We start from the raw sequence: 119922 nt of genomic DNA on the forward strand, positions 1-119922 counted from the left end.
AAGGTATCAGGACTCAGGATGAGAGGAAGGTATCAGGACCTGGGGATGAGGGGAAGGTATCAGGACCTGTGGATGGGGGAAGGTACGGTGACCTGGGGACAGAGGAAGTATCAGGACCTGTGAGGTGGGAAGGTATCAGGACCTGGGGATGAGGAAGGCATTGTGACCTGGGATGAGGAAGGTGTATCAGACCTGGGGATGAGGGGAAGGTAACAGAATCAGATGAGTGGCTGCATCAGGACCTGTGGATGGGGAAGGCATCAGGACCTGGGGATGAGGAAGGTATCAGGACCTGGGATGAGGAAGGTAGCCTAGGACCTGGGATGAGGAAGGCATCAGGACCTGGGGATGAGGGAAGGCATCAGGACCTGGGGACGAGGAAGGTATCAGGGACCTGGGATGAGGAAGGTATCAGGACCTGTGGATGGGTGGGGAAGGTATTGTGACCTGGGGATGTGAGGAAGGTATCAGGACCTGTGGATGAGGAAGGTATCAGGACCTGGATGAGGAAGGCACAGACCTGGGGATGAGGAAGTATCAGGACCTGGGGATGAGGAAGGCATTGTGACCTGGGGATGAGGAAGGTATCAGACCTGGGATGAGGGAAGGTATCAGGACCTGGGGATGAGGAAGGTATCAGGACCTGGGGATGAGGAAGGTATCAGGACCTGGGGGGATGATGAAGGCATCAGGACCTGGGGATGAGAAGGTATCAGGACCTGGGGATGGGAATATCAGACCTGGGATGAGGAAGGTGATCAGGACCCAGGATGAGGAAGGTATCAGATCTGGGGGGATGAGGAAGGTATCAGGACCTGGGATGGGAAGGTATCAGGACCTGGGGATGAGGAAGGATCAGGACCTGGGATGAGGAAGGGTATCAGGACCTGGGGATGAGGAAGGTATCAGGACCTGGGGGATGAGGGGGTATCAGGACCTGGGGATGAGGAAGTATCAGGACCTGGAGATGGGGGGAAGGCCTAGACCTGGAGATGGGGGAAGGTATCAGGACCCCGGAGATGGGGGAAGGTATCAGACCTGGAGATTGGGAAGGCATCAGACCCGGGAGATGGGGGGAAGGTATCAGGACCTGAGATGAAGGTATCAGGACCTGGAGATGGGGAAGGCATCAGACCCGGAGATGGGGAAGGTATCAGGATCTGTGGATGAGGAAGGTATCAGACCTGGAGATGAAGGCATCAGGACCTGGAGATGGGGAAGGTATCAGACCTGGAGATAGAAGGCATTGTGACCTGGAGATGGGGAAGGCATTGTGACCTGGAGGAGGGAAGGTATCAGGACCTGGAGATGGGAAGGTATCAGGACCTGGGAGATGGGGAAGCACAGACCTGGAGATGGGGGAAGGTATCAGGACCTGGAGATGGGGAAGTATCAGGGACCTGGAGAGGGGAAGGTCAGACCTGGGAGATGGGGGAAGGTATCAGACCTGAGATGGGGGAAGGTAATGGTGACCTGGAGATGGGGAAGGCATTTTCAGTGACCTGTGGATGAGGAAGGTATCAGGACCCGGGAGATGGGGAAGGTATCAGGACCTGGAGATGGGGCGGATGACCTGTGGGATGAGAAGGTATCAGGACCTGGAGATGGGGAAGGTATCAGGACCTGTGGATGAGGAAGGCATTGTGACCTGGAGATGAAGGTATCAGGACCTGGAGATGGGGAAGGTATCAGGACCCGGGAGATGGGGAACAGACCCGGGAGATGTGAAGGTATTGTGACCTGGAGAGGAAGGTATCAGGACCCGGGAGATGGGGGGAAGCGTATCGTGACCCCGGGAGATGGGGAAGGCATTGTGACCTGGAGATGGGAAGGCATTGTGACCCGGAGATGAAGGCATTGTGACCTGGAGATGGGGAAGGTATCAGGACCTGGAGATGGGGAAGGCATCAGGACCTGGAGATGAAGGCATCAGACCCGGGAGATGGGAAGGCATCAGGACCTGTGGATGAGGAAGGTATCAAGACCCAGATGAGGAACAGACCTGGAGATGGGGAAGGTATCAGGACCTGGAGATGGGGGAAGGCATTGTGACCTGGAGATGGGGAGACAGGACCTGGAGATGGGGGAAGGTACGACCCGGGAGACAAAGGTATCAGACCTGGGGATGGGAAGTAACAGACCTGTGGGATGAGGAAGGTATCAGGACCTGGAGATGGGGAAGGTATCAGGACCCGGAGATGAGAAGGTATCAGACCTGTGGATGAGAAGGTATCAGACCTGGGAGATGGGGAAGGCATTGAGACCTGGAGATGAGGAAGGCATTGGTGACCTGTGGATGAGGAAGGTATCAGGACCTGTGGATGAGGAAGGTATCAGACCCGGGAGATGGGAAGGTATTTAGACCCGAGATGGGGGAAGGCATCAGACCTGGAGATGGGGAAGGTGATTGTGACCTGGAGATGGGGAAGGGGATCAGGACCTGAGATGGGGGAAGGTATCAGGACCTCAGGGAGGAGGAAGGTATCAAGACCTGGGGATGAGGGAAGGTGGTCAGGACTGGAGATGGGGAAGGTATCAGACCTGGAGGAAGGCATTGTGACCTGGAGATGGGGAAGGCATTGTGACCTGGAGATGGGGGGAAGGCATTGTGACCTGGAGATGGGGAAGGTATTGTGACCTGGGGCGGGGAAGGCATTGCACTGGAGATGGGGAAGGTATCAGGACCTGAGATGGGGAAGGTATGAGGACCTGGAGATGGGGAAGGTATCAGGACCTGAGATGGGGAAGGTATCAGGACCTGGAGATGGGGAAGGTATCAGGACCTGGAGATGGGGAAGGTATCAGGACCTGAGATGGGGAAGGTATCAGGACTCAGGATGAGGAAGGTATCAAGACCTGGGATGAGGAAGGTACCAGGACCTGGAGATGGGAAGGTATCAGGACCTGAGATGGGGAAGGCATCAGGACCTGAGATGGGAAGGTACAGACCTGAGATGGGGAAGGTATCAGGACCTGAGATGGGAAGGTATCAGGACCTGGGGATGGGGAAGGTATCAGGACCTGTGGATGAGGAAGGTATCAGGACCTGGAGATGGGAAGGTATCAGGACCTGAGATGAGGAAGGTATCAGGACCTGTGGATGAGGAAGGTATCAGGACCTGAGATGGGGAAGGTATCAGGACCTGGAGATGAGGAAGGTATCAGGACCTGTGGATGAGGAAGGTATCAGACCTGTGGATGAGGAAGGTATCAGACCTGGGATGGGGAAGGTATCAGACCTGAGATGGAAGGTATCAGACCTGGAGATGGGAAGGTATCAGACCTGAGATGGGGAAGGATCAGGACCTGGAGATGGGAAGGGTATCAGGACCTGTGGATGAGGAAGGTATCAAGACCTGGGGATGAGGAAGGTATCAGGACCTGGAGATGGGGAAGGTATCAGGACCTGGATGGGAAGTATTAGGACCTGAGATGGGGAAGGTATCAGACCTGAGATGGGGAAGGTATCAGGACCTGAGATGGGGAAGGTATCAGGACCTGGGATGGGAAGGTATCAGACCTGTGGATGAGGAAGGTATCAGGACCTGAGATGGGGAAGGTATCAGACCTGAGATGGGGAAGGTATTGGGACTGAGATTGGAAGGTATCAGGACCTGAGATGAGGAAGGTATCAGACCTGTGGATGAGGGTGATCAGACCTGTGGATGAGGAAGGTATCAGGACCTGGAGATGGGAAGGTATCAGACCTGGAGATGGGGAAGGTATCAGGACCTGGAGATGGGAAGGTATCAGGACCTGGGAGATGGGGAAGGTATCAGGACCTGGGATGGGGAAGGTATCAGACCTGTGGATGAGGAAGGTATCAGGACCTGGAGATGGGAAGGTACAGGGATGGGGAAGGTATCAGGACCTGAGATGGGGAAGTATCAGGACCTGGAGATGGGGAAGGTATCAGACCTGAGATGGGAAGGTATCAGGACCTGGAGATGGGAAGGTATCAGGACCTGAGATGGGGAAGGTATCAGGACCTGAGATGGGGAAGGTATCAGGACCTGAGATGGGGAAGGATGGTGAGGAAGGTATCAGGACCTGGAGATGGGGAAGGCATCAGACCTGGGATGGGGAAGGCATCAGGACCTGAGATGGGAAGGTATTAGGACCTGGAGATGGGAAGGTATCAGGACCTGAGATGGGGAAGGTATCAGACCTGTGGATGAGGAAGGTATCAGGACCTGGGGATGAGGAAGGTATCAGGACCTGTGGATGGGGAAGGTATCAGGACCTGTGGATGAGGAAGGTACAGGACCTGAGATGGGGAAGGTATTGTGACCTGTGGATGAGGAAGGTATCAGGACCTGAGATGGGAAGGTATCGGACCTGTGGTGGGTATGGACCTGGGGATGGGGAAGGTATCAGGACCTGAGATGAAGGTATCAGGACCTGGGGATGGGGAAGGTATCAGGACCTGTGTGGATGAGGAAGGCATCAGGACCTGAGATGGGGAAGGTATCAGGACCTGGAGATGGGGAAGGTATCAGGACCTGGAGATGGGGAAGGTATCAGACCTGAGATGGGGAAGGTATCAGGACCTGAGATTGGCAAGGTATCAGGACCTGAGATGAGGAAGGTATCAGGACCTGTGGATGAGGAAGGTATCAGACCTGTGATGAAGGTATCAGGACCTGAGATGGGAAGGTATCAGGACCTGGAGATGGGGAAGGTATCAGGACCTGTGGATGAGGAAGGATCAGGACTCGAGATGGGGAAGGTATCAAGACCTGGGATGGGAAGGTATCAGACCTGGGAGATGGGAAGGTATCAGACCTGGGATGAGGAAGGTATCAGACCTGGGATGAGGAAGGTATCAGGACCTGAGATGGGGAAATAGACCTGGAGATGGGGAAGGTATCAGGACCTGGGATGAGGAAGGTATCAGGACCTGTGGATGGGGAAGGTATCAGACCTGGATGGGGAAGGTATCAGACGTGGATGAGGAAGTATCAGGACCTGGGATGGGAAGGTATCAGAACTGGGGATGGGAAGGTATCAGAACCTGGGGATGGGAAGGTATCAGACCTGTGATGAGGAAGGTATCAGGACCTGTGGATGGGAAGGTATCAGGACCTGGGATGGGGAAGGATCAGACCTGGGATGAGGAAGGTATCAGACCTGTGGATGTATCAGGACCTGTGGATGAGGAAGGTATTGTGACATGTGATGGGGAAGGTATTAGGTCGATGGGGAAGGTATCAGGACCTGTGGATGGGAAGGTATCAGGACCTGGGGATGAGGAAGGTATCAGGACCTGTGGATGAGGAAGGTATCAGGACCTGGGGAAGGTATCAGGACCTGGGGATGAGGAAAGTATCAGGACCTGTGGATGTGAAGGTATCAGGACTCAGGATGAGGAAGGTATCAGGACCTGTGGATGAGGAAAGTATCAGGACCTGGGGATGGGAAGGATTGGGACCTGGGATGAGGAAGGTATCAGGACCTGGGATGAGGAAAGTATCAGGACCTGTGGATGAGAAGGTATCAGACCTGTGGATGGGGAAGGGTATCAGACCTGGGATGGGAAGGATATCAGACCTGTGGATGGGGAAGTATCAGGACCTGTGGATGGGGAAGGTATCAGACGTGATGAGGAAGGTATCAGGACCTGGGATGGGGAAGGTATCAGGACCTGGGGATGGGGAAGGTATCAGAACCTGGGGATGGGGAAGGTATCAGGACTGTGGATGAGGAAGGTATCAGACCTGTGGATGAGGAAGGTATCAGGACCTGGGATGAGGAAGGTATCAGGACCTGGGGATGGGGAAGGTATCAGGACCTGGGATGAGGAAGGTATCAGGACCTGGGGATGGGAAGGTATCAGGACCTGTGGATGAGGAAGGTATCAGACCTGTGGATGGGGAAGGTATCAGGACCTGTGGATGAGGAAGGTATCAGGACCTGTGGATGAGGAAGGTATCAGACCTGTGGATGAGGAAGGCATCAGACCTGGGGATGAGGAAGGTATCAGGACCTGGGGATGGAAGGTATCAGGACCTGGGGATGAGGAAGGTATCAGGACCTGGGATGAGGGAAGGTATCAGGACCTGTGATGAGGAAGGTATCAGGACCTGATGAGGAAGGCATTAGGACCTGGGGATGAGGAAGGTATCAGACCTGGGGATGAGGAAGGTATTGTGACCTGGGATGAGGAAGGCATCAGGACCTGGGGATGAGGAAGGTATCAGGACCTGGGATGAGGAAGGTATCAGACCTGGGGATGAGGAAGGTACTAGACCTGGGGATGAGGAAGGTATCAGACCTGGGGATGAGGAAGGTATCAGGACCTGTGGATGGGGAAGGTATCAGACCTGGGATGAGGAAGGTATCAGGACCTGGGGATGAGGGAAGGTATCAGGACCTGGGGATGAGGAAGGTATCAGGACCTGGGGAGGAAGGTATCAGACCTGTGGATGAGGAACAGACCTGGGGATGAGGAAGTATCAGACCTGGGGATGAGGAAGGTATTAGACCTGTGGATGGGGAAGGTATCAGGACCTGTGGATGAGGAAGGTATCAGGACCTGGGATGAGGAAGTATCAGGACCTGTGGATGGGGAAGGTATCAGGACCTGGGGATGAGGAAGGTATCAGGACCTGTGGATGAGGGAAGGTCAGGACCTGTGGATGAGGAAGGTATCAGGACCTGGGGATGAGGAAGGTATCAGGACCTGTGGATGGGAAGGTATCAGACCTGTGGGTGAGGAAGGTATCAGACCTGGGATGAGGAAGGTATCAAGACCTGGGGATGAGGAAGGTATCAGGACCTGTGGGTGAGGAAGGTATCAGGACCTGGGATGAGGAAGGTATCAGGACCTGGGGGATGGGAAGGTATCAGACCTGGGGATGAGGAAGGTATCAGGACCTGTGGATGGAGGTGATCAGGACCTGGGGATGAGGAAGGTATCATGACCTGGGAAGGTATCAGACCTGTGGATGAGGAAGGTATCAAGACCTGGGGATGGGGAAGGTATCAGGACCTGTGGATGGGGAAGGTATCAGGACCTGGGGATGAGGAAGGCATTGTGGGACCTGGGGATGAGGTATCAGGACCTGGGGATGAGGAAGGTATCAGGACCTGGGATGAGGAAGGTATCAGACCTGGGGATGAGGAAGGTATCAGGACCTGTGGATGAGGAAGGTATCAGGACCTGGGGATGAGGAAGGTATCAGACCTGTGGATGGGGAGGGTATCAGACCTGGGGATGAGGAAAGCATCAGGACCTGGGGATGGGAAGGTATCAGACCTGTGGATGAGGAAGGTATCAAGACCTGGGGATGAGGAAAGTATCAGGACCTGGGATGGGGAAGGTATCAGGACCTGTGGATGAGGAAGGTATCAGGACCTGGGGATGGGAGGGTATCAGGACCTGGGGATGAGGAAAGCATTGTGACCTGGGGATGGGAAGGTATCAGGACCTGTGATGAGGAAGGTATCAGACCTGGGATGAGGAAGGCACAGGACCTGGGGATGGAAGTATCAGACCTGGGGATGAGGAACAGACCTGATGAGGAAGTATCAGGACCTGGGGATGAGGAAGGTATCAGACCTGGGGATGAGGAAGGCATCAGGACCTGTGGATGAGGAAGTGTGTCGTGACCTGGGGGATGAGGAAGGCATTGGTAATTCTGTGATGAGGAAGGTATCAGACCTGTGGATGGGTGGGGAAGGTATCAGACCTGTGGATGAGGAAGGCATTCAGGACCCGGGATGAGTGAAGGTATCAGGACTGTGGATGGGGGAAGGTATCAGACCTGGGGATGAGGAAGGTATCAGACCTGTGGATGAGGAAGGTATCAGGACCTGTGGATGAGGAAGGTATCAGACCTGGGGATGAGGAAGGGCTTCAGGACCTGTGGATGGGGAGGTATCAGACCTGTGGGTGAGGAAGGTATCAGGACCTGGGGATGAGGAAGGTATCAAGACCTGGGGATGAGGAAGGTATCAGGACCTGTGGTGAGGAAGGTATCAGACCTGGGGATGAGGAAGGTATCAGGACTCTGGGGATGGGGAAGGTATCAGACCTGGGGATGAGGAAGTATCAGACCTGTGGATGGGGGAAGGTATCAGGACCTGGGGATGAGGAAGGTATCATGACCTGGGGAAGGCATTGAGACCTGTGGATGAGGAAGGTATCAAGACCTGGGGATGGGGAAGGTATCAGGACCTGTGGATGGGGGAAGCGTATCAGGACCTGGGGATGTGAGGAAGGCATTGTGACCTGGGATGAGGAAGGTATCAGGACCTGGGGATGAGGAAGGTATCACAGACCTGGGGATGAGGAAGGCACAGGACCTGTATGAGGAAGGGTATCAGGACCTGGGGATGAGGGAAGGTATCAGGACCTGTGGAGCTTAAGGAAGGTATCAGACCTGGGGATGAGGAAGGTATCAGACCTGTGGATGAGGAAGGAAGAGGAAGGTATCACGACCTGGGGATGAGAGGAAGGTATCAGACTCAGGATGGGGGGAAGGTATCAGGACCTGTGGATGGGGAAGGTATAGACCTGTAATGAGGAAGGTATCAGGACCTGGGGATGGGGAAGGTATCAGGACCTGGGGATGGGGAAGGTATCGTGACCGGAGATGAGGAAGGTATATCAGACCTGGGGATGGGGGAAGGCATAGACCTGTGGATGAGGAAGGTATCAGGACCTGGGGATGAGGAAGGTATCAGACCTGTGGATGGGGAAGGTATCAGGACCTGTGGATGGAAGGTATCAGACCTGGGGATGTGGGAAGGTATCAGGACCTGGGGGACAGGAAGGCATCAGGACCTGTGGATGAGGAAGGTATCAAGACCTGTGGATGGGGAAGGTACTGCACCTGGGGATGAGGAAGGCACAGACCTGTGGATGGGGAAGGTATCAGGACCTGTGGATGGGGAAGGTATCAGGACCTTGTGGATGGGGAAGCAAAACAGGACCTGGGGATGAGGAAGGTATCAGGACCTGTGGATGGGGAAGGCATTGTGACCTGTGGGATGGGAAGGTATCAGGACCTGTGGATGGGAAGGTATTTTCAGGACCTGTGGATGGGGAAGGTATAGGACTCAGGATGAGGAAGGGTATCAGACCTGGGGATGAGGAAGGCATCAGACCTGTGGATGGGGAAGTGGATTGCACCAGAGTGGGGAAGGCATCAGACCTGGGGATGAGGAAGGGCCAGGACCTGTGATGGGGAAGGCATTAGACCTGTGATGGGGAAGGTATCAGGACCTGTGGATGGGGGAAGGTATCAGGACCTGTGGATGGGGAAGGTATCAGGACCTTGGGATGGGGGAAGGTATCAGACCTGGGGGATGAGGAAGGTATCAGGACCTGTGGGGATGGGGAAGGGGACAGACCCCTGTGGATGAGGAAGGTATCAGACCTGGGGATGGGAAGTGTATCAGGACCTGGGGGATGGGAAGGTATCAGACCTGTGGATGAGGAAGGTATCAGGACCTGGGGATGGGAAGGGTATCAGGACCCAGATGGGGGAAGGCATTTCAGGACCTGTGGGAGGGGGGAAGGTATCAGGACCTGGGGATGAGGAAGGTATCAGGACCTGGGATGAGGAAGGCATCAGGACCCGTGATGAGGAAAGTATCGTGACCTGTGGATGAGGAAGGTATCACGACCCGGGGATGAGCAGGCGCGGTCAGGACCCAGATGAGGAAGGTATCACGACCTGGGGATGAGTGAAAGCATCAGGACCCTGTGGATGGGGAAGGTATCAGATTCTTGGCGTTGAGGTCTCCCGCCGGTCTGTCGTCGCTGCCCTCTGTTATGGGGTCATCGTGGTGCTGCCTGACGTACGAGCTTATCGTTCGGGATCTGATCACTGCACGCCACCCAGCAATACATATCTTCTTCTCAACATTAAATCCTTCAGGGCAACCAACTAACTTTATAAACTACTTCGAACGTGACTGCGTGTGTTTAACAGGTAACCTCTGCTGTATGAAAGTTGAAAATATAGTAATCTTGTTAGAGGCATATTTTCTTGCTGGAGGGCAAGGGGCCATTCACTAAAAGTACTGAACAACAATGTGTTGGCAAGTTGCATGGAGCTTAAAAGGCAGATTACTCCCTTTTGCATAATGTTGTCGTATTTTTCTTGTTATAAAGTATTCACTAGTCTTTGATAGTGTTTTAAGTTCAAATTACAGTACCGTTCGTGTTGTGCGGTACGATAATGCGCGTGTGTGGTGGCAGCGTGGCCAGGGCTGGCAGCGTGATGGCTGTCAGACAGGGGCATGTTCCGACCGCCGGACGTGCGAGGCGTAATAGTGGTGTGTGATGGGTGTGCTAATTAATGCTTTTAATAATGCTGGTGTAACTACCAGAGTGAAACCAGATTTGACTATAGTGTTAACCTTACAGAAGTGTGAGGTTTATTATAACAGTTTAATGTGACTGAAATTTAAAGGAAAAACCTGACATTGAACTTCCGGGAAAGGTGATGTAAAGTGCATAACAGAAAATTTGCATATCTATATTGCAAATGTAGACATAAAATTTCCTAATTGAAGACATAACTCAAAAGTATAAGACACGAGTAAGCCATAAACCATCATACTGCAGCAGGTCATGTGCAAAGTCATGTTTGACGCTGTAATTATCGTGTGCCTACAGACCTACTGCAGTATGGTTGTTCCCTTAATAATTGTTGTCACGATACAAACAAATCATTAACAGTTCGTCATTAATGACTGTAGCGGGTAGTTGGCTGGCTGGTCTCACTGTGTATTAAGTACCACAGATATTCTCACGGGGGGTATAGTAGAGGAGCTCCCAGGTAGTGGGGGCTTCACGCCGTCATTACCGACAGTCAGACAGACGCACTACTTCCGCACCCTCTGACCTGTTATCTGTGACCTGGTGGGGTGTTGCTGGTGGTGTGATCGATTCTTGGAATGGTGGAGCACCGTGTCGTAGGAGTGCTTGTCAGATCTGATTTTGTTGTCTGTGATGCGGAAGTTATTTTATTGTGTACCTTCTCTACAGACATCATCGTCGTTGCGGTAATTAAATTTCTCCCGAACGTGGGCCATATCCTTCCGGCTCCCCAGTAAGCACATCCTTCCTTTGGCTTATTGAACAGAGTTTTATTCCTTCCCCCAACTACACAATCATCACCCGGCCAGATCCATCACACACCTCTGGTACCTTCCACTCGAACGTTCCAGTAACCTCCCCACCCTTGCACCACCCGCCACCTCAGGACCTCCAGTACCACCTGCCACCTCAGGACCTCCAGTACCACCCGCCACCCCAGGACTCCAGTACCTCACCCGCACCTCAGGACTCCTCCAGTACTACCCGCCACCTCAGGACTCCCAGTACTCACCCGCCACCAGGACTCTCCAGTACCTCACCCGCCACCTCAGGACTCCTCCAGTACCACCACCACCTCAGAGTCCTCCAGCACCACCACACCAGACTCCAGTACCACCCCACCTCAGGACCTCCAGCACTACCTGCCACCAGGACTCTCCAGTGCCTCACCACCTCAGATTCTCCAGTACTACCCGCCACCAGGACTCTCCAGTACCACCTCTTGGCCCCACATCCTCTCAGACCCAAACCCCTGAGGACACTTCCATTAATCGTAGCATTCTGGGAAGACCAGTAACCAGACGAGCAACACACACCTTATACCCTTTGTGACCAGACTCCTAGCACGCCAGCACCCCTACCACCCTTCACCACCACCTCACCACCCTCACCACCCTTCACCACTACACGTCCATCACCCAAACACCTAGACTCTCTCTCACTACGGCTGCTGTCTTCTGTGCTGTTCTCAACTCTGCGGTCCGTCGCTTCCCCATACCCGTCTTTTTCCCGCCTTTATCCTTCTAATCCCTCCCTCGGTTTCCTGTCCCTTCCGTCTATATATCAGGCTGAGGCACCAAGGTAGGCTGTATGTCGAGCCTTGTTCATGACACATTCACGTACACACCTCACGTGCACACACACTCACGTACACACGTCCGAATGAATGAATTTATGTATGTGTCTCTCGGTACAGGAGTCTATATTTTTTCGGTTTTCGTTCCGTATAAGACCTTGAAATTTGCGTGCGTTAAAGCATGGGAGAAAGAGTGTAGCCATTAGTGGTGTAAACATTCCTCACTGGCGTCTCTACTTAGCGTGTCTTTATTTTACGTATTTATTCATTATTTATTTATTTTGGAGGATGAAGAGGGAGAAACAATACCATTAGATAGACGAATCACCTGTGGTTAACAGGACTCACATCTACCGACTTAAATTATTATGATTTGTTTAAAGAAAGGCATAGCTATCTTGGCTAGGTATTCCGGCTAGGTAATATATATGCATGAGCTTGCAACACCTAACCTATATATTACCAAATCGTGTCTTTTAAGGCGTGTTGAAGAAAAGTGGGGCTATATATTTTCTGTGGTCATTAGTTACGTGATGGATTTTATTGGGTGGAAAGTTATGACCTGGACGTCGGCTAGTTTGAGGACAGATTATATTTCTTACTATATCAATAAATTTATAGTGTGGTAGATTAAGATACTGGTGCTTATGTTGGGTTGGGTTTTGACAAGATTAGATTAGGTTAGGTAATTTGAGGATGAGTTTTGGTTAGGATTTAAATTTGATCCCAAGAACTACAGGCATGATTATTAAAATTTTACCTCCGTCTGCCTGTAATATCTGACAGTGTAAAATTTAACATTCTAAAATAAACGGAAATATGCAAAGAGACGAATTTTTATATAAAGTATTTAATTTACGATTAGTCGATATACAGGTCATTAATTATAATCCAAACGTAGTAACAACGTAAACGTATCCAAGCTTAGAGGAATGCGCTGAGGTTGACGCCCGAAGCAGTGATGGGCACCTGCTGAGGGGGAGGCAGTTGGGAGGGGGGCTCGTCACTCGGTAAACAATGGAGCAATGTGGCGCCCAGAGTGACTGTCAGGCTCAAGTTGGGTAACGGGCAGGTATAATGCAACAACAGACGCTGGGTAACGGGGCGAGTATGATACAAGCTGAGTAACGGGGCATAATGCAACAACAGGCGCTGAGTAACGGGGCAGGTATAATACAACAGCGCTGGGTAACGGGGCAGGTATAATGCAACAACAGGAGCTGGGTAACGGGGCAGGTATAATGCAACAACAGGAGCTGGGTAAGGGGTGGGTATATCAGCTGCTGGGTATAATATAACAGGAGCCAGGCAGTGAGAGGCACCACACGACAGAGACTCAAGTCTGAGGTCACACTCAAGTTGTATAACGAGTAATTTCGTCTTGCTGACAGTCTTACACATGTAGTATGAAGTGTGAGGTGTGCCAAGTGTGGTGTTCCTCGGGGGGAGGGTTACTTGTGGTTATATGAGATAAGATTTCAGGTGTCAGAGGAGACTAGCGTCATTCATTGAAGGATTTCATGAAAAAAATCCTTCCCAGAGAGGCCTTGTCGACAATGGGTCTGGGGGTTATATTTCGTGTTTCAGCCGGCACCAGTGACCACGATTTTGAAATACTCCGTGGGGGGAGAGGGTCTTAGCTCAAATCATCGACTTCATTATGTCAATGACTGGAGGCTACGTGGCCTTCGGTAACGCGGTTATAACAATGTATTGGTGACATTATGAAACTACAATTTTGGTCGTCAACTGTAACAATGTTATTAAAGTTAAGAACCTTATATTTGAGTTGCCATGGTAGTTAAGAGGGCCGTTATGACAAATGCTTTTGATTTACATAATACAACTCTTTGCATGATAACGTCCACTATGTCGTTGTTATTGCTTGTTTGGATTCCAGATAGCGTAAGTGGTAGTTCGTATGATAATTGGGGTGCCTGTAGACTGAAGCCCCAGAAAAATATATAGAGATCTCTGTATGAACCGCTGGGCTGCATAGAGGCAAACTGCGTATCGGATATAGATAGATTCCCCATGCCCTGGCACGAATTTCTTCCTGCGGTCTTATCCCTGGGTTAAAATATACCAGACGGAGATAAAGCCTAGAAGAAAAAATATCAGCACCATAAAAGAACCCGCGGACTATAGGGTCATGGCCAGAAGACCTCGATATAAAAACTTTGTTGTACAAACTGTCGCCATCTGGGGAAGGTTTATTAGTAAGCTTCCAGTGAGAACAACCACTTTTTGTTCTTGTGTCGAGCGTTTAATTTTATTTTGTTCCTGGAAGAGAGAGAGAGAGAGAGAGAGAGAGAGAGAGAGAGAGAGAGAGAGAGAGTGTTCAATGTTTACAAAACCTGGATACACTTATTTATATGTAAATTTTAATTGTCTGAGTATAGAAAAAAACACTTATGTAGAAACCTAAAATTCATATATTCAATTGATGTCAATTTTGTTTTTAAATATTGCTACAGTAATATGTAGTGTTTCAAAAACCTTACACGATACACGTCCTCTTGTTTGGGTTTACAGTTATTGGTATAGAATCTGTAGTTGTAGATCAGGTCGGTTGTAAGTTCAGTGTCGTTTGTGGAGTGATGTTATGACTTTATACCACATTTAATCTTTCACGGTTGAGGATAATATTGTATTTATATTACACTGTAACTTGAAGTGTTAACCATGTTATTTTTCTTAGAGTTTTGTCAAGTTTTGTGTTGTTTTTGTGAATTTTTGAATACTATTGTTTGTTATTGAGTATGGTCGTGTCAGGGCTGTTGGCAAAGCGATAATGGAAGGTGTGGCAATAAATAGCTTGGGGAGGCGATGTTTACAACGCACATGTGTCTGTGATTGTTGACGTCTCTGTTTTGACGTGTCCTAATAACAGTGGTGTCAAGGAGAGGGTCGTGTTGTTAGGGAGGGCAGTGTTGCTTGAGGGAGGGTCGTGTTGTTAGTGGGAGGGGCAGTGTTGCTTGAGGGAGGGTCGTGTTGTTAGGTGGGAGGGCAGTGTTGCTTGAGGGAGGGTCGTGGTGTGAGGAGAGGAGGGCAGTGTTGCTTGAGAGAGGGTTAGTGTGTTTAGAGGAGGACAGTGTTTGAGGGAAGTGGTGTGTTTAGGAGGGAGGACAGTGTTGCTTGAGGGAGGTTAGGTGTGTTTAGAGGAGGACAGTGTTGCTTGGGGAGGTAGTGTTAGGGAAAGGGCAGTGTTGCTGGAAATAGTGTCGTGAGGTAGAGGGACTGGGAAGTATTTACCCGAGTGTCTGGGTCTTAGATCCCGAAAGAACTCTTGAAGTTAAAATTAAAACGATAAAACCACAATACGTCTTTGCACTGATAAGTTGACTTCAGAGCGTTGAAAGGAAGCTTGTACGTCCATTTACACGTCACTGTAACTATAGCACTCCACACCCAACTGTATTGTAGTCAGTTAACCTTAATCATAGTATGGTCTCGAGGTCCTTGAGCGGGGTTACTAGGAGGTGATAAATCAGTGTTGCAGGGAGGTTGTGTACAGGGCGTGGTGGGTCCTTGTGACAGTATAAGAACAACAAAACCGTTGGGACAAGTGAGAAAACAGTGAATGTGATCTCCGCTTGCGCTAGCTTATTCACCCCCCTCCTTTCTTCTCATCCTCTCTCCACAGAACCTTTCCTTCCAGTTTTCTTCTTCAGCGTCGCCCAGTAGTTTCAAGGGTCCTAAACTACATTATCGGGTCGCCCGCCTCGCCACCCTTACGTGTATTACTCGGTTAAACTTGATCCTGGAGTGGGTGCGGCTCTGTGTAAAAGATAAACCCGTTGAGGAAGGTTCATGCTTATAATAACTTGTAGATATTCGTTGTCTTTAGTAATTCGTATTGTAATAAGGGTTTGGATTGTGGGATACTCACCCGCCGCTAACCAGTCCGTGTGTGTGTGTGTGTGTGTGTGTGTGTGTGTGTGTGTGTGTGTGTGTGTGTGTGTGTGTGTGTGTGTGTGTGTGTGTGTGTGTGTGTGTGTTTTGCTTGTTATCACTAAAGCATTCTCACGTATTTTTATGGTGTCTGCCTGCCTGCCTGCCTGCCTTCTTGCCTGCCTGCTTTCTTGTTGTACCTTAGAACACGATCATGAAGGATATTTTAAATTAGTTTTATTATTTTAAATTAATCTTGATATCACTTGAAGTTTTCTGACATTTTTTTTTCTCGCGTCCTCTGTTGCTCTGTTATTGTTAACGTGAGTACATGACAGTGAAGTTTTTGTGTGGAGGAGTGGCCCCACGATGGTTTGGCCGGCAGGGGTGCAGAGCGGCCAATAACGGGACGAGCAAGCGTTCTCCTGTTAACCTTGGACGATGGGGTCATTATGGACGTGTTCCTGACTGGTTTTGACCCTAATCGTGCCTCACATGTTCACTGCTTATATTGCGGTGTTATTAACGAGTGGTGATAGATTGTGCGTTTGGTGCTTGTGAGGGGCAGGGTGTGGCTGGGGTCAGGTTGAGGGGGAGGCAGGGTGTGGCTGGGGTCGTGTTAAGGGGGAGGTGGTGGCTGAGATCAGGCAGGCACCTCCACAGTTAACCAAACATTTATTCATTTGTGTCTGTGTGTGTGTGTGCGTGTGTGTAAGTATGCTTGATTTATATGCTTTGTAGGTATGTGTACGTTCTCGTTACTGCGTGTGTGTATAACGTGTGTTGCTGTAAGAGTACTGGCATGTATTTGTTGACTTTGTTACACCAGGGACAGTGTATATACAAGAAGCGGTGTGTTAATGAGACAACATCTCTTCTCTCCCCAGGTGTGTAACTTGAAATACCTGCCTAATTATACCCACCTACAGTAACCTGAAGTCTTGTAATATATTAAAAGGATAACAAAAAAATATATATTGGAACTTAAAGATGAGTTAAGAGATAATGTTTATATTGAGTCATTTTTTTTTTTCCTTCTCGGTAAATGACATGATTAAAGATGGAGGAAAATTCTACTAACATGGATAGTGAGGTGAGGGAAGTTTAGACATGTTATTTTAATGTAAGTTTAGTGCTTCGGTAATTAATCCCCAAACAAGCACTGTTCACTTAGTTTCTAGACATGACCACGAGTTTTGAATATACAATAATACATTCCTTTAACTCTTTGGGCACTTTGTTTGTTTGTTAATACAAGTTTACACAGTATGGGTTTGGCTTCTGTGTATTATTAGTAAAGGTTTTAAAAATATTGATTTTGTTTCATATGGTGGCTGGGAATGACATATTGGGGGGAGTGGTCTTAGAGTGGGGTGGGGGTGTTGAGAGGGATGATAGTGGGGAGCTTGAGAGGGAAGGTGGGTGTAAGAAAGAGGATTATGGGTGTGAGGAAGAGGTGATGATGACGGGAGTATGAGAGAGAGGAGGAGAGGCACGGTGATGGGGTGAAGTGATAATGATGTGAGAGGGAGGAGGGGTGATGGGCGGGGAGGGATGATGGGCGTGCGGGGGGTAATACTGACGGGCGTGGGCGGGGGAATGACGGCGTGGCGGAAGGATGATGATGGGCGTGGCAGTAACTCTACCCGACTCAGGCGGCAGGTTTATATGTACCATAAATGAAAGCTGTGGCTAAAATAACCTGCCGGTGATAAGTGATTTTCTGTGAGGTGCGGGCGTGTTGGGGGGGAGGGGCGTGTGCGGGCGTGTTAGGGGGAGGGAGGCGTGGGCGTGTAGAAAGATGGTCCAGGTGTGTGGGTGAGGATTAGTGTGTGTGTGTGTGTGTGTGCGCGCGGCACTCACTTAGGCCCTGCCAAGAATACCTTTATTAATAATACGGTACCAAGGGGTGATCAGGTGTCACTAAAGAAGCTCTGCAACCTGAGGGGAGATGAGGTGAGGGAGAGAGGTGAGGTGAGGGGGAGGTGGGCGAGGCAGTGGAGGAGAGGAGTTGTACTGGATGAGGGGGGAGAGGGGACTGGTGAGGGAGGAGGAGGGTGAGGGGAGAGAAGGAGTGGTGAGAGGAGGAGGGTGAGGGAGGAAAGGGGACTGGTGAGGGGAAAGGACTGGTGAGGGGGAAAGGGGACTGGTGAGGGGGGAAAGGGACTGGTGAGGGTGAGGGGGAAGGAGAGGAGTGGTGAGGGGGGGAGGGAGTGAGTGGTGAATGGGAGTGAGCGGTGACGAAGGAGGAAGAAAGGGAGGAGAGGTCGACATGTGGTAGTGAAGAAGGGTGATGGGCGTGAGGCAGAGGCAGGCGGGTAAGGTGATCCCGGGTGTGGGGGGGCGGGGCGGGCACTTGATGCTGGGGTGGGGCCCCCTGGGGCAACGTGACGACACTAATGAAGATCTCTAGCAATTTTGTTGAAAGGATGTGAGGAGGAGGAAGGAAGGAGGTGTGAGGGAGGAAGAGGTGTGAGGGAGGAAGAGGTGTGAGGGAGGGAGGGAAGGGGTGGAGGGAGAGAGAACTGTTATGCAGCAAGTATGAAGGAGGCCATTCTACTGCAGGAGGGCGCGTCAGGAGGCCCTCAACAGACAGGAGTGACATGTGTTCATTTAATTCTTCATCTCACGAACCCTTGCCATGTCAGGTAGAATCTCGGTCCATCAGGTGGTCAGAATTACTCCCTAGTTACAGTTAAATCTTTCCTACTTTATTACTAATTCAACTCCGGATGATGTACTATTTTACTCCACTGTCAAAAAACCCAATAGAACCAATGTTCCTTTTTTTTTCTAGTTCTCATTTCTCTGGGATTTTACTCCTCTCGCGCCTCTCGCCCCGTGAAAGTGGGACCTCTTGGCGGTGCACTTGTATGCTTTCTAAATTTAAGCAGCGCCTCTTCACCTGCGGGTTATGTATACCGACGCCTCCTTGTGCCAGTAATTTATTCCTCCTGCCAGGTGCACAACAACTGATGTTTAATTCTCTACTAAACGTTTATTGTCGACGGCTTACACATGTGTTGTAACTAGTGTGTGTCTCCCTGCTCTCTGTACCAGTCTATGTTCCAGCAGGTTGTCTATTAACTCACGCGACACAAATAGCGTTACCCATGTGCCAGGGGTTCTCTCCCGGGGCTGTGCTGTATTTGAAACCCTAGCAGGTTACCCCGGGGCTGTATATAATAAATAGCTGTAATTACTCCCCACCCTGACAGTGAAGGACGTCCTGGGCTGGCTGGTGCTACGCCGGCCTCTTCTCATCTCGTTGAAAAAATGTTTACTTATTTATTTTTTCTTGGAGAGTAAATCACTTAAGGCGAGGGAATAATGTCCGATACCTTTCTGTGACCGCTAGCCCATGACGGGAAGATTCACTACACACACACACACAAACACACACACACACACACACACATTCTCTCGTGTGTGTGTGTGTGTTGTTGCAGCAGATGTTAGTAATAAATTCAACCATTTCAGTAATGTTTATAGAGTATTTAACCATCAATGATGAATAGTATGACAGGTGTGTGTGTGTGTGTGTGTGTGTGTGTGTGTGTGTGTGTGTGTGTGTGTGTGTTTACCTGGGTCTTATGTTCTATTTTTCCCTCCTAATTGATGGTTGTCAGGGTAAGTCCTCGCCACGGTCCTGTCAACATTTACCTCAAGATAAACGAGTTTCCTGCCATCGTTCATGTCCGTTTTGTCTCCTTTCTTAAATCCGCCAGACATGTGGATGTGATTTTCTCGAAACTAATAATAATAACTTTTTGAAACTACTACTAATGATAACAATCGCTTGAGACTTAGGTATATGTGATCAGGTATCTTTAATAAACGTGAGGGATTCTGATGCTGTTCGTGATTATAAACACCAATGAATAATATAACAGAGGCTATGTCAGTCTGGGGGGGGTGGGGGGTCACTGATATACCCTTCAAAAAGCGTGTATTGAACCAGAAAAAAAAAATTATAGTGGTGTTTACTTGGGTGTGCAGGATCTGGGTAAGGGGAGGGAGGGGGTAGGGGGGGGTAGGTGTCTCCTCCAAGGCACTGCTGTGGCCGGATGTTGAGGTCCGGCGTGGCGGGTGTGGGCAGGGCAGTGACTGGTGGGGAGGATGGGGTGAAGTGGAGGCACGGGTGGTAAAGTAGATTTGGATGATGGAGGAATTTGAGGAGGAGGAGGAGGAGGGTAGACAAGAAGAGGGATCTAGGCTGTGGGAGGAGAAGGGTCTAGGATGTGGAGGAGAAGGGTCTAGGATGTGGAGGAGAAGGGTCTAGGATGTGGAGGAAAGGGGTCTAGGTTGTGGAGGAGAAGGATCTAGGATGTGGAGGAGAAGGGTCTAGGCTGTGGAGGAGAAGGGTCTAGGCTGTGGAGGAAAGGGTCTAGGTTGTGGACAAGGAGGAGGAGAAGGATCTGGGTTTTGGACGAGGAGGAGGAGAAGGAACAAGGTTGTGGACGGAGGAGGAGAAGGATCTAGGATGTGGACAAAGAGGAGGAGGAAGATATTGGGTTATGACTTGATCTATAGGATGTGTGGTGGTGGTGGTGGTTCCGCTAGGCATCTTCAGGAGGTATAGCATAGAGGTAAAGAATCAAAGAGGTTTAACGATAGGTCCTATAGGCAGGTTTAGGTCGTGTCTGGGGTCGATCAGGATGTATTTTTGTGAGGCAAAGTCTTAGAAGAAACAGTGGTGTGTGTGTGTGTGTGTGTGTGTGTGTGTGTGTGTGTGTGTGTGTGTGTGTGTGCGTGTGCGTGTGGAGGAGTCAGTGGTTAATTTATTGGAGGCTGACGTAAGGGATACAAATAAGAGCAATCAGCACTCTCTCCTAACAAGTAGCACTCTCACCTAACAACAGCACTTCCCCTAACAAGCAGCCTCCCCCTAACAAGCAGCACTCCCCCTTAACAAGCGCCTCCCCCTTAACAAGCCTCACCCCTAACCAGCACTCTCCCCCTAACAAGCAGCTCCCCTAACAAGCAGCACTTCCCCCTAACAACAGCACTCCCTAACAAGCAACCTCCCCCTTAACAAGCAGCACTCCCCTTAACAAGCAGCACTCACCCCTAACAAGCACTCCTCCTAACAAGCAGCACTCCCCCTAACAAGCAGCACTTCCCCTAACAAGCAGCACTCCCCTAACAACAGCACTCCCCTTAACAACAGCACTCCTTAACAAGCAGCACTCACCTAGCAGCACTCCCCCTAAACAGCACTCCCCTAAGCAGCACTCCCTCTAACAAGCACTCCCCTAACAAGCAGCACTCCCCTAACAAGCAGCACTCCCCTAACAGCAGCACCCTCCTCTTTTCACCAACACACGTGGCTTCTAGATCTCTTTCTTCTCTTTAATGTGACGTCACCGAATATTTTTCTTAATCGTCATTTTGCGTTATTTTTCGTAACTGAGAAACGTCAGAGGGGAATGTGGCAGTGAATGATAATGAAGGATTCCGCCACACTCAGCCACACCTTGTTTTGTCCTGACTCAGCCACACCTTGTTCTGTCTGACTCAGCCACACCTTGTTCTGTCCTGACTCAGCCACACCTTGTTTTGTCCTGACTCAGCCACACCTTTCTGTCCTGGGTGTGTACCGGCTGTGCTCTTATTGTGTCCATTATGTGACAAAATTTTCCAGAAATGTTAAGATGTGTTGGATGATTTGCTTAAATTTACATGTAGTGTGTGTGTGTGTGTGTGTGTGTGTGTGTGTGAATCGAGTTCTCAGAGGAAATTTGCTAATTATCATATTGAAAGGAAATTTTCTAAAGAGGCTCACCCATTTTCCATTAATTTCCCCCCCCCCGGGCTATATAACATCTGCGACGGTGTTTTAATTAACCGTGAAAATAAGGAATGTCTGGCATGTGACCTCACCCCTCCCTCCCCAAGTGTTAATCTTCACAGTGTTAAGTAATGACTGATTAAGAATGTTTATATTAATTATTTATATATATATATATCCTGAAAATATCGTACATACCTGTTTATCATTTTGTATTGCTTTCCAAGTATTGATTGACAGCGTCCTGATGACAGCCGGCTAATACCAAAGACCTCTATCACTGTAGCCCCGACACTACCACCCACCCACCCAGGTGTTCTTGTACGCCACACACCTGCACTATTTAATTGTACCGTGGGGCCCTCTGTGTAGATGGTAATCAAAGGTCCATCCTGAAGGGGGAGGGTGGTGGTGTTGCTGCGCTTAATTTTGACGGACAGAAAAAGAATCAGTCGTTGGATTATGTAATTTTCTCGTATATTTTGTCGTGATAACTGTGGTAATGTAAAGTGCGCATTACTTTTAAATACCTGACGAGACGTGGTGTGGTGTGGGGCTGTCGTCTGTCTATCAAGTTGGGTGTCCGAGGTAGATACATCATGGTTACAAGTGTACAATATCAACCTGAGGATTCCATATTATGAAGGATTGTCTTAGTTGAGTGTACACCAACCACGAGACAGGTGGTGAATTGTGGTTGGTCCTGGAAAGCGATTTAGTAAGTTCTGTGGTGGTGGTGGGTAGGGGGGTTGTGTTCACTTTAAGGCGTAATTCTGTTTCATCGGTTTTGAAGGTCAGCCGTTTTCTGTTAGTGCCATGGCTGGGTGGGGGTCACTGGGGATGTTGTAGTGGGTCACGGTCGGCTCCTGCTGTGGTTCTCCTAAGGAAGAGTCGGAGGTAAGCCACACTAACACTCAGTCCTAATCGATAAATTACCTATGAGTAACATGGGTGGGCCAGTGTGTGTATCAGACTGGCGCACGTGGTTTGTCTGACCCACCACATACTATGCCCTTCAGTGCCTTAGTTCTTCCCAGTTTCTACACCTATATTTTACCGCCTCCTTTAATATAAATCTACATCGATTAATTACTTACGGCTGTTATCGTGTATTTAACCCTAGTGAAGGTCTTGCTACTTTCTTAAGAACTTTATAACATTAACTTGATCATAATGTCTAATCTACGTGGCTAATGAATCCGTAAATAAATAAGGGGTGTGTGTGTCAGATAGTTGAGGTGTGAGGGTGGCGTGGTTGTCCCTGTTGGAGGGAGGGAGAGTCACTGATGTGGGGGGGTGTTCTTGGAGGGGGTTACTCTGCAGCCACCATTGATCAGATACCCCCCCACCCCACCCCCACCCACCCAGCTCCCTACCCCCCCCCCCATCACCAGCCAATGCCAAAACACTGCAGCACCGCCCACACCGCCTCCACCTTACCTCCTTCCCTCCTTCTCCGCCTTCTCTTCCTCCTCACTCTCTCCCACACCCTTCCTTTCTTCTTCTTCTTCCATTCCGCCACTCCCTTCCACTCCGTTTAATTGCCTCCTCTTCCTTCCCATACTGCTTCATCTCTCGCTTCACATTCTTTCCCTCCACCCATTATTTTTCCTATTTTACTACCAAATTCTCCTCTTCCTTTCCCTCCTCAGTTCTCCACTTCTCTGTTTCTTTATATAATGTAATTTACCATATTTATATAGTATGAAAGTATGGAACACACTTTTCCATTTTCTTAACTTTCCCGTCTTCAAGAATCAATCTCTCTCTCTCTCTCTCTCTCTCTCTCTCAGCTCCATATCACCCACCCTTCACCGTCAGCAGCGTGCCCTCCGAACCCACCACTTCACCCCAGAACCCACCACTTCACCCTCATAAACCCACCACATCACCCTCAGGAACCCACCACATCACCCTCAGGAACCCACCATCACCCTCCAGAACCCACCACTTCACCCTCATAAACCCACCACATCACCCTCAGGAACCCACCACATCACCTCCAGGAACCCACCACTTCACCCTCAGGAACCCACCAATAAACACATCAGGAGGACACCACTTTGTCCCCAACGTCCATTTTCTGGTTCACGGATTTCAAGAAGTCTGGCGGGAGGGTCGTAATGAAGCAACGACTAGAAGAATTTGATTTCACGGGTCGTTCTTGTTGTTAGGGGTCGTGATTGAGGAAGGGAATCTGCAGGGTATTACTGTGTAGGGGCTCGGTCATGTTACTGAACTCATATAAAAACTTCTGGATTAATTATTGGTGCTATATAAATGTATATAGTTAAGGTAGCAGCTTCTTGGTGTTGTTTTAAGAATGTTTTGAAAGGTGTTTGTTTCTGACCTACCTTAAGTGTGCTGACTAGATGAGTTGTCTACTGCCCCGAGGGAAATTTAATGCTGGAACCTACGAGAATCTCAGCCTGGGCAGTAGGATTTAAGAGGGGTTTTCTCATGGGTATTGGTGGGAGAATTAGTTCTATGGATAACTTGATCGTGAAGAGAATAACTTTTAATAGAATCAAGATAAAACTTTGTATACAGAAGCAACTGATGGTGCTTGAAGGCTGTGGTGGCGGGGAGGCGTTGGGTTGACAAACTCCTTAAACTTGACGAAGGAGGACGCGGCAGGAAGACGGTGTGTGAGGTTGAGTGGTGTCACCTTAACGAGAGGATAAAGACCAGGGTGGCAGAGGTTGCCCTCCCTTGGTGCGGTGGTCCACGTGTGCCGGGTGGCCTCCGAGGGCCAGTTGGTCCACAGCTGTCGCAGTGTTGGTCCACCCCAGTGGTTAGTGGGGCGCGCTAACCCCCGACCTCGACACCTCCCCCTCCCTCCCCTCCCCCCCTTGTGCTGTAGTGGACGTGATTTAGAGGATAATGGTGACTTAGAACTTGTCTTTTCAAGGGTGAATGACGATTCTAGAACTATACCTTCGTGAGGTACTGTCGATCTAGAACCGTCTTCAGAAGTACTGTCGATCTAGAACCGTCTTCGTGAGTACTGTCGATCTGAAACCGTCTTCGTAAGTACTGTCGATCTAGAACCGTCTTCGAAGTACTGTCGATTTAGAACCGTCTTCGTGAAGTACTGTCCATCTAGAACTTCTTCGTGAAGTACTGTCGATCTAGAACTACGTCTCCATGAGTTACTTTCGATCTAGAACTGTCTACTTGAGGTACTGTCTCTCAAGAACTTCTTCGTGAGGTACTGTCGTTCTAGAACTACTTCTCCAGAGGTACTGTCGATCTAGTACTGTCTCCATAAGTGTGTCAATGTAGAACTGTCTCCCACGGTACTGTTGATCTAGGACTCTGATGAGGTACTGTTGATCTAGGACTCTGATGAGGTACTGATAATCTAATTCTAGAACTTTGTCTTCATCTTTGTTTCTCAGTATCTTTATTGTCTCTCAGTATCTTTGTCTCTCAGTATCTTTATTGAGTCTCAGTATCTTTATTGTCTCTCAGTATCTTTATTGAGTCTATATCTCTTAATTTATTCGAGGGACTTATTTTTTCTTTGGTTTTGTGACTCTTTGTGATTTTATGAACTTAAAGGGAATAGCTACGACGTTCACAGAGAGTAATGTTAGTGCGTTTTGCAATTTTTTGTGTGTTTTATGTATGTATGTATGTATGTATGTATGTGTATGTATGTATGTATTATTATGTATATGTTTGTGTTTTTGTGTCATCTGTTTATTAACAATGCACAGGTAACTAGTGTTAATCAGGTCTTCCTAACATAATGCTTAGGTGAAACTCTGTCAGCTTTAACTGTATTATTTCTCTATTCATCTATCCTCTGTCTCTCCTGTCTTCTTTGTCTTTTTCTTCTTTTTTTCTTCATCTCCTTTTTCTTCTTTGCTCTGTCTTCTGTCATCCTGTCTTCTGTCATCTTTCTCCTCTGTTTTTTCTTCTTCTGTCATTTTCTCTTTTTTTCTGTTTTCTTCTTTTTGTTTCTTCTTTTCCTGTCTTCTTTATCTTTTTTTCTTCTCTTCCTGTCTTCTTCTTCATCCTCCCTGTCTTCTTCTGTCATCTTTCCTGTCTTCTGTCATCCTCCTGTCTTCTTTGTCATCTTTATTGTCTTCTGTCATCTTTCCTGTCTTCTTCTGTAATCTTTCCTGTCTTCTTCTGTCATCTTTACTGTCTTCTGTCATCTTCCCTGTCTTCTTCTGTCATCTTTCCTGTCTTCTTCTGTCATCTTTCCTGTCTTCTTCTGTCATCTTTACTGTCTTCTGTCATCTTTATTGTCTTCTTCTGTCATCTTCCCTGTCTTCTTCTGTCATCTTTACTGTCTCCTCCTGTTATCTTTCCTGTCTTCTTCTGTCATCTTTCCTGTCTTCTGTCATCTTCCCTGTCTTCTTCTGTCATCTTTCCTGTCTTCTTCTGTCATCTTCCCTGTCTTCTTCTGTCATCTTCCCTGTCTTCTTCTGTCATCTTTCCTGTCTCAACATATATCCCATTTTCTTGTCCACCGCCTTTATTATTATGCATGAACTTCCTCGCAGTAATCTGAAGAGGGTTGAGACTTCCTGCAGTCACGAGGTGTTGGTTAACCTTTCTGCCTTGTGGGGTCACTTGTTATTATGTTCCTTGTAGGGGATTGGTATTGTGGGTTGTCCAAATTGACCCCAATTTAACCTAACATAGACCCCAATTTAACCCATCCTAACCTAGTTGTTGGCTCCAGTACAACTTAAGAACCCCAATTTAACCTAACATAGACCCCAATTTAACCAATTCTAACCTAATAGACTATTTTTTTATTACAAACTAGTATTAAACTCTTCACTATAGGGACGCCAGTTTTAATATTTAGCACAAAGGGGACCCGCTTCCACTAATAGACTATACCTCCCGTAGAAGAATACCCCCCCCTTAATAGACTACCCCCCCTAATAGACTACCCCTTAGTACACTATTACTCCCCACAATAGGCTCCAATTCACACATTAGTTAACTTGGGATCCGCTGCGACTGGATCTGGTTTCTATACTCTCATTATATGGAGAGAGAGAGAGAGAGAGAGAGAGAGAGAGAGAGAGAGAGAGAGAGAGAGAGTACACACCTGAGTCACGACCAGGCGAAGGGAGGGAAGAGGAAGGAGGGAGAATAAGATGGAGAAAAATATTGGGAGGAAGAATGAGATGGAAAAAAATAAAGAGGAAGGGGGGAGAAGACGGAAGATGGATAAGACAAAGGGGAAGAGAAGAAAGGAAAGGGATTAGGTAGATTAGATAGAATTATTTGATTAAAGTGAGGAAGAATAGGTACGGGAAGGACAAGAGGAAGGGGAAAGAGAGGAAAAAGAGGCACCATGCTAACCTAACCATATATACAAGATTTCACCTAACCTAACCTAACCTAACCTAATCTAACCTAACCTAACCTAACCTAACCTATGTTGTTGGGATCGAAATAAATGATCAGTGTAATTTTGTCCACTAATGCTTCATGTGTGTGTATAGGAAGTGGTTAGTACACGGGGGCGTATGCAAAACACATTCGAAGGTAAACAAACACTTTCTTACGAACGTTTTGGATTTACATAGAAAAAGAGAAGCTGATATCAGTGTGTGCCTTAGAGCTTTACGAACCAATGACAGTTTTCACGATGCAAGTAAGAGTACGAATAGGTCGAGGGGGTCATTAGTATGGGCGGCAGGTTAACAGCTAATTGGTGGGTGGTGATGGTGTCGGACACTGGTGTTGCGGTGGCACCTGACACAGCGACTCCCTCCTGGGTCACGAGTCTCAGTGCTACCATAGTTATGTGTCCAGATGTTATATAAGAGAAGGTATCAAATAACGCTGTGTGTAGTATCGATGTTATTCTATAGGCCATCTTTTTATCGTGGGTTATGGTGACCAGTAAGATGTATTCGCATTCCCCAACTACCACCACGAGAGTCACTGTGGTTAGGGATGATGGTTTCTTTGTAAGACTCTCCGGAAGGTGCTACCATAGGAGACCCCCTCACACAGGAAGCACAATGGGGTCCCGAGTGTGCCCCCAGCAGGTGCCCCCAGCAGGTGCCCCCAGACAGTGACCCAGCGGGTGCCCCCAGACAATGACTAACACCAGACACGCTACCTTTTCCCCCGCCACACCGATCAATCAGTCTTGCTTCGTCACGCACCTGGAGACAAGAGGGGAGGGGTGGGGGGGGGAGTAAGGAGTGTCTGGATATATTAGTAATTATTGTAAGGTTTGAACAGCGACGGTGGGAATAATTTAAGGGTATCACTCTGTGTTTGGGCAGCAACTTGTGAATACGATAACTCAAACAAAGTTATTATCTCCTGTTATGTATGTTATCTTAATCCAAGAAGAGTTTGGGGAGTAATAACATCATAATTATACAGTGTTCCGGCCTCGTGGACACTCTTATGACGGGAAACTGAACCCACCTTCAATAACATACAATAAACCTCGACACTGCTTCATATAATCCCCCACACTCGTTCCTGGACCCTATATCACACAACTCCTGAGCCGGGATGACACAAGTAACATGACGTAGTTATTTTTCACTCAGGGACGAAGTTTAAGTTGATCTACGCCGTCATGTGATTGTGAAAGGCTCTTAAAGTGACCCCCAGACAGCTCAAACTAGGTCCTCGTAACCTGATATAACATTACTATATCTGAGTGAGTGTGGCGGTCAGTGGATCAACTCCAGGATCTTGATGGCTTGATTCTGTGTGTGTGTGTGGTGACGCAGATAAGTCTTCGAGTGATGTCTTTATTAAGCCATCCAAGGTGAGGAGGAGGGAGGATGGATCTGTCAGTCAGGGGGATTATTGTTGAGGTGTGTTGTATATTGGTGTCCCAGATAACAGCTCAAGTCACTACAGTTTGTTTATGTCTGAAAGTTCCCTTGACATGTTCTTAAGTATTCGATGATATAAGTGTTTATGTACGAACTATCCAAAATGTCAGTGTTCACGTCATATCCTAAGTGTTTTGAGGTTTTGGTAAGTGTATCGTAGATAATCTAGGTATCCAGAGTGTGTTAGCTTTGATACTTCAGAAGTGTGTGTGTGTGTTATGGAGAGAGAGAGAGAGAGAGAGAGAGAGAGAGAGAGAGAGCTGATATGGAACAAGTGAGCAAGTTTAACAGGTAGAGATGTGAGACAGAGACAAATTACAGGTGAGAAAGGTAACACCGGGACAAACGTGACAATTAAACAAGTAAGGATTTTGAGAAGGACATTTATGGGGAGGGAGAGATGGATATAATCAAGACTGTGGTGAGAAAAAAGATAATATCATTTGTAGGTGAGACAGATTACAAGAGATGAGAAAGAAAGGTGAGAGAGGTGTGGTACAGAGGTCAGGTATTCCCCACCGTCAATATAAGGAGTTAGCTACCTGGACAAGGGCGCCCTCATACCGTCCTTGCACCAACCAAACTAGTCTACACATCTCTCGGCTCAGAGGTTCTTAATGAAGAGTAGTTTACGACCATGACCATGATCTTCTTATCGACTGCGGCGTTGTTGCCTCCTGCTGCTGTGGTCCTACATCTTGACTTATGTGGCTGTGTTCTGTCTGTTTACTCATCCATGTGGCTGGTGTATGTGGTCTGTTTACTCATCCAATGGCCTCGACTGTTTACTCATCCAACTGCTGTATTCACTTCGCTTTATGGTGTGTGTTGGACGGTTTACTCATCCGGTGTTTGGCGAGCTGCTGGTGGTCGGTGGTGTAGTGTGGCTGTGTGACTCTGTTTACTCATCCATATGGCTGTTGGCGTATCTTTGTGCTGTGTTGTATTGACTCCTGTTTACTCTATGTGGCTGTGTTGGACGGTGGTGTATGTGGTCTGTTTACTCATCCATGTGGCTGTGTTGGACGGTGGTGTATGTGGTCTGTTTACTCATCCATGTGGCTGTGTTGGACTGGTGGTGTATGTGGTCTGTTTACTCATCCATGTGGCTGTGTTGGACGGTGGTGTATGTGGTCTGTTTACTCATCCATGTGGCTGTGTTGGACGGTGGCGTATGTGGTCTGTTTACTCATCCATATGGCTGTGTTGGACGGTGGTGGATGTGGTATGTTTACTCATCCATGTGGCTGTGTTGGACGGTGGTGTATATTTGATTACTTCGTTATATGGTCGTGGGTCACTATACTACACACGCTGTAACTGGACTCATAAGGTGTACGATGTTTGGAACAGCTATACTCGCTGGTTAACATTAAATGCCTCCTGAGAGTACTTGATATATATAAACTGTACTTAATTATACATATGTGGTGTTCTAAACTCCCTGAGACATGTGCTGTGATGGCCCTGTTGACCACCATGCTGTCTGCCAAGATTTGATTGACGAATAGTATTGGACAGTTGAAGTATATATCCCAGGTCGTTGTCTAAAGCTACTTATCAAGAACCATTTTTAACTTCCAACATTAAGCACTAGATTTGTGTACTGTTTATTACCCAAGTTATTAATATTTATCCTCATATACGGGATTATTTATAAGATTATATCCCCATTATGTATGTGAGTTGATATCTGGATTGTTGATGATCTTATTGCGTTAATATATATATATGATATTGATATTTACATCATATTCACGTCTATTCTTTATCAGATAGTGTTGCATGGTGTCTGGTCAGGTAATTGTGTGCATGTGCTTTAGAATTCCCCGCTAGTGTTGCCCTGGCTGTGGATGACTCACTAACACTCACGACACTCGCTTACTCAGGTGGAGAAATCAATCCTTAGTGAGCGACTTCCACTTGTCCCAAACCTGTTGTGTGGAGTGGCATCACCTGGGCCTGCAACCCTATATACCTGTTCCTTTCTCGTCTTACACACACACACACACACACACACACACACACCCGCACTCACTCACACACACACTCAAAGCCATTTATTTTCTCTGGTAACTTTGGTCCCACTGCCAAAAATCTAGTCAGAATATATGACTGAAAATCTTTGGGATATTTTGTGTAGTCTTTGGTCTTTGGGAAGATTATATTAAGAGTCTTAGGATAATCTCGTAAGGTCTTTGGGAAGAATATATTAAAAGGTCTGAGGATAATCTCATAAGGTCTTTGAAAGGTCTCGAGAATCGCTAAGACTTGCCTCCCTTTTACCTTCAGTATATCGCTTCAATTATCCGAAGGTGGTGATGCTATTCTCGCTCTTTTAATTCAGTAATGGAGACGACCCGCTGACGTGTTCAATGCAGCGTCCCGGATAAAAAAAAAATAAAGGGGCATCGTTATTGGACCGTTTTATAAGAGACGGTCAAATGGCACACACTTAACTGAGACGCCTGCCACCATGTTGATTATACTGTACGTTAGTGTGTGTGTTCAAGTGACTGTGTTTTAAACGATTTATTATTTATTATTTCTCACTCCATACCCACCATTATCGCTTATCTGTGAGTCGTTCTTTATCTCGTCACTAACTTTCCAGTGGTGTGAGGACCCCAGCTCGCTCACATCACCTCTTAAGACGCCCTAAACTAGTGTGTGTATTTAAGTTCACTGCGTTTATCATCCTTAAGACCTTCCCTGCTGCTAGTGACTGGCTCTCCTTCAGTCCTCTCTCTCTCTCTGGTGTTGATTGAGCCATTTGTAAGTTGTCTGGCCGTAGTCGTCCGTTCACTGTGGCGCATCACCCACATAATCTCAGTTTACCCTACGATCTTGGATTTATTTATTGTGTATTCTTCCTCGTGATGGAGTCGAGATATTGTTTGACTTTTCGTGTATTTATATAAGTAACTACAAGGTAAAGGAACTTATTTATTTCTTCAGTTTTAATTACCCTCACGAATTTTGTCCCCCCTACAGAGCATAATTGATAAATAATATAAGATCAAAGGAAGGAAATAAAGTGTTGATAAAATAATAATGTTTGTGTAGATAAGACGAAACAGTGGAGAGTGACGAGTGAGGAAACACACTGAGGCGGCTAGTTGGCTCCCTTCCCTACACACGAAGATGGAAGAAGATCCGGACGGACTTGCCCCTTCATCGCCACCATCACCGCCACTCCACTGACTCCAAGCGACATCTTTCTGTTGTTAGTGTCCTTCATTTATCCTCTTATGTGCCTTACTCTTCCTCCGCCTCCTCTTCCTCCTCGGTGTCTCTTCCTGTAAAGTGAATCGAGACTTCCCTTCCCTTCCTCTCCTCCCTTTACCGTCAGTGCCTACTACCTTTCTCATTCCTTCCATTATCAGACCCTCCATTTCTTCTTCTTCTTCCTATTCCTCGATAGTCTTCAATTGAGTGTCGTATGGATTATGAATATTTCTCTACGAAACTTTAAGAAGAATCCTATGTGCCAAAACAACCTAACGTGTACAGTAACTTATAAATAAACTCTGGAATAAATTATACAGACAGATACACAACAACAGAGAAAAGATCCGGTCATTTTTTTAGGGGGTGGAACCTTTGACATCTGTTGATTTAAGCATACACAGAAACTAGTGGTGATCTAAGATATTGTAACTGTTATAATATCGAGAAAAAAAAATCCCTTGTACCAATACGAACAGAAATATTAAAGAATAAACTAAATTAGATACAAGGTTATATATTTTTGGGGGTATTCATCTGTAGTAAGGTCCCAAGATCGAAAATGTTTGCGTGTTTCGGGTTGAAGGCCAAGCACAAGCGGCTGTCCCCCACCCAGTCGGAGGTAGAGCTGTGTGCGCCTCTCAATGGGTCACCTCGAACGCCTCTCCACCGTATGCCAACACCTCATGGCACTCCCCTCCCAAAACGAGCTTCATTTAGGAGAAAGAAGAACAAGAGGGCCTCAGAAGTCGAGAACCACGTCGAATGTAAGTACCAGTGATAAGGACAGTAGTTGGTGTAGTGGTTAAGAGGTTATGATGTACTAGTAGTTTGTAGTCTTAAGGTGAGTATTAGAGCTAATATTATGAAACGTATGCTATTATTAGTGACTGTATCAAGTATAGAGAGAGGGAGTATGTCTCTCTCTCTCTCTCTCTCTCTCTGTTCTGCCCGGATGCCCTCAGGGTGTGTGAGCTGTTCGCCTCCCAAGTAGTATCCTCAAGTCATACTCACGTCCTTCCCTCCGAGATTAATTTATTCCCGTCTTGAGTTCTTGTTCTCAGGAGTTGAGTTCTCTTCTTTTAATCTTATAAAAGTTAAACAATCTCAAGTCAGTGATCTGGAACTGAGGAAGGAGTTAAATATATCTGACTGTCTGCAAAAATAACCAGGTGGAATGATTAAATTGAATTAAGCAGCCAACAAAAACAACCTGATATAGCTATTCAACTTATTTAATTAAGTTGAGTAGACAAAAATATCTTCTAAAGAGACGTTAAAGGTATTACTCATATTTTAATTTGACAGCAGAAAACTACCTAGTCGAAGCATATAAGCATTCATATTTAACGTAACGAGACTCAGTAATACTAAACATATAATTTTAAGTAATAACAAACCTCTTTAAGACTTGAGGACAAACGAAAAAAAAAATTACCTGATTAAAGTTAGAAAGGGCAGTAGCTATCGTCTGGTCATCTCCTTATGGGTATAAAGTCAATGGGCGTGGAATGGGTACAATTATGATGAATCAATATCGATGACAAGAGACAAAGTGGGGCAGCGCTAACGACACCAACCACCCAGGCGCCCCCACCACCACCTCGGCGCCCCCACCACCATTACCACCCAGGCGCCCCCACCACCATTACCACCACCCAGGCGCCCACCACCACCACCACCACCACCACCCAGGCGCCCCCACCACCATACCACCACCCAGGCGCCTTCCACCACCACCCCGGCGCCCCCACCACCACCCAGGCGCCCCCACCACCACCTCGGCGCACCACCACCACCACCCCGGTGCCCCCACCACACCCCGGCGCCCCACCACTGCCCCCACCACCACCCAGGCGCCTCCACCTCTGTACCAGGCGCCAGTGTACTCACCTCACCCCGCCTTACCTCACCTCACCCTACCTGCCTGCCTACTCTCACTCCTGCCCTCTTACACACACACACACACACACACACTCTTATGTCTGGAGCCTTCCTCAGCTGTAGCCTGGCACACACACACCTGTACCTGTAGTCTCCCACACCTGTACCTGTAGTCTCCCACACCTGTACCTGTAGTCTCCCACACCTGTACCTGTAGTCTCCCACACCTGTACCTGTAGTCTCCCACACCTGTACCTGTAGTCTCCCACACCTGTACCTGTAGTCTCTCACACCTGTACCTGTAGTCTCCCACACCTGTATATGTGGGACAATATTGGTTACAGTGGGACATTACCGATTCCTATAGTACATATCGAATCCCCGAAGGACTCCATAGATCTCGTAGGACAACAGAATCCCCCGCGTGTGGGTGTCCTTCGGTAGGATACGTGATCACTGGCTAAGGTCTGAATTACATGGGGGCTGATCACCGAATCCTTTAGCGGAGATTGGGAGGTGGATAAGAGGGGATTGGGAGGTGGATAAGAGGGGATTGGGAGATGGATAAGAGGGGATTGGGAGGTGGGTAGAGGGGATTGGGAGATGGATAAGAGGGAGTCGTCGTAGTAAGCTTGAGATTGGAAAAAGGAATTAGGAAATTATGAGGAAATCGAGAATAAAGTATAATGATCAAGTAATTAGTAATGATTAGTTATTGGCGATTAGGGATTAACTTAGATTAGTAAAGAGGAATTAAAGATTAGTTTGGGTTACTTCGTTCTTCTGTGTGTGTGTGTGTGTGTGTGTGTCCCTCATTCAGCGATGGCGTCAGACCAACCCGCCATTGAGAGGGGGGGTGGGTGTGGAGGTGTCAGTCGATATTGACATTTGATATGGAGTTTTCTGCCTACACCAGACCCACACAGGGAAATAAAAGAGTCCTGACAGGTGATGAAACTTTCAAAACGATTACTTGGACTTCAGTCAAACTTTGTGAGCTGTATACTTTGGCTTAGTAAAACTTTGTGAGTTACATACTTTAACACACATTACCCCTGGGAGATTATTGATATTTGCAATACAATAAGAAACACGGGAAGTTACTAGATTGTCTCTGAAGGCGTGGGAACAGGTGGAAGCAGTTATAGTTCAGTAGGTTATTGAACTAACTGGCAGGAGACGAGCACGGTACTATATCAGGGGTCATTGGAGGGGGGGGGGGTCTTCTTGTACAGGTGTTATACAGGTATCCTATAGGTGATATTCGTGGTAGTACATCTAAAAGTGTAACCTTGTGACGTGTGTGTGTGTGTGTGTGTGTGTGTGTGTGTTCGTTCTTGTGGTTCATCCTCTCACAAAATATATAATGGAATAATATTTTTTTTTTAATTTCTCCCGTTAGCTGAATGGCCACCTACCCAGTGGTGCGTGACGGAACTAGTATGGGTGGTGGTAGTGGGTACTGGTTGTTGTGGGTGGTGGTTGTGGTTGATCGCGGGTTCAGGATGTTGGTTGTTGGGTGGTAGTGAGTACTGATTGTAGTGGTTGTGGTTGCTGGTGATGAGGTTAGATGATAATGAGGCGTTGATGATGGTAATAAATATAGTGGTAGGTGTTGATGGTAAGTGCGGGTTGGTAGTGGTGGTAGGTGCAGCAGCAGCTTGTCGATTGGTGCGGGTTGGTAGTGAATGGTGGTTGGGTGGTAGGTGACATTTACCACTAGGCGATTCGCTGTGGATGGCTAACAACGATCGTTCTACCATAAGCTAAGAAGGCGACAGATCCTAAGGGGGGGGGGGAAGGGGTCAGGTAAGAGGTCAATGGTCGTTTAAACTTGTGTGACCTACCTATCTCTCTCTCGTGAACTTGAAGGTGTTGTGTTGTGCTCTTAAGGGTGTCCCAGTGTGGCCTTGGAGTAGAGCATTGTAATCCCCCCGTAATGGCTGTTGAATCCCGTGCGTGAGTCGGGTGATTATCTGACAGTCGTTGGCACTTGGTGGTGGGATTTAACCTCTTACTGTCTTGAGAGAGAGAGAGAGAGAGAGAGAGAGTCGTGACTTGACCTTTGCGTATGTACCCAGTGGGCAGAATTGTCGTGATCGGTTACCTCATTATTGACCATCCTATCCTATCCTAACCTAACCTATCCTATCCTATCCTATCCTATCCTATCCTATCCTATACACTTGAGGGTGGTAATCTTCAGGTGATCCTAGAGTGCAATGGCTCACCTTCCCCTTGTTAGTAGGTGACGCCATCCTATTGAGTGGGTGGCCGAGGTGAACTATAGGGGAGGGTTAGGGGGTGAGGTGGTTATTGATGGGTGGTGGTGGTGATTGATGGGTGATGGTGGTGGTTATTGATGGGTGGTGGTGGTGGTGATTGATGGGTGGTGGTGGTGGTGATTGATGGGTGATGGTGGTGGTTATTGATGGGTGGTGGTGGTGATTGATGGGTGGTTTTGGTGGTCATTGATGGGGTGACGGATGTTAGTGGGTATTGTTTGGTGATTTGTGGTTATGGTAGTTATTGGTGGGTGCGGTTTTGTGGTGGATGGTTGCGGTTGGGTAGGAGGGAGGGAGGCCCCAGGGTACCAACAGTATCAGCTGGTCGTCTCTCACGCCCCCACCTGTTGGGGTAATGGAGTCACCTGCTGGCGGTTGTGAGGGAGGGCACTGGACTGTGTTGCCCTGGGCAGTGAGGTGGTGGTCGTGTTAGGTGACCCCGAGGTCTCCAAGGCTTTTGTGGTATACAGGGAAGTAAAATTAAGGTGTGTTTTACGAGCACGTTTCTTGCTTGAAAATATAATGTTTAAATTAACGTGAAAGTCAGTCAGTGGCAACGTAAAAAAAGTGTTGTTTATAAAATAATATTGGCGTAACTGTTGATCAGGTTGTTAAATAATTTCTTGAACAGCCTTAAGATATTGGGTATAGGTTACAATATATTGACCAAATGTATAGGATAAGAAATAACACGGTAAGAGGATTATTAACTCGGTATTAATCAGATTTATCAGACGAAAGATTTTAATCAATATAAATTTCAAAACAAGACGAAAATGAATAAAATTGACCAATTCACTTTGCTTAACGAGAGCCAGCTTGGGAGGGACAGTCTAGTAATTCATGTAAATTTGTTGAGTGACGTCTTGATAGTTAACAAGCTAGTGGTGCGTGCTTAACTCTTGCCTCTGCTGCGAAGTCTTTGTTTACTAATGTACAGAGGGGAGAGTGTGTGACCAGGCAGACGGAAGATCTTAATTACTGTCACCGCTCACTGTCGGGGAAAGCGAGGGTGACACAACACATGGGAGTCACTTATACTCCATTGAGTGTTGGTGTTTGGACCAGACGGCCAACAAGGTCTACTCTTAACTAGCTGTGTGAGTGTGTCAGTACCCTCGTCAACATGATGCCGTCAGGAGGAGTCTGCGCCGTCTGGGAATATAAATACCGGACGTGTGAGCCACCTGGTCCCGACCTAAATATAAACAGTGGCATCAGACGCTAATGGTCGGTGTACCACTCCCTGCATGCCTTGATAATGCAGCTTCCTCCCCCCTCACCATTACCCTGGAGGCATACAAAAAACTCTTACTTCTACGTTTGTGAAGGGGGGCGGGGGGGGGGGGTATGATCAACCCCTCAGGTGTGTGGTAGCAACAACATTGTGGCCAAGTGAGTCATGACCGCGGCCAAGGTGTGGGTACTGTATGTGGTGGTGACTGACAGGTGCAGGGCCTCACGCAGTACACTTAGTACCGGTAATAGTCTTCACGTGGGCTGAACATCTTCGTATCTACGATTGGCGTTGATGTTGTCATCTTGGTCACAGATATTGTTGAAGTATAACGCCAAAGCTCACCCTTTAATGACTCAGTCTTGGGTTAATAAAATTTGGTTGTCATATTTTGTACTTACATATATTCATTATTACTTCTATTATGTCCTATGTAAATATAATCAGGAACATTCCACAAATCTGGCCAAGAATGTTACTATCTATTGGCTAGCATCTGGTCAGTGTAGGGTCGGTCACTCGGGTCCTCTGTCACCGTTGTCGATCCTGTTCTCCCGTTCTTTCACACACACACACACACACACACACACACACACACACACACACACACACACACAAGCATTAAACAAGAACAGTATACACATTTTCATACAGACATCAAGACTGACGGAATCTTGAGGTGTAGCAGCTGGGTAGAGACAGGAGGCAAGAAGTGTGTCTCACAGTGTGGTCAGCCGCCACCACACTAAGTGTTACGTTACCTGGACTCACGACACCTGTAACCAGGTATTACACCCCAGTGAATGTGTTCACTCAACCAAGCCCTCCACTTATCCTCCTTGTTGGCACCTTAACCTGTTATTCTCCCTCTCTAATCATCCCTCTCATCTCTCCTTGTCGTCCACCCTCTCATCTCTCCTTGTCGTCCACCCTCTCATCTCTCCTTGTCGTCCACCCTCTCATCTCTTCTTGTCGTCCACCCTCTCCTCTTTCCTTGCCGTCCACTTTCTTTTACTCTTCCACCTTTACCCCTTTTACGCCTGCTCCACAACCCGCCACTATAAACTATGCCACGGCCGTAATGACCCAGGCGTTGACGGCCAGCAAGTAATACCTCTCTCCATCCTCTGCCTGATGGAGAGTGAAGCAGCGTCCCTCATGGCAGCCTCGTGGTCCAGTCGGCGTCATGTCAGGCTCCTCTCCCTAGTCACCTGCTCAAAAGACAACTGAATATCAACATTAATGAGACAATGTGGGAGCTAGTACCTGGAGTAGAACTATAGGGCCATTAATCTATAGTATTATGTCTTGAAATTGACCTCCCTTGATACGGCTAGTGAAGTCTGCGGGAGGTGGGGCGCTGAAGGTAACACTCAAAGGGGAAGGATGGGCGTATGGGGCGAGGCCGGGGTGCTGTGGTAACTGTGCCTGTACTGCTCGGTGTTAAGATGTCAGTCACGTGCAGACCGGTGGCCCATGTTATCTTGTGTATAGGTGGGTGTTGAACATTGTTGGTACACATAAAGGTGGGTGTTGAACATTGTTGGTACACATAAAGGTGGGTGTTGAACATTGTTGGTACACATAAAGGTGGGTGTTGAACATTGTTGGTACACATATAGGTGGGTGTTGAACATTGTTGGTACACATAAAGGTGGGTGTTGAACATTGTTGGTACACATAAAGGTGGGTGTTGAACATTGTTGGTACACATAAAGGTGGGTGTTGAACATTGTTGGTACACAATGGTTGTGTTGAACAATGTTGGTACATAGGAAAAGAACAATGTTGGTACACATAAAGGTGGGTGTTGAACATTGTTTGGTACACATAAAGGTGGGTTGTGTTGAACAAGGTGTGTTGGTACACATAAAGGTGGGTGTTGGAACAAGTACACATAAAGGTGGGTGTTGAACATTGTTGGTACACATAAAGGTGGGTGTTGAACATTGTTGGTACACATATAAAAGGTGGGTGTTGAACATTGTTGGTACACATAAAGGTGGGTGTTGAACAATGTTTGGTACACATAAAGGTGGGTGTTGAACATTGTTGGTACACATAAAGGTGGGTGTTGAACATTGTTGGTACACATAAAGGTGGGTGTTGAACAATGTTTGGTACACAGGGTGAGTGTTGTGAAGTATCCATCTCTTTATGTTAAGCGTTGTTGACATAACGTGTAGGAGCTGCGAGAAGAGGTTAAGAGGCAGATGAAGAAGACATGTCAGCGAGTCGTGTTAAGAGGCTCGGGTGAGGTAAACAAATGAAGGGAGGCGTTAAGTAGTACAGGGTTGTAATGGCTCGTGTCTAACAGCCCTCACCATCTTGACAGTACAACAGCTGCCTCCTCACACTTCCTTCACTCAATCATCACAACATTATACTTGTATCTGTGTTTTTCACCTTACTACTACTACTGGTGTGTGTGTGAGTGGGGAGGTAGGTAGGTAGGTAGGTGGGTGGGTAGGGAGGGCGAGTAGGTAGGTACTAGGTGTGTAAGCTGGGTAACGAGATGGGGGGGGGATTATTTTCTCCTGTTGTGTTTTGTATCTCAGTATCTTGTGTGTCTCAGTATCTTGTGTGTCTCAGTATCTTGTGTGTCTCAGTGTCTTGTGTCTCCTTGTGTTCGCCCAGTCAACTTCTTTAATGGTGACTAATGTGACAAGCAACTGGGAGTAAAGTTCATTCAATTAAGGCTATGACGTTGTTAGTAGGGAACTCGCGTGGGAAATGTGACAAAGAATATTTAATGTCTTGGTTAGTGACGTACTTTCAATTATTTGTTTTTAAAGTGTGTTAAGATATTCGAGTGTGTTTAGTAAGTGTATGACATAATTGCAGTAGTGTGGGTCTGTGTACCTGTAAGTGATCGTTGGGTTGATGGATATTTGTAGTATATTAGAGTTGTTACACACACACACACACACACACACACACACACACACACAGGTCTTCTCTGCGTGCAAATGGTGTATTAACGCCCCTCAGAAACATGTAAGCACAGTAGGTGGGGCAGTAACCTTGCTGTGATTAGGTTTAGCCTTCATGAGTTGATCTCCAGATGGGAATTATGGTCAAAAAGTTGTATGTTTCTTGTTGATTAATAATAGTAACAAAAGACTATTATTTTCCTCGTCATTCAGAGAGGATCTTACGCACAGACAGACAGACAGATAGACAGACAGACAGACAGACAGACAGATAGACATAGATAAAATCATCATTAACATTGAAGATAATAATGTTAAACGTCGGTCAGGTAGCCATTAGTTGGTATTATCTCGTCTAATGGGTTTCCGGCGTCGAGTGTGGCGAGAAATTTTGCTATATAGAAGTTATGCGAGTCTTGGCGGGGGAAGACGTAATGTTGGCGGGGAAGACGTAATGTTGGCGGGGGAAGACGTAATGTTAGCGGGAAAGACGTAATGTTAGCGGGGGAAGACGTAATGTTGGCGGGGAAGACGTAATGTTAACAGGAGAAAGACGTAATATTACCTGAAAAAGACGTAATATTACCGAGAAAATCATAATCTTGGCCATAACAGACATAATTTTAACCATAAAAGACATACTGTTGACGGAAGAAAACACACATAGTAGAGTGCGTAAGTGAAAACTGGAACAAGGGAGTGTTGTGTTAAGGAGGGAGGGAGGGAGAGTGAGTCGGCGTGGGTGGGTGGGAGTGTGACTGAGGTGTGGCTTCCTACACAGAGTGGTTTGTTTACTACACTACACTGCCTTCGTGTGTGTGTGTGTGTGTGTGTGTAAAAACAGTTATGTCTGTATGTATTCGTCTTTTGGATCACCTGAAAATTAGACCCTCCAGTTTTATTTCACTTTATGATTAACCACCCTAAATTTAACCTAATTTAACCTAATCTAACCTAACGTAAACCAAACCCAACCTAACTTAACCTAACCTGATTTACACCTTATCTACCTGGCAGTATATTAATCGATAAATAACCTAACAATCACCAGTAAATAACTACGTGAATTTTAGTGATTATTATTATACTAGCGTCACACATCCGACACACTATTCGTAAATGTTTCGCCTTTCTCTCGGCTTATAATGAATATTTTAATTTTACGACGCACTTATGCCAGTAACGAGCCACAACTCTTTCTTTGTAGTATTTTTAAGTATTTGTGTTTTGAAAATAAAGAAGCTATGATTGCCTTCCCACAAGTGATTCGTCTAAGGAAATACAAACTTTTTTTTACTTATTTATGTATTTATTTATTTATTTTTGTATTTATTGAATGTTGATTGTTTTCACTCTTGAGGGAATAAATCTGTTGCCAATTCAAGACGGTAAATTATAGGTATGAAGGCTTGGACCAATACCAGTGCCCCGTCTGAGGTTCCTAGTGGTATCATGTGAAATGTATCGTCTCACATCTACACCCTCCTCCCCCGAGCTGGTGTGAGAAGTACCCCTCTCACGATGAAAATATTTTGTAAACTCTGAATTTGTGTACAGTCCCCCCAAAAAAGTCCTGTCGCGAACCATGAACCCTGAGATTCAGACTCTTGAATCCGAAGCATTTATGGACAGAATATTGTATCGGTGTCTACTGCTTCAGGTTCACGAGTCTGAATCTCGGGGTTCATGGTTCGCGACAGGACTTTTTTGGGTGACTGTACTTAGTGATGAATGTAGACTACCGGTGTATAGATGGGTGTTGAACATTGTTGGTACACATAAAGGTGGGTGTTGAACAATGTTTGGTACACATAAAGGTGGGTGTTTGAACATTATTTGGTACACATATAGATGGGTGTTGAACATTGTTGGTACACATAAAGGTGGGTGTTGAACAATGTTTGGTACACATAAAGGTGGGTGTTGAACATTGTTGGTACACATAAAGGTGGGTGTTGAACATTGTTGGTACACATAAAGGTGGGTGTTGAACAATGTTTGGTACACAGGGTGAGTGTTGTGAAGTATCCATCTCTTTATGTTAAGCGTTGTTGACATAACGTGTAGGAGCTGCGAGAAGAGGTTAAGAGGCAGATGAAGAAGACATGTCAGCGAGTCGTGTTAAGAGGCTCGGGTGAGGTAAACAAATGAAGGGAGGCGTTAAGTAGTACAGGGTTGTAATGGCTCGTGTCTAACAGCCCTCACCATCTTGACAGTACAACAGCTGCCTCCTCACACTTCCTTCACTCAATCATCACAACATTATACTTGTATCTGTGTTTTTCACCTTACTACTACTACTGGTGTGTGTGTGAGTGGGGAGGTAGGTAGGTAGGTAGGTGGGTGGGTAGGGAGGGCGAGTAGGTAGGTACTAGGTGTGTAAGCTGGGTAACGAGATGGGGGGGGGATTATTTTCTCCTGTTGTGTTTTGTATCTCAGTATCTTGTGTGTCTCAGTATCTTGTGTGTCTCAGTATCTTGTGTGTCTCAGTGTCTTGTGTCTCCTTGTGTTCGCCCAGTCAACTTCTTTAATGGTGACTAATGTGACAAGCAACTGGGAGTAAAGTTCATTCAATTAAGGCTATGACGTTGTTAGTAGGGAACTCGCGTGGGAAATGTGACAAAGAATATTTAATGTCTTGGTTAGTGACGTACTTTCAATTATTTGTTTTTAAAGTGTGTTAAGATATTCGAGTGTGTTTAGTAAGTGTATGACATAATTGCAGTAGTGTGGGTCTGTGTACCTGTAAGTGATCGTTGGGTTGATGGATATTTGTAGTATATTAGAGTTGTTACACACACACACACACACACACACACACACACACACACAGGTCTTCTCTGCGTGCAAATGGTGTATTAACGCCCCTCAGAAACATGTAAGCACAGTAGGTGGGGCAGTAACCTTGCTGTGATTAGGTTTAGCCTTCATGAGTTGATCTCCAGATGGGAATTATGGTCAAAAAGTTGTATGTTTCTTGTTGATTAATAATAGTAACAAAAGACTATTATTTTCCTCGTCATTCAGAGAGGATCTTACGCACAGACAGACAGACAGATAGACAGACAGACAGACAGACAGACAGATAGACATAGATAAAATCATCATTAACATTGAAGATAATAATGTTAAACGTCGGTCAGGTAGCCATTAGTTGGTATTATCTCGTCTAATGGGTTTCCGGCGTCGAGTGTGGCGAGAAATTTTGCTATATAGAAGTTATGCGAGTCTTGGCGGGGGAAGACGTAATGTTGGCGGGGAAGACGTAATGTTGGCGGGGGAAGACGTAATGTTAGCGGGAAAGACGTAATGTTAGCGGGGGAAGACGTAATGTTGGCGGGGAAGACGTAATGTTAACAGGAGAAAGACGTAATATTACCTGAAAAAGACGTAATATTACCGAGAAAATCATAATCTTGGCCATAACAGACATAATTTTAACCATAAAAGACATACTGTTGACGGAAGAAAACACACATAGTAGAGTGCGTAAGTGAAAACTGGAACAAGGGAGTGTTGTGTTAAGGAGGGAGGGAGGGAGAGTGAGTCGGCGTGGGTGGGTGGGAGTGTGACTGAGGTGTGGCTTCCTACACAGAGTGGTTTGTTTACTACACTACACTGCCTTCGTGTGTGTGTGTGTGTGTGTGTGTAAAAACAGTTATGTCTGTATGTATTCGTCTTTTGGATCACCTGAAAATTAGACCCTCCAGTTTTATTTCACTTTATGATTAACCACCCTAAATTTAACCTAATTTAACCTAATCTAACCTAACGTAAACCAAACCCAACCTAACTTAACCTAACCTGATTTACACCTTATCTACCTGGCAGTATATTAATCGATAAATAACCTAACAATCACCAGTAAATAACTACGTGAATTTTAGTGATTATTATTATACTAGCGTCACACATCCGACACACTATTCGTAAATGTTTCGCCTTTCTCTCGGCTTATAATGAATATTTTAATTTTACGACGCACTTATGCCAGTAACGAGCCACAACTCTTTCTTTGTAGTATTTTTAAGTATTTGTGTTTTGAAAATAAAGAAGCTATGATTGCCTTCCCACAAGTGATTCGTCTAAGGAAATACAAACTTTTTTTTACTTATTTATGTATTTATTTATTTATTTTTGTATTTATTGAATGTTGATTGTTTTCACTCTTGAGGGAATAAATCTGTTGCCAATTCAAGACGGTAAATTATAGGTATGAAGGCTTGGACCAATACCAGTGCCCCGTCTGAGGTTCCTAGTGGTATCATGTGAAATGTATCGTCTCACATCTACACCCTCCTCCCCCGAGCTGGTGTGAGAAGTACCCCTCTCACGATGAAAATATTTTGTAAACTCTGAATTTGTGTACAGTCCCCCCAAAAAAGTCCTGTCGCGAACCATGAACCCTGAGATTCAGACTCTTGAATCCGAAGCATTTATGGACAGAATATTGTATCGGTGTCTACTGCTTCAGGTTCACGAGTCTGAATCTCGGGGTTCATGGTTCGCGACAGGACTTTTTTGGGTGACTGTACTTAGTGATGAATGTAGACTACCGGTGTTAGAGAGAGAACGTGACCTTTAGATTATTAGATATATGTAAAGAAGATTAAAATGAAGAAATGGAACAAATCGGAGAACTGATAAAAAAAAGAGATCGTAAGCAAAAATGAAATAAAAGTCACGATGAGAGGTGTGAAGGCAGGCAGAGAGGGGAGGTCATTATGGCTTAGCACGTAGGAGGTCGCCCCCTAGGTGAGGCCGCTGGTGGGGGCGGGGTACAGTTCACACACTTTAACCTGAAATACACACAACACCACCTACAAAACACTGTACCTTCCCTATGATTTTTATTCTTGGGTTTTAACTCCTCTGTATAGTGTGTTCCTCGTGTCCATTGCTGGTACAACTTGGTTCACTATTCTTAAAACAGTGAGAATTACATATTAACAAAGGTAAAATAAAATGTTTCACCTGTTAGAAGAGTTGAATGATTGTAGTTATAAACATGAACGTCAGGTGTGTTGCAAGTCACAGTATCTGAAGGGCTAGAGAAAATAACCCACAGAGACATGACTGCCAGAGGTGCTCAATGGCGGGCGTCTCTTGTCGTTTCTGGCGTCGTCTTGTTTCCCTTCTCCATGTTGAATATCTATTGTTTAATATTTTTGTATTCATTTTGTTCTTTTAAATATTATATGTTTATTGAGAGGGTGCAGGTATGATATTGATTTAAAATTATAATTACATACACAAGTTTGGTCTTATCCCCCCGCAATGTTGAGTGAGCGAGGGTATACATTACAGATGTCCTCCGTTGATTCAGGTCTAGGCTAGTCGTATCCTCTCGTTGTGGTTTTGTTTTTCTAGTTAATCAAAGACATCCCAAGTTTTCCTTCTTTTACATGTGTTTATTTATTATTTTTTTCCTTAATAATAGTTGTAATTTTATAGTAATATGAGTGCAAAGTACATGCCTTAATATAACCCCTACCTGGCATGCTTCTATAGGACGACAAGTTAAAAATTAAATCTTGTTTTTACTCGTGATGGAGAATTTTTAATGCCGTTGTTTTTTCCATAATTTGTGGAGAATTCTGGAACTGTTAACATAATTTGAGCCTCAGTTCTAAAAAAAAAAAAATCTAGTACAGGTTAAATTAGGTTATAAAAGTGAATCTTTTATTTGTTCCTGTTTTATATCAAACTTGTAATAGTTCGACTTTTTTGTGATGATACTTGATACAGTGAATTAAAAAAAAATAATTGAGGAGAACTTAATCAAATTATTGGTCAACTAATATTAATTTTTTTTTTACATATAGTTTGAGATTGTTGACAACTATTTACCAGGTGAAAAAAAAGTTGTACAAGTGTTGTGAACTATAAGACGTGTACTGTATATCAAGTCATTATCCATGCCAAAATTCAAGTCTGTATACCATTTCCATATTGTTGGCCTTGGTTGTGAAATAGAATAGTTATACATTTTAATTTTCTGTTTTGAAAAATAATAAAAATCCTGGAGTTGTTGTCATGATCGTCGCTGTCCGGCTGAGGTTTTGCAATTGCCGCAGTAACCTTGAACAGGATCCAGGGTAGTGCTTGCATCCGCTCCTAGTGCTCTTATTTTCTTGGTAGTTTTTGGGTTACGGGAAATTGCACGTGCATAGTTTAACAGATATTATACTTACAATGTACGTAAGAGTTTCCCCGTGCAGCCTCTGGGGCAAGTCATAACTTTTTCAGCTCAAGAAACCGAGTCGATATTTTATTAACTAAACTTTTTTCTGTACATTATCTGCGCTCGGTTTGTTCACGTGCGCACTTTTCTCTTGTTTACTTATGATACTAGAGTTTAGATGTAAACCTTGGGTAATTTGGATGTTTGTGATAATTTATATTTGTCAGGTCTCTATGATCACCAATCCTCGTTGACTTGACTGGGCTATTCGTCAACAGAAAATTTTAACAACCACAACTGGAGCAGCTTTTGGCTAGTGTACCCAGTCACACTTATCATTGGGGCGAAATTGTAAGGTATTGAGTTAGTTTCAGTGTGTAAAGGGGGAGGGAGGTCTTAAGAGATGTTATATCTTGGCTAATGCTTATAATATACAGAGTTTGTGAAGTGTTAGCCGAGTGAAAAGTATTCTAAGTGGTGGTATGTTGTAAGTAGTCATGACGTTGATTTGATTCGAACTTTTGTTAGTATGTAAAGGAAACAGGCAACAAGGGGCACATCAGCTATCTGTTTACATGTTATCAGACGTTTCCTGTGTCTGGAAATCTCTCGAGTTCCTCCTCCGTGGTGAGCCTGAAAACCTGGTCTTAGCGTCATGTGGCTCCGGCTGCCTCTGGTATCCTGTTTGTGAGGGTATCTACACTTTCCTTCCTGTGTTTGTTGAACTGTGGTAGTTTTTACTTCCTGTTTCATCTAAAACTGATACATGTAAAGGTCTTTCTGTAATCTGTGTCCTATTCTGGGCCCAGTTGTGCGTGTATAGCATTATTTGCCTCCTGTTTCCGCTGTGCCTTGATGTCTCTCGTCAGACTAATGTGTGTTTAACATTATGCTGTGTTTGTTTGTCGATACAGTTAACTACCGATATGTTGATGGGACAGTGATGGAAGTGCTTTTACGCTGGTGGTTGTGGTGTTTAATATGCCTGATGCATCTTCCCCACAATGTCTTTTTTCCCTCCGCTTATGTGAGTTGAATAAATTATGTGTTCTCTCGTCTGATTGGGACCGTGTTCGTTCTGTTGTAATAGCGTGAACTATATTTTATATTTTATTGTCGCTTGTGTTTTGTTTTGGTAACTATTTCCGCTTGACTGAGTTGATATTATTATTCTAAATCGTGCATAATATTAAGTTCTGTTTTATTATATTATTATTATTGTTGTGTGATAAAAGAAGTTCGCTTTCCCAGTTTCATTCTACCTCTCGTGATTTTGATTCGTGTTTCCATCCAAGATCAGTCTGTTCTCACGCTCTCCATCACGTTGCTCTCATGTCTCGTGCACAAATTGACGATAAAACTTAACGCGGCAATGCACTCGTATGAAGGGTAAAAATATATATTAACTTCTTGTAAATTTCACTCTTGAAATGGATTTGCTTGAGCCACAAAGTCCGTGATTTCGCTCTTGAGGTATTTTCTGGTTTGAGGTAATGTAAGTTGAGGTAAAATAAATATAGGTTCTTAACGAGTTTCTCAAGTGAGCTTTTGTTGAGTTGACAGAATTATTTTGTGCGTTGATGGAAGATAAAACATTACTTAAATTGTTATTATTGTTATTATCATTGTTATTGTTACTGTTATTATAGGTTATTATTATTATTATTATTATTATTATTATTATTATTATTATTATTATTGATATCATTATTGTTTTTATTTTATTATTATTTGTCAACTATATCGTTTCTCTTGGACAAAAGGCTAATTTAGACAAACGTACACACGCTCAGTCATATTATTTCACCTGTGTGGTTACCAGTTAAAGAAAGTTTGCAGGTAGTAAAACGTTGAAAAACATGGCAACGGAGTGTGTATTTTTTTGCCGAGTTGTTAGTAATTGTGATTCCCCGTGGGTGAGTGGCTGGGGGGTGACTGTGCAGCTGTACTGAATGAAAGTCACCGAGAGATTTAGTTTCTGGGCACGAGTTTTACCTGTGTGTGTGTAGGGGTGTGTCTCGTGTGTGTGTGTGTGTGTTTTATTTTATTATGTCATTCTCTCTTGTCACCTCATTCATCTGTCTGTCTTAAAATGTTGTAGTGTGTTTGTTCGCGTTTTCGTCCGTCTGTCTGTTACTCGTTCCTGTCATCAAGAACATCTGTATGGAGTACAGTGGTTGTGAAACTCATTTCATTCACTGGCTCAGAAATAGATTTCCGATCTTAACCCCTTGAGTACGATAATTTAACCCCTTATGTACGATGATTTAACCCCTTGAGTACGATGACTAAATCCCTTGAGCATTATAACTAAACGTAGAGGGTTGTCATCGTACTCAAGGGGGTTAAGTCATCGTACTCAAGGGATTAAATCATCGTACTCAAGGGGTTTAACCTATATATATCCTCTCAGCCATACCTCACAACAGATGAGATCATTACTCTAAAACCATTTCCACCAAACAAACGACATATAAAGACACATTAAGTAACCGATATGATAATAATTTTCTTTCCCACACGCCTCAATAGATGTCTCTCAATTAGTGTTTTGTGTTAACTCAACGTGTATGTGTTTTAATACCTTATTTGTTGAGTCATGAACCAATAACATCACATCTCTCTTGATCATCATTTATTTTTGTAGGTTTTGGCGTTTCAGTTGTCGCTTCCCTGGACTGTGGGGTCGATTATTATATGTAAGGCAGTAAAAAAAAATGCGGTACTGTGTGTGTTAAGGAAGGTTGTCTGCCAGCTGTGTTGTATGTCACGCTCTGTAACATAGGCTCTGGGTGTTCTCCCTTTGATTATGTGTCTAGGTTTAATGGGGTCCGTATGTCCCCTCCTTCTCCTCCACCTACCATGTCTCGTCATCCTCTTGTCGCTATTCGTCCACTTTACCTGTCTGTTGTAAGGCCTGGAATGATAGTGTGTGTGTGTAGGTAGAGGTGCGTGCAGACAGGTGAGTGGGTGATGGGGGGGGGTTGTACCTGTGTGGAGGTGAGCGGGGAGAGTTTCCTGGGTTGTGTGTCAGCTGTTGCCCGGGGCACATCGTCACCCAGATAGTGTAGGCTGCCTCCTCCTCCTCCTCCTGTCGGGCTAGAACTGGTACCAGACTTCAGCTGCTGGGACTGGTGCTGTGTTAGACCTGCTGGGACTGGTGCTGTGTTAGACCTGCTGGGGCTACTAGAGTTGTGATTGTTGATGATGGGAGTGGCGCCCTCTGTCTTGTTGCTGTTCCTACTCTCATCCTCGGTTCCCTCTTCCTCAGCTTCCATCTCTCCTTCCCCCACCATAATCTTCTGCTTGTTTTCCTCCACAATCTTCTGTCTACTAATTTTTACTCCAGTCTCCCTCTCGCTCCTTCACTGCCCCCCCCCCTCCCGCTTCTCTTCCATCTCTCACTCCTGCGGGAGGTTGAGCAGGGAGTCGCTCTCCCAGGCAGGTCTTCCGCTACACTGGGTGAGTGACCCACTCACTCCCCTGCCTCTCCGAGCACCCTACCACCCCCTCACCTCCACTTAACCTGACCTTACTTGCAAACTTACTGGAGTTTACAGTCTGCTTTAGTTTACGTTGGGTTATCTGCAGTTTTTCTGAAGCTTACACGCTAGTACTTGACACTCGAGTGGGTTTCACCAGGTGGCACATGAAACTCGTATAGTTATAGATGTGTTGCAACTGACCTACTAGACTATTGCTAATGATATATTGTGCAAGAGACATAGTTTGCTTTAATGGTAACTTGAACAAAATTTATAGTCAACTTTTCACTCGGATAAAAAAAAATGTATCTCCACCTGTTTAGAACCCCTGTAGTGTATCCTGGTGATGGGGTGTAAAAGCCTCCATCAGGTGGGAGAGTTATCGGCGTCGTCGTGGGATCGTGAACACCACCCAAAGCATGATCCTCGTCCACCACCCTCTAACACAACACCTATTCTCCTCCACCCTTTTTTTTTACAAGTAATCTAATATAATTTGTATAATTTTTAGTTGTATTTTTCTATAATCTAACACATGATAACTCTTAGGAACGTTGATTGATACTATACAATAAAGACTTTCTTACATTATTCAGTTCTCTAACGTCATTCAATATAATCGTGTATTTGTAATAATGAATAATCCAACCATTTACTAATTCCATAACCACACATACAAACACACACACACACACACACACACACACACACACACAGAGTAGCGTAAGCAGTCACAAGGTTTCAGGTCAATCTTGTGTGTTGGTTCCAGCAGTGGCGGTCTCCTTGTGAGAGAGAAATAGCCCTGCCGGTTCATCTTATAATATGACCGTCTTTGTGAGAATTACCGGCTGGTTTCTTCGTCGAGTCTCTTGGTTCGATACCCGAGTGTGCCGGAGAAACCGTGAGAGCCGTTTATCAACAATAGAATCTACAGCCTCCTTACTCTGTACACCTGTATAACCTGCCACCCACCTAACCTGCCACCCACAGAACCTGCCACCCACATAACCTGCCACCTTACTCTGTACACCTGTATAACCTGCCACCCACAGAACCTGCCACCCACAGAACTTGCCACCCACCTAACCTGCCACCCACCTAACCTGCCACCCACCTAACCTGCCACCCACCTAACCTGCCACCCACTCACCCACCCACATAACCTACCACCTTACCCTACACAACTGCAGAAGGGAATAATAATTGTAAGCGATAGAAGTATGAGCTGAGCTGTAGTACGAGAACGAATCATTCAATGTAAGCAAATAAAAAATAAATAAACAACGTAAACATGTAAATTAATTATAAAGTGAAGATTTTTTTTTTGTATTACTCTTTATAAACAAATATGTAGATGAGAAGTAGAATCACATATATCTCAACAATTTCAAGTCTCAGGGCAACAACTCCGCCATGTTTAGTTTTTAGTTGAGAAATACCTGTGTTGATTATACTGATTATATTACCTGTTGTATGACGTAGCTGTACCCTCCCCCCAGCCTGAAGTAACATTATCAGGAGTTGTGATGTTCGTTTGGCCACTCATTGTTGCGTTCAATTGGCCACTCCTCCTTGTGTCCACTTCTTGGCCGTTCCTTGTTGATCCACCTGGCCACTGCTATGGGGACGGGGTGAAGGTGGGGGAGAGGCTGTTGGCAGTCCTGGGATGTCTGCCAGTCCTTATATGATGCTGAACCTGCCTACTCTGTCTCCCCTCCTCACCTTGTCTCTTCCCTCCTCTCCTCCCTCCATCATCATCCTCACTTAACTTCATCCATCTCCCTGTTCCCTCCTTCCCTCCCTCTACTCCCTTATACGCTATCCCACTCCACTCATTCCTCACACGCCCTGTCCACCTCACCCCTCCGTGTGGACTCCCCGCCTCGGCTACTCACCATTCATCTCGAGGAACTCATTAGTTGTGTCTCCACCTCCTTAGTAGCAAACTCTTGGTCCATTGTGCCTGTAATAGTAATGAAACAGTATAACACACACACACACACACACACACACACACACACAGACACACACAGTGGCAATAACAACAGTAACTCGATATGGCCGAGTCTTCCCAGTACTACAGCTCTCTTGAAGGTCCTTGATGCTGTGTACATTTATCTGAGGAATAATTAACTAACATCAGAGTATCATTTGGTTCACAACTTATATGGTGTTAGTTAGTACACATTGAGGTGTTACTGTTACCGTGTTTGTCTCGCCTTACACTTTACCAGAATGTATCCTGGTGAGAGAATGAGGAGGAGACATAATGGTGAGAGAATGAGGAGGAGACATCATGGTGAGAGAATGAGGAGGAGACATCATGGTGAGAGAATGAGGAGGAGACATCATGGTGAGAGAATGAGGAGGAGACATCATGGTGAGAGGATGAGGAGGAGACATCATGGTGAGAGAATGAGGAGGAGACATCATGGTGAGAGAGTGAGGAGGAGACATCATGGTGAGAGAATGAGGAGGAGACATCATGGTGAGAGAATGAGGAGGAGACATCATGGTGAGAGAATGAGGAGGAGACATCATGGTGAGAGAATGAGGAGGAGACATCAGAGAGAATGAGGAGGAGACATCATGGTGAGAGAAGGAGGAGGAGACATCATGGTGAGAGAATGAGAGGAGACATCATGGTGGGAGAGAGAATGAGGAGGAGACATCACAGGGAGAGAATGAGGAGGGGAGAGATTTGTGGTGAGAGAATGAGGAGGAGACATCATGGTGGGGAGAAATGAGGACATCATGGTGAGAGAATGAGGAGGAGACATCATGGTGAGAGAATGAGGAGGAGACATCATGGTGAGAGAATGAGGAGGAGAGCATCATGAGGAGAGAATGAGGAGGAGACATCATGGTGAGAGAATGAGGAGGGAGAGACTATGGTGGAGAGAAATGAGGAGGAGACATTGGTGAGAGAATGAGGAGGAGACATCATGGTGAGAGAGAATGAGGAGGAGACATCGTGGTGAGAGAATGAGGAGGAGACATCATGGTGAGAGAATGAGGAGGAGAGCATCATGGTGAGAGAATGAGGGGAGGAGACATCATGGTGGAGAGAATGAGGAGGAGACATCATGGTGAGAGAATGAGGAGGAGACATCATGGTGAGAGAATGAGGAGGAGACATCGTGGTGAGAATGAGGAGGAGACATCGTGGTGAGAGAATGAGGAGGAGACATCATGGTGAGAGAATGAGGAGGAGACATCATGGTGAGAGAATGAGGAGACATCATGGTGAGAGAATGAGGAGGAGACATCATGGTGAGAGAATGAGGAGGAGACATCATGGTGAGAATGGAGGAGGAGACATTACAGAGAGAATGAGGAGGAGACATCATGGTGAGAGAATGAGGAGGAGACATCATGGTGAGAGAATGAGGAGGAGACATCATGGTGAGAGAATGAGGAGGAGACATCATGGTGAGAGGATGAGGAGGAGACATCATGGTGAGAGAATGAGGAGGAGACATCATGGTGAGAGAGTGAGGAGGAGACATCATGGTGAGAGAATGAGGAGGAGACATCATGGTGAGAGAATGAGGAGGAGACATCATGGTGAGAGAATGAGGAGGAGACATCATGGTGAGAGAATGAGGAGGAGACATTCTAGTGAGAGGGGCTAGAAGTGGTGTATAAGGTGACCTGGGCTGCGGTTTTACGACTGCAAAGGGGCCCGATATTCTCTCTCTCTCTCTCTCTCTCTCTCTCTCTCTCTCTCTCAAAAATCCAGTGCTGGGAGCAATAATCCAGAGAAACGACTCGATACACTAGTCCAAGTTGCCAAGTACGGTAACCAATTCTCCGTACGGTATTGAATATTGGCCAGGGGGTCAGCCTCACCCGTGTAGGAACCAGGCCCCATCAGTGCTCTCAGCTTGACCGAGAGGAAGACTTGGACGCCATCCCCTTCACCATTCCTCACTTTGTGTCTTGTACAGCGTCTTGGGTCGCCTCTGGTATGTCTTCATTAATGGTTGTAATTAAGGGCAAGTTTTTCCTCGGTCTCTAATAATGAGGTTTTTTTTTAAAGACCTCGTTGGCTTGGTTAAAGTTGTGGTGTGCGGGAGACGCGTTCTTGGTGTGTCTGTGTTTGTGGAGGATGATGTGGCGGAGGAGATGTGTGGTGTGGAGAGTTGTATGGTGAGGGGGTGGCTGGTGAGCTGTGTGGTGAGGGGGTGGCTGGTGAGGGGTGGCAGGGGGGGGAGCAAAACAATGGTGATGGGGTAGGGAAGGATGAAGGTAAGATGAGGGGTGGAAGGGGCTAGGTAGATATACATGGGGAGTAGGGAATGATGTGTGGGAGGTGTGTGGCGGGGTGGAGGTGGGGTGGGGGTCGGGAGAAGGCGGAGGAGAAGGGGTGGTGGTGTGGCGGGGTGAGGTGGCAGGTGAGGTGGGGCGGGGTGGAGGTGGGGCGGGGGTCGTGGGAGAAGGCGGAGGAGGAGGAAGAGAAGGAGGGGTGGTGGTGGGGTGGTGGGGGGGTTACCGGTGATAAGCTATAAGCAGTGGTGATGGAAGACTCGTTGGGATTTCCACCCAGCAACGTACACAAGCAAATGCGCAAAGCCGCTTTTTCCCTCTTTTTCTAATTTTGTTCGCGTCTTGACAACACCGGATCTTGGCGCCTACATCCCTCCTTAACGTGTGTGTGTGTGTGTGTGGTTGCAATAAAGGATGTGTTTGAAGAACCTATATATTAACACTGAATTAGCACCTGACCTGTTAAAATCCGCTGTTAATTTACCACTAATATAGGCTTATTAAAAGTTACTTTCATGAACCAAGGTTAACTCTAACAATCCGGCCAGAGTTACTGTGGAATACAAATGGCTAGGTGTTAAGGAGGATAGCCCAGTGTGAGTCCTACCGACTCCTTTCCACACCACCAGTGTTGGCACGACTTCCCTCCTTCAAACCCACATATCTCTCTCTGGTGTCGTCAGTTCCTGCACCCTCGTTGCCGTCCTCCACACGATCCCTGGTATAAAGTGTTGAAAGAACGACACTGGAACAGGTCTAGGTGGTGCTCCGTACATTGTGTCCTGATTGGAATGCCTAAAATTCATGAAGGGAGAGCGTCATTCATGTGGGGGGTTTTTCTCAAATTTTCGTCGTTTATAATCTTCGGTAGTTTGTAGAATAATAACTACTGTGGTGGGAATAATTTTAAACATAGGTGATACATAATTTAACGTGCAGTTTATTTCGGATGTCCAATGCAATTTTTTATTTCTTTATTTATTTTGTTCAGGAGTTACTGTATTTGGAGAAGGTATAATTGGAAATATATTTGTCTTACGAAGTATATAGTAACATTGTCTTCCTGCCGAAAAAGATTGACACCGCTGGCAGGAGTTAGAGCGTCGTTTGAGTGTAGATTCCTTAGTGGTAGAGGGAACTCCAGGCGGTGGTGAGTGGTGCGGGCGCCGATTCTCCTTTTTTTTATGGGACAGGCCATAGGGTGGCTAATTTGTAGGGGTGCTTTATAAGGGCAAGCCGGGCTATGGGAGGTGACATGGAGGTGCAGGCCGAGTTTTGGGAGGTGCGGGCCAAGTTGTGGGATGTGCAGGCCGAGTTGTGGGAGGTGCAGGCCTAGCTGAGGGTGGTGACGGTTGGAGGTGCAGGCCATAGCAACACTCCCTCCTCCCGGCTTCCCCTGCGGTAACCACCACACTGTCATACAGCGTCGCCGGCGGGAGAACTTATGGCGGCGGTAAGGAAAACATCCCTCTCCCTTCCCTCCACCTCCCTCCTTCACCCCACCCTCTCTCCGTCTCTCTTCCTCTCCATCCTTTCCTCCCCTTCCCTCCTTCCCCCCCCCCCATTCCCTCCTCCCACTCTTCCACTCCTTCAAACCCCTCCCTCCCTCCCCACCCGCCAGCATTGTATTGACTGCAACTCAGCCTCCCTCCCTCTCCCCCCTTCCCTCCCCGTCTCCTCTCCCTCTCCTCCCCTTCCCCTCCCTCTCCCCCTTCCCCCTTCCCCCAGTGTGGTAGTGGAAAGGTCACATACACATACCGTACACCCCATGTGGGAGTTTCTGAGGGCGATGTTGAGTCGAATAAAAGTCACCTGGGATGAACGATCACCCACGGTGCATCGGTGTCTACTGCTTCGGGTTCACGTGTCTGAATCTCTGGGTTCGTGAAGCAGTACAGGAGGCGACAGGACTTTCGTGTGTGATGTACAAGCCACCTGGGGTATATTAGTTACCTGGGGTATATATAATTCACCTGGGGTCTTGAAATGTGGCACCAAGAAGCACAAGTCACCTAACCTAATATAACCTAACCTAATCTAATCGAATCGAATCGAATCGAATCGAATCAAACCAAAGTAGATCTAATCTAACCTTGGTGAAGCTGAGTTGTAATCGTGGTGATGGGTTGTGGTAGAAGTAAGTAAGTGTGTGTGTGTGTGTGTGTGTGTGTGTGTGTGTGTGTGTGTGTGTGTTAATTTCTCCCACGCGTCATACCGTAGATGATTTTCTCTTCCACCTGGGGTGCTTTCAAGTCTCTCTCTCTCTCTCTCTCGTGTACGTGTTGGGTCATTCACGTTTCTGTGATAGTTTCATTATTCAATTTTATTCCTCTATACTTTATTCATTTAGTATCATTATCATCCTTTCTATTGTATCTTAATTATTCATTTTAGGTTGGAATTCCTTTCTTCCCTCTGTTATTAATTTTTTTCATGGTCTCTCATTCTTCTGTTTTTATTCATTCTTCTCTTCATTTCATTCTCTTTATTCTTTCCTTCTATTTTAAAAGTATTTAATTGGGTTTAATTATTATTTTTTTAATAATTTCTTCGTCTTTTTCTTCATAATGTTTCTAAATTTTGTTTTAATTTCTGTTCCTCTTTAATCTTTTCTTTATTGTTCTTTTCTTCTTTTGTTTCCAGGTTATATTATCAAGTCTTATTTTGTTACTATTTTTTTCATGTTTTATTTTTATTTCACTTTGTATATATTTTAATTATTCTTGTTTTTATCTTTTTTTTTCCTTTTCTCGTCTTTTATTTTTATTTTCTTTATATTTCTATTTTTTTGTCTGTGTCTCTGTCTGTCTGTCTGTCTGTCTGTCTGTGTCTGTCTGTCTGTCTGTCTGTATATTTGTGCTTATTCTTACTAGTACATTATTCTTATATCATCGTATAACTAATGTATCCATCACATCATCATATTATGGGAGAAGGTGTGGAAAGTGCCTTAGGAGAGTGTGTTGGGAAGGAGTGTGTTGGGAGGGTGTGTTGGGAGGTGTTGGGAGGGTGTGTGGGAGAGAGGGTGTGTTGGGAGGAGTGTGTTAGGAGGGTGTGTTGGGAGGGTGTGTTGGGAGGTGTGTTGGGAAGAGGTGTGTTGGAGGGTGTGGGAGGGGTGTGTTGGGAGAGTGTTGGGAAGGGTGTGTTGGGAGGTGTGTGTTGGGGAGGGTGTGTTGGGAGAGGTGTGGGAGGGTGTGTTGGGAGAGAGGTGTGTTAGGGTGGGTGTGTGGGGGTGGGTGTGTTCAGGAGGGTGTGTTTGGGAGGTTAAACAGGAGGTGTATTTATGAGAATTATGTTAGGAAGAGTGTATTTGGAGGGTGCATGTTGGAAGGGGTCTGTTAGGAGAGGGTGTGTGGGAAGAAATTGTGTTGGAAGGGTGTGTTAAGGTGGGTGTGTTAGGGAAGGGTGTGTTGAAAGAGGTGTGTTGGGGAGAATTATGTGAAAGAAAGAGGTGTGTGCTTACGTATACAAGTTATTGTGTAGTGCTATATAATATACTATTACCTTAAAGTATCATAGAAAATGTTTTGTTTTATAGTCAACCAAGTATCTTTTTTTTTTCTTTTAAGTTTCAGTCTAGAGTACCAAGAGTAACCGTGTGTTTTACTGGTATAGCTCCTGGTGTGTGTGTGGTGAAACTTTAACCAGGGGGTGTGGTGGTTAATGTCTATACAGCATATGTTCTACTTCCACCTATACAAATCATGGTTAATGTGACTAATGTGGCCAGAATCTGTCACAGGGTGTGGTGATGAGGCCTGGTCAAATTTTTCCCGTTTAATCGTGATATTATATTTATTCGTAATGCAGACGGACCCGGAAAACACACACACACACACACACACCACACAGACACACACACACACACACACACCACACACAGACACACACACACACCACACACAGACACACACACACAATTTACACACACACACATACACACAGACACACACAGACACACACACCACACACACACACACACACACACACACACACACACACACACACCACACACCACACACACACAGACACACACACAGACACACACACACACCACACACAGACACACACACACAGACACACACACACCACACACAGACACACACACACACACCACACACCACACACAGACACACACACACACACACACCACACACAGACACACACACACAGACACACACACACAAATTGAGGAAATTTAAAAGAGAAGCATTGTCAGTTCTAAGGAGGCTTTGTCCCAGGCGGCCGGGTGTGCTGGGAGGGTCACCGCAGGCCAACACCGCCCTCGGCACAGATGAAAATGGGCTGATTTTCTCCTGTCTAGAGCACCACACGTGCGAGGGTGCAGCCCCCCCACGCCCTTTCTCCTTCTGTTTATACTCTGCTACCTGGCAATTATTTTCTTAACTACGTCTTGTTTACAGACTGAATTATATGCGAAACACGAAAGGCTAAAGAAAAGGGCACCAAAATTCTGACAAACTTTGTATATTTGAAAGATAAATTACGTCTTAACATGAGATCATCCTCATTACCGCTCGTAAGTGCCCGTGAAATGGAATTTTCTGCCCCGTGTGTGAGGAGTAACCCCGTGTGTGAGGAGTAACCCCGTGTGTGAGGAGTAACCCCGTGAGTGAGGAGTAACCCCGTGTGTGAGGAGTAACCCCGTGAGTGAGGAGTAACCCCGTGAGTGAGGAGTAACCCCGTGTGTGAGGAGTAACCCCGTGTGTGAGGAGTAACCCCGTGTGTGAGGAGTAACCCCGTGTGTGAGGAGTAACCCCGTGAGTGAGGAGTAACCCCGTGTTTACCATCTTAAGCCGTCGGCGTATGTGTACTGTACCTCCCGGAAGTAGCGTGAGTAATGGTCTCTCATGTCGACAGCCTGTAGCCATATGTACAAAAGAGCACTAATGACCCATACACCGGGTTTTTATGGTGTGTTTCTGTAGCCTCGGTGATGTTGCTACACGGGGTGGTACTGGGAGCTTGGTAGTCTCTGTGAGGTGGCCCACCTTGATAGCCTTACTAATATCGGTAGCCAGATATAGTGTTGAGACCGGTCAGTTTTTTTTTTTAGCCAGATAGCCTTATTGAATGTCGCTGGTCAGATTACATTGTTGGGACTAGTTAGTTTTTCGTTTAGCTGCTTGTGTGCGGGAAGACAAGGTGATATATTTTTTTTTCTTAGTAACCTCGTATGCTCCTGGGAACGATAACCTGTGAATATAAATGAAGTGGTTTATGACATATTGGGAGTCGAGTACAAGGTGTAGCGCGTGTAGGAGGTAGAGGCAATAGAGAACACAAGGCAACTATTTTCTCTACCTGGTGTAACATCTTAATCCCGTTATTATTTTTGGAGAGAGAGAGAGAGAGAGAGAGAGAGAGAGAGAGAGAGAGAGAGATGAAGCAGGAGTAGGTTAGATAAGAGTTCACACACACACACATGATATCATTAAATTAACTGAAACCTATCCCCGCACCTGTTAACATGGAGCTTAATGACTGTTACAAACCTTGGCTGGCTGGTTCATGTAGCTAATGCTGACTTACATAACATAGCATACTTGTTACTCTACCGTGCATTCTTTATCAGCACAGATTACTTATTGCACAGTGTACCTTTTCCTCATTACATATCACAGCTTAAGAGCAACAGTAATTTACCTTAGAGAAACAAGCGGCTACATTGGGTCAAATTTCACACAAGTAATATTAGACCTCAACCTAACCAAACCATTAAGACTGGGGCCTACATAATGGGTCCTATCCGATAAGCTTATGGTGGGGTCTTTTAGGTGTGGAACCCATGTAGCCAGAAAACTGCTAAATACAGTACATCAGGTTTATGTTGATGCAGTAAACACGTGGAAAGATTTGATAAACTGTTTAGAGAGGTGTCAGGGGGCAGCACGAGGCTCTGGCCCAATATTTACTACCGTTTCATGTCTCAGTCTTATGAGGGAGGCGTCACCAGACTCTCCTTCCCTGTTGTGCAAGATCAATATAATCAATCATGTTAACTTGGGTCAGTGTTTATATTCCTTTTCTCTTTAGGTTTTTGCCGGTTCCATTGTGATGTTGCCTAAAGGTATTCAGTTTATTACACATCGGGTCGTTAGTAGATAAGGGACCCTAGCTTATTATACTTTTAAGATTAACCTAACATAACCCCTAGGTAACGTAAATTAAAAATAATCTCGGGGGGAGCTAATCTTCAGGTGATGTCGTATATTATATAACCTTCACGCAGTATTTTTCATAACTTTTGGCGAGGCTGAAATGAGGAAGGCAGCCAAGGGGTCCTGGAAGCGACGGGGCCTCCGACTTGTTCACAATACGTCGTCCCAGCCAGGCGACCTTGTAGTGGTGGTAAGGGAGTGCTGGACTTGGCCTACCTTGCTCTTACGTCATCAGAACCATGTTATTTATACTCTGTTCTGTAGTTCTTGGAGCGAAATTAAGTTATCTATAGGATGTAAATAAATAAATCTATCACTGCATTATCCTGAAGTATGAAGAGAGCGTTAGTACTGCTGTGTGTGTGTGCCGTGTGTTTGGTATACTGTTGTTCGTGTCTGGTCAGTAGTGTTCGTGACCGACGGCTGAAGGTAAACCTGTATTTGTGCCTCTACACTTGTCGCTTAGTTTTGGCATCTGCAAGTTGAGTTTATTTTTCCTCCTGTTAGTTTACCCTCCAGTTAGTACACGAGATATTGACCTTTTATTCGTTTTGTATTGTGGCGGTGTTGGAGTTCTTGTGGCTATACAGTAACATTGTAGGACACTCATTTGACTTGTTTGTGGGTTTTGGTTGGGATTGTTTATGGTGTATTGTTATTTGTAGTTTTTTATGTTTATTATTTGTTTGAGGTTTTAGTTGTGGTTTTGTCATTAAAGTTTTTTCTACGGATTTTTTGTGATGTTAATATTTTAAGAAGTCTTTCTACTGTTCTTGATATGATTTATTAATTTTTGTTCCTTCTTTACAGACCCGGTGAAGGCAGCGCGGCCAGGTGGACCGACCAGTGGGCCGCGCGGCCCGCACGTGGGCCACAATGGGCCGGGCCAGCAGCATCCAGTGCCGCATGCAGACCAGCTGCGGCGCCTGGAGGCCGAGGTGGCGGCTCGGGCTGCGGAAGTCAAGGCGGCACGGGCGGAGAGGGACCAAGCCGGACGCGGCGTGGAGGCCCTCACAGTCCTCCTTCACCACCTCACCAACACGGTCAGTATTACCTCACACTTGATCTCTGGTGGCAAGACAGCCGATATACTAAAGCTGTAGCCAGACATCGCAATTGGTACCTAATAAAATTTCTATGTACCGACGTAAACAAACAATGTACTGGAAATACTCTTTACACTCAATGCCACTGGGGTCTGATAAACACCCTTCTACTCTGTAATCTTTTTTTTTGTGCTACAGCTCACAGGATGAATATGAGGTGCACAATAAACTAGCTGTTATCCGGGGCTTAATTCAGTTCACCCATTACTCCCCAACCACTGTGACGACGTCCCCTCCTCACACACTGTAATGTTTAAGGCATCATCTTGCACCATTTCTCACCATCTTCCTTCATCCTCGAGAAAGAAAATTAAAAAAAAAATTCATTCAAGGAGCCATTATGCGACGTGCTTCTACACTTAATGTCTGGATTCTCAAACTTCGCGAGTAAGTTTTCTCTTAAAGTGAGCTATTAAAAAGAATTCTGTTTATAATAACATTAACACCTTGGCAGAAATGAGCCCCTTGGATGCCTTTCCACGCCACCAGTTAGGGGAGGGAGTGAGAGTGGGAAGATGGAGGGATTTTTAACCTAAGCATTTCTAGAACCTTGACTGTGGTATTTTATAATAGAGTGACAATAGAAAATATATTTTAAGTTCAGATTCAGAGATAAAAATGTTCCCTTACTGATAGGATCATAGGATTGTGACAGATCTTGAAAGTGAGAGTAGAGGCAGGATGAAGACAGTCTCATCTCACGTTGTGCCACATCCTGGGTGCATAAAGAACGTCTGGTTTAGAGAGATGTTTTATCACTAGCTTCCCGGATATGATGTATTTTATGCATTGTATAGACTGAGAGATCCGGCTGGCTGCTTTGTGTTTGAGTGCGTCTTTGGAGTGGTGGTGCTTGTCAAGTGCCCGCGCTGCTCCTCTCTCATCTTATACTCGTACAGCTGTTTGGCGGTCCTCCTGGGTCTGGGGTGTTACTTCAATGTTTATATGCCTTCCTGGGTCTCCTGCCATCCCCCCACACACACACACACACACCTCGATTTGTTGCCAAGCTTGGGGAACAACCTGACCAACCCCACTGTTACTGCTGCTGGTCGCCTGCAAACTTCCATACATTAATTAATAACTTTAGTATAAAATAACACATCTAACTTACCTAGTCCTTGTAATTTTTTAAAGTTATTTAGTTTTCATGAATTTGACGCCTCCTCACATCTACAGTAAGAAGGAAAACATTAACATCTTGAGAAAAGTAAAGAATAACTTAGGTTACGAGCCTAAATAACTACCGACCCCACAGGAATCATTACACGGGGGATATAGAAAATACTGACGAAGGATAAATAAACAGTGGAGGGGAGAGTATATCCTGGTAAGATGGAGGGAGTTGGCAATAAGTTATAGAATAAGTGGCAGGTCTCAGGTTATCTTTAGAGAGAGAGAGAGAGAGAGCTGGCTGATGGTCTGGTATTACATCATGGGGCCGAGGTTATAGTTGGTACTGATCTTGGCTGTAGTGTTGGCCAACCTGCTGGACACTCAGAGATACAGTACACAAGACTAGGGGCATTTTACCACCACCTTGCTGTATCCCCACACACACACACACACACACACACACACACACACACACACACTAGAGCGCCCCAGATCACCCCTACAGTATTTTATCCTCTTACTGCTAGAAAACACTAACACACGGACACGTGCACGGCCCTCCCTCCCAGCACGTGCACGGCCCTCCCTCCCAGCACGTGCACGGCCCTCCCTCCCAGCACGTGCACGGCCCTCCCTCCCAGCACGTGCACGGCCCTCCCTCCCAGCACGTGCACGGCCCTCCCTCCCAGCACGTGCACGGCCCTCCCTCCCAGCAGCACGTGCACGGCCCTCCTCCCAGGACGTGCACGGCCCTCCCCTCCCAGCACGTACACGGCCTCTCCCAGCACGTGCACTCTCCTCCCAGCACGTGCACGGCCCTCCCTCCCAGGACGCAGGCCCTCCCTCCCAGCACGTGCACGGCCCTCCCTCCCAGCACGTGCACGGCCCTCCCTCCCAGCACGTGCACGGCCCTCCCTCCCAGCACGTGCACGGCCCTCCCTCCCAGCACGTGCACGGCCCTCCCTCCCAGGACATGCATGGCCCTCCTTCCCAGCACGTGTATGGGCTTCCTTCCTGGCACGTGTACGGTTCTCCCTCCCAGCACGTGCACTACCCCCACCCCCCCCAGCACGTGCCACTGTACAAACGATGCGTGTTGATGAATGCCGTACATGTGCCAAGATGGTGCCGCTCCGGTGGGTCCGTCCGTCCGTCCGTCTGTTTATCCGTCCCATATACCAGGTGTCTATATTGTGTAATCAGCTCCGTCCTCAGTGTTCACCGGATTTATTTAAAAGTTTGCTCTTCTGTTGGAGGCTGACTGTAGACACGTTAGTTTTTTTAATATAAACTTATCCTTCGACCAGGTAGGTGTGTGTGTGTGTGTGTGTGTGTGTGTGTGTGTGTGTGTGTGTTTTATACGTAGAATGACAGTCAAACTCAACATACATTACTCGTTGATAGACCCACCTACCTCCAGAAAGCTGCTGCTGGCTCTCCCAACACTAATATTTACCCTCACCTGCCACCACTGCTACTGACAACACCACCCCCCAACTACCACGACGTCATGCCGTATATTTATCCCACGAAGGATTTTTTTTTTTAGACCTGTCCCTGGTTCCGAGTTTACACCAGTTACCGTCCCACGAAGAAAGTTTATATTGGACACGCTGTCACCACTCGTATAAACTGGTGGTGGTTCTCAGTGCGCTGGGAACGTTTATGGGATATCTTGAGAATTTTTTTTCGTATTTATTTTTTATGGGGTTTTGATAATTCTACACTTGGAGTTATTTTGGTTGATCTGGATGTATGGTTGCTGGTGATGTTATCTTGGTTGATCTGGATTTATCGTTGCTGGTGGTGTTATCTTGGTTAATCTGGATGTATGGTTGATGGTGGAGTTATCTTGGTTGATCTGGATGTATGGTTGGTGGTGGTGTTATCTTGGTTGATCTGGATGTATGGTTGCTGGTGGTGTTATCTTGGTTGATCTGGATGTATGGTTGCTGGTGGTGTTATCTTGGTTAATCTGGATGTACAAGGCCGTCCGTCCATACGCCACTCCTGACTGTTCTGACACACTTACCTGTTGCCATCATATTTACCCTCTTGTCACACTACTTTGCCCTCTGTCACACTACTTTACTCTGTCACACTACTCTGTCACACTACTTTACTCTGTCAATATAATGGGTATGTGTCAGTTAGTGCCTTGTTTGTGGTGAGGGAATTAAACCTTGATGATGGTTCGCACGGAAGAGGAGATGAGAAGAAAACATTATTATAAATATTCGGTAACTTAATCATCAGACAACGAAAGAAAATTTATAAAAATATATGTGTATGTGAAAGTAGCATAAATACATGAAACAAATTTGCGACTTTTTTCGTGTGTGTGTGTGATTAGGAAGAACCACCAAGGCTACAACGCTCATAATTAACACGGCAACGTATCCTCCTTAGGGGCGCCCAAGTCAAGGTTGAATTTGCAAGTCCTTGACCAACCCTTCAAACGTCAGCTGAGCCTTTTAAGTGCCGTAGCTTCCTTTAAGGTAACTCATTAACACACTACAGTTAACTCAAGAACATTATTAACAAAATTTAATATGAGTTACAGCATGATACATAATGTTAGTAAATACAAAATAAATTATTGCTGTATTTTCACATTATATATTTTAGTTACGTAATTAATCTTGAGAGTATAATGTCACGGTGTTCAAGGCGTTCACAACCTGTTATACTGCATTGTCTTCCTTACGAGAAAACAGATATTTTCTTCTATCGACGAGGTAGGACTGGTTACTGTCGATGCTAATGTGATGGTCTGTTAAGATAAAGTAATGAATGACCAGCAGGGCTCTTTTTATCTTCCTCTCCCGGTGTGTATGGGGTCCCAGGCAGTATTAATTTGTACCTCAGGGCCACGTTCATGGTAATAGGTCTGGTCAGTTATGTGAAGAGATGCCCCAGACGAGGTGTTCAAGGTGGACTGGAGGGCAGAATACAAGCTAAATTTACGTTTATCTTAACCTAACCTAACCTACTCCAACTTAACCTAACCTAAGCCAACTTAACTTAACCTAAACTCTCCTAGTGTAAACCTGATCTCTTCCAACTTAGATTAACTAAATACTTATACTTAACCTAACTTAATCTACGTTAATTTAAAACTTACTTGAGGGGGGGTTGGTGAGAGTCTTGACGTGTGGGTGACTGTCAGCCGCCGGGGTGTTGTGTTGAGATCGGTATAGGGGTGTTGTGTTGAGAGCGGTATAAGTACAGTACTGTGTGACGGGAGGAAGCGTGAGGTGGTTAGTGGGATGGACATAATGTAGGGGGAGGAGTGGGGTCGGGTAGGAGGGAGGGGTTCATCCATCACACCTAACAGCCACTTGACATACGTGTAGCCAGCGCTTGATTTGACATCCAGTGATTTATTATATGGTATTGGATGTCGTAAATATATTAGAATTAAACTCGTATTCTTCGTAAGACTAAAATTTTATGAACGAAACTCTATTGTTTTTTCTAAGAGTTGATTACCCATACAGGACTTGACTCTCCTACCTCACTTGAGATGACTGACTTGAGGGGATTTATTTATTTATTAGTTTTTTTTAAGTTATGCAGTCAGTAGAAATAGTTGAGCGCCGTTAAGTGTTATGATAATGGTTGTAGTAAAGTGTAGTGCTGGGCTGAAGGAGGAACGAGTTTATGGAGATGAATAAGATGAGTTATGATGGGTGGGATGAGTGATGAGTGACGACCCTTTCACCTCTGACCTCTGCACCGTGAGCCCCGAGGCCCGCCGAGTGGCATTCACAATGGCTCCCCGCCGACACAATGTTTCACGCGTGAGGCTTTACCCACTGACACACTTTACGCCCCGGTGATAACTCGGCCTCATGTTGGCAGGTGGTGCTAAACTTACACACCTGTACGAAAGACACCGATTGTTTGGAGTTACTCTGCCGGGAGGGGGGGTTGCTGTGAGAACGTCCTAAAAAAAAAAAACTATCAACAAAATTTACAAGATTTTAAACTGAAATATAAGTTTTGATTAGTGTCAACAACATATCGAGATGTGATAAATATTATACCAGGTGTCACATAAATTTTTAAATATAGATTCTCCAGCTGTGAGTTACTTTAAGCCTCAAACACAAATAAAGAGGCTTAAAGTTAATAATCCCTTGGCAGTAGTAAATATATATATAAAACAGGTGTATGGGCGGCGTTCTTCACAGGTCATTTCTCTTGGTGGATCTCCGTGTAGGGTTGTGGTGATGGGGGGTTTAAAGACTCGACCCTGCACCAGACACACCCTCCCAGACGGTACGGTGCGGCCTGCCAGGTATTAGTTACACACACAAGCGTCTTAGTATTTCTTACATTTTCTCTCATAACACACGAGAAAAGACAACTAGGTGTGGCTATCTTGTTTAATGGTATGCCTTCCTTACGTTGTTACTTAAGGGAACTAGTTATAAACGTTTACATATATTACTAGTTCGTTAAAACGTGTGGGTAGGAGGCCGCCCATATAGATAACCTTGTCTGATTGTGTTTGGAGTGTTAGTTCTGGTTGTCTCGTATAAATAATTATCAGGGGGCCTTTTTTTTTCGTCTACTACATTTAGGGTTTTAGTTTATCTCGTGGTCAGGTGACATTTTAGTGTCTCCTAATTAGGGTTTCTCCTTTATGGTGTTTTTTATGTTTACTGTAAAAGCTTAAAAGGTGCTTCAACTGGCCGGATTATAAACTACCGCTCACGTTGTTTTGGTTTTTACAGCAGATAACTTTTAGAGAAATTTAGGGTGCGGTATATAGATGGACCAGGGTGAGGGTGCGGTATATGGAGGGACTAGGGTGAGGGTGCGGTATATAGAAGGACCAGGGTGAGGGTGCGGTATATGGAGGACTAGGGTGAGGGTGCGGGTATATGGAGGAATAGGGTGAGGGGTGCGGTATATAGAAGGACCAGGGTGAGGGTGGTATATGGAGGACTAGGGTCAGGGTGCGGTATATGAGTGGGACTATGGTGAGGGTGCGGTATATAGAAGGACCAGGGTGAGGGTGCACATATGGAGGGACTAGGGTCAGGGTGCGGTATATGGAGGGACTAGGGTAAGGGTGCGGTATATAGAAGGACCAGGTAAGGGTGCGGTATAGAAGGACCAGGGTGAGGGTGCGGTATATGGAGGGACTAGGGTGAGGGGTGCGGCATATGGAGGGACTAGGGTGAGGGTGCGGGTATAGAGGGACTAGGGGTGAGGGTGCGGTATATAGAGGGACTAGGGTGATAGTTGCATATAGAGGACCAGGGTGTGAGGGTGTGGTGTATATGGAGGACTAGGGTCAGGGTGCGGTATGCTTATAGAAGGACCAGGTAAGGGTGCGGTATATGGAGGACTAAGGTGAGGGTGCGGTATATAGAGGGACCAGGGTGAGGGTGCGGTATGGCGGAGGGACTAGGTGAGGGTGCGGTATATAGGAAGCACCAGTGAGGGTGTGTATATGAGGGACTAAGGTGAGGGTGCGGTATATAGAGTGGACTAGGGTGATAGTTGCGGGTATACAGAGGGACTAGGGTGAGGTGCGGCATAGAAGCGACCAGGTGAGGGTGCAGTATGAGGGACCAGGCAAGGGTGCGTATATGGAGGACCAGGTAAGGGGTGCGGTATATAGAAGGAAGCGCTGATGCCAATATGACCTTTAAATCTGTTATTAGTTAAACTTAAACATCAAAATTTGTTCATGTTTTTAGGCTAAACAAACGACTCACATTGAAAGGCAATTAAATATAACATTGAATTCTCAAGTTTTATTTTGTTATGTGATCAGATCCAGAAATAAGTGACTATCTCTATACTGTACTATGTTAACCACCACCTAGAGGGTCGTTTAAATCTCCCGAGCTGCCTGACGTCACACACAAATGCGGGCACTGCTCAGTGGTGCCAATCGCTCATCGGCACAAGTGATGCTTTTAAGCTTGACACCTTATCTCAGCCTCACTCTCATTACAGCCACGGGTTTGCTTATATAGAAGAGAAGTATTACTTTCGTGGTCTTATGTTCAGGAATACTGTGTGGAGCTTATATTAGCACCAAGTGTATACTGTGGCACTCTGGCATGGTACGCGCGTATGGTAACACTTATTTCTGTGTTGTGGTGCCACACTTGAACCGTAAATGGCGTAGCCAATGAGACGGCCTCAGGCAGCTGAATTTAAAGGTTAAGATCCGTTAAAGAAACGGCGCGGTGATGGTCGAGGGGAATGCAGTTACACTTAAGCCGTGGACAAAATTGTTGCCATCATCCCACCTGTATATTAAGCTCCAAGGTTGTTGACGGGGAAATGGTTTCTACCGCGTGGCGTTAAATAATTTACTCTGTATGGCTGGAATGTTTACACGTTCATATTTGGTCAGTTTTAAGATCCAACGTTTGCGTAACATTTCCTCACTATTGTTGTCTAAATAGGGGAACAGCTTACACGACCTCGCGTATCACTCAGCTTCAGGATATATTGATAATTTACAAGTGTCACATTTATTGATAACTACGTCCCGTTATTTGTTCATTATTTTAATTATATCCATGTGTGTGTTGGCAAGATATATTATGTGATAGCGAGTGTAGTTACGTCCTGGATTCGCGTCCTTATCCACGGGTTACATCCTCCGTGGGAATCCTCTGCGTGTTGAAAGTGGAGGCGAGGGCGATGGATTATTTTGAAATTTAGTTCAAACAGTGACCCTAAGAGCTGTGATAGGGGTGATAACTGGCATAATCTGACCATTATAACCAGACTAACGACATTCGGGGATACGTCGCGTGTTTTAACTTCAGTATATGCATTACAGAATACAGAGGACCCATTTTCCACATGAAATAGTTACTGTACTTCCTCGGATTCTTACCCAGGACATCAATTGATTTCACTGAGGTACACGTCTTGCTTTGACAGATAACAAGCACAATTGATTATTTGGTTACTGTTTTGCCGTAAAAAGTGAATGTTGCTGGGTGTTGCAGATTTGTATAAAGGATAATAATATATTCGAGGTTTGTTTTACTAAGTTGAAATTAAGTATACGTGATTTTAGTTGATTTTCGTTGGTGATCTTTTAACGAGGAGAGGAAGGGATGGGGAGTCAGGACAGAGCTTCTCTTGTTACAACTGACCAGGAAGTTAGTAGTTGAAACTATTCCCGGCTACTCAACATACACCACCCGAACCCCACAACCTACACACCACCCGGACCCACACTACCTACACCACCTGGCCCCACAACCTACACACCACCGGACCCCACAACCTACACACCACCCGGACCCCCTTCCCCTGCCCGGACTAACCTACACACCACCCGGACCCCTAGCCTACACACCACCGGACCCACAACCTACACACAACCCCGGACCCCACAACCTACACACCACCCGGACCCCCAGCCACACACCACCCGGACCCCAACCTACACACCACCCGGACCCCACAACCTACACACCACCCGGACCCCACAACCTACACACCACCCGGACCCCACAACCTACACACCACCCAGCCCCCGCTATCAGACGCCACTCATCATCGTCACTACAAGCATAGGTATCCATATGGTATAAGTAACATTATTGTAATATGTAACTTATCTAATCACTTACACATTACACTGTTTTCTCCCCTCGCCACACCATAGTTTGTCACGTAACATAAAAAACAAAACACCATCACTACAGCCAACTTCTGTCTTATCCCATCCTTCTCTTGACAAGCTTATTGAAACTTTGCCAAATGAACGTTCGCCCTCCATCTGCCATAAGTGGTGATAGTTTATGGTTCTAGTATAATCCACCTTGAATGATAATGTGACTGAGTTAGTTAAGGCTGAGAGTGATGACTGTGTGTGTGTGTGTCAGATAATTTGAGCTTTGAGTGTCATAGAATCAATCAGTCAGATGTTTGTGCCTGAAAATTTTACGACGTCTTGAGCTTCATAGAGACATGAGAACAGGAAGAAGAAAGAGGTGTTGTAATCATTCGTAAAATCTAAGGATACATTGCAGGGAAACAACTGGCCAATTTCCCATCTTTATTTTCCCTTAGAGAGAGAGAGATCTTAATCCTCTTTATAAATCAAGCACCCAAATCCTTATCGTTGACATATATTGCTGTGGTTTACCAATTTAGTGATCATATTTCAGTCGACACCTTTATTGAAATCATCTGTTAAGGTTTATATTGGCTTTATCAACGTTGTCAGTTTAAAAGTTCATGCGAGACAGGGAGGTTAGCAACAGCTCGACCGAAAAGTTTATGATCCTGACCGGTTCTTGTTCTAGGGTAAGTGGGAGTCAGTATCGGTGTTTGGTTTTGATTGGTTGTACTTGAAAGATTATTTATAGTTTATTTGTTAGGTTGTTGTAAGGAAGTGAACCTTTTTTTTGATGTTTTACTGTCCAATTATTTATATTTTTATTTCGTATCTTGTTTTGTTTTAATCCGCTTTTGAGTAACTTGTGCTTGTCAATTAGTTCAGTAAAGCTTCATTAGTTCCAGTCTCTCTCTCTCTCTGTGTGTGTGTGTGTGTGTGTGTGTGTGTGTGTGTGTGTGTGTGTGTGTGTGTGTGTGTTTTGCTATCCGGGACCTTGACAGTAAACCTCCAGCGTGTCTCAGTAACACCGGACACGAGTAAATGTGTGTGTGTGTGTACAGTATATGAAGCACGCACACACTAGGAAAGTTAATTTTATTGCTTCATTTAATAGAGCAATATTTTCTTTATTGTCTGAATTCTCGGGTTAAGTTACTTTAAGAAAATAATCAAGATATTACCATAACATTGATGGTTAAAATAGAAACCTTTTGAATTCATTAGTTGACGGGTTTGGAGGGCGGCGGGGAGGGGGGGGACAAAATCATAAATATTACGTTTATTAAGAGTTAAATCATAAATGCAAAGGCGATATAACTCTTTTTGAAGGGAATTACTTGACAAATTTTAGTATTCGAGTTCCTTTTAACGGGGATGATGATGATGATGGTAGGGAGGGAGGGAGGGAGTCAGGCACTTGTTTTGATGCAGTAATAGGATCCCTGCAGGCGACTCTCCTACACAGTCATGTTTGTTGATGTTCGTCTGCAGGTGGTCGTGCTGTGTGGCGTTTGCTGCCCATAATAACACTAACAGTATGTAAGAGGAATGTTTGTTGAGATTCAAAGGTCTTAGCTTGTTGGCGTGTGCTACACTTAACTACACCTGCATACATAATGAGGGAATGACTGTGTGTGTGTACCTGTAGGTGATGGGTGTGTGGGGTGGCTTGTGAGTGGGTGTGAGGGTGGCTTCCTAGTGGGTGTGAGGGTGGCTTCTTAGTGGGTGTGAGGGTGGCTTCCTAGTGGGTGTGAGGGTGGCTTGTGAGTGGGTGTGAGGGTGGCTTGTGAGTGGGTGTGAGGGTTGGCTTGTGTGAGGTGGGTGTGAGGGTGGCTTCTTAGTGGGTGTGGTGCTTCCGTGGGTGTGGGGTGGCTTGTGAGTGGGTGGGGTGTGGGGTGGCTTGTGGTGGGTGGGTGTGGTGGCTTGTGAGTGGGTGTGAGGGTGGCTTCTTAGTGGGTGTGGGTGGCTTCTTAGTGGGTGTAAGGGTGGCTGTATAGTGGGTGTGAGGGTTGCTTCTGAGCGGATGTGAGGCTCGCTTTTGAGTGAGTGGGTGTGAGAGTGGATGTAAGGGCAGCTTCACAGTGGGTGGCTTGGGGGATGTGTGGGAGGGGTGGGCGACCAGAGTGCGCTGGCCAAGACAAAGCGCAGTGTCACGCTGGACTCTTGACCCGTGGTGACCGCCCGTGTTCCTCCTTCTGTGACCCCCGCACCTTCAGTGTACTCTCGTCTGCTGTTAAGTTATGCGCCCTTAGTTATGGTAAATAAGATTCACACGGTCTTTTATGTACGGAGAAGGTGCGTTGTATATTAAGACAGTTACTTAGTTTTGGAGCCGAAGATCAGAAGTGATTTTTTTATATAAACTGGAAACCAATAACAGTATCAGATGAAGATAATCATAATATATTTTTGTTTTATTGAATGATTCGTTTGTTTTCCTTCCCTACATCATTTAGTCTCTTAGCAGCTTAATGCTACGAGAATAGAGCTTGTACATTAAACACGATCCATAAGTCTTAGCCCCAAAGAGGAAATAGCGTTCACACACAACATTAAGCACCGGGAAGCGTCATCGTTGGCAACACATTTCCTACCGCAAATTGACAAAAACTGAAGTGACACTAAAGGAGTGCATTAGAAACATTATGTTTACTTACCCAGCGGAAATGCCCAATGTGTTATCTCACAGAAGACAACACTAAGTTAGCACCATGAGACCTCGTTGATAAAAATAAATATCTAAGTGTTTAAGAATTGCAAAATACCTATATATACTGTATATACAGTATATCGTAGATCCACAGTGGTAACGTGGAGAAGATAAATATTGACAAAAATTCAGTTGCCTCTGAAGTCTTGAATAAAGACGAAAGCCAAGGTTTACCAGTGTTTCCCTTTTCCTGTGAGTTTTAAATTATATATATATATATATATATATATATATATATATATATATATATATATATATATATATATATATATATATATATATATAAAAGGTAACGTTAATCTGATTACCCAGTGGAAAGTAATGAACGGAAATAGCCAAGTATGGTATGCGCTTGGATAAGACTGGCGGGAAAAACAGGGAAGAGTCATCGCCAGGTGCAGAGGTCGGGAAAAACACTGGTGAGGTCGGGACCGTCGGGCTGCCGGTGCCGCGAACACAAGTCGACTTGTGTACATCTTGGCGGTGACGTGACATCTCCGTCACCCGGGGAGAGGAAGGGGGGGGGTGATCCAAGAGGTTCATAAGCCACAGTCCATATAGGGTGAGGGAAGGTCGCTGTATCTAAGCAAATATGTTAAATTAAGATAACAAATTAGGTTACCTGGGATTGTTCCCGGTACATGGTTAAATTTTCACAAGTCATAGTTCGCTGTTATTTTCAACTGTATTTGCCAAGTAAGTTATTTCCATGACTAGCTATGTACGGGGCGCGGGTCTGATATGTCTATGAATCTCCAGTGATATTCTTGCGGGTATCTAATATGTGGTGCTGTCTGCTGTGAAATCTGCAGCGACATAAGGAGGGAGGTGCTCCTACAACCTTGTCAGGGAAGGGTAGCGGGGTAGTCAGTGTGTGTGTGTGTTTGGAAACAATGAAAAACTGGGGATATTGGAAAACCCAGGAGACACTGGAAGAGCTTGGAGATCACTAGGGACTGAGGGGGAACTTCAGGATAGGTTAATGGTTAGGAGATAGAAGGATGAGGTAACATGGAGGACGTGTTGAGAATCTATAGTTAGAAGCCCTAAGAGATGGTGCTGGTATATGAATGTTGACACCCCGGCAACTGGGAGGGTTTGATGTTGATTCTGGAGAGGCTGTAGGTAAGATGAACCCCCTTAGCCTCGAGTCCTTAACCTTGCCTAACCTACTCATTAGGCTAAGGGTCAGTAAGGACTAGAGGCCATGTAGCCCATCACCCGGGAGAGGAGGAGTTACGGTATAATAATCTTCCGAGACGCCATTGAGGTGATAAATGCAGATAGATAAGTGTAGGTGACTGTCATTTATTTCTCCTGGTGTGAAGTATTGTACCTCTTGAGATACTTGCTAGTAGATCACTGTTAAGGAGTTTTGTGGTTGATTTGTTCTTATTGTGATCCTACTGTGGTGGTTGTCCTTCATCTCGCTGGTTTACGCCTCTAGTCCACTCAGCTGTGAATGGGTATACCTAATTTGGCTATTAGGTACGTGAAGTAGAGCTTTGTTTACAGTGTGGCTTGGATGAGGTTGAAGACTATGTAATTGTTATAGCTCTAAGATTATTGGAAACCATGAAGAGATAGGGAGTGGATCAGGTGAAGGAGAAAGACGGTGGACGTGTGAAGGCCACAGTAGCGGCAGATGGACTGTGACCGCAGGTTCTCATATGCCTTAACGCTTGTATAAAAGGTGTACCATTATGCGGACTAGTAACTCAGGTGCACCGGCTCGTCAACTTTCGGGTCGAGATACACAAAAGTTGTTCAGAGTTTTAATGGTGAATGTGATTGTTCTGGCCTTTATTAGGGTATCATGTTTATAAGCCGAGGTATTCATGAAAATCTGGTTAGTGTTATAATAATTACAGAACAGAGTATCAAATGTAGCTGAAAAACTAGTCCGGTATCCTTGGGGAGCTTCTCGGGTAATGCAGAACTATATTGACATACTTAGAAAACATATGAAAACAATGTGAATTAAATGATAAAAGTGAGAAAGAACTTGTAAATCTTCCTTCAGAAATGAGTATAGTTTTTTACCACTCGTCTTGTGTACATTAACCAAGCGTTCTTGTAAAAATCGACGAATTGAATCCGAGGCGATACTGATGGCTACTGTTTTATTTTGGTGTGTGTGTGTGGAGGATTTTTAGGCTTACCACCAGTTCCACCCCGGTAGTTGGTCCCTCGCCTACCCCACACAGAAACGACTCCCATATGTTCTCAGGCGTAAATTTCCTCAACAGGTGAATCTAGTAGTATTCTCGGTGTGTTGAGTTGGCATTACCTTACTTCGACTCGGAACAAAACATTATTGACCTCACACCTTATAAGATAGTGATAGGAGCCACTGATGGTTGTGAAGCAGTATCGGGGCGAGAGAGTAAGGCATCAGTGTAAATACTCAACTTGGCGTGCTAAGCCGGTTTCCTCTTCCTCCTCCTCCTCCCTCCCTCGTGGACAGGAGCGGAAGAGTCATGTTTCTCCTAAAATCAGAGGGTGTGTCGGCTGTCTGGGGTCCCAAAGAACGACAGGTTGGTGTGGGGTATGGCAGTGGTGTTAGAAATGTTTACCAATATGCTGAGTGGCGCTCGTAAATTTAGATGATGGATGGTTGTCTGTGGCTGTTTACGATTTTCATTTTTGGTTCTAGTTATTGGTAATTCGATTTGTAATACGAAAATTTGTGTATTTCCTAACTTGTATTTCCAATTAATAAGTAAACATTTTGAACACACGCGAGACATTATTAAGAAGAGTAGAAATCGATCCACAAAGTCAACAAGTATCATGAGTCAATGATTTTATTTTCGTGGGAGTGAAGACGTGTTTTTAAACTATAGCACTTCATGGCAGGATGATCGCCACTCCACCTGTTAACCCGGAGATTTCAAGACTTAAGGTATATCTTCCCCGCCGTGAGTGGTGTGTGTGTTGACGACATGATGTTGAGTTGAGGGATTCTCTGGGGGGTTGTGAGTTCTCTGGGGTTAAGTTGTCGTAGTGAGAAAGTAAACGAGTCTGTCTGGCCTGAACACTGGACGAGTCTGATCTAAACACTTGCGAGTCAGTCGAATGTGCGTTAGTCAGGTTGCGTATATTAATGGGGAAAAAAAATCTTGTTCACAGCTGGTAAACATTTATCACGTCACACAAAGCATGGTTTTTGATAGATAGTCATACTACCTAAATCATGTTATTTCTAAGGTAATCATACTATCTAAATCATGGTATATCTAAGGTAATCATAATAAAATCATGTTATTTCTGAGGTAATCATATTAAAATCATGTTACTTTCTAAGGTAATCATGACGTTGTTTAGGTAATCATGCGACACAAATCGTATGCGTGTGGTGAGCGGCGTAGTTGCTGGTGTCCGCTGGCGTGACTTCTACCAGGGCGTGCCGGGGAGTTCATCCCTTGCCACACCACACAAGGCAGCTGAGGGCGGAACAACACCACTGAGGATGTGGAGAGCAGTCATCTGGGGCACGTAGGAGGCGTAGGGCAGGACCCAGTGGCGTAGTGGTGAGGGTGTTGGGAGAGGGGGAGGAAGGTGCTGGGAGAGGAGAGTGCTGAGACATGTGTAGTGTGGGGGGCTGAGAAGAAGAAGAGGAGGGCCATGGCATAGGTCAGGGGCTAATATGGTGATAAGGATGTTGGCAATGACTTCTGATAGTTGAAGAAGATCACCCTAACTCTTACATGACTTGAAGTCCTTTAACCTTTAAATTCTGATAGAACTTAGATTTCCATCAGAGTCTGGGGGGGTTTTGCCTTTGAATTCATATCCTCTTCACTTAAGCTATGGATCCTCATACAATATATAAGGTGTGATTGTATCTTTAATTTCTCTCGTCTGTTCTCGCTATAGTAAGGTTTCTGCTGTGTTAACTTTGTGTGTGGTTGGTTGGATGTCTGTCTCTCTCTCTCTCTCTCTCTCTCTCTCTCTCTCTCTCTCTCTCTCTCGAGGTTAAGAGTGTTATTGGTGTCGTCAGTAACTCGAGATCAACACACTAATGGATGGAGAGAGGACACATGGTCATTTGGATTAGATTATAAGAGGGAGGGGGAGAGAGACAAAGTGGGTGAGGAATAGGGAGAGAAGGGAGGTGAGTCATAGGGAGAGTGTCGGAGAATAAGGGAGAGTGAGGGTCAAGAGTCAGGGAGAGAGAGAGAGAGAGAGAGGGAGGGAGTGAGATGCTTGAGGGGGGTGATGAAGGCCTGACAGGTCATTTACGGAAAATAATCTCTGGTAAAGGTCACAGGTGTAATGGGCTCCCGATAATAGACCCCAACATAACAACTCAATCCAGTGATTAGGTTTGAGGCCCATTAGACCAGTCGGGGCCCATTAGACTACTTACTACAGTTGTTTACAAGGTGTAGGTCACTGCAAAGAGCCTAAATAGTAGGCTTAGTTATCAGACACCCGGAAATGTCGCATCTTTGTGCATAAAAACTTGACGTATTAAACTACAAAGTCAAACTGGTTGTTGTCGATAGTCAGGAACAACCCGGGGAAATCGTAGGGGGGTGGAGGGTGTAGTTAGGAGAGGCATCCAGAATCATTCACTCCTTGGGTAAACTTTAGGTGAATCAGCTATGTGTGTGTCGGAGATGAGGTTGTGTGTGGGAGAGATGGGTGGAGCGCCAGTAGTCACCAGCCTAACACGCAGGTGTGGCCCAGCATCTCAGGGTGATGGTGGCTGATAATGCCGTGTACGCCTCTACTGTGCTGTAGCCCTCCCGTACACACTGTATGTCTGCCACTGCTGCCTGTCTGCCACTGCTGCCTTATCCCGTGCCCTAGATGCTGCCATGTCTGTCCTAGATTGCGTAATGTCTGCCTGCTGTGATGCTGTCTAGATTACTGCAGGTGCCGCCTTGTCTGCTTCTTTCCCACCCCCACTGCTGTATATTGTCTGCTCTGAAGGCTGTTTTTCTCACCTCATGCCGTATGGTCTGTGTGTACGAGTGTCATCTCCTATGCTTTAAATATGTCTAAGATCATTAAGCTGCCTATGTTGTGAAGTGAGGACACAACATTAGCCTCCTTGGAATTAACACCACCTTCCTAAATACAGTACAGTATGTAAACATGTCTCTTGAGGGAGTGAAACACCATGGATTTCGACCGCCTAGCATGACCCAAGACGTAGTAAGCGTGGGGTAATGAAGAAAAAAATTTATCTTGAGTAAAAATTCTCAATCTATTATTAAACTTTTTTGTCGGGAGTAGAGAACAGGTGTGGGTTAATGTGGGATGTGTGTGAGCAGGTGTGGGTTAATGTGGGATGTGTGTGAGCAGGTGAGGGTTAATGTGGGATGTGTGTGAGCAGGTGTGGGCTAACGTAACTATTGTTGCTGTAATTATAACCGACATTCACTCCCGGTCTAAAGTCGCATAATTACTGCCTTAATGTTTGTCTCGGGAAAGTCGATAATATCAGGGCCGTACAGATATTACCACACTTCACTGTTGATGTAAGTAAACTGTAAGACATCACGATTTAGAGAGACGTTCACCAGAGTGGGAGGGGACGAATGGGCGGAATGAACGAGAAACTAATCTTCACGGCTTTTATACAAACGTGACTCGTTCAGTGGGAAGACGAATGGAGGCCAGAGTTGCGCATTGCTGCCTGGGGAGAGAAGATAAGGGAGACATATTAGAGTGAATGATGCCTGGATATTATAGGACTCTAGATGACACTATATGGTGAAGAGAGAGCATCATTGGTGACGCCGTGGGAGAATTAAAGGGTAGCGGGATGATGGTATGGGTGAGTGGCGTCCTTGGGAGACCTCCTACACGGGGGGCGTGAGGACCCCGCCCTGGCCCCCTGCCAGGTGTCCTACGGGACGATCTAGGCTGTCAGGTGTGGACTCTCGGGGACAAGTTGTGAAAATACTAAATAAAGTATAGAGGAGCGATGAACTGTGTCAATACAGAGGATTATTTACAATACGTGTGTATCAGTCGTCAATAGAGATAATGGGTCCTCGTGTGCTATTGATCCAAGGAGCCCGACCCGCCTGTGTAAGTGATCCACACACACAATATCAGCCCACATGCACGCGGACTGCAGAGACCTGAGGGAGGAAGGGTGGCCCCAGAAGCTTCCAGTCTGGTGCTAAGCGAAGCCAGGCGCATTATTTACTCGAGTCAAAACACAACAAAAACAAATGTAAACATATTAAGTGTATATTATTTAACGCCTTGGGATGCAATTCAGCTTGGATATATTAAGCTGAGATATAATAACAGTAGGAGTTTAAGGAAGCTTGAGACGTTAATCTTAGAAGTCGTTTAAATCTTATGGTAGACCTACTGACAGACAGACACATACAAAGAGACAGACAATCGCCACTTACATCACTGAGAGCCTTGATCAGGACGCCCTACAGATATCGAGGGTAAGTCGCTCTCAACTGGTGCTCTCGGCTCAGCCTGCCACTATAGCACCAGGCGCCCGTCAGTCCCGACCCGACTATCTTGAGTGCCAAACTTATGCTTGCACTAGACAGTCTGGTGCCAAACATTGTCACCAGACTGTCTCAGGTGTCAAACACTGTCATCAGGCCGTCTGTGGTGTCAAACACTGTCATCAGGCCGTCTGTGGTGTCAAACATTGTCATCCGGCTGTCTTGGGTGCCAAACTTCCGTCACCAGGGTGTGTCTGGTGCCAAACATCACTCTCAACAAGCTGCCCATTGTTGTCATCATTTTATTGACGACACTTCATTTTTCCCCAACCAGATGGACGATAAAGCGTCTTCAGTGCCATTGTCCTGTGTGCCATCACCTCTCAACCCTTATCAGTGATGTCAAGCTTTCACGCCGTCAGCTTTCATGGTGCTTAAGTTTATATGATAACACGTCCTCACTGCTTTCACTGTTGCTGTGTAGTGCCAGGGTTAAGTAAGACGGGGACCCAACTTACAGTAGGCCTAATTATTCTTGATGTCACGCAGGTTGGTCCACCTTCGTAGTAAATGCAAATTTGAGGTTTGAATCACGCGGAACAATTATTTCAGGCGTCCTTGTTCGTGTTTTTGGAAGTAAACTGCATGTAGATGAACAGAGGGAGTCGATAGTGCTAGAATAACTAGATCCTCTCATACTCCTTTACGCATAAGCCCACGCGCACATACTTATACGCACACGCCTGACCCTCCTACACACACACACACACACACATGCCACCAATAACTAAAAATAAACTTGCCTAGAAAAATGTAATTGTCTTTATTACATTTAGCAAAAACAAATGATGTCAAGTTACTGTGATTGATGTGTTGATGATGTGTAGGTGTGGAGTGTAGTGGCTGAGGGTGTGTAGGTGTGGAGTGTAGTGGCTGAGGGTGTGTAGGTGTGGAGTGTAGTGGCTGAGGGTGTGTAGGTGTGGAGTGTGAGTGGCTGAGGGTGTGTCTGAGGATGTGTGGTGTGGAGTGTGGTGGCTGGGGATGTGTAGGTGTGGAGTGTGGTGGCTGAGGATGTGTAGGTGTGGAGTGTAGTGGCTGAGGATGTGTAGGTGTGGAGTGTAGTGGCTGAGGATGTGTAGGTGTGGAGTGTAGTGGCTGAGGATGTGTAGGTGTGGAGTGTAGTGGCTGAGGGTGTGTAGGTGTGGAGTGTAGTGGCTGAGGGTGTGTAGGTGTGGAGGTGTAGTGGCTGAGGATGTGTAGGTGTGGAGTGTAGTGGCTGAGGATGTGTAGGTGTGGAGTGTAGTGGCTGAGGATGTGTAGGTGTGGAGTGTAGTGGCTGAGGGTGTGTAGGTGTGGAGTGTAGTGGTTGAGGGTGTGTAGGTGTGGAGGAAAGAGCACAAGAACTAAGAGTGTACGTGTATAGGCACAGGAGGTTTAAACCCCCTTTTCTTCGCCTACGGGAGCCAGAGACCCGCAGACCACCAGCATCACCAGCAGAGAAACTATGTGACCTCTCCTCCACTCTGCCAATATCTTATCCAGTGCTTTCCTTAGTCTCCTCCTTTCCTCTTTTATCATCCCTTTCTCTATTTTCCATCGTCTTGCCTTGTTCTCATTCCTTTGGTTTTATCATTCGCTTCGTTTCCTAGTATATTTTATTTTAAGTCTTGACTCATACTTCGTCCTCTCTCTCTCTCTCTCTCTCTCTCTCTCTCTGATCCTTCTGTTCGTAGTTCTACTCTCAAAGGTCCCTCTTGCCCTCTTCTGTTCATTTCTCCATATTTTTCTCTCTTTTATCACTATCCTCTTCCAGTCTTTCTTATTTCTCGTCTTTCTCACTATTCTCTTCCCATCCTTCTTATTTCTCATCTTTCTCACACTATCCTCTTCCTATCCTTCTTAATTATCATTTTCATTTCACCATTCCATTTTTTTATTCGTCTTTATTATCATTCTTAATATTTCGATCTTGGGGAGAAAAATGAGGAGAGTTAATTCCTCTGTTCATCCATCATCGTCTCTATGCTCATTGTTCGTGGTTTATCATCTTTGTATCACTTTGTTATTCCTGTATGGTTCAGTTTAGTTTTTTTTTTTTTTCACTTGTCAGGATGGTTTAATATTGTGGTCGACTGTCCGTAATTTTCTGATTCTCGGTTTCTTTTTATAAACGACTAAAATTTTTAATGAAACGTTGTAGGAGGAATGTTCCTTGGATGTTCCTTGGATGTTCCTTGAATGTTCCTTGGATGGTCTCCTATTGTCCTACGTCAGTCTCTGTCATTCCGGACGGACGTTTAAGGTCTTCTCTTATCAGTAATGTCTTCTTTATCTTTTACGTTTATTCTAGTTTCCGTTCTGATCTAAACACGTTAATTTAAATATCTATATCTTCCTCGTGACTGGATCTGCTCATAATACAGTGTCCACTAACTCCTTGCTAACAAGATCAGTTCGACCATAGGGCCAGCGGAAAACTTGCTTCTAACTCTTGATAAACAGAGCCGCTCTTAGACAAGGGATTACCTTTATGTTCAGTAGGTTTGAAAATTAACGTCTTCAGCTTATAACTGAATGTGAACCTATTTTCTAATAATAAATACAAATGTTTATTTGTGAGAAAGATAGAACTTACACCAACACTTCAATACTCCTCGCAGTGTTATCGATTATCCCTTCCCTTATCTCTCCCTCCCAGGCACTTTGGCTGTCTGCCTCGGTCCATCAAGGGAATAAGAATGTTTGTATTTACTGTTGTTGTTTAGCTTCTGTAAAATTTTATCAGGTTAACAAAATGTCACTGCGTCTCGTCACTCCTTAATGAATCGTCTAAACGTCTCCCCTTTTCATATTGTCTGAACTTTGTCATGTGACTGCCTTATATGCTTTTCCTTTTCTCATCACAGTCTCACTCTGGTCTTTCTCGTCTCACCGTTACTAACAACGTCCCCCTCCCCCCCCCCCTTTGTCACTACTCCTCATTCATTCCTATCGCCTGTGTCTTTCATGTCGTCGCTCTACGGGCCCTTCCTCACCTTTTTTTTCAGTGAGCCACTTTCAGTTAATTTTCTGTGATTCAGATTTGCCCCGCGAGGGGGCTAGTTTATTGGGCACCCCCTTGCATCCAGTACATGGGGAAGCACATTTACTGTGAGTGGTAGAGTAGTGACACTGTCACGACGGGGTCGGATGGCCTCACTATTAGCAGCAGGTTTGGTAATGTGATCTGTCGTAGACACCAGAGGCCTCCACTGTTCTGCACCTCCTGGCTCAGCTTCACCACCAACCCACAGATTTTTCGTGATTTATGTTATTTTAAACTTGACTACTGATACAAACATGTATTCTATTGTACACTTCCGGACTTCGATACAGTTATTATATATGCCAATACGTGACCAATAGTACTAATAGATAACTTGAAGAGTAATCTTCATATAAAACATAATAATGGTAATAAGTATTAGTTTGATATGTGTACTTTGTATATATTGGGGATGAAGGTCATAGGGACCCTGATGCTGAGTTAAGCTTAACATTCGTGGAAGTACTGTATTTTGCTCATTCGAATCTAGAAATTATTAAATGGAGATCAAAACACATGATTGAATGTAAGATACACATAGCATATTTTGGGTTTAATTCAAGCCTGAAGGGGGATAGTAAATAAGGACTATATTAGGTGATACATCAGCTGGTGGTTGGGACAGTAGTTACTGATTGACGTGGTTCACACAGGGTTCATCTCTCAATATAATTTGTCTACCTGAGTGAATATAACCTATTTAGGCTTAAGAATGTTTTAGGATCGTTAATGTAACTGTGAATAAGTAGATTAATAGCAATTAAATTTTCAGTTTCTTTGAATAAGTTTTTTACAGATCATTGATCATCAAAAGAAAAGGAAAGCCTGTACACACACACACACACACACCCTCCAACATGCACACACACCCTCCAACATGCACACACACCCTCCAACACACACACACCCACCCACACACACCCACACACACGCACCCACACACACACACACACACACACACACCCTCCAACACACACACACACACACACACACACACACACACACACACACACCTCCAACACACACACACACACACACACACACACACACACACACACACACACACACACACACACACCCTCCAACATGCACACACACCCTCCAACACACACACACCCACCCACACACACCCACACACACGCACCCACACACACACACACACACACACACACACACAAATCATAAATAAACCAGGACAGCCAGTTTATACAATAGTCATGTTGCTGTTGTCACGAAACTTACCGTCCCCACCATTCCTAAAAAAACGCTTAGTACACTTTAAGTTTGTGTTTATTTCACTATTAAACCACCATTTATTTAAAGTTATTAAAGGGATTTACAGTACATGTACTTAGATTTATTGTAACTGAATATACGATAATTTATTTTAAACTTGTCCTGGGAGACTGCTGAATGTATTTATACTACCAGTTTCAAGTAACATACACAGCTTTAATATTTATTTTGGGTAGAAATTAACTCTCAAGCATCACGCAACACCTTACCATTACCCGGACAGAGATCTTCCTTGACACTAAATAATGTGCCGTTATGTCCTCCCAGCTCGAGCAGGTAATTTTGTCATCATTTAATTTAGTCATGTTACAAGCAAATTACGTCTTATAAGTTTAGTTTTACATTAAATATATTGTAATAATTTAATATTTTCTTTTCTTCCTCACAGTACGATCCATTCACCACCCCACGACTAAAGGCAGAAGTGGTGAGACTCAACACACTACTCACGGAGACCCGACTCAGCTTAGGTCAGTATCTTACAGGTTTAAGCTTTTGTTTTCTATTGTATCTGAGGATGTGCAATATACCCGGTTCTGATTGTTTCCATATTTATAAATTTCTCTTTTACCTGTATTTAGTCTGTCTATGTATTTTCAGTGTCTCGTTTATATCTGATACATCTAGTTTCGTAATAAAGAAATGTTGGGTAAATAAAATCATGTTTCCATTATATTAAAAGTGAAATACAGGAGTAGGAGATTACAACAGGACTTCCTACTCTTGTTAACAGAAAATATATCACAGGTCTGCCTTTGTTAAAAAAAAAAAATCACCCTCAAATACTGTCCTTCACGAGTGACATACTTGATGAATCGGTACATTGCTCATTACTGCTTCACTGTCATTATCACTATCCATATTTTTAAGTTCTCTGCATTTTGGACATAACACAGTAACATGATCTTATAAACTTCGCTTTTTAAGAAGTCTGGCATAAAACATTACTGTACCAAGAAATAATTCTCACCATATTGTTTCTGGCAGTATGACACATTGTGCCATCTTGTTGAAATCATGTACATATCTCCTCCAAGCGTTGTTTCTACGCCACAGTTCAGGAATGAGAAAGTTCTGCAAGTAGCGTTCAGTGTTTATTGTCAGTCACATTATTTTCTTCAAAGAAATGCTGGCCAATGATGCATCCTGCAGCAATAGCACACCTCACCTTGACTCGCAGGGTGCAGCACTGTTGGGTTTTGTTCAGCTTGGAATCTGCAGTTCAGTTTGTTGACACTACAGTACCAAGAATATCGAAATGGGCTTTATCTACCATTAGCAAACAGATTATGAAATTGCTGTATCTGATGTACTGTAGAGGTCTACAGTTTTAATTCGCCTTGGCAAATCGTAACAGAAATATAAATATTTAAGTATAGATATTTCTTTAAAATACTGCATTTAAAATAAAAATGACAGAAATCCCCTGCTGTTGGTTCGTCTCCTACTCCCTGGCTGGATTTTCAACCTGAAGTGATTGCCCTCAGTGGACCGCTCCCGAAATCCCAGGTGAACCCTGTTATTCTCTGCAAATACCACCTCTCCAGGATCGCCCACTGGTCCCCAGGTAGGGTCGTCCTCTCCACTGATGGTTCTGTTGACCCTGCTACAGGTAGGGCCGGGGCTGGTGTCTACATCTCCCGTCCTGATGCCCCTGAGCCTATCAAACTGTCTCTCAGAGTTTCTGACGGGGCATCCTCCACTCAGGCTGAACTAATAGCCCTCCTTGCTGCCCTTCTCGCTGAGGAAGAAGCAGATGGCTTCTGCCCCTTGCTTGTCTGCTGCGATTCCAGGTCTGCTCTCGACGGGATCGCATTTGGATCAGGGGAAAATAAGGACCTCATCCTCCGAATACGAGGGTTAACATCCACACTTCAGGATGCAGGCCGTCCTGTGACATTCCTATGGATACCCAGTCATGTCGGTATCTTGGGGAATGAGGCAGCAGATGGCCTTGCCAAGACTGGCTGCAACAAGGCCACACCTGACTACGTTGTTCCTCGAACACTTTTACAGCTTAGGACCCAAATTCGCCGCAAACAGAGAGAAGCTCGGGAAGCAGCCATCCCCCTGGACTCCCCGCCCACCTGGTACGATGTCCTCCGTAAACTTCCTGACCTCTCGTACGTCTATGGGAAAGGGTCACGGAAAGGGGACGTGATTGCTGCCCGTATCCCTGCATCCCCTGAGCAACGCTCTTGTGCATTGTGCAGAAGACCCGACAGCAGCACCCTTATCCACTACCTCCTAAGATGTCCCCACACACAACGCTTCCGTGACACCTGCTGGACCACCACTCCACGACCCCCTGACGGAGACACGATGATCCTCCCCATACTGGCCAGATATTTTGTAAATAACATTGATTATGTGTTAAAGGAATATCCTTCCTTCCTTAGGCTTTAGTAAGCCCCTTTATAATATTTATACTGTATATACTTGTCACACTTGCCAGATGCTTCTGGTGTTATTGTACAGGGGTACCTAGTGACAGCACTAGGATCCCGCTTCCTCTATCAAGGAATAAACAATTGAAATTGAAATTAAATTGAATGACAGAAATGGGACACTTTGTATAATAGATGCAGTACAGTAAGTGGTAATAGTTTACAGTTACTTGCCTTTTACTTAGGCTATGAAACTATTTCTTTTAAATTTCTATGAAAATTAAGTTACCTTATAAATGTGGTATTAATAACTAAGATGTTTATTCTTTTGTAGTTCAAAACTATATTGTACAGTATGATAAAAATATATAATTCCAGAATTTCTCCTTTTTTTTTTTTTTTTTACAATGAGCGAGTAACTAGAGACGGAGAAAAGCTGAAATTCTTTAGTTACAACTGAAATTTATACTTTTGGACCCATCATATTTAATGTGGTGTTTAAGAGTACAGTGGTCCCTCGGTTAACGAGCACAATCCGTTCTAGAAGGTTGCTCGTTAACCGAAAAACTCGTTAACCGAAACCATTGTTTCAATGGTTTTTTGGGTAATTGATTCCAGCTCACCGAAAATTGCCTAAATTCAACAAAAATGGTTGAAAAGTACACTTACTTTGAGGTGTGTATGTAGAAGGCTCCTGGATGATGATGGGAATTAGAATGGGGGTGGAGGAGAAAGGAGAAGAGAAGGCATTGGGGTGGAAGAGAAGTCACCCCATGGCGCCATTTCACCCATAAAATTTTACTTCTCTTGGTGTAATTCAAGATTATTTTCTTTAAATCAACACTGCACTGCATTATATATTGTCAATATGTAAAATAAATTTCAAAATGACCAATAATTTGCTTGCAAACACAGAAAAAAGCGTTTAGTTGAAGAGAGTCTCAAGCAAGATGTTACCTCCACTGAAAAGACAGAGAGACTGGCGCCTGTTTGGTGTGTTGACAGGCTGGATGGCGCGCATAAAACTAATTTCCTTACCTTCAATTATGTTCAATAATTGTTAAAATTACTAAAAAATTTAATATTAAACTTTTAAAATGATTGAATAGTATAAACTTCTTGATATTTACTAAAATAGTAAGGAATTTAAGCCCTAAAACCGATTACTGTATTGGCGGACTAATACTACAGCAGGTGGACCGCCAAATGCAAGCGAAAACATGTTGAGGTCAGCTCGTAAAAAACTCATTAATCGAGAGATTGCTCGTTAACCGAAGTTAAGAATCTTATGGAAGGTAACTCGTTAACCGAAATCTCGTTAACCGAGGCGCTCGTTAACCGAGGGATCACTGCTATATTGAAACTTTGAGGATTTTATTTTATTTTTAAACTTTTTAAAATCTTATCCTAAGTATAGTACAGTACTTTGGAACATCCTGATTAACTTTGGGTGAAAATTGTGCAATTCTCTAATTTTTGTAACCCTAATGACATTTAGAATTACAGTACTTACCGTAGCATATACAGTACACTACTGTACTGTATTATAAATTATGCCTTCTGTAAATGTTTAACGCTGGTTTATTCCCACTCATGCTGAGATTAATCTATGGTTAATAGGAAAATATTTATAACAAAATGATTGTTTTTTCCACTCAAGGTGGATTTGGGCGTCAACAAGCTTACTCTGTAAATAAGTTTAAATAAATGGCGAATGGAATGGGAAAGGAAAAGAGGAATACGAGGGGATCCCTACACATGAACCATGCGGCAGTCGACAAAATTTAGAAGAAAACCCAGAAATTCAAGACGTGGGTTGGGTCAAACGGTGAGCAAGACAGGAAGATGTATGCAAGAGCCAGAAACCAAGCAAAGATAGAGTGTAGGAGGGCTGAAAAGGAGTTCCAGAGGCTGGTTGCAAGCGAGGTCAAGTCAAACCCAAAGGCGTTTTACCGCTATGCAAAGTCGAAATTGAAAACGCGAGTAGGAGTATCAGACCTGAGGCTGGTGGATGGTAGTTACGCAGATTCTGACCAGGATAAAGCTGAGGCATTGAACAGCTTCTTTTCCTCAGTGTTCACAAGAGAGGATGCAACTAACCTTCCTGCGTTTGAGGACAGACGGTTCGACACAGCACTGACCCACATTGTGTTCACAGAAGAGGGTATTAGAAATATACTGTCCAGGCTAAAGGTCCATAAGAGTCCTGGCCCTGACATAGTGCATCCTAGAGTGCTAAGAGAGTTGTGCAACGAGCTTGCAGAGCCCCTGAAGATCCTGTTTTGTAAATGCCTGGATGAACAAATGGTCCCCAGTGAATGGAAACTGGCTTATGTGAGTCCTATCTTCAAGAAGGGCGATCGGCACTCCACGAACAACTATAGACCGGTGAGCCTGACCAGCATAATATGTAAAGTACTTGAGAGTATTATCAGAGATGCCACAATGGAACATCTAATACGAAACAACCTTGTAAAAGATTGCCAGCATGGTTTTATGCCGGGGCGCTCCTGCTTAACACAATTGCTCAAGGTATTGGATATTTGGACCCATATTCTGGAACGGGGCGGTAATATCGACAATATTTACCTAGATTTTGCCAAGGCTTTTGACAGTGTACCCCACGAAAGGCTGAAAATCAAACTGGAAGGGTACGGAATTCGGGGAAATGTCCTCGCATGGATAGAAGACTTTCTACATGACCGCAAGCAGTGTGTGGTGATTAATGGCACGAAATCGTCATCTGTACTTGTATTGGGCCCACTGTTGTTTGTTTGTTTCATAAATGACATGCCGGACGTTGTACTCTCCTCCATACAAATGTTTGCCGATGACGCCAAGTTATTTCGGGAAATTAAGAGCCAAGCGGACTGTGAAGAGCTGCAGAAGGACCTCTGTGGGCTCCAGGAATGGTCCGAAGAAATGGCTGCTGAGATTCAATGTCACGAAGTGTAAGAGGATGCACCTGGGGCATACCAACGGTAAGGAGGCGTATCATATGTCCCAACGGGATGAAGAAACTGCACTAGTTGAGACTGTGTGTGAGAAGGACCTAGGTGTGTATGTTGACAATGAGCAGAAGTTCTCGGGTCATTGTGAGAAGAAGGTAAATCAGGCAAATATATTATTGGGTCTTATAAGAAGGTCGTTCAGATATCTAGACGGTCCGTCCCTCGTAACAATCTTCAGGAGTGAAGTGCTTCCCCATCTGGAGTACTGTCACCTCATCTGGTCCCCGAGATATGCTAGGGACTGTCAGTTGGTTGAAAATGTTCAAAGGAGGGCCACCAGACTGGTGTCTGCACTTCGGCACCTCAGCTACCCTGAGAGATTGGAGCACCTGAACTTGCCTAGCTTATACTACAGACGGGCAAGGGGGGACCTAGTTGAGGTGTATAAGCATCTCAGGGGGCACTACTCAGTTGAGTGTCCTTACTTGGAGCTGGCAGACGCTCGCCCCACAAGGGGTCACAGCCCAAGATTGAAGAAGCCACAAGTCCAGAAAACCGTGAGGGCAAACTTTTTCGGAGTGAGGGTTGTAAACTCTTGGAGCAATCTACCAGAGAGTGTTGTGATTGCACCGAGTGTGAGCTCTTTCAAGACAAGTCTTGACCAACACTGGAGCGGGTTCAGGTACATTCAGGAGCCGGTGCATGCCCAGTATTTGCCAACAGTGCCTGACAGAGACGTGACCGATCGCCCGGGCGGCTAGCGAGTCGATCTTTTGGTGAAAAAGATAAATGAAAAGGAAAAGTAATCAGAGACGTGACCGATCGCCCAAGCGGCTAACGAGCCGATCAGTGGCGAAGAGGGTAAAAGTAAAAGATTAAATTCAAACACAACGATGATATACAGTATAGGGAAGTCTGTATACTGTATATTTTTTTCTACATCTCAATATTATAATTACAGCCTGTGGTATAAATATGGAATTGACAGATGTCAAAACAAAGATTGAAAAGAAGTCGGTGTAGTGTCGTTGACCGTCACCAATGTTTTGTTTATTCCTTTATTATACAGACCTGAAGGTTTATGAGATATATTGTGTTCTCTCAAAATTTAGGCATTTTATCTAATCCCTCATTTGGTATAGCTAATAGTTTTTCTTTAGTTATTTGCATTTATAATTATTAAAAGTGTAATATTTGTACTGTACTGTATACTGTAACTGTCAAGTATTGGCCTTTTTGAGGTGTGACCATAAGTCATAATATAGTACTGTATTGTACTGTATTACTTAAAATAAAGAGTTGATCACATGCATACATCATGTTTATAATTTTAAAATGCCTCGCCACGATAGCTCTCTGTAGATAACTGTCCTGCTTTTATTAAAGAAAGATAGCATACTGGATAAAAATATTTTAAGTGGAAAATTTATTTTATGATTTGCTTTTGTAGATGAGAGTAGTGCTGCTGTTCGGCGGCTGCAGGAAGCTGAGGTGAGCAGCTTGGAGCAGCACAACCAGAAGGTGCTGCAGCTTGAGCAGCAGCATCGCGAAACTGTCGATCATTTCAATAAGCAACATCAACGTGAAATTGATCTGGGTCAGTAACATCTTCCTTTAACTTGTCCAGATTTACTCTTAGTTCAAATATAAATGTGAAATATTTATTCAGAAATAATAAGTGACTCCTAAGGCAGTACTATACAGCAATATCCAAATACTGTACACAATAATGTTTCAGCTTATGATAAATGAATGTACAGTAGTACCTGTACAACTTGATTACAGTACTTGAATAATTTAATAAGCTTACTAATCAGTAGCATTTGTTTACCCCCAGCCCTTGAGAAGCACAGGAAAGGACTGTCTCAGTTTGCTGAAGACCAGCAAAACCAGGTACAGTACAAGATTTGTTTTCTGATAACTGTAGTTTTGAAGTTTTAGTTGTAAAACGCCTGAACAAGGAGTTACAAAGATCATTCTATGATAGGATTTTGAGTACTAAAATATTGATTCGGTATTAGAATATTGTAAATATAAATTGTAATGTTGTAGAAGTAGATAGCAATATAATAAAATTTTAGGCCATATATACTGTACAGTATTCTGTAATGCCATAGACTTTTACTATAGATATTATACCGAATAATTTTGTTAAAGGACTGGATGTAATAAAGTGTGGTTGAAAAAGGGAATATGTGATATAGTTAAGCATTAGGAGGTACAGTACTGCAGTCTCTATAGAAAGGATAAAAGAGATGAAAATGTGATAAGAATGAAGGACGTGAGTACAGTATTATGAATTTGTGGAAAAATTGTGTAAGAGTAAGTTTATTAAGTGCTTTATGACATGGAAGGGACAGTACTGTATAGTACTGTATTGTAAAGTCATTTTTAACAAGTTTAGCTTATAGAGAATGTGTTAGGGAAAGATGTGTTGTGGGCAGAGAACATGAAATACTGTACAGAAATATGAAGGAACAGAAATATGAAGGATATTTTAAAATGAAAGGAGTAGATAACCAAAATAGAGCCAGTCTGAGTTTAATGTACAGTACTGAGAGAATAGAAAATGGAGATTGGTGGAAAAGAATGTTTCATTTAAAAGTGTATGGTAGGAGAGAAGGGAGGACCAAGGATTCAAAATTATAGAGTATGGGAGGAAGGGGATCCAGGGGGGCATGGTGCCAACTAATTTATTGCAGTGTACGTGCTACTGATGAATGATGGTAGGTTGTATGAAGAAAATGGGTAAACCTTTTGGAAATCTTAGGTCCATATAATAGGGAGGGGGAATACTGTACTGTACCATAGCAGACAATGTTACTGTGTTTAAAGAGAATGAATGATGGGAGAGTCTACATTAGTCTTGATTATGGCCACCTTGTGCAAGCCTGAATTAAAAGTATTTTATTTTATGTGGTGTTACATTTTACTTCAGCGTGAGGAACTGAGCCGAGCCCATACTGCAGAGATAGAGCAACTGGACGGCGAATGGAGGAATAAGCTAGACCTCCAGCATGAGAAACACCTCTGTGCTGTGCAAGAGCTAAACACCCAACACACACACAAGGTAAATAAGAAGTTCTAGTCAAGATCTTTTTCAGTAATTGTTTATACAGTGTTTATAATATATCTTATTCCTTTAATAAACTCTTCAGTGTTTAATAGTTATAGTAAAGTGGAGTTTTGTAGCAGATATTTATCGGCTTATCTGCAAATTTATGAAAGTCGTAGAGGGTTAAGAGATAAATTGTAGAGCAAACATTTTTTGTCATTGTTTTACTTCCTTGCTATTCACACTGGCCACTGAAGTCCTCCTCCCCCTCCTCCTCCAAGTCAACAGTTTACTCAGTTATCTCATCCTTTTCAGCCACATCTTCTCACCAATTTTAAATGTATTGACTTCTCTTATCTTCTACTTATTACCCTACTTAGCACATATTCCAGCCATCGTAATCTTGACCGTTTTCAATTTCACAGATGTTTACTTGAAACATATATTCTCTGCAGTTTCTATATTTTCCAATTTTATCTTACAATTTCCATTACCTCCTCTACACAATCTCCTCATTTACCCTCAAATAACTTGACTCTACCCTTTTCCTGCTGCTCAATGAGACCTCAGTTTTCTTTGCATTACTTTCAACCTTCCTCTTTCTGAATATTCCTCTCATCCTAAACAATTATTCTGTAACTCCTCTTTAGTATCAGCTGTATGTTTCACACCATCATCAAACCTTAGTTCCTACACTTCTGTACTGCTATAAATAGGATTGAGCTTTAGGGTGATTTCAGACTGCAGATTTACAGCGTTTAATGCCAGACAAGTGATTTTTCATGTCCTTGTGCCCAGCAGATAAGTTAATATTTTCAAAGGCAAATACCCAGACAGGAATTTTTAAGGTGCTGTATGAACCCACCTCCCTGTACCTGCTTAACCAGCGAGGTGACATAAGGGGCTGTGTATATTGGAGATGTTCGGGGTACTTGGTTCTAACTACGGGAGCGAGCATAAACACCTGTAGAGTTCTGTAGGTTCTTATTAACGGAAATATACAGGAATGCGCTCACACGCGCAGGTAGTCCTTACACTCCTATAGGGGTCAACTGACCTCTCTCTGACCTCTCAGGCAACATGTGGTAAGTGGTACATTAGCAGCTTCCAGATGTCGCCAGGCACATTTATCTAAGCATGTGGTGACATGAAACAGGGGCATTGCCACACGCTACTGACTAGAGAAGTAATGTATACAGTATATATGGAGTACATACATGGTATACATACAACATACATAATACAGTACACATACATATATGTGTATGCTTAACCTGACACCTTATCGTGACATCACAGTTGTTCACTATTATTTCACTTGGTCTATTGTAATGATCTGACCTGAAATTCTACACTGTATAAGCTCCTGCTGATTGCTGTTGAAGCAGAGTTGTGCTATAAATTGTAGTGGGAACATTAGCATGAATAAAATGCAAGAAAAATTGACTGGGTGAGGGTAAAATGCATCAAGATGGACACGAATGATCTCGGAGTTGATAAACACAACAAATTTGAATGTTTTAAAATGTTTATTTAACTGTTCTCATAAAAAAAAGAACAAGCAAATTTCCTCTTAAAATTTATCAGGGTAAGTTAGAAAGATATCCTAAAGTAAATTTCATGTCACTTGCCCAGTACAATACAAGTAAATGTTCACTGCACACTCTAGGTTGATCCCTGCTGTTGTGGTCTTAACTTTGACTTCATATGTGATTCCTCACCTTGTTCCTTCATACAGGACTTTTACTATTCTTGTAAGTTTCTTGGGTATTATACTCCTTTTTCTACAAGCTCCAGTAAGCTACCTCCTTTGGTAAACCATAATAAGTTTTACCAATGTCTACAAATCCCTGTACTGTACTGTGTGTTCTACTTTCTGCAAGAAATTTTCATTTCATTTGTCTCTATGAATACTGTACATGTATTACATCTTTAGTTCCTTCACGTGGCAAGAGCTTAAATTGTATTATATCTTTCTTTATTAACCGTCTTAGCCCGTCTTCTACCCTTCCAAGTACTGTACTGTAATGTACTTTTAACCTTCATTCTAATAGTAGATACCTGTATTTGCACTACTGTATATCTCTGCTTCTCCGAAGTCATCATAGAGTGGGTTCTCATTATGGTTATTACTGTATACTGTAGTTGAAGTACCTTAGATGGATTTAAAAGGAATATTTTTTTCAGTTGCGTGAGTTGGAGTCATCTCGGAAAGCTCGGGAACGTGAATTAGAAGAGGCAAACTTCCGCCTAATGCAAGATCAAGAAGCTCTGATGATTGAGTCTAAGAAATTAGAGGAAACCCTACTGAACGATACTGACCACAGACTGCAGGCTGTTCGCAAGATGTGTTCATCTCTCAAGAGTGAGGTAGGTGACTAGGCTGTAACCTCTAATGGGGTCACCATCTATCAATTAAAGTACCTGGTACGTTTGACTAAGTACTGTTATGTCTTTTGAAGTATTAGAAGTTGTAAGCACCTCAAAAAGAATTTCTCAGTCAAATGTACATAGAGGTACAGTATTTGGAGTTGGTAGATGGCCACCCTACGAGAGGTCACAGCTTCAAGTTAAAGAGGCTATCAGTGCAGAAAACTTTCAGAGCTAATTACTCTGGAGTAAGAGTTGTGAACACCTTAGAACAACCTGCCAGAGACAGTTGTAACAACACCAAGTGTGAGCTGTAAATTCAGACTTGGCCATCCTAGTACTGTACAGTACAGTATATGTTCAGGTGCAGTATACAGTACTGTATATTCAAGAACTTGTATATGCCCAATACTTACCAGCAGTGTTTAACAGAACAGATTGGCTGCCCAACCAGCTAATAAGTTGACAAGTGATGAAGAGGATAAGTAATAAAAGCCATGCTTAGTGACATTAGCATACATATACTGTACAGTACTTAGTAGCAATTTGGAGAGTTAGAGAGGTAGGCCGGAGGTGTAGAGGCAAAGCCTTGGTTGAGGGTCCAATGAGACTTTGACTCTTAGAATTTTTTTTTTAATAGGAAAATAAAGATTACCAGGGGTAACTGTCCTTAGGGGAATGTAATTCATATAAAGGTTTTATTGAGAAATAGATTTCACTGAGAAATATAATTTTATAACTTATTTATTAATGTGGGTTGGTTTAGGCTCTGGTATGTTCTGTTATTCTGGGATTTATATTTTGTTAGTTATGGTGTTAATTCACCATCTTGTGGAAATAACTTGTACAGTTTATAAACTAGAAGCAACCACTTAGGCATCAGTTTAGTGTCATTGAAGCATCACTAAAAGTGCTGTGATTTTGGTTCTGAATCATTATCGTCGTTTAACGGCCTTTTTCCACGCTTGCTTGGTAGCCGCAGTTACTTTTAGATAACTGCTCACTTCACCCTCCTGTGAAGCAGCTGGATCCCAACAACTGTATTGTGTTATTATTGCACTTCATTTTATGTTTTTTCGTGTTGTACTGTACTTTACCGTATATACCGGTATATCTTTTCTTTTTCATTACGTACTCTCAAGGTTTGGCTATAGTTAAGTACACAACGTTATTGAATTGTGTTGTGTTGCCTTTGAATACAATACAGTACTCTACTAGGATTCTTGCATAAAGTAAATCAGGAAATTTTTAGTAAACCATTTGTTCATATTTTTAAGGGAGATGATATAACCTTAGTTATTTCATCTTTACAGGTTGACTCACTAAAGTCTGTGGTAGAAATGAAGAATGCTGAAATCCATGACCTTCGTGGACAGGTGATAGAGATGGATAGATTGTCCAGTGAACTAGAGTTTGCACGTGACAAAGCCAAAGCTCTCCAGGCCAAGACAGAAGATCTCCAAGCACAGATGGAAAAGAAGGCCATACAAGAAAGGTTGTAATGGAAGGGTTGCTTAATATGCTTTAATGACTATACAATATACATCTTTTTAAATTTCAAGTTACTGATAACATGAAATGTTTATGATATTGTACCATAAGCTAGTGTTAGCTTGCACTGATTTTTTAAATAATACTGGATATATGATTAAAAAAAACTGGTAGTGACATGTTAAGTCATTTAAAGTCATTCATTCAGGTATCTTTTTTCATCGGTAGACATTATGCTTTACTGTACTGGTGTAGATTATGTGACATTGCAAACCCAGAATTTGAAGATTAATATTGTTCTTGTTTTTATGTGTACAGTATTAGAATCCTGTTAATTGCTAATTTTATTGAATTTAGTTATTACACAAATAACTCTATGCAAAGATGATTAAGGAGTCTTAATAGTTTCCTTACTTTTTAACTAAATCTCTGTAGTTTATTGAATACATTGCTGTAATTTTCTTAAGAAATTTACTTGCCAAATTACAGAATGATAATGTAATGAATCAGTAACTTTAACAGTGCACAGCAGACTTGCTTACTGGGTATTTTCTTTCCAACACCAGAGCAGGAACTAAAGTCTTTTTTTTTTATGCAGACACTTAGTAAATGAGCATAGACTCCTGGTTGAGACCTTCCAGAGGGAATCCAATGCTAACAAACGACTCAGTCTAGAAAATGAGGAACTAGCGTGGAAACTCCGACAACGGGAGGAGATAATGTCTACCTCCATGCCTTCTTCTACTCTTGGTATGTTGATCACAATATCATAATCCTTTATAAATACACAGTTGGCCCTCAGGTAAAATACTTGAGTAATATAACTTAACCTACTTCTTATACTATGGGGGTATTACTGTAATGCCTTTGGGAATGGTGCTTGTAATAAAACATTTATAAAAATTTGTTTTATGGAAAAAATTATTCATCAGCTTAATTGAAACATGAATACTGTACTAACATAGACAGGGTAAATGCAGCCACTAACTACAAGGTTTTGTTATTGAAGGAGGTAACAACAATTTTATTTCTATTATCACCCAAAACTCTGCTTGGTACACTGGATTTTCTTAATGCCATTCTTCATGTATACAGTAACACAAGGTAAACTGTAGCTTTTTTCTTTTTTTGCTGAACTGATAGGAAACACATTTGTTGGCTTGGGTCATTGATATTTATAATTTCATTGGTAAGGAATATCAGACAACCAAGAGGATTGCCAGTTACTCTGCTAGTTGGTGCTTGTGTATCCCATCAAACTACTGTGCTAATGGTAATGTTGACATGAGTTACTTGTACTGACAAGTTGAACAACTATAAACTGACTGCTTAGAGTTGGTGAACCTGTGGAGTTTCAATATTTCCTTAACTTTAAGGAATCTCTATTCCCAGCTCTTTTTGGGCTTGATTATGAACCTCAAGGATTTGAGGTTGAGGTTTTCTGTAGATTTTTGTTGATACAGGTACAGTATTACCCAATTTACAAAAGGGTTCTGTTCCTAAAAGTACAGTATTGTAAACTGATTTTTCATTAATCAAAACCCATTTTCCTCTGATCCCTTTCATTAAAAACTCAGATACATTCCTATGAAAAAATTAAATGTCTCAAAATAAAACAAATGTTCCAAAACCTGTTTTAATGACAATTTTTGGTGTACACAATGATTATAAGCCAATAATAAACATAGTAACTGAAATACATGATGTATCGTAAAGTACAATACAATTATAATTTTTTAAGTACGTACTGTACAGTGAAACAAAATGAGCAATATAAAATGTTAAGCCACCATTTATGATAATTATATTACCTGAGCTGTAGATAGAGAGAGTTCAGCCACCGGGCACCATATTACTCAACAGGTAGGAAGTCTTCTCGGGCTGTCTCCCACATAATTTATAAATATGCTTATCGAATTGTAAACATGTTTGACAATTTTACTTAATAAATATCATCATTATCCTATACAGTACCAGTGCAAACTTCATCAGCTGAGTAACAACATGATGGCCACATATCACCGAGTTGACTTAACTCTCTATCTGTGGCTCTGGTCGTTTGTGTGTGTTGGCACCATCGAGGAAATAGTTATTACAGTTAATACTACACATGACTTTTCATGTGTGTTTACAGAGAATTGTGATGACTAATTTCATACACGGTATTAGATTACCGATAATTGCTCCAAGCAATTTTTTCTTGTGGAATCTTTTGAAACATTTTATGGAACCCAAGGGTTTTGTGGAACCTTAGTTGGAAATCTTTGTTTGAGTCCGTTCCATAGCATCAGTTGTAGTATCAGAGGGAGTTTATCACTTCATCAGACAGTGTCCCTGCCTGATTCTCAAATGTCTGTGTATTTATCACTATCATATTCATCTTTGCTCAGCATTTTTAGGGTGAAAAACAGTTGGGAAGACGGGCAAGAATGCATTAATCCAGGCTGTGCAGTTTTGTAGAACATTTACTTGCCCAGATGTTTTTCTTACTTGCCCTGATAAATTTGGGATGATTTTTGCTTGCCTGGTTTTGGTATGTTAAATACACAATTTAAAACATTCAAATGTATTGTCTATCAACTCATGGATCACTTGACAAATTAACCCAGTCCAACAAGGTTCTTGTTTTATTCAATTTAGTCACTTATGAGAATTGTAAGGACTTTAAAGCGATCTTTCAAGAAATATCTCAGAGTATAAGTAACACTTGTGTGTATGTATAGCCCCTTGGAGATTATGAAACAGGTCACTTAATAGAGGATATTTCTCTCTACCCTTTACCTCAGCTGGTTTGGGTTCCCAGGTTGTCTGATAGCCTGCATCACAAGTATAAATGCATTTGGCTTAAACCAATGTTTCTTTCAATCTGTATCTGTGCAGCTGATTAGTTTATAGGCTATATTGGCTCTTATCAAGCAAAGTGATTGACATTTATGCAGGTCATCTCTCCATCCCTTTCTCAACCATAGAAAATTACTTTTCAAACATGGTTCTTTATATCTTTGGTCACATTCATACCACAGGAGTTTCTTCATCAATGCCTTCTTTTCACATATTTAACTCTCTCAGTAAAATTGCTATTTTCTTGTTTTGTATTTGTTATTGTCTCCTTGATGTTGTCTTAAATGCCATGTACAAGGAAGAACTGAATTTCTTCCTCCTTGCATACAGTATATTTATTCAGGTATCCATCATTCTGCTGACAGACTATTACATCTTAGATACAAGCAGACAGGTGACTTTTCTTGTATGTTACCCAAAATAAAGGGCAGAGTTCTATAGGAAATCCTTTAAAAAATGTTCATCAGGTGCTGGGTGCTTCACACTGAAGATGGGATTTACTTGTTAAAATATTAGGGAGGGAGCCTTTACAGCAGGTGCCATCCTGCTCTTTCTGCAGGAAGAGGTGACATAGTACAAATAGGTAAATGGAAATGATATCTTCGGAGGGCAAACATACAGCAATAACAGTCATTCATTTGAAAACTTTATTAGTTAACAAAGGATTAGTAGTTTTTTTTTTTTTTCAATTTGCTATCACATACAAAGATACAGGGTATACCAAAATTGTTGCACACCCACAAGTAATACATTTACTGTATACTGTATAAATATTGTGTTTAAAGACATGACCTCTTTACAAGGCTTCAGATGTCTTTTCGGAGGGCGTAGACAAGGTAGATTCAACATCTGTTCAATGATCTAAATATTTTTGTATCTGTTTTAAAGTCTTAAGATACCTAAATTGGAGTTTTCTTTTTAATGAGAAAGCTGTAGCAATTAAGTTGTTGTGTGTTTCTCCTCATTTAACTTTATACTTGGTGAACTAAGTCTTTATCTTCATTTGCTAGGCTTGGGCTGCATGTGCTTGCCTCCACAGATATTTGTCTTGCATGAAGTTTTATCCAAAGCACAGTATCCTGGTGGAGGTGTTGCATAAGATGGAAGAATGTGGTTGGCATTATTTTTATATGCAGTATGTATATCAAAATATGAATTGTTCATTATCATGTACAGTACTGTAATATATGGGACAAAGATAATGAAACACAACTTTGGATACTGCTGTGGAATGCTGCACATGCACACATGAAGCCGATGGTAAGACCAGATGCTATACATTTACTCAAAACAAAAAACATAAGCTAAGCGCTGAATGCTTGAGTCTCCCTTATGCATATTAAATTATTTTTGCAGAAATGTATGTAATTCAGCCAATGCATGATTAACATGTCGAGTAGTGAGAGCTTTATGCAATTAGTCGTTAGTATTTTCTCAGATGCAGCTGTTATACCATAAAAATTATTATAAAGTTGACATGCTCTGCCGATAGTACAGTATAAATATAATTACAGTATGTCAATTTGTATCAGACAATGAATGCAAGGGCTCTTGCCTTTTAGTGTGGACTTCTAAATTCCTAGCTTAGTTAACAATACCGATATTAAGGCACCATCGGTCTTCCCACTCCATGCTTAAGTACCCCACTGGTCTGACCACCGGCCTGCACCTGACGCTCGGGTCACCTTTTACAGATCTCGTGAGCCGCTCCTCAGCAACACCACGGCGCCAAGAGGGGGCGCCCTCCCCTCAGGCTGCCCCCCGATCACCCAGGTACGTAACCCTGCACTCCCTACCACCTACTGCCTTGCACTCCAGCACCTATAGGTACAAACAGTACCTGCACACCATTCCCCATCCTAAGTCACGCATTCATTTTGTATGTGATCCTAAAAGTAATTATCTCACACAAAAACCTTGTTTATTCTTTAATTTAAGGAAATTGCTTGGTTATTTCCTAAGAATGTTTGTAATTGTAATCCCTTTGAGTAGATAATTTTCTATAAAAAAAAGCTTTAATAAATTTTTTTGAAATGCCAATGTCAGGCAAAGATTTTTAATGTTTATATATTTTTGTCTATTCTGTAGATAAATCATAAGCATAATGATTATTGGACTATTAACACATCATAATTTTCAAAGGAAACTTTGTTTATCATTGGATTTCTAAGAAATTGAAAAATTACTTGTGTATTATCTATTTCAGTATTTTAAAATGGGTAACAAAAATTATTATGAATATTTTGATACTGTAATATACAGTATATGCCTTGTGTAATTTTTACCACAATAATTGATAATTATTTATGATAATTACATATAGTCTCTGATAATATTAGTACACATTGTATTACTTATTCACTTAGAAATAATTTATCTTGAAGATTTTTTTTTTCCAAACTTCTTTAGTAGTTACAATATAGAATTTAACTTGAGTTATCCACCTTCCCCTCCCTTCACCATATACTGTGAATGTTTTCATGAAGCTTCATGCATGACATTTATTTTGTATCAAAAAAACTGTAAACAGTCACTAAATGCAAGTGTATTTGTTGATAGTTTAGATTTTTTTTTTACAGATGTTTATGATTTTTAATACTGTTATTGTTCAGAAAACAAATTCATGATTTGTGGAAAAAATAGATAAATAAATTCATATATGTTATGGCTTTGGCAATGGCTTTATAGATCAAGCATTGTATTCCATATGTGCTAGTTAGTCTTCCTTGTGTCCTGATGGTAGGAGAAATGTCAAACCTGCTGTAAGGACTTCATTAGTTCAATGTTTCTCCCAAATTTGTGGCCGTTCCAGAGGATCGACTTAACAGGTAAATAATTTTTGCAGCTATAATAAATACATAACATGTGTTTTTAAGTTACAAAAATAAATCTACTCACATAAAAAAAAAATTGTTCACAGGGTAGCTGTTCGGTCTCCATCAGGAAAAATATCACCTTCCAAGTGTGATGTCGGCAAACGCAGGTCCCGGTTAGGTCTTGCCCCTGAAGATGGTGCTGATGGAGATGACAAAGTACAGGAGGTTTCTTTTGAATCTCCCCCACCATCACCATGTGTGAAATCTGTGGTGGAGAAGTCAAATTCTGTCTCTTTTATTCTTGATCTTAATGACTCACAGTCTGATGATAGTTTTTTAGATCTGCCTCCATCGCCCAGACCTCGGCCGCAGCGAACGGTATCTCTAAGTGCCGCAGACCGCCCACGTACTCCTACGCATGTACGGAGAGTCATTCATAACAACAGAGCAAATGCTATGAACAGAAATGGATTACATGCTGATGGTAAGCCAAAGGATATAAATGAGAAACCAAAGAAAATTAATGGAAAGGCAAAAGAATTAAATGAAAAACCCAAAGAAGTAAATGGGAAATCTTTGGACGCTAATGGTCATGGTAGTCGACCGGGATCTAGGCGAACCACATCAGAAAGTAGTGAAGGAGGCAGCGAGATGGAAAGAGTATCTCCAACTGGTCTAGCATGGACTGTGCCTGTCCATTCACCTAAGTCTCCTGCTAAAGTAAATGCCTCTCGACAAAATGGATCACCAGTAAGAGGCAGGATAGAGCACCATCTTCTGGAGGATCCAGATGAGGATGAGTATGAAGAAACTCCAGGTGGTACCCATCAATTCATTGAAGTTGTAGAACTGTCTGGAGTTGGACTCACGAGTAGCTCTGAGGCTGCCAGTGACTCGGAACTTTCTCAGTGTGACATAATAAAGGGGGGTTCCTCTTCAGACTCTGATAGTGATAGTAGTGATGGTGAGCGGCACAGCAAACAGGGCTCATCTAATCATAAACCCCATAGTCGGAAAAATGGACCTTGGTGCCCCAAGGAGGGTGCTGGCGAAGCTATGATAACTGATGAACTGTTGAAACAATATACTGGTGACGCCCTGACTATTGAACCACTCCCAGGTCGAGGGAAACGACCCACTCGAAGACGCCTTCCTTCTGCACCATCTTCTGATTCTGACGATAACAACGTAAATCTTCACAACGATGGAAACAACATGGATGTCAGCTGGTCTGAGGATGTGGATATCACTTCTAGCTCTGAGATGCACGAGCTGTGATGGCACAGCATAACTCCTTCCTCTCGACCGACATCTGACGAACGACTGCGAACGACTAAACACTGCCACAGCTTTCTGACTTGCCATGACACAAGTGATCTCTATGGTGGTACAATTTCCTTTGTGCAGGTATCAATCCTAATTGCCCTGACACACCTCAGCCTTTGTCCTTTGTTGCTGATTGTGTGGGTACATTACCCATTGTGGGAAAACAAAATGCCAATACCATTCACTAGATGAATCACTTGATGGCCAGTTTATGTTGTGTTTATTTTCTAGTCAAGCTGTGTAATTCCACAGACCAGATCTAACCATACCTACACCCTCCTCTCCTAGCTACAGTTATCCAGTGGCTCAACTCTAGCAGGAAGTGAATTTTCTCCCAGTGTTCCCATTGCCTCTTGTGAAACCGTAAGTGAGAGGAGCATTATGGGATTATGTTTTGCCTTATCAGACCTACTTTTGTTTAGTCACTACTTGTGGCACCCATGTTTACAAGCAAAAATGAAAATTCATTCTTAGAGAATGTTTAAATTTGAAAAATAGATCCAGTATGCCTAGTTCTGTGCTGAGCAGTACCACAACCCACTGAATGTTACCTAAACAATAAAAAGGTTGTATGATAAGACTCAGCAGTTGGTTGTACATAATTCCCATGTAAGTCTGAAAATACAACATATATATATTATCACTCACACTATAGTGTAATATATCTGATAAGAGCATGATGTATTTACAAATTCAACTAAAGAGCTTATACCCTATCAAGAGTCCAGAATTAATGTAATTTATTACATGCACAATGAAAAAAAAGCGCAAAAAATTATTGTTTATATATTTAATTGTTTTCCAAGTTACATAATATGCCAGTACAGTTTTGTTAATGGTGGCAAAACATGAATTATTCATAAATGGCCCATTGGGCGTGTGCCAGGCTACGCTGAGCATTGACGCAACTATACATGCCTTCTGTTGTTGCTCTGGCCAGGTTGATTGTGTCTTCAGCTTCTATTATTGTTAATTCTTGTTATCATCCTTATGGTCATGCTCTTGTTAATATGTCGTGTTAAATAAATAAACTAGTACCAAACCATGTCATACTTGCTGCAGATGACCCTAATACACAGATACATTATTTCATGTGACATATAATGGTAGCTGATGGCATACACCACAGCCAGAATATTATCTATAGAAATCAGTTTGTGGCCATTTCTATATACCATTTGCAGGAACACACACGTCTACATATGCAATGTGGTGCCATGTGATACCTGTTTTTCTACCCAGTGTGCAAAGTGCTAACAGTGCTAGGGCTCGTTAGGTCAGTCTGCCCAGGTAGTAAGGGTTAGTTATTTGTGGTGATCATAGCAATTTTGTGATTTAAGGAAACAAACTGAGGCTCTTTTTACTTGTTTTGCAAATAAGGGAGACAGCCATGTAGTAATTCTTTCCAGGAAACACAAAATTGCAAATTTCACCAATGATGTAGTGAAAATAAAATCTTCCAATTGATTTTTTGCAGATAGTGACCATTATCGCCCTCACATATTCTTAGGAGAGTGTCTTGGTTTTAATGATTTAAGAGTATTACAGCATTGTTTATACTAAGTTCAAAGCCCTGATGTGATGTTATTTTACATCTATATTACTACCCAGCTATTAAGTTTAAAGCCCCGATGTGATCTTACTGTAGGACATAGAAATAAAGCAAAGCTCGAGTTTTCTCTTTTCATAACCCACATTCTATTTTGTTAATATCTTAAGCAGACTCCTCAATTTCTGTCACAAGTACCTACATTAGGACAGCTGACCAATGTTGGTACGTACACGCTCCAAATATTATCTTTACGGTTGGGTCCAATGGATATAAAAATGAACACCACAACTGCTGTTGTCTCAGTTGGGTTGTCAGAATATTTCGTCTGTTGTCATATTTTGTCTTGCACAAAATCAAGATAAAATTTTGGGGGAGCAAGTGTGCACATGAAAATAATGTTCTGCCTAAACATGGTATTACTTTGATCTGAAATGTCCATATCATGGCTCCTTGGTCATACACCAAGGAGCTACTAGTTCAAAATAATATAATTTCAATCTAAAGGGAATCCCTATCAGGTGCCAAATCTATATACTTTGAAGATAATGACCAACACAAACATGTCATTACTTTAACCCGAGTTCAGCCTAGAACAATCACACAAGACTATTGCTTACCATAAAGTTATAAGTGTACTGTTACTTTCAATTTTTATTTTTTTTTACATAGACTAAGTTGCGATCCTCCAAGTGGCAGCTTGTAGGGTCTCTTAAAAATTAAAGTTTCAAATTTGTTTTATTCACTCGCACCCAGTCCCAATTTTTTTCAGTTCCTAGTAAGGTCAGTGTTCAAAATATTTTTGAAATCATACAATATTTGGAGGTCACCCTCATGAGTTAAAATTTTACAATTACTGTATGTATGATGAAAGTTGTATCTATCATCCAGATGGCATAGAGGAAGAAGTTGTATTGATTGGTTCCGATGAACCAGAAATCAAGAGTACTAAAGTAACGTCATACAGGCAAGGTTTTGGACATTCCCTGTTCCTCCATTTGGAGGAGAATAAGACTACTCAAGATGACAGTCACGAAGCAATACAGGCCATCAAGGCATTATGGGATATAGCTAGCATCCCAACAATGCATCAAGTAGCTGTGAGGTCCCCTGGAGACACTTCTGCCCCTAGCAGGTCGCCTGGTGACAGTTGTTTTTACACTATTTAGAAATCTGGGAGTTATGACGTTAAATAAATGCATTGGCCATCGCATTTCCAGTATCATCTCATTCTGAACAATGAAAAGGAAAATAAATATCGAACAGCAAATCATAAGTTTGGGTGTTGTGCTGACTGACTGCTCTGTTCTATTGGCTGTAGTTCATTGGATTTACATTTTAATCCACCAATCACAGTTAAGTAAGGGATTGCTGGACTTTTGCATTATGTACGACACCAAGACCAAGCAAGCTTTAGGGTTCCTGAAGGAGGCTCCACTTGTAGTGCCCCTGGGGACTCCGCTGCCTCTGGGACGGACCATAGGTGACGCCACTGTCGCTGGAAGGGCCCCTGGGGGCACTGCCGCTTCTGGGAGGGACCCTGGGGGCGATGCTGCCCTTGGGAGATCCCTTGGGAATTTCCATGGGGGTGCCACAGTCCTTGGGATGGCAGCTGGGTGCTGTCGCATATTGGAAGCAACCTGTGGGTGCTGCCGCCCTTGAAATGGCCCTTAGGAGCGCCGCAGCTCTTTTGAGGGCCCCAAGGGGCACCACCGTTCCTAAGAGGTCTCTGAGGGAGCCAACGCACTGACCAGGTCTCCTGTGGGCAGTTGTTTTACAGTATTTAGAACTCTGGGAGATATTATGGCATTAAATAAATACAATGTCCATCGCATTTCCAGTATCATCTCATCGTGAACAATGAAAAGGAAAATAAATATCCAACAGCAAAACATAAGTTTGGGTGTTGTCCTGACTGACTACTCTGTTCTCCTATTGGCTGTAGTTCGTTGGATTTACATTTTAGTCCACCAATCACAGTTAAGTTAGGAGTAGGACACAACGACCAAGCAAGCTAGAGGGCTCCTGGGAGGGGGCACACCTGGTAGGGCTCCTGGGAGCTCCGCCACCCTTGGGAGGGACCCTGGGGGTACGACCACCCCTGGGAGGCCCCTGCGGGAGCTGCTGCCTTCAGGAGATCCTCCAGAGGCGGCGCCGAACCCAGAGTATTTCCCTGGAGGCACCACCGCTCCTGGGAGGGCCCCTGGAGGCATTGCAGCCCCTTGGAATGCACCTAGGGGTACCGCTGGCCGTGGGAGGACACCTGGGGGCGCTGCCGCACCTGAGAATGCCCCTGAGAGCGCCGCTGCACCTGTGAGGTCCCCTGGGGATGCTTCCGCCCCTAGCAGGTCTCCTGGTGACAGCTGTTTTTACACTATTTAGAAATCTGGGAGTTATGACGTTAAATAAATGCATTGGCCATCGCATTTCCAGTATCATCTCATTCTGAACAATGAAAAGGAAAATAAATATCGAACAGCAAATCATAAGTTTGGGTGTTGTGCTGACTGACTGCTCTGTTCTATTGGCTGTAGTTCATTGGATTTACATTTTAATCCACCAATCACAGTTAAGTAAGGGATTGCTGGACTTTTGCATTATGTACGACACCAAGACCAAGCAAGCTTTAGGGTTCCTGAAGGAGGCTCCACTTGTAGTGCCCCTGGGGACTCCGCTGCCTCTGGGACGGACCATAGGTGACGCCACTGTCGCTGGAAGGGCCCCTGGGGGCACTGCCGCTTCTGGGAGGGACCCTGGGGGCGATGCTGCCCTTGGGAGATCCCTTGGGAATTTCCATGGGGGTGCCACAGTCCTTGGGATGGCAGCTGGGTGCTGTCGCATATTGGAAGCAACCTGTGGGTGCTGCCGCCCTTGAAATGGCCCTTAGGAGCGCCGCAGCTCTTTTGAGGGCCCCAAGGGGCACCACCGTTCCTAAGAGGTCTCTGGGGAGCCAACGCACTGACCAGGTCTCCTGTGGGCAGTTGTTTTACAGTATTTAGAACTCTGGGAGATATTATGGCATTAAATAAATACAATGTCCATCGCATTTCCAGTATCATCTCATCGTGAACAATGAAAAGGAAAATAAATATCCAACAGCAAAACATAAGTTTGGGTGTTGTCCTGACTGACTACTCTGTTCTCCTATTGGCTGTAGTTCGTTGGATTTACATTTTAGTCCACCAATCACAGTTAAGTTAGGAGTAGGACACAACGACCAAGCAAGCTAGAGGGCTCCTGGGAGGGGGCACACCTGGTAGGGCTCCTGGGAGCTCCGCCACCCTTGGGAGGGACCCTGGGGGTACGACCACCCCTGGGAGGCCCCTGCGGGAGCTGCTGCCTTCAGGAGATCCTCCAGAGGCGGCGCCGAACCCAGAGTATTTCCCTGGAGGCACCACCGCTCCTGGGAGGGCCCCTGGAGGCATTGCAGCCCCTTGGAATGCACCTAGGGGTACCGCTGGCCGTGGGAGGACACCTGGGGGCGCTGCCGCACCTGAGAATGCCCCTGAGAGCGCCGCTGCACCTGTGAGGTCCCCTGGGGATGCTTCCGCCCCTAGCAGGTCTCCTGGTGACAGCTGTTTTTACACTATTTAGAAATCTGGGAGTTATGACGTTAAATAAATGCATTGGCCATCGCATTTCCTGTTTCATATCATCCTGAACAATGAAAAGGAAAATAAATATCCAACAGCAAATCATAAGTTTGGGTGTTGTGCTGACTGACTGCTCTGTTCTCCTATTGGCTGTCCTTTCTTGGATTTACATTTTAGTCCACCAATCACAGATCAGTAAGGGATTGCTGGATTTATGCATTATGTACGACACCAAGACCAAGCAAACTTTAGGGTTCCTGGAAGGAGGCTACACTTGTAGGGGCCCTGGGGACTCCGCTGCCCCTGGGACGGACCCTAGGTGACGCCACTGTCGCTGGGAGGGCCCCTAGGGCGCCACCGCTTCTGAGAGGGACCCTGGGGCCGATTCTGTCCTTGGAAGATCCCCTGGGAATTTCCATGCGGGTGCTAACTATGTGCTAAGAAATGGAGCCTGTTCAGATTATTGTAATTAATGTAAATAATTAAAGCATTTCTACACCTTCAGCCGTGACAACGGTAGCACATGTTAATACCACACACTACATGTGGTAGCCCATGTTAAATACCACACACTAGATGTGGTAGCCCATGTTAAATGCCACACACTAGGTGTGGTAGCACATGTTAAATACCACACACTAGGTGTGGTAGCACATGTTAAATACCACACTATATGTGGTAGCACATGTTAAGAATCACACACTACATGTGGCAGCACATGTTATATACCACACACTATGTGTGGTAGCACATGTTAAATACCACACACTACAGTAGATGTGGTAGCACATGTTAAATACCACACACTAAATGTGGTAGCCCATGTTAAATACCACACACTAGATGTGGTAGCACATGTTAAATACCACACACTAGATGTGGTAGCAGTGAGGAACGATATGATAGAGGTGTGTAAATAGAAGTCAGGGCTAAACAAAGGGGACATTACAAAGGTACGCAAACTATCCAACCAGGAGCGAACTCGTAACAATGGTTTTAAATTAGACCAATTTAGATTTAGGCGCGAAACAGATAAACACTGGTTTCGAAATAGAGTAGTGGACGAGTGGAACAAGTTACCAAATATCACCATTAACTCGAATACGCTGGATAGCTTCAAACATAGGTTGGATGGTTATATGAGCAATCGGGGTTGGGTTGTAAATGGGACTGCCCAGTATGGGCCAATAGGCCCACTGCAGTTTCCTCCATTCTTATGTTCTTATGTTAAATACCACTCACTAGATGTGGTATCACATGTTATATACCACACACTACATGTGGCAGCACATGTTAAATACCACACACTAGATGTGGTAGCACATGTTAAAATATCACACACTACATGTGGCAGCACATGTTATATACCACACACTACATGTTAAATACCACACACTACATGTGGCAGCACATGTTAAATACCACACACTACATGTTAAATATCACACACTACATGTGGCAGCACATGTTATATACCACACACTACATGTGGCAGCACATGTTAAATACCACACACTACATGTTAAATACCACACACTACATGTGGCAACACATGTTATATACCACACACTACATGTGGCAGCACATGTTATATACCACACACTACATGTGGCAGCACATGTTAAATACCACACACTACATGTTAAATATCACACACTACATGTGGCAACACATGTTATATACCACACACTACATGTTAAATACCACACACTACATGTGGCAGCACATGTTAAATACCACACACTACATGTGGCAGCACATGTTAAATACCACACACTAGATGTGGTAGCACATGTTAAATATTACACACCACATGTTAAAGGCAAGTTCTGGTGTGTGTGAGGACCAAACTGCTGCATAAAGTCAAAGCCAAAGGCGTTTTATCGCTATGCAAAGTCGAAATTAAAAACACAAGTAGGAGTATCAGACCTGAGGCTTGAAGATGGTAGTTATGCAGATTCTGACCAGGATAAAGCTGAGGCATTGAACAGCTTCTTTTCCTCAATGTTCACAAGAGAGGATGTGATTAACCTTCCTGCGTTTGACGTCAGACGGTTCGACACAGCACTGAACCACATTGTGTTCACAGAAGAGGGTATATGAAATAAACTGTCAAAACTGAAGGTCCATAAGAGGCCCGGCCCTGACATGATGTATCCCAGAGTGCTAAGAGAGTTGTGAAAAACAAACTTGCCGAGCCCTTGAAGATCCTGTTCTGTAAATGCCTGGATGAACAAAGGGTCCCAGTGATTGAAAAATGGCTTATGCAAGTCCTATCTTCAAGAAAGGCGATTGTCACTCGACGAACAACTATAGACCGGTGAGCCTGACCAGCATAGTATGTAAAGTACTTGAGAGTATTATCAGAGATGCCACGATGAAACATCTACTGCGAAACAACCTTGTACATTTGGTAAAGAGGATGAAAGAAAAGGAAAAGTAACAGAGACGTGACCGATTGCCCAAGCGGCTAACGAGCCGATCAGTGGTAAGTAAAAGTAACACGCACACACACTGGCAGAGAAAGAGGTAGAGAAGGACATTTGAAGAGAGAGGGAAGGAGGAAGGTAGAGAAGAAAGTTTGAAGTGAGGATAAGGGAGGGAGAGAGGTAGAGAAGGTAGTTGAAGAGGGAAGGAAAGAGGGAGGGAAGTTTGAAGAGAGAGTGAAGGGCAGTGGGAGAGAGGGGGATAGAGAGGGAAGGTTGAACAGGAGGGAGAGAGAGTGTGAGGGAGGTAGAGACGGAAGTTTGAATAGAAAGAGTATTCTTACCCTAATTCAACAACGATAAAAATAAAAGCACAAATAAATAAATAAATAAACAAATACATAAATAAATAAATAAATAAATATTATCTTTACTTCTGCTGTAACATCTACAGTATAGTTTTCCCCAACATATTCCGTTTTCTGTGAGGGTTTGTTATCAACATTCACCAGCAACTTGGAGCCAGTATGGTCCCTTTTCCAGTAAATTCTACGAAATCTTTGACATAAGACTTGTATAAAGGTTAGTTTTGATGCCTTTACTTATCAATATATTATATAAGTAGTATTTTTGCGTAATAGAATCCGAGAGAATCCATAAATTCGAAAACTAAAGACAAAATAGCGTCTTGTATCAAAGATGATACGTTAAATGTTAAAGATGTACTACGAACAGAAGCTCTTGTACATTTTCCTAAGAGACTGAATCAACAGTGTATCCTTATTTATATACAGAAAGTTACCCTAGGATTGTTAGGTTAAGTTACGTTGAGTTAGTAACATATACTCTCAAAGATAGGAGAATAAAGAGGGCGTCAAGTCACGTTCGTGGTATTTTTTTCAACAATACTCGCCGTGTGGTGGCCAGTGGTCAGAAAGCGTCAGTCGTTGGAACAGGTGGAGTAACTCCTTCATTGCTGGACTATTTCGTCGTTTTCTTGACAATACTGAAGCCTCTGGCTTATCTACTGTGTTTTGATGGATTATTGAAGTGAATGATAATAGAGACTTTAGAAATAACTGACATTATTGGTATATAAACGGTGGTGATGTGTCAACAAACAGGACCCAAACACCGACAGGCTGTACACAAGTCTCCTGCAGGTGAGGACGCTGCCATTTTCTCAACAAAACTTGTTGCTACTTGACATTTTTTTTGTCATGTGTTTATTGATTCAGTATGTTGGTGGTACACTAATATTTCAAAGATAACAGTAAAATGTGGCAATTTGGGTGGGAGGAGTTGTGTTGGTGAAGGTGCATTCAACAATAATACGTGTGAACTCCCTATTCTTGTTTTTCTGTTCTATTTCATGTAGATTTTCACCAATATATTCATCTTAACCCTTGCAATTTAAATCCAGAGTGAAAGTTAAGAAACAGCGATGTAAAATATAAAACAAAAAAAAGAATTTTGGTTTTACCAGTAGCAGCGCGCCGCGTCAAATGCCAGTTGAACCCGTAACTACCCAATCACATAACAACCTTGTCAATTATTTTACACCATTGGGTAACTGTATTCTGATACCTTAACCCACTATTATACACTACTCGCTTTCTATTATGATCCAAAGAAATGTTAATAGAAATAACGATATATGATGAACCGTTCAAAAAAAAATCTTTAGTGAACGTATGATAGAGCCTAAGATGTGTCCATAAAGATCTACTTATTCCAACACAACCCACTTCCATACATAAACAACCCACCTCCACCACACACACAACCCACCTCCACCACACACACAACCCACCTCCTCCATACTCTTGTCTGCCTTCCACCACGCACTACACCAAGTACACTATTGATACTACATCATCATCACTACATCAACTAACAACGTCCACTACATTATTTACACTACACTATCCATACATCACCATCACTACATCCACTACACTATCTATAGTACATCCACTACACTATCTACAGTACATCCACTACACTATCTACACAGTACATCCACTACACTATTTACAGTACATCCACTACACTCTCTACAGTACATCTACTACACTATCCACAGTACATCCACTACACTACAGTACATCCACCACACTATCTACAGTACATCTACTACACTATCCACAGTACATCCACCACACTCTACAGTACATCCACTACACTATCTACAGTACATCCACTGCACTATCTACAGTACATCCACTACACTATCTACAGTACATCCACTACACTATCTACAGTACATCCACTGCACTATCTACAGTACATCCACTACACTATCTACAGTACATCCACTACACTATCTACAGTACATCCACTACACTATCTACAGTACATCCACTACACTATCTACAGTACATCCACTACACTATCTACATACATCCACTACACTATCTACATACATCCACTACACTCTACATACATCCACTACACTATCTACAGTACATCCACTACACTCTCTACAGTACATCCACTACACTATCTACAGTACATCCACTACACTATCTACAGTACATCCACTACACACACTACAGTACATCCACTACACTATCTACAGTACATCCACTACACTATCTACAGTACATCCACTACACTATCATACATCTACAGTACATCCACTACACTATCTACAGTACATCCACTACACTCTCTACATTACATTCACTACACTATCTCTACATTACATTCAACTACACCCACAGTACATCCACTACACTATACAGTACATCCACCACACCATCTACAGTACATCCACTACACATCTCTACTACATGCACATCCACTATCTACTTACATCCACTACACCATCTACAGTACATCCACTACACCATCTACATCCACACACTCACTCCACACACTATCTACAGTACATCCACTCCACTACACTATCTACAGTACATCCACTACACTCTCTACAGTACATCCACTACACTCTCTACATTACATTCACTACACTCTCTACAGTACATCCACTACACTCTACAGTACATCCACTACACTATCTACAGTACATCCACTACACTATCTACAGTACATCCACTACACTCTCTACAGTACATCCACTACACTCTCTACATTACATTCACTACACTATCTACAGTACATCCACTACACTATCTACAGTACATGTAGGTTTGTTTTAGGTTATCATATTGTAGGAAGAATATTGTGAAACTACAGCTCCTCGCGACTTACGACGGGATTAGGGACCCAAATCCAGGTCGTAAGTCGGAAATGCTTAAATTATACACAAAATCTAAAATGGGTGTCTCTTTTTCTTCTCAGCACCACAAAACACTCACTTTTAAGCTTGCCAGCCATTTTAAAGTGAATTTTGTCTGTGTACTGACTTTGGGACTCAAAAACACGTAAGTTGACCAAATTTTGGTACAACTGAGGCAGATTATAAGTGCGGGTGGGCGTAAGTCGAGTAGGTTGTAAGTTGGGGAGGAGATGCACTATAGTATATAACAAGATTCGTGATTCTCTAGAACCTTTATATGAAGTTTTTAGGTCACTTGAAATACATAAACCAAACGAGTTCATTCTTGCTTCCAATGTTTTTTTCAGTAGCCACTGTATAAATGTTTTTAAATCTAACTTTCTTCATAAATTCATGCCACTACCTGCCGGGAATTCCCCACTGGATAATTAGTTGAACTTCCCCTCACAGCAGAAACCTAGCCACTAGAGTGCACTACAGGTATATTGGTGTTGCTACTGATAATTTGGCTTATATGTCAACATATTTTCGGATTTATTCCAGATGATGATTGATCCTCCACTGGCAATTTCATTTGGACACTGTAAGGAGGATAAGAAGAAGTGTGGGATATTGTACAGAGGATTACAAAATAGTTTGGTGGTCTGAAGATTAGAGAAAAGGGTAAATATTCGTTTAATGGCTGTGGCTCTTTTTCTTATGAGAATATATATATATATATATATATATATATATATATATATATATATATATATATATATATATATATATATATATATATATATATATATATATATATATATATATATATATATACTCTCCTCTATATACAATCAATTCTAACTATAGCAGCGTGTTTTGATACTTATGATTTGCTCCTTGATTTATAATTCGGGTGTAATATTTGTATATAGCGATAAACATTTCTTCTGCTTGGATTTTTAACACTATTTCAACAATTTTTATGTGGTGATAACTGTGAACTATGGTAAAGAAGAATATCTCAAAAACATTCTGATGATAAATTCCCGGTGATTATCCGTAAAAGAAAAGATTCTGCTTACTTGAAGAGAGAAGCGATGTTATCAACCTCAAAATCACCCCTTCTCCCCATCAAGTTACATTCATATTTTTTCAAGGTAAATTAATTAGAAATTTACTTGTATGATTTCATTATTAGATATGAATGTAACATTTATTTTGAGCTGTCTTTATCCTTTTATTGGGTAACTACTAAATTTTTTTTCGGTCTGATGCATGCACCTAACCCTATTTTCTCCTCAAAGCACATTCATTTCTATTCATGATTTTCTATGCGATGTTTTACAGAACACAATTATCGTTATAGCAGAACCTGTATATATATATATTCATGTAAATCACAATGAAAGCGATGGATAAGATAAATGTGATAAATCACGGAAAAATGGGCTCTTGAATTACCTTAGCTATATCGTCTTTATTTAAGACATCTTCCAGTTGCCTCTGAAATGTCTTGAATAAAACGATAACAAGAACATAAATTTCAAGATATATATATATATATATATATATATATATATATATATATATATATATATATATATATATATATATATATATATATATATATATATATATATATATATATATATATATATATATATATATATATATATATATATATATATATATATATATATATATTTATTTATTTATTTTTTTTTTTACTCAAATCTGATCCTTCATTTGGGGCAAATGAACGTTCTTTGTAAAATTGACTTGAATTCTACTGTATGATGTATGAACCTGTGCCCACAGGGTTTGTCAGGTGCCACAGTACAGTATTAGAAAAGTACTGTTGAGAGTTGATTTCCTTTACTACTCTCTTCTTATCCTTATTCTTTTTATTCTTTCATAATATAGTTATATCTTATTTTTATTTTAAATATTTCTTATATTTATTCTCTTCTGTTATTATTATTCAATACTTATATTCTTGCTTATATTTTCCTAAGTCACCAATTTGTGAGAGTCTATTTTCCTCTAGCATACTGTTTTGATCTAGTTATATTCTAAACCATGTGGATTAGTGTGGGAAACCATGTTATTCGTTTTATAACACTTATTATACTTACCATGGTAGCTGCTACCCACCCCAGACTTTTATTAGAATATAACATATCTCGTGGAACTGTTAGGTAAGCACGCTGAGCTTCTAGCATTGCGTGAGTTACTAGTTATTTCTGAAACCATTGTGTAGAAGGAATAGAATGGGTGATACTTGTGGTTACTAATTTTAATATTTATTAACATATAGATTGAATAAGATGTTAATTAATTACACTCAGATCCAGACTGGACGCTTTGGTTTTTCACTTTAAATTAATAGTAAAAATAGATCGGTCTTGATTTTAACATTATACACTCATGAAATATTTTCATTGTCAATACAGATGATTACATAACACTCGACAAAATCAAGTGGGTGCATTTATCAAACACCTCCTGTTGGTGGAATGAACAACATGGCACTTCCAACTAGCATTCAGTGGTGGTACACCTGGTTAATTGGACTCAACTCCTATAATCAACATATAATGAGACAAAACTCATATGAAGGTAAAGGTGAGGTTTATAGTGAGTAGAGATAAGTATAGTGAGGGAAATTAGGTGGCCCGACCTTGAGTTGTGGGGGTGACTATGTATATTAACCTGAGCTCCAGTACAAATTATTGGTATATAAAACCTAAATCGTGTTACAGCACATTTTACTAGTTGCTTGGGGAATTAATGGGGATGGTGCACAGAATACCGATAATTCCATATGATATTTTAATTGTAACTACAAGTCGATGGTTGGGAGTTGGGATCACACACTTATACCGCCTACATAGCAAGTACTTTTTACCGCGTTGATTGACAGCACTCTGTCGATGGACTGACTAGTCCTTGTTGCCTTAGTGACAGGCTTCTTTGATGGCTTGGGACTGGAGATGGTTGCTAGCCCTCGCCCAGTTTAGACACTCTCTCTTCTCGAGGGAGCTACAGGTCTATATATTGGAGGAAAAGCTATGCGGATGACCTCTCCTACTGAAGTGGGTGTGTCTTGACCAGTTGATGAATTTGGGTAACAGGTGCTGGCTGATTGGGTCCTTGATCTCCCTTGGGTTAGGTCTGGACAGCTGTTTGTCCGAGGTGTGGTCATATGCATGAGTCAATGGTACTTCCCTAATTATTACCCCAGGTGTTTTGGCCAAGTGTGGTACCTTAACACAGTTATATCGGTTATATAATGGGTTACTCAAGCACTTAGTGGCGGGAGTCAGGTCTCTTGGGACTGTAGGATGTGTCGACTTGGTATGTTTGTTTGGGCTATACTAAATCATTATATGTTGTAATTCTCGATGTAATCTGGTCTGATAACCAATCGTACAGCATTTTTGTCTGGGACACCAACATTCATGAGTTCCAATGCCAACCTGGGATAACTATATTTCTGCTAGTTAATCCCCAATCATAGACTCTAATAATCTGTGCCCATATAAGTGTAAAAATTGCTGAGATTGTAATAACAAGCGAAGGTTGGTTGTAGTCCAACACGGTGAGGTTCGGGCCCAGGAGTCGCGGACTCCTGAGTTTAATCTGCCGGTGCGACGTCAATACAGCCAGCTGCTGGGTATTCATGCTACACACACTGTGCCTGAGATAATGATGGAGAAGCGAAAGAAAATGTGGAAAACAGGGGACCGGGCGTCTTGGCGGATGCCTCAGAGACTCAACAAAGAAACATAGCCATGTTTTGTGGGCTATGGGCGTAATGCTCATTGTCTGATTTTCACGATAACTAGGCGTGTCTGTGCAGTGGTCGATACACTGTAATTGGGTATACTGTATAGCACAGTACAGTATTAGAGATGTACTAGGTATGTTAAGAAGTACTGTACAGGTAGTTCTGCTATAGCGATAATTGTGTTCTTGTAAAATATCGTGTTATATAAGCGTAATAGAAATAACCAGGGCTTATGGAGAAAATAAGGGTTAAGTGCAGATTACTTGAAATCGAAAAATTTAGTACTGTAGTTAGCCTAACACAAGGATAGCACAATCTAAATAATGTTACATTCATATCTAATAATGAAATCATACGGTAAATGTAACACACTTTACCTTGAAAAAAATATGAATGTAACTTGATGGGGGAGAAGGTGATTTTGAGGAGTTGATAAAAGCTCGAGCTTTCTTCAAGTGTTATATCCTTTCTTTGCCAATCTCTGTCACGGAAATTCTATCGCAAGCAACTTTTGGAGATATTCTTCTTTACCATGATACAGTTAATACCACAAAATTGGAGAAATAGTAGCAAAATGCGGCGTTATAGCAAATAGCGTTACGCGTTATACCAGCTCCTGGTTCTAATTCATAATCGGCGTTAGAGCAATTAGCGTTATCAAAACAGCGTTATAGCAGAACTCTGTACTGTTAACATTGGAGACCTGTGACGATGTAATAGGATATATAATATAAAGGGGTATTTATATGTATCTGGTTGTGAAAATGTAAAAAAAAATGCTAGACTCTCAGCATTGCACTCCAGTGTTATAAAACAGAAGAGCAGCAGCTGAAGGCTCCGAACATTGTCACCAAAATAATCTGGTGGTGACTCATACCAGTGTGGGGAGAGATGTATGGGGGCAGCTTCATGGCATCCTGAACCCAGGCAGCAAAGAATCATCTCATGGCAATTTTGACGTTGCCAAGATGGCGTGTGCCAGGTGCATAATTGTATTAATTTTAAATTAAACAATTCTCTCACACCAGGCAGTGGCTCAAGGGAAAGGCTGCAGTGGAACACAAACTTACCCGATTTGAAGATGGAGCAAGAACTGCATCACCTTAGTCATCGGTGGTGGGCCACTCTTGGCGACCTCATGATACTAGCAATCTTCGCTGCCCTCTGCTTCTCTGTCAGCAGAGAGACACTCAGGAATCAAAAAGACTCCGATTAGCAGAGATAACAGGAAGGTAGGCTGGATGGTTGTATGCACTCAAGTCAGATGACTATCAAACACACACAACACGGAAATAGTGCCGGTAGGAACTCGAGCTTGGTAGTGGCTCTGGCTTTCTTTCATTCTCAACAACTGCCTTGTTGACTACACTCACCATATTTTGGGGGTGTGGCCAAGAGATGACGTGTTTACATTTTGCCTTCCTCCTGGATAGAGGAGATTGAGGGGTGGGGGGTATCTTGCTGTTCATGGTTCTGTACTGATACACCTGCCTCTACACATTCCCCAAGTCGATCCCGGTTTTCACGAATCCTCCTCTTTGCTTCAAGAGTTGTTGTGCTGTTCTCTCTGCACTACTGTGTGATCTGCACTTATGACTATGTCTCAAAATGCTCGTTCCCTGCCTGTCTGATAAATTCCCTTTTCCCCATTCTCAATGTTATACTGTATTGAGATGGGACTATTCTCCTGCTTCTTTCTAGCATCGTCACTTCATTGGGGAGTAGGTACAGTAGCATACAGGTTCAGAGCCTCTGTACAGATATTCAGAACCTTCATCTTGTCATGTATTTTCCTACTTTCAACCTGCTCGACTGACTCTTAGGAACTCCAAAGCACAGTTGTATTGTTCCTATGCTCAAACGATCACAGTTCGCCCTCTCCCATATCAGAGACCTACCGGTTGTAATCTTTTCCAAACTTCTGTAGGAGTCCCTAGCTGCTGCAAGGCCTGTTCAGATCCTACATTTCTTTGTCACCTTCTGAGGCCCTGCTACCCAGCCTGGCGTAGCTTTCTCTACCTACTCCCTCTATCTATGAAATAACTTCTTTAATCTTAGTGCTCTAGTTTGATGACACTGAAGAATCCAGCTTTTATTTTTTACTATAAGTTTCTATTTCCTTAGGTCATAATAACCAGTGACTTTGGATTTTGACGCAGTCAGGGCAATACCAGTAGCAGCCTCTATACTTTAGCACATTCATAGCAGCATTATAAGTTGAATAAAAATTAAAAACTGAATACACATGATATGAGATGTGGTTTGATTGATTGAATGTGATAACAAGAACACACCACTGCACTAACTTAATTTTAATGAACCAAACATAGTCTAATTTACTTTTAATTTAACTAATTCCAGAAACGATTTAATCACCGCAGTTTAGCCAGCGACTTATCCTAATCTAAGTTTTAACTAATTTAACTTGATCTTATAAAAGCAATTTGAATTAACCTCATCTAACAGTTCAAACAACCCCTAACATACTTTTAAGGTGACCTATCCTATCCAACAATAACATGACTATGTAACCTAACTTACTATAATCCATCCTAATTTCACATTTACTTTGAATTACTATTAAACCTCGCAAGCTCTCTTTGGATTTTTGTC

General features: G+C 43.7%; 2 protein-coding genes across 3 annotated transcripts; one reads left to right on the forward strand and one right to left on the reverse strand.

Annotated features, from left to right (window-relative positions):
• The first annotated feature begins 10241 nt into the window (after positions 1–10241).
• LOC121864291 lies at positions 10242–104396 on the forward strand. Of its 2 annotated transcripts, XM_042363381.1 has the most exons (13): positions 10242–10287; positions 31431–32431; positions 60934–61166; positions 83874–83955; positions 90274–90420; positions 90661–90716; positions 91762–91893; positions 94066–94248; positions 95562–95743; positions 96338–96489; positions 99384–99416; positions 100275–100353; positions 101501–104396. In XM_042363381.1, the coding sequence occupies exons 2-13, from the start codon at positions 32227–32229 to the stop codon at positions 102672–102674; spliced, it is 2658 nt and encodes an 885-aa protein (XP_042219315.1). In that variant the 5' UTR covers positions 10242–10287; positions 31431–32226; the 3' UTR covers positions 102675–104396. The 2 variants fall into 2 exon arrangements, with proteins under 2 accessions (XP_042219315.1, XP_042219323.1); XM_042363389.1 differs by lacking the exon at positions 99384–99416.
• A 1288-nt stretch (positions 104397–105684) lies between these two features.
• On the reverse strand, positions 105685–108283 carry LOC121864747 (collagen alpha-1(I) chain-like). The gene is made up of 5 exons (XM_042363909.1): positions 108179–108283; positions 107525–107846; positions 106877–107242; positions 106354–106624; positions 105685–106030 (listed from the first exon to the last, which is right to left on the reverse strand). Exons 1-5 carry the CDS (start codon positions 108281–108283, stop codon positions 105685–105687), a joined length of 1410 nt encoding a protein of 469 aa, XP_042219843.1.
• Positions 108284–119922: the final 11639 nt, after the last annotated feature.

Source organism: Homarus americanus, unplaced genomic scaffold (genome assembly GCF_018991925.1).
Source record: "Homarus americanus isolate GMGI-L3 unplaced genomic scaffold, GMGI_Hamer_2.0 scaffold59578, whole genome shotgun sequence".
Lineage (NCBI taxonomy): Eukaryota > Metazoa > Arthropoda > Malacostraca > Decapoda > Nephropidae > Homarus > Homarus americanus.

What these genes read in the sequence shown, in the direction of transcription:
- LOC121864747 (XM_042363909.1), bottom strand. Translation starts at nt 108,283, where the DNA reads ATGGAAATTCCCAGGGGATCTTCCAAGGACAGAATCGGCCCCAGGGTC. An exon ending in GCTTGCTTGGTCTTGGTGTC is followed by an intron (nt 106,625 to 106,876) that starts GTACATAATGCA and finishes AGCTGTCACCAG; the next exon opens with GAGACCTGCTAGGGGCGGAA. An exon ending in GGGGTGGTCGTACCCCCAGG is followed by an intron (nt 106,031 to 106,353) that starts GTCCCTCCCAAG and finishes AACTGCCCACAG; the next exon opens with GAGACCTGGTCAGTGCGTTG.
- LOC121864291 (XM_042363381.1), top strand. Translation starts at nt 32,227, where the DNA reads ATGTTTGCGTGTTTCGGGTTGAAGGCCAAGCACAAGCGGCTGTCCCCC. An exon ending in GTTCATCTCTCAAGAGTGAG is followed by an intron (nt 94,249 to 95,561) that starts GTAGGTGACTAG and finishes TCATCTTTACAG; the next exon opens with GTTGACTCACTAAAGTCTGT. An exon ending in GCTGCCCCCCGATCACCCAG is followed by an intron (nt 100,354 to 101,500) that starts GTACGTAACCCT and finishes AATTGTTCACAG; the next exon opens with GGTAGCTGTTCGGTCTCCAT.